The sequence below is a fragment of the Diceros bicornis genome, chromosome 12, assembly GCF_020826845.1.
Source record: "Diceros bicornis minor isolate mBicDic1 chromosome 12, mDicBic1.mat.cur, whole genome shotgun sequence".
Taxonomy (NCBI): Eukaryota; Metazoa; Chordata; class Mammalia; order Perissodactyla; family Rhinocerotidae; genus Diceros; species Diceros bicornis.
This window is the reverse complement of record NC_080751.1, coordinates 22616760-22749399: the sequence shown is the minus strand read 5'-3', so window position 1 is coordinate 22749399 and position 132640 is coordinate 22616760. Positions and strand designations below refer to the sequence as shown.

Below are 132640 nucleotides of genomic sequence, written 5' to 3'. Positions count from 1 at the left end.
TGTAGAGGTTGAGATTAGTACGCAGTGATTCAGCTTTTCAGTGGAGACAAGTCTAGAGGAGCAATTCCGTAAGCCGCCTCTTCCCAGGTGAGCAGAAAGAGTGCTGATCTGTTGGGTCGCCTGAGCCTGCTCAGAGAAACTCCCAAGTGCCTCCATGAACAGCACAAACGATGTAGCAAGGAGGAACATGTACTCTCTGGGTTCCAGTCCCAGCTCTGCTGCCTGCTTGCTGTGTGACCCTGGGCACAATAACCTCTGTGTGCCTCAGTCTCCTCATCTTTAGAATGGGGATAATAGTCATACCAATGGCATAGGCTATTGTGAAGAGTAGAGGAGTTAATAAATGTAAAATGCTCAGAAGGGCACGTGGCACGTGAAAGTGCTCTGTCAGTGTTGGCTCTCAAATCAGGTGCAGGGTGGCAGGAAAGCTTCCCAACTAGCCCATGTGCCTTTGCTTCGGGGTCCCACAAGTGGCATGCTCATATTTGATCTCTTTTTCCCTTGGAGAGACAGAGAGGAAGTTCTATTTCAACTCGCGGGCCCTTCTGCTGATCCATGCCTGGGTAGTGCAGGAGCGTGCCCGTTTTGAACTTTTGTTCTAAAAATATTTGGACAACTGCTTAAAAGGAGCCAGGCCTTGTAAACAATTGTCAGGATGCACTTGAATGTCCCCCGTTCACAAAAGAAGCCCTCCACTCACGCTTTCCTCCCTTCAGCTGTGTCCTCCCAAGGTGCAACGCAGGATGCAGACGGCCCCCAGCAACACCCTGCCTTCTCGACAGGAATTTGCTCTCCTGGCCTAAACTCAGCCCCTACTCAACTCGCTCAGGGAAGGCAAAGGCAGGCTTGGGCATGGAGGTTCAGGTCTGTCTCCCAGTCTCAGGGCCCTCGACCTGCAGGCCCTTCACCTGGGGGGTCTCGGGGAGCAAGAGAGTACATGGCAAGAGTGAAAACCTTAGTCATCTGAAGGAAAACTTACCCCTCTCACAGGAAGACAGCCATGGCTCCTAACTGGGTTTTCATCTTTTCAGAGAATTGGAACTGAGTTTCCTAAAATTTCTTAAATCAGAGTCTCAAACTGAATTATTGTTCTTAGGAGCACTATATAAAAGAGTGTTGGGCTGGATTTTTAGCAGATTTAAGATTATTTGGAACAAGACATGAGACTGAGATGATAGCCTTGGGATTCTTAGGGTGGTCTGTAACAGGTGAACTTGCCCCAGGTCCTCAGGCACAAATGTCCCCAAGCTCTGCCTTTAGAGGAAAAGGAAAATCATTCATAAAGCTCAGAAGCGTTCCTTCTTTGAAAAAATAGTTTCAGGGGCGTCCTGAGATCAGTAAAGATTTAGTGTCTTTTCACTTTTTTTAAGTAATAGCTTTATTGAGATATAATCCATATACCATAAAATTCACCCTTTTAAAGTGTACACTTCTGGGCCAGCCCTGGTGGCCTAGTGGTTAAGTTCAGTGTCCCAGGTTCCATTGCTGGGTGCAGACCTACGCCACTCGTCAGTGGCCATGCTGTGGTGGCAACTCGCATACAAAATAGAGGAAGATTGGCAACAGATGTTAGCTCAGGGTAACTCTTTCTCAGCAAATAAATAAATAAATAAATAAAGTGTGCAACTCAGTTGTTTTTGGTATATTTACAGAGTCATACAACCATCACCACAATCAAATTCCAGAAGATTTTCGTCACCCCAAAAAGAAACTCAGGACCTCTGGCAACCACTAATCTACTTTCTATCTCCATGGATTTGCCTGTTCTGGACATTTCATCTATATCTATATAGATGTTTCCTTTTATAGATACATCCCAAATAAAGAGAAATGATGTTCAAAATGTAATTGCTGCCCACCTCCCACTACACTCCATTCTCCCGACATAAACACCCAAAGGAGATTCTGTTAAGATCTTCTTGATCATCAAATACAGACTCAATCATTTTAGCTTGTTGGGCCAAAAAAAGAGAAAGGATTTCTGGTTAATGGGTTAACCAAAACACTTAACTAATTTGAAGAGCCTTTTCCCCAAACATGTATAAGTGGTGAAGGTCTATGTGTCTAGATCACATGCTAAGCTCAACTGTGGTCTGGATCCAGGCAACTGATTCTGCTAACATGATGATAACTGCACTGTGGAGTTCCATGTGCAGCACTGTTCACACTGTATTCCGTGTAAATGATGCTCCCTCGAGTTGTGCAGTACACAGCCTTCACAGTTATACATGGCAGCCCTGAACTCCGGAGGTGAGTTGTAGTTAGATTTGACTCATGCTCAAACGTAAAGCATGTTGAATATGTCTGCCCCGTCAAAATTTTTTTTTCTTTTTAATAAGTGGAGGCTAATGAGTCTCAGAGGCAATAGAATTGAGGTCAAGAGGAGCCTCCTTAATCAACTTCTCCAGTCAGGTGGGGTTTCCCGATTGTTAGCCTGCCTGTGGCAAGGCATCTGGGTTGGTTGCTAGGCGCTTTGTAGCATCAATGTACCTTTCATCTCTCTAGTCCCCACAGCACCCTGGGCTGGCTGCTCACAGGTCCTCCTCTCCTCCAGCCAAGCCTCTTGAAGAGAACCAATCTCATGACAAAAGGATCTTGTAAGTGGTGGTCCACTACATTCAGTCCTTCCGGAAACACAAGAGCAATAATGGCTGGGACTGAAAGACACCAGACACAAAGAGCGCAATGTGATATGTGCTATTATTCCATTTATACCAACAAAACTGATCTACAGGGTTAGAAGTCAGTTTAGTAGCCTCTTTCAGGTGGAGAAAGGGGCCGGTGATTGGGAGGGGAACAAGAGGAGCCTCTGGAAGGCTGGCAAAAAGTCCTATTTCTTGATCTGGATGGGTGCTTGCTTTAGGATACTTCATTTAGTTGTACACATATGTTTCACCCACTTTTCCATAAGTGAGTAATGCTTCATTAGGAAAAAAAAATAGTGGGGTTGTGCGGCAGGACCTGGCAGGAGAGCTAACTCTCTGCACTGGTTACCAGTCACTGTAGGTGACTATGTCTTTTCTTAGGTATCCTACGGCCCATAGGAAATCCTCTCAGCTAATTGCATCTGGTCATCCAGAGCAGGTGTCAGCCAACCAGGACCCACGGGTCAAATTCAGCCCACTGCTTGTTTTTGTGTAGCCCTTGGGTATCACTCCAACAGACTAGCACTGTGAGCCACAGAGACCAAACTTGGGTGCTCCCTCCAACCACGTCAGGGCCGACTTACCCATTAGGCACAGCACACACAGGGCCTGGGGGCCCACAGTACTTTTAGCGCACCACAAAAATAATTTAATTCATTTTAAAATCAGAAGAAAAGAATATAATCTAACCTGGATTATATTTGCCTTTATACCAACACAGTTATAAAATATAATCATTAATAGGTTTTAAGGAGGAAGGGCCCGTGAAGGCATAAGTTCCAAGGGCCCATGAAAGTCATATGCGGCCCTGGCCCCTGTTCTCCCCTCCACTCCCGGCACCAGTTTCCCTAGTTGCTGGCTGAATCTTGCCCCTAGCCCAGGGCCCACGCTGCTCACCACCTACATGTGGGTGACTTCACTGTTGGCAACTACAAGGGACCAAGCAGTGGAATCCCAGTCCAGTCATCAGCAACTCGATGAATTGCCCCCACTCTGGCCTGTGGCCCAACCAGAGATGACCGGACTTGTGCTCCAGGGTCTAGATGACGCTGGCAGAGTGAAACTGACCGTGGCAGCCAACACTCCCACTGTCCATCAAGCACCTCCCCATCAGGCAAGTGGCTCTTTGCCCCGAGAATGTCCCCAGCTGATGGCCACTGGGCACCAAGCGTGTTCGCCACTGGGGATGGTTCACTCCAGGTAAATGGGGTAAGGGGGCAGGGCAGGAGTTTTCTCTTCTGTTATATAGGAACCTACATGAGATCCTCAGTTTTGCCCCTTGTCCCAGAAAGCCTAAATAACTTACTATCTGGTCCTTTATGGAAAAAGTTTGCCAACTCTTACTCTAAGGAAAATATTTCCTCACTCTCCTGACCCATTTGCCACTGGTATCATTTAGGGGAAACTGGAAAGCCATGTAAACTGTTATAATGTTCAGCTGAGGAAAGAGGGCTTAGCCATCCCAATCCTAGGACAATGGTCCAAGGTTTGTTGGCTGGCTGGTGAAATTTTTACTACCTAAGGCACATATCTAAGGGAGACTCCAAGATGGCCCCCAATGACCACTGCCTGCTATTGTTCATGCCCTTGTCTAGCTCCCATCCACACCAGAAAGGCCTGATGTGTAAGACAGTCTTTGAATGGGAAGCGGGCCTCCAGCCACTTACGGAAAAAACCTACGTGGTTACTTTGTCTTAAATCCTCAGTGGCCTGTGGAGAGAGGAGAAAGAGCCACATTCACAAGGATAAATAGGGCAAAGTAGAAAGCCCTACCCAGTGGTTCTCAACATTGAGGGCTCATTAGAACCACCTGAGCTTAAAAAAAAAACGCCTGAGCCCCACCTACAGAGATTCTGATTTGATTGGTGTAGGTTTGGGCCTGGTTATTTACATTTTTTAAAAAGTCCCAGTGATTCTAACGTGCAGCCAAGCATGTGAACCACTGGGCTAGTGCAATATTGTGACTGATAAGAAATACATATTTGGTCGTTCGGATGACCAAAATATATTTGTCATATATATTTGGTCTTTGTCCACAGTTCCTGGCTTACAGCTCCCAAAACATTTGGAATTTCTTGAGCACTCGGAGCAATGAGAGCACATTTTGTTACAATATTTGGTCTCTTATCCTCAGTCCCTGAAATTGCTTCAGAGCCATAAAGGTGAAATGGGTGTCTTATTGTTCATAACCAGCCCCTTTCCATCACAACTGTGCTTATGTTAATGAAATAACTTGGAAAGCACCTAAGGATAGGGGCTGGTTGCCAGGAGAACCAACCATGTGACTGGAGGGTTGGAACTTTCAGTCCTACCCCCTGATTTCCAGGGCAGGGAAAGGGGCTGGAGGTCACATCGATTGCCAATGGCCAGTGGTTTAATCAATCACACTTGTGAAATGAAGCCTCCATAAAAACCCGAAAGGATAGCGTTCAGAGCACTTCCAGGTTGGTGAACACGTGGAGGTGCTGAGAGAGTGCCATGCCTGGAGAGGGCGTGGAAGCTCTGCGCCCTTCCCATATACCTTGTCCCATGCATCTCTTCCATCCTGAGTTATATCCTTTTATAATAAACCAGTAACTTAGTCAGTAAATGCGTTTCCTGAGTTCTGTGAGTCACTCTAGCAAGTTAGATTGACCCCAAGGAGGGGATCATGGGAACCTCCAATCTGTAGCCAGTGGATCAGAAGCACAGATAACAACCTGGACTTGTGACTGGCATCTGAAGTGGGGCATCTGAAGTTTCTTAACCTGTGGAATTGTATTCAATCTCTGGGTAGATAGTGTCAGAACTGAATTGAATTGTAGGACACCCAGCTGGTGTCAGAGAATTGCTTGGTGGTGTTGGAGGTCTTCCACACACTGGAATTTGGTATTAGAATTGCAGCTAGCCACTTTACAACCTTTCTTAGCACAGATGCCTTCTCTCACTGTCTCATTAGTGCTATTGACGTGAAGCATCTCTAGGTGGCTTTCAGTTCTTATATTCAACTTCCCTGCCATCTGCTTTTTTGTACAATAAAAGTATACTACTCTAGTATCGTTCTATACAAAGCTGATAGTGCCATTTACATGAGGAAACACAGTATTGAAGAATAGAGTTAACATAGTTTTTTTTTTTTTTTACGAGACCCTTTAGCCAGTAGACAGAGCATTATCAGATGCCCTCAGCTAATGAGAGCTCTCCTGGCAGGCTGTACTGTGAGCTCTGGATCGATGAGCACTTATGCTTTGTTTTTTCATTTTGAGTCGTGCTGGTCAATGTGTTTACTTCCCCATGGTGTTTATGTTCTCACAGTAATAGCTGTCACAAAACATCCAAGTGACAGTGCTGGAGGTGCCACAAAAGTGCCAAGGAAGAATGTCAGGCTGGATGTCAAAATGAACACCTTCAAGGCACCAGAGGAGGAAACAGAGGACAAAAATCAGCAGTCAGGTAGGGAATGCTGGAACCCCTCTGACTGACAAACATCAGAGTGCGTGGGAGGAAGAGATGGAAACTGTGACCGGTAACTAGAAGACAGTCTAACAGGAGACTTGTCACGACTTCAGGGGATTTGAAGAGAATGATGTCACAACACATCTCCTTGAATAGCTTTAATTTGGATGGAGTAATCTGTTGGTAAGTATTCCAAGTTGCAGATAACAGAGTCCACTCTAGATGTGAAAAGCAGAAAAGCACTGATTACAGGGTATTAGTAAGGAGCATACAGAATTTCTGAGAAGGATAGGGAAACAGGTGGGTTGCTAGTAGCCAGGAACAATGCTGCTAAGAGTGCTGAGTTCTAGAAGAACTGTTCTAACAGAAGTTCCATTGCTGCCACTGCCCACCACCCCACACCTGGGACACTAGGCACCAGACAGTGGAGCCCACCCAAAGTTACTGCAACCCGACCTCCCAATGTGGCTCACCCCTCCATTCCTCACTTCCACCTTCCCAGGCTCACCTTCTGAGTTTCACACAGGTTCTTCTGCTTCAAGGAAGTCCGGGAAAGTGGTTTCCAGTTTTTCAGCCTTTACAGCTCGGGAAGGTATACCCGAGGAAGTTTGAATGAGCATTGAGGGGCCAATCGGCAGGGTCTGCCACAGCTCCCATTTACAGGACACATCTCCCTATTCCAGACAAAGTCTGGATTCCCCTAAATGCCTGACATATGCCAAATGCAGACTTTCATGAGTGAATGGATACTTCAAACCCTCTCACGGTGCTACTGCCCACCAGCCAGTGGATCTGTTTCTGTGGTGTCACCATCTTTTCAGCAATATTTGTTTTATAGCTATTTGAACTTGCACTTGCCCTGTTCTTTTTTTCTCTCAAGTGAGTAGAAAACAAAGAAATGAGAGTAATGATATTTGTGATAAGAAACACAACCACTGACCCGATGGCACAGTGGTTAAGTTCACGTGTTCCGCTTTGGCGGCCTGGGGTTTGCCGGTTTGGATCCTGGGTGCGGACCTACTCACCGCTCACCAAGCCATGCTGAGGTGGCATCCCACATAGAACTAGAAGGACCTACAACTAGGATATACAACTATGTAGTGGGGGCTTTGGGGAGAAAAAAGAGGAAGATTGGCAACAGATGTTAGCTCAGGGCCAATCTTCCTCAAAAAGAAAAAAAGAAAGAAAAGAAATCTAGGTCTCGTAAACTTAAAACTGAAACACAGATTAAAGATTACCAGTGGTACCCAAAGCAGTCAATTTGTAGCCTCAATGAGACTCTTATTGGGAAGAAAGATCAACTGCCTATTCACGTGTAAAGAACACATTTATAGTGCTCAAACTGTATTATTGAACACTGAGTCTAATTCACAAAGTGTCACTAGGGATTTTATGGTCTCGTTTACCTTTCTGGGAGTGGAAACCCCCTTGTAATATGGAAGGCTATATTTAACTTTTGCACATTCTCACTTGGATGTATGAAAGATGACATGAGTAGAGCCATGTTAACATAGAGATGGAGCAGCCATTTCAGAGGAATTGTCTTACATGTCTTGTTTTCTTTATCTTCCAAACTGGACAAAACCACCAACATTCCAAGAAGTGGGTAAGGACAAGAATATCCTGTTTGTTAGGACTGATGAAATTGGACTTTGCTGATGAGCGAATCGCTAACCAATCTAGGAAGTACAAACCCAGCCTTACCTCATCTAGCACCAATGAACTCTTCTTTCCTACAACTCACCTCATCCTCCCCTTTTTCCCATAAAACCCTAAGCCCCTCTCCTATTAACGGGACACTGTTTTGGTTTCTACTTGAATCTGTGCTCCCCAAATTGCAATTCTTTGATCCCAAATGAACGCTTTGCCTCTTAAACTGGTTTCTGTTTTTGTAGGTTGACAGATGCGTTTTTCAGACTCCATTAATGTATGAAATTGGGTTTCAGTCTACAAAGAAAGAGAAGCAAGGGAACAGGTGTGCAGGGGAGAAGAGGGAGGAGCCATATATCGAGTCCACTCATGTCAGTCGTGTCCCGTCCCCATGCATTGTGTTCCCCCCTCACCCACCAGCAGCACTCACCACTTTGGCCCTTCAGCTGCCAGCCCAGCTCCTCCTCAGGTATCAATGCCTTCAGGTGGCACGCGCAGGTCCTCAATCTCCCCTCCTTTTCTCCCACTCCTGCTGGTCCCCGGCCGCCTTGTCTGGCTGGGAGTGAGATGCTGACACCGGGGAAGGGCAGCTGGCAGCTGAAGGACTGGTTCCCTTCTCTTCACCACAGTAAGGAGGGGTTTGGGGTGCTGTGAAGGGGTGTGGGTGGCTGATCAGCACTATGCAGTGTCTATTGTGTGCAGGGTGCCATGGGCTACACAGGGGTGGTCATTTATCCTGGGTATGCTTCCTTCCTTGTTGGCTACAACAAAATCTCCTTTCAACTTCTGACATAATGTCTTCTCACACTTACGAACCTACTTTCCCCTGTGTCATTTCCATCTGAGTGACAGTAGTGACTTCCAACAGAGCACAAAATCTTACATTGCTGAGGAAGCCACCAGCATGCCCCATGAGGCAGCTTTTTGTGAACAGCTTTACTGGTCCTACAGCTAAACTCATTTTTTTTTTTAAGAGAGATAGCTTAGAATTTCTCCAAATAACAGAAGCTGTTTTAATTGGGGGCCGATGGAGTCATTACTGGAGCTAGGGGGCCACCCTGTGGCTAAGTGTTGAAAAATGAGGTCCAGGGGCCAGCCCAGTGGCATAGTGGTTAAGTTCACCCACTCCACTTCGGCAGCCCGGGGTTCATGGGTTCGGATCCCGGGTGCGGACCTACGCATCGCTCATCAAGCCATGCTGCAGCAGCATCCCATATATAAAGTAGAAGAGGTTTGGCAACAGATGTTAGCTCAGGGCCAATCTTCCTCACAAAAAAAAACCAAACAAACAAAAAAACGAGGTCCAGCGTTTTTCCCCCACATATTTCTTCAATTAATCTTTTTCATCCAAAGAGCAGACAGGAACATCAGGACAAAATTTGCCAAATTTCTGCTCAGAATGGTCAATTCGCCTTCCAGGCTAGAATATTTAGGCCAAAGTGTGTGCTTGGACCAGCGTCATCAGCATCACCTAGGAACTTACTAGAAATGCAGGTTTTTAGGACCTGCAATCAATTATTATTAATCCAATTAATAATCCAATCAATTATTATTGATTATAATGATTGTAGAACTCATTCATTCATTGAGCAACTATTGTATTTCATTCACTCAACAAATATTTACTGCGTGTTTAAAGAGCAGCAAGGAAGACAATGTAATTGGAGCAGAGTGGCTGAGGGGGGAGAGTGGGGGAAATGAACTCTGAGAGGCAGGCAGGTGCCAGGTTGTGTAGATGAGTACACCATGATGAGGACTGGTATGTCTTGGGAGCCACTGGAGGGTACTGAGCAGGGAAGAGATATGAGTGTCTTATAAATAATTGCTCCAGCTACTAGATGGCAAACAGTGATGAAAGCAAGAGACAGATAAGAAGCTACACAAAGCTCAGGCGAGGAGAGGGTGACTTGGATTGGGGTGTAACAGTGGCGGTGTTTAGATGGCTGGATTCTGACTGGATTTTGAAGGTAGAGCCAGCAGAGTTTACTGATGGATTGGATGTGAGATGAGACCAAGAGGACTCTAGGACGACTCCAAGTTTTTGTACCTGAGCAAACCTGTATTTAGTGAGAAATAATTAAATGCCTAATAAAAATACACTTAAGATGTATCTCATAATTAAAGAACAATGCTTTAAGAGGAAAGACCAATTAAATGAAGATTACGGGTTGTTTTTTTCTTCCACACAATTTACCTAACTCTTTGTTTTAGTCAAAATAGTTCATCTTCTTTTATAAAAATGTGTGTCAATTTCAATGGGTACCTTGGAATTTCACAGACAATACTTTCATACACTGGTATCTACAATGAAAGTAGGGGTTGTACTTAAGATAATGAATGAAAGGCTATTCTTCATATTAGAAGTAGAAATAGAACTCCTTTATCAGTTTGCTACTGTGGGAGATCAAAACTGGCCACCTCAAAATATATCTCTTTATCTTGATTATTTTCTCTGACGGCCATTTGACCTCCCCTACTAACTGCCTAAACAAATTTAACTCTAGGTATAGATTGACTGGGATGGTCCTTGCTAAGCCCATTCTTATCAAAGTTCTGTTTACCAAATGTTTACATTTGTAAGGTAAATCTCCATTTGTAAAGGTATCTCCCTCTCTGTACTGGGAAGGTGGGGTGGGGGGACGGGGGACACACACACACAACCATGAGGACGACTACAACAACACAACCTTATCTCCAAAAACTCTTATCAGTATGAAGGAGAGGACTTAAATCTGCCATACTCTTGATTACTGTACTTTCTGACTTCCCTACCCCGAACATCCTCCTTTGTCTACCTGAATATGCTATTTAAGGTGAAAAACCTCCGCCATTTGTCGAGAAACTCAGTTTCCCTGGTTTCTCCCATGTATACATGTTATAAAGCTTTGTTTGATTTTCTCCTGCTATTTGGTCTCACGTCAATTCAATTTGTAGCCCAGCCAGAAAGGATCCAGAGTGGGTAGAGGATAGTCTTCCTCCCCTTCAGTTTGGCGATTTGGATGGGATAGAAATTTCACTGGCTGAACGCTCTTCGCTCCTGGACGACTGCAGCTGAGAGTTCCTGGACCCTTGACAAGAGCCGGCAGGAGGTAAAGAGTTCTTACCGTGTCAGTCTCCCAGATCTCTGCCTGGAGGGTCCAATGGAAGTGATAATGTGAGTTTTTTTTCTTTTTCAATTTAATTTGTAGCCCAGCCAGAAAGGACCCAGAGCGGCTAGAGGATAGTCTTCCTCCCTTTCACTACTTTTGTTCTTCCTGAGGTACCAATTAGCAGTGATGATGCGTGCCTGCAAACATACATTTTAATATATAATAGAGCCATACCCCCCACTTAATTCAGCAGCCAGACTCGTGGCAACCTCAACCATTTGGAATTCAGGTATAAATTCCCAAACTACACTCAGCAGCTGAAGCAAATGTGTCTAAAATTAAGGTTAATGATTTAATAAGCTTAATTATTTGATTTCTTTTGGCAATCTGCCATTCTTCCCAGGTTTAATCCAACTTAATAAGTGGTTACTGAGTGCTTACTGTGTACAGGGCATTCTGTTAGACTGTGATAAAGAGCGTAAAAAGGATAGCAGAGAGCAGACTACAATTACATGGTGGCGGGGGAGCAGACATGTTGACTGCAGCAAGAAGGACACAGGAGGATCACCATCTAGAAAAGAATACAAGTCTCAGAGCTTTGGAATTAGCACTAGTAACACCAGATCATTAAATAGTCCCCTAGGCTAGATTGCAGCCAGCTCAGTGCCCAAGGTTTCCTGACAATGACTCTGAGTCACAAAATTACAACAACAACAAAAATGTTACGTTGTTAATAACTCAATTTCCAATGACAGGGAATGATATAAGACATTTTAGAAAAAGTTTAATCCTAATAATTAGCATTTAACTTAAAGGGGTTAAGACAACCATTTTTGGTTGTCTGAATGATTCATTAAAACTAGACTATCTCATTTCCGTAAGAATTAATAGGATGTTTTTGTAACTGTGCTTGGAAAGTTCTATTAAGGAAGAATTTGAAAATTGAATCCTGACCAGCCAAATAGACTGCTCGTCTTTGGGTCTTTTTGCATTAATGGCTACGAGCTATGCTGGAGGAGTAGGGCTGGGAACAGAGGGAATGAATGCTAACTTCATTGTTACCTGCATTCTTTTTTTTTTTTTTTAACCTTTTTATTATGGAAAATTTAAAATACACACAGAAGTATACACACCTTTATGTATTCGTCACCCACTGACCAATTCCATTTCATCATATTACTGAGCAAGGGCTCGCCAACCAACGCGCAGGGAAGCTGATATCGTGGTACACCGGTCTTTGAAAGAAGCAGCAGTTTATTATGAAAACGATTGGTAAGGAGACAGAAGGACAGGCTCTCAACTCTGTCTCCCTGATCCAGGGTATGGGGTAAGGTTTAAGGGATCAGGGAGGGCAGGCTGGCAAGTGGGAGCCCTGGCAGGATGAGTTTCAATTGGCTGATCAAAATTTTCTCTTCTCCACATGCTCCTGGTTGGCTCACTGCCCGTGAAAAATAGCTTTAACATCATATTGTTAAGATGAGGTCAGCACAGTAAACAAGAGTAAAGTTGTTACGCAGATTCAAGTCATTGCCTTCTCCATTGGCAACAGTTTTCCAGAAATTTAGAGTCATCTTCTAATTTCTCCCCTTCCTGGCACAGAGAGGAAGGCACCCTTACAAATGGAGATTTATTTTTCTTATAACTGTAAATTTCCCTTACAAATGGCTAACCTCTACTAGGTTTTCAGAGCTCTCTCTATGTCTGCTGGTTTGTTTTCTTTTCTTTTTTTAAATAATCATCAGCTCAAAATAGCCCTTATGCCCAAGAGGCATATTTTGGGTGGCAAATTCTGTTCCAGGTCCTGTGGTTACAATCTATACCCACCCATCTCTGCCTCCTGCATTATTTTGAAGCAAATCCCAGACATCACATAATTTTATCCATAAATATTTCAGTATATATCTCTGACAGGTAAAGGACTCTTTAAAAAGTCCCCCAAATTCCATTATCATGTCTAAAAAATTAACAATAATTCTTTAATATAATTGATACTGGCTCAACACAAGGTTGAAATAAGGGAAGCCATATTGTAGGAAAAAAACCATATTGTAACTTTGAATGACTTCTAATTAACTAGCCCAGACATGCTCAGTGGATTTTATGGCGCCTCCCAGCTGCAATAAGTTGATAACTTTGCTTTTTTGAGTTACTTAGGAATGTGATGACTCCTGGGCAGAGAGTCTCTGCTGATAGCCATCATCAATGACAACTGAAAGATCAGGGCATAGGGCATTGCTCTGATCTCTGATGCATATCCAGTAAAACAACAGACCATCAGGAACTAAGACCAGATGTCTGCCCCCACTCGGAGAACAGCTGCCTCCCCCACCGGGAGACCAGCCCTGTATATAACTGGCCTGTAGTCTTTGTTCTGTAAGACGGTTTTTTTTGGCGTTAGTCAGCCATCTTCCCTCTTGCTAGCAAGCTGTAATAAAAAGTCCTCTCTCTCCTATCACCTTGCCTCTTGACTATTGGCATGTCTTGCAGCGAGCAGAGGAAACCCCCTCTGGGCGGTAACATAATCAAACATCTAGTCAGAGTTCAAATTTCCAATTGCTTCATAAAGTTATAACTTTCCAAGCGTTTATTTGAATTAGAATCTAGATCAGGTCCACACTGCAATTGATTGATATGTCTCTTAGTCCATACGTTTCCCCACCCCTCCCAGCCCTGCCCCTTTTAAAATTTTTTCATTGAAATTAATTTGTTGAATACAGCAGGGCATTTAGCCTGGAGAGTTTCCCACAGTCTGGATTTTGCTGTTTACAGCTCTATGGGGGCATAATTTAATGTGTTTCTCTCTCCTCTCCTTTGAATTTCTTAAAAATTGGTTGTTGGAACTAGAGACTCCTTCAAAGTCACATTCAATGTTTTTGCAAGACTACTTCCTGGAGAGTGGTGTCTTCTTCTAGCAAGAGGCTCTTCATGTCTGGTTGTTTCTTTTTTTGTTATGACAACAGATGTTGATGCTCAACACCGAGATTCTTTAATACATTAAGGCCTATCAAATGGTGATAGTCTAATTCCATCATTCCTTATACAGCACTTAAACAAAGAAAACGCCCTTCATTTGCTGTTTGATTACCCAGTGGTACAGTTCATACAGAAAAACAGGATAAATGCTTGATTCTTTTTCTTTATTTCCCAGTTTTCAAAATACTGAGTTGACTTCCTAGCATCCTCCAACAGGGAACAATATATTTCTGTAACCACGGGCACATTTAGAGCCAGTTCAAACACACCCCATCTCTTATCAACAAAGTGATTAAGGATTGTCTTTCAGAAAAACTGCAAAGTCACATAGCCAGGGCATGTGCAAAAGAAGAAATCATGACCTGAATTGACCTTGGAACTGTGGGAGATCAAAATTTGGCCACCCCAAAATATATCTTTTACCTTGATTATTTTCTCTGACGGACATTTGACATTTCTAATTGCCTAAAGAAATTTAACTCTGGGTATGGACAGACTGGCAGGGTCCTTGCTAAGCCCATTCTTATCAAAGTTCTGTTTACCAAACATTTACATTTATAAAGGAATCTCTTGTGTACTGGGAAGAGGGGGGGATGACTTTATCTCTGGAAACTCTTATCAGGATGGAAGGAGAGGACTTAAATCTACATACCCTTGATTGCTGTGCTTTCTGGTAATCTCCCATAGCTGTCTCCTCCCCCACCCCCAACATCCTCCTTTGTCTACCTGAATATGCTATTTAAGGTGAAAACCTTCACCATTTTGTTGAGAAACTCAGTTTCCCTGGTTTCTCCCATGTATACATGTTATTAAACTTGATATTATTTTCTCCTGCTAACATGTCTTTTAATTGTTTGGCCAGCCATAAGAACCTTAAGGGAAAGGGCGGAAGGGGCTTCTCACTCCTCCCCAACAGAACCAAAGATCCTCCTTCCCACAGAACCCAAGGACCAGGACACTATGGAACTTGAAAGTCGGACTCTTGTCAGAAGGGAGGGGGGGTCCCTCATTCAGGAAGATCCAGTGATAAAATTCCTTCCCCACCTCATCAAAAATGTTTAGAACCTCATTATAAAGTTTAGAACCTCATCATAAATGTTTAGAACTCTGTCATAAATGTTTAAAACCTTAACATAAATGCTTGAAGGCCACCAATCAAAACCTGTCCCACCAGCGTTTCTGTGTGCCAGCCTATTCTCCCTAAACTCTTAAATTTTGCCCCAATCCTGAACTGGGGAGATAGATCTGAGGGCACATGACCCCTGTTCTCCCTGCAGATTGATCTCACAGAATAAAAGCTGATCTCTTTTCCCTAAGGCTGATGTTGTAATTAATTGGCTTTTTTATGTGCCTTGGGCAGAGAACTCCAATTTTGTGCAGTAACATTTCTTTTTAGTAACGTTGTTAACTCATAGCTTTAAATATATTTGATGTGTTTTAATACATTGCAGTTTTTATCCTTCTTGATGCTGAACTCCTCTCACCTTTGGCCAGTGAGAGGGTCCTCAAGTTGGCTCCTGAGTCCTTTGGTACGACCCAAGTTGTCTTTGAAAGCTTTCTTACTCTCTGGTATGACAAGATCTTTCAGGCTCATTTCATATATTACGTGGAGCCAACAATTTCTCCAAGGACTACTGGTTCCCTTTAGTGGGAAATCGTGTTTTGAGATATATTAATCATGTTTTAATTTTATAATGTTTTGAAATCTTGGGAAGCCTTGCTGACTGGGAAGAGACTGCCCCTCCCAGGACTAGCTAATTCCTAAATAATAAACAACTCACTTGCAAACACACCTTTCATATGCAAACCAACCAATCCTGAGTCCATACCCCCAACCATCTCCTTTATCTAACTCTCATACACCAAGCCAATATTTCCCCTGCCCTAAATCACCCCAGGGCCAGGTAGCAGACAACTAGAGACTACTGCTATATCCCAGAGCCCACTGACATTATCCAGACCATGCAGTTCTAAACAGTTTACCTTGCCTTGCCTTTCCCACAGAAAACACAATAAAGCCTCTCCACCATGTTTTCTCTTTGCTTTTTCTGCCTCCTGACTAAACCTGGTGCTTCCTCATATGGCCCTGCGTGGCGTGGCACGCCTTCTTCTCTTGGGAAATGTAAGTAATACATTCTTCTTTTGATGGCATTAGCCTCTCTGTGTCATCACTCAGCCACCTCATAAATTAATATCCCATGGGTACATTTTAACACATGAGACCACAATCTGGAGGCTAGGAGTGCTCATTGCTAGAGGGTTGGTCATTATTTCTAGGTCTTTTCCAGAGACAGAGCCAGAAAATACATTCTAAACTCGTACTGATAGCTCCCATTCTAAATCAGGGGGGTTCTACTTGACCTCTTCTGTCTTACATCCATATCCCCTTTCTCCCACCTGAGAATCTGGTTCTCATTTACTCTGGGAGTGATGGAATTACAATATCACCTATTGTATGGCTTTATCATACCACAGCAAACACACAACAATCTCAGAATAACAATTCTGTGAGCAAAAATATGATTGCTTTACACAGCTTTATCCTTTTATTTTGGCTATTCTCTCCTGTCCTCAGGGTACAGCCAACCAGGGATGTGCGCCTAAATTACTGTGTTTCACAGGTACTTGGAAGCGTTCCTTCTCTGGGTTGTTATCCCCAAAACTGCTCTGTCTGTTTTATTTTATTTTGAGGGATGGTTTTAACATTTTTGAATGTTATTTTATAATTATGTAAATTATTTACATGGCTCCAAAGCCAGATCTACAAATGAAGATATGTTCAAAGAAATCTGGCTTCTAGTCCTGTCCTCCTCCTCCCCCATGACTCTCTTCCCTTTGTCTCTTATAGGTAATCATTTTTTATTTAATTGGTTATTCTTCCATTGTTGTTCTTTTTTTTTTTGGTGGGGAAGATTTGCTCTGAGCTAAAATCTATTGCTAATCTTCCTCTTTTTTTGCTTGAGGAAGATTGTCCCTGAGCTAACATCTGTGCCAATCTTCCTCTATTTTGTGTGTGGGTTGCTGCCACAGCATGGCTCGATGAGTGGTGTAGGTCCGCACCTGGGATCCGAACCCACTAACCCAGGTTGCTGAAGTAGAGCGTACGGAACTTAACCACTACACCACTAGGCCAGCCCCTATTATTGTTCTTTTAATATAAGTATATATGTATATAATATGTAAGTATGTATATATATTTTTGTATATTTAATATGGTTGCTTACTCTATACACTTTTCTCTACCTTGCTTTTCTCACTTGATAATACATGCTGGAGATTACCATGTGGTAGCATTTAGAGATACCCTTCATTCCTTTTACGTGGATAACTGCCAACTGCGATTGAGAGCTTGGTTTACCATGTGCCAGGCACTGTGCTACGTGGCTTACGCAGATTACCTCATTTAATCCTCCGAACAACCTAGTGAGTTTGGCACTATTATAATTGCCATTTTACATGAGAAATTGAAGGTTAAGTGATTTGCATAAGGTGAGTCAGCTGAAAAGCAGTAAGATAGAAAGAGGAAATGGGTAAATTTTATACCTACATTATATTATAAAGAAATACACATATTTCCTTATCTCTGGTTAGACAGAGAGATGAGAAACCATATACACCAGTGAATTAGTAGACGTCAATGTCCCAGAATACTCAGAAGCCCTGTCTGGTTTGTAAACAAGGATTCTTGGAGAAGTTTCCATTGATGCAGAGGGCTTAGCAAGCAGGCAGAAAATTAAAATAGACACATAAAGTAACTTGAAAACCATTTTCATAAGCTATTCTAGCATGTGAAAAAAATGTAGATTAACTCTATAAATGATGAGGTGACTTGGAATCAGTGAGAAATCAAAGTAGGTGTAACATCACAAATGTTATCTTGGGATTGTAAATTCTTTGGATACAAAACCAGAGACAGGTCTACTGACCTACTCCATCTCTTTCTCCATTTTGTTGTTCTCTTTTTGTTTGTTTGTTTGTTTGTCTGTTTTCTCACAGCAAGTTCTCTTTCTGCCATCAGCTGCAGCTGGCCTCTCCCCCAGGGCAAGTGAGAGAGGTTCTAGAGAAAGGGGAATGAATGGCTGGTGGGCTGGGATGACACTCCAAATGGCTTTGTATTCTAATTACTCATACGCTAATTTTTTTTTTCTTGTGAGGAGATCAGCCCTGTGCTAACATCTGCCAATCCTCCTTTTTTTTTTTTTTTTTTTTTGTGAGGAAGACCAGCCCTGAGCTAACATCCAATGCCAATCCTCCTCTTTTTTGTTGAGGAAGACTGGCCCTGGGCTAACATCCGTGCCCATCTTCCTCCACGTTATATGGGACGCGGCCACAGCATGGCTTGCCAAGCGGTGCGCTGTGAGCGCCTGGGATCCGAACCAGCAAATCCCGGGCACCGCAGCAGAGCGCGTGCACTTAACCACTTGCGCCACCAGGCTGCCCCCTTGTATGCTAATTTTTACCTTTTAGACTGTTAGCAAATTTAGGCAGGCCCTTGTACACTCATCCCTGTATGCCTGCCCCCATCTCATCATAGCTAATGGACCAGGTGGACGCTTGATGGAAAGGGAGCCAATCAGATTCTTTTGTCGGAATTTTCGATTCGGAGCCAGAGATGCTGAGTGGCCCTCTGCTGGTCGCTGACCACCTGATTCCCACCCCCGCTCCCCACTCCCATCACCTTGACTCAATATGCAGGCCAGCAACTGAGAAGGTGCTCTACATTCTTCTCCTTTCACTTCCCACCCATCCTCATCCCATCCATCAGTAAACCAATCATGCTGGTTCTACCTCTAAAATATATCTCAGATTTGCTTGCTCTCTCCATCCCATAGCTAGCACCCGTCTGGGTCTCCGCCATCTCTCACCTGGACACCTGCAGCATTTTCCAAACTAATGCCCCTCTTTCTAGAGTGCTCTTAAGATGTAAATTAGATTAAGTCTCACCCCTGTTTAAACTCTGTGAGTGGCAACTCTCTGCACCCAGACTGGAATCCAAAGCCTGGTCTAGGAAGCCCCGCCTTCCTCTCCTGCCTCATCCCGGTGGCTGTCGCCCTTGCCCACCTCACTCCAGCCACACCGGCCTTGTTTGGGTTCAGCACACACCTGGCACTTACCCATTCTCAAGGTGTGCACATCAGGATGCCTGGAACTCCTGCCTTCCCCCTGCACTTGTTGGCTCCTCCTCATCTCTCCAGCCTCAGCTTAAATGTCACCTCCTCAGAGGAGCTTTCCCTGAGCACGCAATCTACAGTAGGCCATTGATATTTTTCTTCTTTCAGCGCCTCATTTGCTTCTTTCCTGGCACTTGGCATAATGTATAATTATTTTTATTTGTGTATTTAATTGTCTCCCCAACTGCAGTGTAAGCTCCATGAGGGGAGGAACCATACCTATTGTGTTGGCCATTGCAGCATATCCAGTTGTGGAAATAAGGACAGGCTTGGTATTAGTCAGCATTCTCCAGAGAAACAGAACCAATAGGATACATATATATAAAATAGGAGACTTGTTATAGGAATTGGCTCATGTGATTATGGAGGCCAAATAGTTCCACGATCTGCCATTCACAAGCTGGAGAATCAGGAAAGCTGGACGTGTGTCCCCTACAGCTATGGAGGCAGAGTGGATGAGTGTCTTGCCTTCACTTAGGAGATCTAGAGGCAAGAGGTAGGCTGGTGAGCTGCTTTGGAAGGAGAATGAAAAAGAGTTGCTACTGTACTGGGATGGGCCTGCCTGCCCAGTTTCTCAGGGTATGGAGAGTGAGAGTGTGTCTCATGGACCCGATGGTAGACAAGAGGGATAGAGGGAGAGATGGAGCCAGTGAGTTGTCTTAGACAACCACCAATTGGGCCATCTAGAGGAGCAATGGAACCTCAGCCACAGAAGGTTGTAGTGGACTCTTAGGGACTGTGGACAGAGCAAAGAAACTGCTGGATTCTTAGGTTAAGAGAACTCAGGTGAAAGCTGAGCTGTGGTGTTAGGGTTCTTAAAAGAGAACCCCATGTATAAACAGTGAATCACTACGATGCACACCTGAAACTAATAGGATATTGTATGTCAATGACACTTCAATTAAAAACAGAGAGAGAGAGAGAACCCCCTGAGAAAATCAGCTTTAAACACCTCCAGGCCTACACAGCATGAAGCCACCCTACAATAGTACCAGTCGAGTAAAAACATACCCGGCCCCCTCCCACTCCTACCTCTTGTAATCCTGAGGGGTCCAAAAGCAGAGTTAGAGAGCTGGGGTGAAGGGGGTAGGCCAGGAGCTGGGAGCACGGGGAACAGATTACTGCTTCCCCCATACCTCAGACCTCAGAGCACACACACCCTTGGAGGCGGAGGGGAGAAGATTTAAAATAATTTTTGGAGTTCTGATTAATGAGGACTGATTAATGGCTAAATTGAGACTGTGTTTATAATTTAAAGTGATGACCTCTTTTTACTTAAAGTGACCAAACAATGGGGCTTTTAGAGTTTAATGCAGGTGAAGGGACAAAATTACTAACCGCCTGCCCACCCACCCCAAAGGGATGATGAGATTTAAAACTAAAGTTGCTGTTCGGATTATAACTCATAAATCCAGCTATTTCAACATACAGCGAGATTAATAATGCTGATAACAGCATCATTCCTATTAATAAGTCATCTTATTTTCTTCGATAGGAGAGGTTTACTCTCCCCCCATACTCTGCAGGGGAGATCTGTGCCTTCAGTCAGATTTACCCTTTTCAATTGTGTCAGTGTCCTCATTTTTTTAAAAAATGGAAGGTGGAGAAGAGCTTTCATAAAATACCCCAGGAAATCTCTTGAGTTCTGTTCTTTTTTTCTAAGTGCATTTTCAGAAATAGAAAAGTACTTCTAGCTCCTAGGGAACCCAGTTTTGTGACTGCCCTCCCACCAAGCTGCAGCCTCAGCCACACAAGTCAGGGAGCTTCTGGAAGGCGGAGTCCAGCACAGAGAAGATGCTCCATGGATGCTGTGCAGATGGATACTGCACTCCTAACCCCAGTCAGCCAGCAGTGGATGCTCTTTGCTAAGAAATGGACTCCACCTTGTGGTCACGCTTAAGAACTGCACCACTGCTCTCCACGGGCTACCCTTAAAGGCAGCAGGATCACCGTCCCTTCTTCCCTACTGCTTCTCATTTCTCTAGGCTCTTAAAAAAGAAAAGTATACCAAGATAAAGTCTACTGCATGGAACCTCCTGCAGACATCTCAAACATGATTTATGTCAAACCAAACATACTCTTTCTTCTCCACATCTCTATATCTTATTCTATCAATATTATTGGTTTTCTTCAATTTCCTCAAAGCCACAATAGGCCAGGTGCTTTAAAAATATTTTCACATTTAATCCATACAGTAAACCAGGAGACTGGCCATTTCACAAATGAGGAAATCTAAGCAAAGTTTCAATAACTTGCCCAAATCAGACAGTTTCAATAACTTGCCCAAGGCCACACAACTAATTAGCAGGGGAGCTGGTATTTAAAGTAGGTCAATAAGATCCAAAATACAGGCTTTTTCCAGCAAACCACACTGCTTCTTGGTTGATAGGATTTTCATCTACTCAGGTCTTGAAGCTGGAAATTAGTGAGGTGTACTTGATTACTCTTTCACCCACGTTAAAAAAGAGACAATAGGGGCCGGCCCGGTGGTATAGCAGCTAAGTTCGCATGCTCCGCTTTGGTGGCCTGGGTTCGCAGGTTTGGATCCTGGGACCGACGCACCGCTTCTCGGGCCATGCTGTGGCAGCATCCTATATAAAGTAGAAGAAGATGGGCATGATGTTAGCCCAGGGCCAATCTTCCTCAGCAAAAAGAGGAGGATTGGCAATGGATATTAGCTCAGGGCTAATCTTTCTCACAAAAAAAAAAAATTACTGAAAAAAAAAAAAGAGACAATAGGCCCAAAATGGAGTCACTTGTGCTAAGCTCCATGTCAGCAAACCAAGATTTAATACCTAACGTAATTGCAGTGTCAGCTTCTCTCAGGAATGCAGCCTTTAACCAGTCAATCTAGAATTAACTGCTCAGCACTAGTGAAGTAATCCACCAGATACAGACCCCTACGGTCCCCCTTAGGAAGGTGACCTTGCCTGAAACAATGCACTCTTTTGTAATGACTTCCTTTTCCTGCTGTCTTTCTGGCTTTAAAACCTTTTCTTTTCTACAGCTCTTTGGAGCTCCTGCCTATCTACTAAGTTGGGATGCTGACCGATTCATGAATCATTAAATAAAGCCAACAGATCTTTAAATTTGTTCAGTTGAATTTTATTTTTTAACTCCCATATGCAAGAAGGTTTACTGATATCACCTCCTAAATGACACTGGCATTTGTCCCTTCTTCTTTTCCCACTGCCATAATCTTACTCCGGCCCTTCCTCATGCCCCAAATGAAATACTGCAACAGCCACCTAACAGGTTCCTGGTCTCTCCTTACCCTACCCCACTGAAGAGAGGTTGTAGCTTTAAAATCCAAATCTGAAAAGGCACAAGCCATCCAGAGGAGATTTAGGCCATTCGTATCAAGAGCCTTAAAAGTGTCTATTCCCTTTCCATCAGTAAGTCTACTTCTGTGAATCTACCTTCAAAAAGAATCCATATATATAGAAAAAGCTGAATGCACAAAGATATCAGGACAGTACTATTGACGTGGTATATTTATCCCCCTCACCTTTTTAAAAACTCCATTATGGAATAAATTATCTAAATCAAGTTAGTTTCAGCTCCAAACCAACAGGAAATTCTGCCTCAGGCTGTCTTTGAGAGGTCCTTGGAAGATCCTGCAGTTATGGGTCATCCCTGGTCATTGCCAAGGCCCCCAGTGTCTCAGTTTACTGGATTTCCTCTGTTCTACTAGCCCACTAGCTTATATGCCACTCTGGGGACACACGGATAGTTGGTGAGATTGGGAACCCTTCACTGTTCCTAGCTGAGGTCTGGCCACCTCCCTGGGGTGTTGTCAGGGAGCAGGTCACTGGTCCCAGCTGTTGCAGGATGACTCTGGACCCCTCCCCCAGCCTGAGGACATCTTTTAGCCTGGGGAAAATCCGCCAGTGCCTGCTCGGGTCTCCTCTCCCTGCGGTATACTAAATCACCTCAGGGGGTTAGACGTTTGAAAACAAAGCCAGGAAGGAAGTGTTTTGCAGGCAACTTCTTTTAGCTTGCCAGGAACCTCCCCTGAGGAAAGTCGACACAAAGCCTGCTACCTGCTTGATGGAGAGGAAATACAGGCTGGTTGGGGAAGGGGGAATCCCACATTAGTATCTCAAAAAATTATGCTACCTTGAGAAGCTCAATGATCAGGCAGTGTCATAAAAAGTGACTATTAGACATGAAGTCCACGGGCTGCACTAGACGCTGACCAGTGTGGACATCATACATTCTGCAAACCCACTCACTGCACTCGTTTAAGCCAGATGCAAATTTCTGAAGTTCTGGTGAAAATGGTTGGAAAACTAGATATTATTACAGCAACCGCCCTTGGCTTTTCCAGCTTTACAGTCTCTTCAAGCCTATGGAACACCCTTTCCTGTCTGTAGCTTTAGCTATCATGTCTCTATGACCAACTGCCCCACCTTCATCTCCAGCCCTGATTTCTGAACTTCAGCTCCATGTCTCCAACTGACCACAAAACGGCACCGCCTGGACGTCTCGCTCTCACTTTGCGTCCAAAATCAACCTCGTTTTTGTCCTTATCCCAAGTCGGCTTCCTCCACACACGCCTTATTTCTGTCAATGAGATGGGAGTGTATAGGCCAAGCAAAGTTCCTTCCTCTACACTGCCCCCTTCCGGAAGCCTCAAAATGCCTGCTGAAGTCCCCAGTTTAGCAGCTTCTTTGCAGAAGTTGTTCTGTCTGGTACCGCTTCAGAGGCCAGCGAGTGGACTAGAGGGAGCCCGGTCCAGGGGCACCCAAGCTAGTGGCCCATCTACCCCTCTGAAGTCACCTGGAGTGAAAGCTGACCAGCAAAACACCCTCTATTAAACAGTGACCAGCCAAACAATCAGATCATCTCTCTGGGGGGCTTTACAGAGACACAGACAGAGGGGGCTGATACTGGCAAGAGAGTAAAAGTAGAGATGGATATAGATAGTAGCTGAGCGGCCATACTGCGTACCCAAGAATTTTAGTTAGTCATCAGGAACACTCTGTTGATGCTATTCCCTCCTACAGCAGGTGAGCCTTCCAGGCAGCTAGGAGCAGAGGAGTAGAAGAAAGTATAGGAGATGTTTTCTCTTCTCTTTGTTTCTCTTCTTTTCTCTTCTCTTCGTTTCTCTTCTTTTCTCTTCTCTCTCTCTTCCCTCCCTTCGTACTTTCTTTTGTCCCTATGTGAGGGTAATCCTCCATTGCATGAGTCCAGGCAGACAGCAGGGCCACAATTCCCGCTGTGGAAGCTCAGAGACTCAGGTGCTTTGCGGCCCCACACCCTGGGAGCTGGAGCTTGGGCACATGATGAATCAGACACTCAGGGTCAGTTGAGAAATAATTTACTGCAGCAGCATCAAATGTCGGCAGCAGCCGCATTTAGTATGAGTGGCCATGGCAACGTGCAGGCCAAACTGTCCCTGTGGTGAGAAAAACTGCAAATCTACAAAAACATGGAAATGGTACAAGGCATATACCCACTACTTAGTGAATTAGTTGTCTATTGCTGTGAAACAAATCACTCCCAAACATAGTAGCTTAAAGGAATGAACATTTACCAGGCCACAGTTCTGCGGGTCAGGACCCCAGGCACTGCTCAGCAGGGTGCCTCTGGCCCAGGGTCTCTCACGAGGCTGCAATCAAGGTGTTGAGGGGGTTGTAGTGTCACATGAAGGCTGATCTTGGGAAAGATGTGCTTCCACGCTCGCTCATGTGGTTGTTGGCAGGATTCAGTTCCTCACAGGCTGTTGGCCTAGGGGTCTCAGTTCCTCACTGGCTGTTGGCCTGAGGGTCTCAGTTCCTCACTGGCTGTTGGCCTGGGGCCTCCCTCAGTTCCTCACTGGCTGTTGGCCTGGGGCCTCCCACAGTTCCTCACTGGCTGTTGGCCTGGGGCCTCCCTCAGTTCCTCATCACATGGGCCTCTTCTCTATGGAGCAGTTCACAGCAGCCAGCTTCCACCTGAGCCAGTGAGGGGGAGAGAATGTCCAAGACGGAAGCCACCGTCTTTTTATGACCCAATCATAGAAGTGACATTCTATCAGCTCTGCCACAAGCTATTTGCTAGAAGCTGGTCACTAACTCTAGCTCATGCTCAAGGGAAAGGGATTACACATGGTGTGAATTCCAGAAGGAAAGAGAGGGATTCACTGAGGGCCATCTTAGAGGCTGCCAACCACAGATTTATTGATTGTTAACATTTTACCACATTTGCTCTCCCTCCCCTTCATATAGATATAGATACATCTGTATATAGTATATCTAGGTATATATTTGTGTAGATATACTGTTTTTGGTTCAACAACCAAAAATAAGTTAGAGACCTCAAGATCTTTCACCTCTAATTACTTCAGCATGCATCTCCTAAGAATAAGGACATTTTCCTACATAACCGCAGTGTTATCACACTATTTAACAATAGTGCTGTAATATCATCTAATATCAGCCCAAACTCAACTCTCCCCAACTATCCCCGAAATATCTTTTATAGCTCTTTTTTTTTTTCCTGCTCCAGTAACCAGCTGAGGTTCCCATATTGTTTTGACTGTTTTATCTATTTAGTCTCTTTTAATCTGGAACAGCTCTTCTCAATACCATCTGTTTCTGTTTTTCATACTGTTGACGATTTTGGAGAGTCCAGGCCAATTGTTTTGTAGAATGCCCCATATTCTGGAGATGATTATTTCCTTACAGTGTTGTTTAACTTGTCCCAGTATACACTGTATTTCCTGTAAGCAGGAAGTTAGGTTAAATATTTTTGGAAAAAATACTTCTTAGGAGGCAATGTCTAGTGATGTTTGATCACTTGGTTATGGCAGTAACTGCTTGATTTCTCCTTTATAAATGCATAACTTCCCTTTTTTAATTAGTAAGTAATCCGTGGGGTGATACTTGGAGTCTGTGTGACTATCCTCTTCCCCAACAACCTTTCTCCCAGTGGTTTTAGCATCCATTAGTAATCGTTGACTTGGTTAATTATTACATTTGGGGTTGCAAATGGTGATTGTCTAATCTATCGTTCCTTCTACATTTACCACTCTGTAAAGATGAACTTTTCTTTTTCTCTCCCTTTTTCTTATGTTTTGCATGTTTGTTTGAGAATTATGAGCTCATTTAAAAAAATATATCATAATCAATTAACATTATTCTTTTTGATGTGCAAATTTTCCCAAATTTGGCCAATAAGAAACTCTTTCAAGCTGACTCCTGTATCCATTAAAAAAAAACCAAAAGAATCTCTACTGACATAAAATTCACCTACCATACTGTTCACCCATTTATAGTGTACAATTCCATGGTTTTCAGTTCATTCACAGAGTTGTGCAACTAACACCACAATCAATTTTAGAACATTTCATCACCTCGACAAGAAACCTGTGACCTATTAGTGGTCACTTCCCATTCCTCCCAACTTCCTCAGCCCTAGGCAACTATTAATCTACTCTCTGTCTCTATAGATTTGTCTATTCTAAACACCTCATATAAATGGAGTTATATACTATACGGTCTTCTGTGAATGGCTTCTTTCACTTAGCATCATATTTACAAGGTTCATCCATGTTGTAGCACGGATGAATCAGCACTTCATTCCTTTTTATTGCCAGATAACATTCTATTTTATGGATATACCACATTTTATTTATCCATTCATCAGTGGATGGACATTTGAGTTGTTTCCACTTTTTGGCTATTGTGAATAATGCTGCTATGAACATTCATGTACAAGTGTTTGTATGAACGTATGTGTTAATTTCTCTTGGGTATATACTAGGAATGGAATTGCTGGGTCATATAGGAAATCTACATTTAACCTTTTGAGGAACTGCCAGACTGTTTTCCAAAATGGCTACCCCATTTTACATTCCTACCAGCAATATATGAGGGTTCCAATTTTCCACATCCCACCAACCCTTGTTATTACCTGTCTTTTTGATTATAGCCACCCTAGTGGATGTGAAGTGATATCGCATTGTGGTTTTGACTTGCATTTCACTGAGGCTAATGATATTGAGTCCACTTGTTCCCAAGCACTTTTGGTCCCTTTCAAAAATTCATGTCTTATTTTGAGAAAATATCCTTGTATTATAGCTTTGTTTTCTTGTTATATTTTTCTTCTTTGGGGACTCTGAGGATACACATGTTGGTCTATCTTCTATGTCTCTCACTTTCTCTCTGATATTTTTACTTCTTTTCCAAATTTATTTTTGGTTCTCCTGACTGTTTAAAATTTTTTTCTCAATGTCCTTTATTGAATTCTTAATCTAACCCATTTTCCCTTAGATACCATATAATTTAATTTTCTGACCTCAAGATTATTTTTTTTCTTCTTTTTCTTTTCTGAATTCAGTCGATCTTCATTTCACAGCTCTCTGTTTTGTGTCCTTTTCTTTTTTGAACTTTTAAATATCTGATTTTTCCATATTCTTTATAGCTGCCGTTGCTTGCTAAATGATATTTAATTCATGTTAAGAGTGCCACGTTGGGGCCGGCCCCGTGGTGTAGCGGTAAAGTGCGTGCACTCCGCTGATGGCGGCCCGGGTTCAGATCCCGGGCGCGCACCAATGCACCACTTGTGAGGCCATGCTGTGGTGGTGTCCCATATAAAAAAAAAAAAAGTGGAGGAAGATGGGCATAGATATTAGCCCAGGGCCAGTCTTCCTCAGCAAAAAAAAAAAAAAAGGGGGATTGGCATGGATGTTAGCTCAGGGCTGATCTTCCTCACAAAAAAAAAAAATTAAAAATTAAAACAAAAAAAGAGTGCCATGTTGTAGTTTTCCTCTGCTTTTTGGTTGTATCGTCATTAGCTAAAAAAAGTTTGATTATTATTTTGTTCTTATAGTTGCTTTATAGGGATGTCGGTTGCTGTTTTCTGTTTATTTCAGAAAGTCTTGGATTTTCCTGAACCAGAAATAGTAAGTGTTTCTACTGAGGGGAGACGACAGCGCAGGAGACCTAAGAGTAATCGGTCAAAGTTGGAGCAAGAAGCTTGAAGGAAGGGAGGAAGAAAGGCAGACTTCTCAGGAAGGAAATATCGGGGGGGGGGTGCGGGGGAATGGAAATGGTAGAACATTGAGGAGTGTGAGCATTTTAAAACAAACTATTGAATAGAAATGTGACACGTTTAATGGAAAAAACAGGAATATAAACAATGAAATCTATGCAGGTGAAAAAAATCAGTAGCTCCAAGAAAAACAAAAAGTTGTACGAGAAAGGAAACATAACCATAGTATAGAACTCATCAGTAAACAATATTTACAAAGTCATAATGATTCTTTTTGTGTGTGTGAGGAAGATCAGCCCTGTGCTAACATCTACCAATCCTCCTCTTTTTTTGCTGAGGAAGACTGGCCCTGGGCTAACATCCATGCCCATCCTCCTCCACTTTACATGGGATGCCGCTACAGCATGGCTTGCCAAGCGGTGTGTCGGTGGGCACCCGGGATCCAGGCTGGCGAACCCCGGGCCGCCGCAGCAGAGCGCGCGCACTTAACTGCTTGCGCCACTGGGCCGGCCCCGAAGTCATAACCATTTAAATGCTGTCTATTGACTTAAGGAAAATCATGATATAGACAGATATTTATATCCATCTATACATATAGGTGGATGAGAGAAAATGGGAAAGGGGGTAAAATAGGGCTAAATCCTCATCTAACATAAAGTCAACAGATCAGATCTCAAATTCATAAATCAATAAATAACAGTACAAGTACAGATCTTCCTCAACTTATGATGGGGTTATGTCCCGATGAACCCATTGTAAACCGAAAATATTGTACGTCAAAAATCCATTTAATACGTCTAACCTACCGAACATCACAGCTTAGCCTCCAGGCAGTTCTTCAAAGGAAAAGATCACTTGTCAGGCAAAAACAAAAGATGCTCACAACACAAAATTACAGAATTACAGTCAGAGCCGAAAGGAACCTCAGTAGTCAGCCATCCTATCCCTTGTTACAGATGAGGAAACTATACAGGGTAGAAAATGATAAATGCCACGCCAAAAGTACACACAGAGTGTTGCAGAGTTCAAAGGAGGGAGAGTGCACATCTGGCTGAGGGGATCAGGGTTGCTTGACGAAGGTGGTGGGATTTGACCTGGGACCTGACACACAGTAGGTGGACTGTACTCTTTTTCCTGACTTCAGAATTACTTTTCTGCTCACAGTCTGCTTCTCCACTACCCACAACTTCCTTGACATTTTGAGTCCTTATTCACTTGGCTTTGATTTTTTTTCAAGTTTCCTTCACTGGGATTTGGTGAAGGTTCAGCTTTGACCTGGTTGCCTGTTTGGACTTGACCCTGTTCTCTGTCCAGCTGGGTGTCTTGGCTGGGAAAGACCCAAGTCTCAGCCCATGGGATCAGGCAACTCTCCCCAGAGATCTTCTGTGTATTAAGAGAAGATCCAGGGTCACAAACACCAATGCCATCAGATGTCAGGCAGGTAACTTGTGTGAAGAGGCTGGCTGTTACTTAATATGCAAGTGGTGCTCATGGGATTTAAATTCTTATTAAAAAACAAAAGCAAACAAAACCAGCAGTGGGCTAGTTTCTGCTCTTGCTGTCAAACGTTTATGACTCCTGGGTGAGACAAAACCTCTAGCTCTCGGGACAAGTTCAGGAAAACCCAACAGGTCTTTCATCTCCTAAACTGCCCGGGGCCCAGGAGCTCCATGGGAAAGAACGTGTACCCTCCCCACAGATGGGGTTCGGATATTTACAGACTTCTTTTATGAACTGGTGAGGCATTCAACGGAAGCCACAACTGCTGGGCAAAAGCATGAGAACGCGGGGTTACAATGTGACCTCCTCGCCACCCCGGCCTAATTGGTGGTAGTTCCCCTAGGCCCAGGATTCCCCTGAGCAGTAAAAGCTAAAGAGCTGTGTCATTAGGCTCCTAGGCCTCACTGCTGGGGGGGGGGAGGGGGGAAGGGTGGTGGTGGAAGGGGACGTGCATCTTAGCCTCCCACAGGCTAGCTCTCACTTCTCCTTGGCCTCCAGCACCGATTTCCCATTAGACCAGGCTAAAAAAAATAAGAAACCGGTTAAGCAGCTCCCGGCTCATCTATCCACATCTCTCCCATCCTTTTCGGGCCTGCCTACGTCCCACCTCCCTCCTGAAGCTGTCCCAAACCACCCGACTTAGGGACCTCGCCCCCCTCCGGCGCTTCCGCCCCGTGGCACCTGCGCGGGCGTGGGTCACACGCCGCCCGGTTGTTTAGACGCGAATGTAAACAGACGCACAGGAAAAGACCGTGGGACCGCCTCCCCGCAGCGGCGCGCCTGGACACAGCTGAGCGCCTTGCGCAAAACGAATGAATGAACGCATGACTCAGCGAGCGGCCTACAGGCAGGGACAGGGCGCCCCCCGCCCCCGGCACCCACCCCTCCGCGCCGCCCCAGAAGACACGGCCCCGCGCGACCCCGCTCGCCCCGAAAGAGAGATCCCGACCCGCGAGCGCCGAAGGCAAGGGAGGAGAGGCGCTCGAAGAAGATTCGGCCTCCCATAGGCCAGGATGCATAAGGGGTGGGCTCTTCTTGCAGAAGCGGCTCGCGCATTGGTCGAGCCTCCGGACTGAGGGCTGGGATTGGCCGCTAAGGGCCGGGCCGAAGGGCGTGGCCGCCGCCTGGCCCCGCCCCAGGCGTTCCGGGCTCGGGCGGGAGGGCCGCGCTCTCCACCTGAGACCCCCGCGTCGGGGTGGCCGCATGGGGCTGCTGGTGTTACGGGCGCCGCTGCAGGCCGGGTTGGGGCGTGCGAAGCATTCGAGGTGCGGTAAGTAGTGGCCGGCGCGCAGGCGCGGTGTCGGGGGTCCGCGGCGCTGGGGGCTGCGGCCGGACAGCCCGCGTACCCCCCGCCCCGGCCCCCTTTGCCCTGCGGTCTCTCAAGGTACGTGAGGCCCAGCCGGGCCGCCGGGCCTCGCGTCCCCCTCCGGGAAGGGCACAAAGGCTTCCTGGAGACGGGGGCGCCTCGTGCCTTCGCCTCCATTTTGCAGGCGGAACGGCGGGTGCGGGTCGCGACCGCGGAGTCGGGGCGGGGGCGCGGGTGGAAAAGCCTGAGCGCGGCGAGGCCGGCGGAGGGGGCGCGCGCGTCCACATCCTCCCGGGCGGGCAGCTGCTGGCTGCTCGGCCTTGGCCGCGGGGAGCTCACTTTCCCTCTCGGCCTCGCCCCGGGCGCGCCCTGTTTACCCTGCGCCGTCGCCGAGGCCCGGGTGCCCCCGGGAGTGAGGGGCTCGCGCTGCTCCCGATCCGGGCCACCGCAGAGACCCTCTCTCACCAGCTCAGGGTCGTTCCCGCTGGAAAGATGGAGACGAAGGATGCCTTCTTGTCGCCTTGAATGCAGCAATCCCAGCTGCCGAGGGGAAAAAGCAAGAGGTCTCACTTTTTTGCCTAGAAGGGCCACCCTAGGGCCACCCTTTCCAACTGTCATCACTAGAACAGTCCTCAGCAGCCCAGGGCACATGTCCAAAACCTACTTCAGTCCCTTTATAATTATTAGGTTGGGTTCGATGTATTGTTTGTAATAAAAATGAGCGGAAACCTGCCAGTGCCAGAGTAAATTGGACCTCACTGGGAATTCATTGGGGGTGGAGGGAGGCGGGCACGAAGATAGGTAGCATCCATAAAGATTCTAACGGTTCCTTGATCTAGGGTATGAAGAATGTTGTTAAAATGCATTACAAAGTGTGTTGGGTCAAGAAGTCAAGGGTCTAGGGCTTGGTTAAACGAGGTTGAGGTCACCACTTCTCATCCTCGTTCCCTCCACCCTCTAGGTCAGTCAATTCTGGGCCACTCAGTACAGAACAGAGCAAAGAACTCAGTTTCACCTCTTCTGGAAAGCTTTTTAAAACTCGCCTCACACCCCAGTAATAATCACTCCCCCCTTTTGGGCTACCTTCCAGTGCTCTGTTTTTATACATCACACTGTATTGTGGTTTCCCCAGCCCCTGGCACAATGCTTGGAACATAGAAGGCACTCAGTGATTGAAGGAAGCCAAAAGAAAACAAAAAATCAGCCATGTAGCCAAAAGTTGACCAAAACCCACAAAACTTTAATTCCTTTAACTTGTTGGGCCAGTTATTCTTACAGGTTAGGGAGACAGTTGAGCTCTGGCTCTCTTCAGTCCAATCAGACTTTAGCTCTGCTGTGTTACTAACTCTGGACAAGTTATTTAACTTCTCTCTGCCTCAGTTTCCTCATCTGTAAAATAGGAGTTATAATAGTACCTGCCCCATGGGTTCTGAGGATTAAATAAAATATTGACATAAAGTGCTTAGCATAGTTCCTGGCACAAAGAAAATGTGCAGTAGCTGTAGGATAAAAATAGAGACTTGAACAGATTCACTAATACTAAATATCTGTATAGTGCCTGGCCCTTCAGGATCTGTCTGCCTTTGGTCCTTATCTGTTGCTTGATTTTAAAAAATCCTTTAAACCTTTCCAGATTTTTCCCCCCACAGTAAAAGTATTCTGTAGACAATTAACTGTTTACACATGTAGGGTCTTATCACCCACTAGAGATTGGTGAAGTACAAAAAGCAATTTGGCCAAGTATTACAGTAGTCTTTGATCCACTCTTAATGTGGTCTGTTACTCAGACTGGTCATATGAGAGCAGAGGAGTAAAACAGATGGGGCCTGATGTGGCTAACAGAGAATCTTGAGGAGGGTTGGTTCAGCCAGAGGGAGGTAGAGCTTGTGGAGGTGGGCTTGGGGTGGCTTCTCTCCTTATAACTTAAGTCTGTTCTCATGAAGAAACTGTGTCTTGTCTTTAAAGTTGTTCACAGACATTGTGAAAAGTGGAAGAAATCTCCTGTTGGTTCTAGATCTGTTTGCCAGACCTAGAGGTGGCAGATACAATCCCTAGGGGATGTTGCCTCACTTCCAGGTTTTCCTGGACCACTTTCTGGTTGCCGGAAACAGGCTAAGTTGTACGTTTCCTTCCAGCTGTAGGTGCCCTTGGTGTGTCAGTTTCTCTTAAATTATTTGGAGTCTCCAAAAGAAAGACCATTCCTCTTCTTACTTGTAACTGTCATAGGAGAATTCTGGTCTCTGGTCCTGCTTTTAGTGTAGCCACAATGAGTCTTGACTCCTTTTTAGGGAATTCTGTTATTTCTGGGGACTCCTTTCCAGCTGTGACATTCTGTAATTAGCCATTAAAAACCTGATACAAACTACGAGTTTTTGCTAGTATCCTGTTGGAAAGTCCTTAAGTTCCAGGACCATAAATTTCCTTCTTGTGTGTGCCTTGCATAAGAGAGGCACTCAATGAACGGTTGTAAAGCCATGAAAGTTGTTCCTTTTCAACGTGCTAAAACAGGCTTGCCAACCTGGTGTTCTGAAGCATTATTGTGCTTACCAGTCACCTGAAGATCTTGCTAAAATGCAGATTCTGATTCCAAGGCTTTGAGTGGGGCCTGAGAATCTGCATTCCCAACAAGCTCTGAGGTGTAAATGCTGCTGGTCCATGGACCACACTTTGAGTAGAAAAGTACTAATATAAGTATCTGCATTTGCTTCTTTAGAAGTACTGGTAAACAGGTTTTGTTTTCTTATGGTATTGGGGTGAAGTTTTGGATTTAGGAGCTTTTTTCCTATTTATTCTGTTTCTGACAGTTCCTCTGTTTCATTCCAAAAAGTGACTTGAGGAGTCTTTCCAAGATACTTTTAGTGTAACAAGATTTTATATAAAGATAATTGAGGCAGAAAGGGTAAAAGAAAAGTAAGAGAAGACAAGGGTAAGATGAGTATAGAAGGTAAGTGCCCTTCTGTCCTATACAGTTTAATGGGGTGGGACTGTAGATTTGGCCCTGAGTGTCCTAGTAGCCAAAGCAAAGAGGAAAACTTTTTATCAGTTTTGCCTGTACCTATAAAGTACAAACAAACTGGCTGCTCAAACAGCTGTTTCTGTTACTGGGACCAGAGCATTCTTCTCCCACGGGTTCTCCAGAGAAGATGGTTTGATGTGGTGAGTGACATTCTTAATAGCATCTCGTGAGAAAATCAGTAAGATTCTTAGCAGTCTTCATACATGTAGCCTGACGGGCTCCAGAAAACTGTCAATACAACAAAAGCAGTGGCCTGTGGAACTGCGACCATGTGGTCCAGGGCCAGCTTCCTTGGTCACTAGGAACGATTTTTGTTGCAGGAAAGCTGTTTTGCTGCCTGGCTCTTTGGTGGGAACAGAGGGTACAGCTGAGGGGCGTGTTCAGTCCTCAGCATCCTCGTACACTGAGCTTTGTTGGGTGGAGACAATCTGCTGACTGCTGAGGCCAGAGAGCTCGGGGTTGAGGGGAGGGTGGGTGGAAGCTCAGTCCGGCTCCTTGTAGATGAGGCAGTTGCACCTCCTTAAAGGCCATCTAAAGGCCTCTCACGACACGTTCGATTGGCCTTGCTATGAGGCTGTCTGGTCCCAGTCAGTCAGCCAACTGGTGAGTGCCCGAGTGAGAAAGCGAGGGGAGAGCAGCCTGGTGACAGCCTTCCCGCCACACTGATCCAGAGGGATCCCGTGGCTCCTCCTAGGGCCCTGGAGGGCTCTTGCTTTCACTCTCAGGAATAGATAGGGAAGCAGCCCAGGGGGAAAAGGCAAGGAGCTGCAGGCGCCTGATGATCCTGAGCATGGCATCGGCACATTGCCACACTGTGGGAGACGTGTCTGCTCCTCCTTGGCTTTGAACCTGTTCTTCCTTTTCACTTTGCTTTGCTGTTACCTACAAAGGAGGGGGACTCTGCACTCAGGGTGATCTGCCCCACAGCACACACAGGGCCGGTGTGGAGGACTACAGGGCTTCAGAGCTTCCACAGCCAGGGAAGGAGCAGGTGGAACGGCAGTGGCTCTTGGCCATTGGCCTCGCAGTCTCAAACTTCCAGCCACAGCGCTCCTGGCACCCAGTCCACTCTGTGGCAGGCCTCGGCCTCTTGTGACTGCCCCTTTTGTTGGCCTCTCCCATGTATGTCCTTACCCCCTTTCATGCTGCCTCCCATGCCTGGATTGCCTTCTGCCTTTAAGCTCCTTTCTCCTGTCAATCTAGTGCCCCGAGAAGCCTTCCAGCAACCTGACGGTGCTGGGTCCTACTCATCCCCGTCCCCCTTTTCCTTGTGGGCAGTTTCGCGTTCTTAGAGAAAGAGTGGCACTGAGCCTCTTTGTCTGGTTGTCTGGCTGGATTTTGCCACTGTGAGTGCATGGCATACATCTGTGGCCTCCTGCCAAAACAACAAGGAGTTTCAAGGCTCTAGCCCCTGAACTGGTGGGGCTTGCTCTCTCAAGCAACACCTGGTATCTGTGGCTGGTACACGTGGCTGGCTGTGTGCTTGGGAACAGAGCTTGCCGGGCAAAATTGGTATAAATCAGATTGTTTCAAAGGGAGCTCATGATTTAAAGACTCCTGGAGAAAGTCCTTTTTTGATCAGAGAAGGATTGCTCCCTCGTTGATCATTCATATATTTGAATGGTTTGGTTAAGACAGGAACATCACCTCCCCCCCGCCGTGCCCCCCGCCAGTTCCCAGTCCTCCTTTCTACATCCTGGACAGGAGGGAGTGGAGGAAACCCTGGCAGCTGACAGGACTGCAAGAGGGTGGTGCGGCAGATACCAGGAAGGGTCAGATGTCCAGGCTTACGGAGTTAGTGTTACCACATATGTGATGTGTGAGCATATTTTTACTGTAGGGCAAGAGTAAGCCAAGTGTACATCACTCCTAATTATATCTGGTAGGTCGTTCGCCTCTGCGGGTCCTGGGAACTAATGGAGAATTTTAATAGGAAAGTCCACGTGGTCCCTAGAACATCCTGAAGCTTACGTGGGTTGTGTCTTGGTTTGGCCAAGAACAGGGCGGATCTGGTGTGTACAGACATTCTCAGATGGAAGGTTGAATACATTGTTCATTGTCTTTGCTGTGAGGCCTTCCATCACTCAGCCCAACCTCCTGGGTGCTCCCCTGTTAGGGAGAAGGCTGAATGAGGCCTCTGCCCCCCATGGAGCTGCTCCCCCCCAGGAACACTGTACAATGTGTGATCTGAGAGCAGAGAGGCCCCCACATAGAGTACTAGGTTGTTTGAAGCTACTGACCTGGGAGACACTGTTGGTCCAGCACAGCAAGTCATTTTTATCGGTCTGAGCAGTCTCTCTGGTGCTTTCAAAAGGAGTAAGCTGTCTCCCATTGGAAGGGTCCAAGCAGAATCCCCCACCTCCACCCTCAACCCCAGAGAGTCAGAAGGAATGATATGTAAAATCTAGAATCTATGGAAATGAGGGCTGGACCTTCATGCAGTGTGACAGATGCCCACCTGGCAAATGCAGACAGGGCTGAGCCCTAAAAGTCCAAAACTTGTGCATTTGCTGGGCCGATGTTTTCTTCGACATGACTAATGTTTTAAAAATGGTTTGCTTCCGACAGTTATTACTCCAAGGAGTTTTCCCTGGTTATCTCTATCCCAGTTGATTTCTCCCTTTCTTTGTACTCTGTAACGTCTTATATACAATTTGGAATGAACTCTCATGGATCTCGTTTTATTCTTTCACATGGATGTCTCAGTTCTCACAATAAACTTGTGTGGCACAGGGGAAAAAAGCATGATTTGTCAGGCAGATTAATAAGTAAGATTATGAAGGGACTGCTTATCCAGACTCAGAAAATAACCACCTATAATCTGTCTTTTCAGAAGTACCATTTCCTAGAAAATCATTGCACTTCAGACCTTCTTACCTGGTTGCTGAAGGGCCTCTGGTGACACTGTTAACCTAGTTCCAGTTTGTGTATATATTTGAAAGTTACCTAGAGGTGTCTCCTGAACAGCTTATAATTCTATCTCACCAGTCTCCCCTGCCCCTGGATAAATGGATAACTTCTTGTTTGACTAATGAGGTCCAGACAAGACAAATCAAAAATACATCCTGAAAACAAAGACAGAGCTCATTTGTTTGCACCCCTCTCTTGCCCCAGCATCGTCTGATTCCAGCTCCGTGTTGCAAGACCATACCCTTTAGTGGAGGGGAGGTAGGGGGATAATCCCCCTTTTATGGCTGCCCGTCACAGCCCGACTCTGGCCATTTGAGAGAGTTTCTAGGAATAGAGCAAGAAGTAGAAATTGAGGGGCTGGGGCCTAGGTTCAGCCTTCACCCTAATTTTTCCAGCTCATGGGCTCAGCTTATTCCCATAGTTGTGAAAACAGAGTTTGCCTGTAATCATCTTCGTGTGCAGTTTCTTAAATAGCCACAAGGTGAGGATGTGCCTCCATGAAAATCTCTGGCTCAGCAGGACATGGTCACTCATCTTTCTGTCCCTCCAGCCGTCTCTTCCCTCTCCTACTGTGTGTGCCTGTCTGTTTTGTAACTTGTTCCCTGGTTGGTTCGTAAAGAGCTTGGCTTCTGGAGTTACACAGTTTTGGATTTGAATCTCTCTGAGCCATGGTGTTCCCCTCTGTGAAATGAGGATGAGAAGCTGGCACTCGCGTGCCACTGGTGGGAGTGTAAACTGATGCCGCCTGTAGAGGGCCACTGCAGCCTCTGCCAAAAGCCCACGTGCGAGTACCCTTCATCTGTGCTAGCACATGCAGATGATGTGTACATGGTTATTCCTTGCAACAGTGTTTGTAACAGCAAAAGATTGAATGTAGCCCACATATCCACTAGTGAGGGACTGGTGAAGTAAACTAGAGTGATCCTTACAGTGGGGTACAGTACCAGGCAGTAATAAAAAAAGAAAGAGGAAGCTCTCTGTATTACTAAGGAAAGATCTCCGAGATATTTTGCTTAAAAAAAGAAGAAAGAAAGAAAAGTGAGGTTCTGAGCAGTGTCATGTACAGTTTGCTACTTTTATGTAAAAAGAGAGGGAAGGATGAACTAGATCTTTGTGTTTGTCTGCATATGCATCAGGAGATGAGAGGGCACACAAAATTCATGAGACTGTTCACCTGGTTTTATGGGAATGTCTAGTAGTGAATATTTTGCTTGGTTATATGGAAAAATTGGCTGCTTTTTCTCCCTCTGTGGGACTCCTTTTTTCCTCGTAAGGTGAGTCATTACACTGATTCTGTCATGCACACACTCCATCCCATGACACTGATGGCACTAGCTGACTCTCGGTGCACACTCCACAGGCACTGTTATGCCCTGCATGCAGTAGCTCGTTTAGTGAGGAACGGGGACAAGGGCGGAGGCAGGCTTATGTCTGCAGTGCATTTTATATTTGGACCCTATATTACCTATCCCTCCAATTTTTTTTTCTGATCAGTTCCTGCTCCCATTTAGTGGTTGTGAGAAGTAAATGAGAGTACATGTGAAGTGTGTGCTCTTCTCTGGGGTTGCCTCTGAATTGGTTTGGAGCCTCGCGAGGCAGGGCAGGACCCTCTCGTGTTCAGGTAAGGGCGGTCTCAGGGTACGTGCTGTCCCCACCCAGCTGTGTTTCCCAGTGTGTGAACCAAGCAGGATGAGCCCGCATCCACGGCCTCCTCCACCTTTTCAGGCTTCCCTGCTGCCACTAGCACCTCCTGTTGTCATTGTTCCACCTCCCGGTCTCTGAGGAAACAGGCTATTTCTGTCCAGCTTTTCACTTTGAGGTTGGCCTGGTGCACTCCAGGCAGGTGCCGAAATCCTGGGCACTCGCTCCTTGTCCCCCTCTTCCAGATCCTCCTGGAGATCTCTTTCTGCTGGCTTCTCGCCCCAGCCCCACCACAGCAGTGCTCCCAGCAGCAGCCCTTGCGTGCACATTTAGACTGAGGGGGTCTCCCTGTGTTGTCCCTGAAGCTCTTACTGGAACAGTCCTATTTTCAGCTCCAGCTTCCAAATTGTTCCTTCTTCCCTCCTTGAGTGCTCACTCTGGTTCTCCCTCACCTGCCAGCGGCTGCCTGGTATGCTGTGTGCTCTCGCTCTCTCCCATGCTTTGTGACCGTTATCATTACTCCCCACCTGGATTTCCGTGGATTCCCTCAGTTACCAAGTTAATTATAACCCAGGCTAGTGGGAGGAAAGTCGCTGCTCTCTCTGGTTGCTGGCCGTCCTTGGAATGAGAAGTCCCCACCTGCTCCACAGCCTGGAGTGTGATTTCTGTGCTTTGAGAGGGTCCTGCCTTCTCCACCAGGCAGAGCAGGCATTGTGGGAGCATCCTGGGCTCAGCCAAGGCCTGGGCATGCCCTGACTTGCCATTTTCTAGAGCAGAGCAGTCAGAGCCAGGCCAGAGCACCTGCTGATGAGGGCGTTGCGACAACAGAATTGCTGCAGGGCTGGCACGGGAGGGCCCTGTGCCAGGCCCCTTACTCATTGGGGCTGGGCCAAAGGGACAGGGACAAAAAGGTGACTTTAGGCAGGACCAAGCCTTAACTTGGATTTGGACCTGCATTGATCCTCCTGGGCACCTGCTGCTGGGGCTGGTAATGGCCACATAAAAGCAGAGGACAAAATGGTGTGGTCCTGCGTCCGTTTTGGAAGAGTCTGGGGCTAAGGAAAAGCTGGATCTCTGTTCTGCTCTGAGGAAGGAGCCATGTTTGTTCTTTTTTTTTCTTTGCCCCCAAAAATGTTTGTCTTAATCATTAAAAAGCAAGGTTTCCTGGACACAGATGCGGAGATTTATCTTTTTTCTTTTTCTTTCTCTCTCCCATTTTGTAGGGAGCTGAAGGCTTCAGGGGAACCCTGACCTAGGGACATCTCAATGGCCCTGGGAGAAGAAAAGGCAGAGGTGGAGGCATCCGAGGACACAAAGGCCCCGTCCCGTGGGAGGTGGAGCTGCAGGGAGCAGGAGGTGGGCACCCCAAGGCCCGTGAGCAGGGAGCAGCCGCCACGCCTGGAAGCTGAGGGAGGGCCCGCCTCCCCTGTGTGGCAGGCGGAGGGGCTGCCTGTCCCTGCCTGCTGCGGCGGGGCTAGCCCTGGCCCCTCTGGAGCCTGCCAGCTGCAGGCCAACGATGCCAGCAGGGAGCCCGGTGGGTCTCAGCCTGCTCTCAGTTGCCTGCGTCCTCCTGCCAGCGTGGGGACTGGAGAGCTTTTGCCCTCTGTGGGAAGCCAGGTAGGTACTAAGGCAAATGGGACTGTAGATTTACCTAATGCTGTCCTTTTGGAGTATGTTCCAGCATTTTCTCACCCTCTTACATGCTTTCCCAGCCCTTGTACAAGGTGGGGAATTGGGGGAGCTTGGGTGTGATGATCTGTTTTACAGGTTCACCTGGAGAGCTGGGCCTTGGGGCCAGCAGGAGGCCCTGTCCTCAGCAGCTCCTGTTCCTCAAGAGTGTGACTGGTGACCTTTTGAGGACTAGGGATGCTACGGCCAAGACCTACTGCCCAAAGGGCTAGGCTGGAGGAGCTCTGACAGGGGGAGCCACATCCTATTTCTGACATGGTGATCTCAAGGCTCCAGGGGGCCCTGAGGAGACTTGGGGAAGTAGGGTCCAGGGCTGTTTGCTGTTGAGGCCTCTGAGACTGTATCCCTTTGTGACCCAGGGAACCTAGTGGATCCGTGGAGCCCCTGTGGTGGGCAGCACTGTCCCTGGGCAGGGAGAATTTCTTGGGCCTCCATGACTGCAGGGCAGCCTCGCTTGGTGGGAGTCACATGGAGCAGGGAGTCCTGCTGGGTTCTCTGACCTCGGGGCAATCACCAAATCTAAGGTGACTGAATGACCTGTCCCTCCCAGCTCTGACATCCTATTATGCTCTGCTTGCCAAGGCCTTTCATGGGAATGGCTTTGATCTCTGTGGTGTCATTGTGGCCTTGGCTGCTGCATGCTGCCCCTATGGAGCCCCATCCTGTGAGGAGGCTCTGAGCAAGATTGTCTGGGAGAAAACAGAAGCTGGGCCCACCTGCCTGGGAGCCAGGGGCAGTGGGAGGCTTAAGGGACCTGTGAGTCAGAGATTCAGTGAGGCAGGAAGCAAGTAAGCAGGCACAGAAGTGGGCTGTTTCATGAGTCTGAGGCTGGTGCATATTATTGTAAGGCCGGTTGTTTGTTGAGCTCTCACCCTGTGCTTTTCACACATGAGCTCATTTAATCCTCAGGTCCTGAGGAGGTGGTACTATTACTATCCCCATTTTACAGGTGAGGAAGTCAGGCTCCAAGTCACATATCTGGAAGGCAGCAGTTAGGGGTTGGCATCAGGTCTGTCTGGTTCCAAAGCCCTTACCCTTAACCATGGTGCTATCCTGCCTCCCTGGGGGGCAGGTTCTTTGTGGAGCAGATTAAAGATTCAAAGTGAAAAGGCTGAGGTGAATGACTCATTTTGCCAGTGTGCAGTTCCCACTGGCTTGTGAGCTGAGCCAGGTGGGCCTTGGTGGGTCGCCTGCCTGCTGGGTTTGGATGTGTCTCCTGTCAGTGACAGAATGATTGAGGTTTCGTCTGCCCAGGGCACACTTCTCGAAGTTGAGGCAGTGTCTTCCAGCTTCACATGACAGAGCTGTCTGAGCTCTGCTAGCTCACGAGCTGGGTGTCTGTGGAGGAAGAACTTTTGAAAGGACTGAGTGGGGGATCAGTTGGGGAAGACAGTCTGCTTCCCAGAGCAGGCTGGTCTCAGTGCTGGCCACTGGCAGCACTCTGATTCTTGCATCAGGACTCTTCATCTCAAGACCTTTCCTGAATATCTGGGCCCCCCAGAGAAAACTCTCGAGTTGTCATCTAAGAAACAAATTTGGTTTGCTTATTTTCCCCCGAGTGCTTTTTCTTCTTCCCTCTTATCATTGCAGATGGAGGAGACCAGGCTTTCTGCCTCAGAGGAGCTACCTCAGACTCTCAGCGTTCCCAGAGCCACAGCTCTTCGCTCAGGACATGATGCTGATACTAAAGATGACCCATCCCCACTTGAGTCGCCTCGGGTACTGGACCTCAGCCAACAACCTCACATCTCAGGTTTCCCTTTCTCGTCAAGGTGGAGGTCCGTGGTGAGCCCAGGTGCCACTGCTCAGTTTTCCAGCTGCAGTGGCTCTGCCTCATCCCCCGGCAGCAGTCTCCAGGGTCACCGAGATAAGGCAGAGCCGCAAAGTTGCTCCCTTGCCAAGGTCTCCTCCTCCCTGGAGCTGGTCGTCCCCCAGCCAGCCCCCTCTGTGGTGGGGCCAGGGCCTCGGCTCCAGTGGTCATCACAGCCTGTGTCCTCTGGGGGTGATGCTTCTGGGCTGGGCAGGAGGCGCCTCTCCTTCCAGGCAGAGTACTGGGCCTGCGTGCTGCCAGATTCCCTGCCCCCTTCCCCTGACCGCCACTCTCCCCTCTGGAACCCGAATAAAGAGTACGAAGACCTGCTGGACTATACTTACCCACTGAGGCCCAGGCCTCAGCTCCCAAAGCGCCTTGACAGCCACATGCTGGCTGACCCTGTCCTGCAGGACTCAGGTGTAGACCTGGATAGCTTCTCTGTCTCCCCAGCAAGCACCCTGAAGTCACCCACTAATATCTCCCACAATTGCCCTCCAGCAGAGGCCACTGCCCTGCCATTCTCTGGGCCCAGAGAGCCAAGCCTTAAGCGGTGGCCCTCTGGAATACCCCCAAAGCAGGGCAGTGTGGGCTTGGCGTCGTGTAGCCTGCTCGCATCTACCCCCAGAGCCCCAGGCAGTAGGGACACTCCTTGGGAGAGCAGAGAGCCAGCCCTGAGGGGCATGAGGGACTGGCTGCCTGTGGGCAAGCACCTTGAGGTGGACTCTCCCCAGCTAAAGACATGGGATGGAGGGTGGCCTTCACCTAGGCCAGGAATAGAGAAGGGGGCCAGCCAGAGTATCCGGCGCCCTGCCTGCATGGAGTCTGGATGGAAATCAGAGGAGGAGGTGGAAAGCGACGACGAGTATCTTGCCCTGCCCACTCGGCTGACGCAGGTTTCTAGCTTGGTTTCATATTTAGGTTCCATTCCTACTGTAGTGACCCTGCCCACCGGGGCTCCCAAAGGGCAGAGCTCTCTGGACATGTCGGACAGTGATGAGCCAGCTTCCCTCCCATCGGAGTCCAGCCAAAGCCAGCTTCCCTCTGGGGCTGCCCTCAGAGGGTCCAGGGACCCTGAGAGCCAGAACCACTGTTTGCTGCGCTCCTTCGTCCATGCAAGGGCCTCTGCAGGGGCAGGCGGTCTGGGGAGCAGCCAGGACCTGGGGGTCTCCTCTGGACCTCTGAGAACACGTTCCTCCTTGCCAGCTATGTTGGACCGGCGGGCGTTCTCCAACGCAGATGCTGAAGGGCAGCTTCCCAGGCGAGGAGGAGAGCAGGGAAAAGAACCGCTCGTGCAGTGTGTGAAGGTAAACTCAACGTTTAAGAGGCTTCGCGTAGAGGTGTCTTGTTTCCTCTTCCCTCAGTTCACTAACATCATCATAAAACTTAGTAACACTGAGTACTTTTTATCTGGCAGGCACTGTACTGTACCTTATCCTATTGAATCCTCACAACTCCACCTGGTTAGGACTATTGTTCTCATTTCACAGTTGGAGAAAAATGCAGGGAGAGGTGAGGTTACCTGCACACTCACGATTAGCAAAGGCTGGAGTCTGAGCTCTTCACCCCTATCCCAGGCAGCTTCCCAAGGCCCTTGACCTTGAGGGTTGAGAGGTACTCTGCACAAAAAGGGCTTGAGCTGAGATGCCCTCAGGAAACACTGGGCTAAACAAAAGTGAGTGCTTTCTTGACTGCAGAACTTCTCAGAGCTTCATTCTGATGAAGTGGGGTAACTGCAGAGTTAGGGGCATTAGATGTACCATTTCCTAGACTTCTTAGCCACGGAACCGTCTCTTGCGGACCACCTACGAATATCTGGAGATATAATGAACACTCCTTGGAATAGTGTTGTCAGCTTCAGGCAGATCTGAATTGAATCACGGCACTGCTGTCTTGAATTTCGGCTCAGTCTCTGAAAATGTGGAGCCTTGCCTCTTTGGGATGTGTGGGTGAAATGAAATCATTCATGTCAAGGGCTTTGCGCAGTCCCTGACACAGGAGGTTCAGGAACATGGCTCTGCACGCCCTCGGAGAGTCCCACGGGGTGCCTGCATCCATGTAGCAGGCCGTGTACCCATGAGCCGACACTCCAGATGTTTCCTAGCACTGGAGGAGGGCTTTCACCTGTCCCGTGGATTATTTTATTTGTCCTGTGAAGCAGCTAGGACAAATGTTAGCGTGTGCCCTCTTTTCTGATAAAAGATTGAGATACCCGGAGGTAAAGTGCTTGGCTCACAGACTCCCCAGGGTGAGCGGCTGGCAGGAGTCCAGTGGCCCGGCTCCCTGGGCACTGTGGGAGTGGAAGAGGGACAAGCAGTTTTAATTCAGCTGTTTTTGGCTGTAGGTTCTGGTTAGTCACAATCATAGTCATTTATTTTATGTTCACATTTTCCCCAGAAACAATTCGATAGTTAGCAGAGGTGCTGACCTGAGAACTGGTTTCCGTGGCAGGCATACACCTTCTGGGCTATTCCCCATCCCTGCTGTCACCTTAGCTGCTCTGGTCCCATGTGCAGGGCTGGCTTTTCTCAGCCTGTCACTTTTGGTGTCACATCAGGCTGAGGGGAGACAGAACCAAGGTGGGGCTCTTCACATTGCCTTGGCAGAAGTCTGGAGTCACGGGGTGGGGACAGGGAAGGCAGGAGAGAGAAGAGGAACGCCTCAAGTGAGGGGAGCTCTGGAAAGCTGCACAGGCTGTTTCCAGGAATCCCCTGGATACTTGTAGCCTTCTGAAAATGTAAACAGCAGTGCAGTCAGTAACCCCACGTGTTCTGTTATTTGTCTGCACAGACATTCTGCTGTCAGCTAGAAGAGCTGATCCGCTGGCTGCATAATGTAGCAGATGTTACCGACCACTTGACTCCACCCAAGTCCAGTCTTACAGGTCTCAGGTCGTCTCTGCAGCTTTACCGGGTAATATGTGGTCCTGGCTTCTGGCTGTTCACTCACGAGAGTGGTGGCTAAATTACTTGATTACAAAGTAAACTCTCAAATAACAGATGCTTGCTATGTTGTGGCTCAATTGACCGTTTTACCTGAAATCTAATCAGAGCTCCCTTTTCAAATTTTTAACGCTGAAAAATTGTAAAATGTATGTTATTTCCCAGGCCAAATAGAGTTTGGAGAATATACATTATATTTATCCTCAATCAAAAGCACTTAAGAGTGATTTGCAGTGTAATTTTCCAAGTGTCTCAGGGATTGATAAGCATAGAGCTATTACGGAGTCACTATTACATATGTCTGGTTAAGTAAAATTATAGATTCAGATTTCTCAGTTGCACTGGCCACATTGAACATTCCAAGTGTTCAGTCACCACATTTGTCTAGTGGCTGCCATATTGAACAGTGCAGATATAGAACATTTCCATCATCACAGAAAGTCCTATTGGACAGCACAGACTGGTATATAAGGATTTGAGCTGAAATTATACTAACTCCAGAATATACACAGCGCATTTTGATAATATTTAAACAAAAATACAAGTTGATTAGCTTCTCACTATGTTTTCTTTTTTGGGGTTTTTGCCTCTTTTCCATTAAGGTTTTGTTACTTAAAAAATCTCTTTAATTTTGGGTTCCGGTTAACTTGACTTTAGAGCAGTTGTATTTAGGGTGACAACTGTCACCTGCTGTATGCCTGCTGTTCTGGCATAATTATCAGTAGGTCCCCCTTCATTCTCAGAAATGTTCTGAATTGGATAATAAGTTGTACAGTTGCCCAAAGTATAACATTAACCCTTACTGAACTACCTGCTGACTTCTAGCATGTGTGGTTGGCCAAGCCTCTCTAACCTCTTCTGAAGAAGCAGAGGAGATATTTGTGGTCTGAGCCCAATACTGGTCTAGAAAGTGTTTTCTGGGACAGGTCTTTGAGTTTCTACCACCATTTGTAACCTGACTGTGTGCCCTCAGCAGAAGAGGGTGTGATTTACACATGCCTGAGTCAGGGCCTCACAACCCAGGGTGACCACGAGAGAGAGGGACTTTGTTTTCCACCGTGGAGCCAACTAAAATTTAGGGGAGGGGCCTGGCCTGAGTGTGTCAGCTGCCCTGCCCTAGTGGGAATGCTGTTTCCTGCTGTGTGGAGAGGGATTGCCATGAGTTCCTTGCCCAGAGTGCACTTGAGGAAGGGGAGCAGGGCTGAGTGTGAGGTCACTGTGTGCAGCCCCCGAGTGTGTGCACATAGCTGTGCAGGACCCACCCCCAGGAGGCCCAGGGGAAGTACCACTGCAGGGGAGGGAATTGCCATCCTTAGACTTACCTGGGTGGCCTTTCCAGGGTGCCTCAGCCCCACCCCCATCAGAGCAGGTATTAAGTAGAACAACTCCATCCCCTCCATTTTGTCCCTCATTCTGTCCTTCTTTGCTTCAACTTGCAGGCTAGCCAGAAGCAACCATCTTGCTTTGTGGGTAGAGTTGAGATCTAAGCTAGGAGTTACCCCTGCGGGTCAGTGAAGCCCAGCCCTCTTGTGTCACCCACACAACTGTGTCACCCACACAACTGTGTCACCCACACAACTGTGTCACAAAGTAGGACCACACCGTCAACCCCTTCCCCACACAGAATGGTGCATGGCTCATGCATATACCTTGACCCCTGCTTAGATACCTAATGTAAGCAAGTGTGTGTGTGTATTCACATATTTTAACCTTGACTCTTGTCTCATACTCATACTTTGTCTTAATAACGCAGTGGGTTTGTGGCAGCATATAAACTACAGAGATTACTAAAGAATAAAATAATAGACATAGGTATTAGGGCAAAGGAAGACTGAAGACAGGAACATAGTAAATCCAAGAGTAAAATTCTAACTTCATAACGTGAACCACCAAGTTCTGCATCCTGTACTGAAGGTAGTTATGGATTTGATTTTACATTTCTTAGCAGCTAAAGCAACATCAAAAATAGTCAGCTTGGTACCCACGAGAGGAAAACAAATCAGCTGCTTAGGAGACTCACAGTTTCCCTGCTGCCTTCTCGAGGCCTGTCCGCATAGAGCAGGACACTGAGGGAGGCCTTGATGGAGGCAGCGGCTCCCTGTGCTCAAGTTCACAGCATCTCTTTTGTGGCTCTTACCAGGTCCATTAGACTAGAAGACCGTGTTTTGAGAATCCCATAGCCCTGTGAGTTTGAAGAGAACCCAGTGAGGTGTGGCACAAGAAGGAAACCCTGACTCCAAGCTGTTCATGAGCCAGGCTCTGCCAGGGAAAAGAAAACTCTTGTCAGGGCCGGCCCCGTGGCTTAGCGGTTAAGTGCGTGCTCCACTCCTGGTGGCCCGGGTTCGGACCCCGGGCGCACAGACGCACCGCTTCTCTGGCCACGCTGAGGCCGTGTCCCACATACAGCAACTAGAAGGATGTGCAGCTATGACATACAACTATCTACTGGGGCTTTGGGGGGAAAAAATAAATAAATAAAATCTTTAAAAAAAAAAAAGAAAACTCTTTTGTCAGATGGTACAGAAAAAAGGATTGACTGTATTTACCTGGGGCTCAAAGAAGGTGAAGTTAAACTACTGCACTGTTTACTTGGGGAATTCTGAAGACTGGGTGGGCTTATCTTCCACATTAGAGGGCCATCAGGCTACCCTGCAAGGGATCATTTTGAATAACTTTTACAAAACAATAGTAACAAAGCTTTTTGCTTTTTTTATTTTTTCTGACCCGCTTTAAGCAATTTAAGAAAGATATAGATGAACACCAGTCCCTGACGGAGAGTGTCTTACAGAAAGGAGAGATTCTTCTTCAGTGCCTGCTGGATAATACTCCAGGTAAGATGCTTGGGGTTTTGATTTAGCCAGCACTTAATCCCTCTCGGCAGCAGGTCCAGTGACCCATACATCACAGTCAGGAGCCCCTCCCACACGCACCCATTGCCTTAGATTCCCCTGACTGTCTGCCAGCCCCTTACTGTCGTCACTGCCCCCACAACCATGCAGTGAGTCCATTGCAGTCATAAAGGTAAGCCGAGTGGAAGTTAGGCGTTGAGCCTGCGAGAACAACACTTATGCTTCTGCTTTTCTTTTTTCCCAGTGGTGTCCTGGGTGGGAATGCTGGTTTTAATCCAGATGTCCTTGGTTTTCGGCTAGGGTGTTCACAGTGGGGAGCCCTCAGCAGTTCCCCCCACTTTCCCAGCGCAGGCTGAACCGCTCGTTGGTTCTCTCCTTTGGGGAAGGATTGTTTCAGGATTGGAGAGCAGGAGGTCTGTTCTCAAAGGGAATAGCCTGAAGGAAGACTGCTGAAGGAAGACGTGAACTGGTGAGCGGGGCCAGGTGGACGGTGGTGCTCAAACTAGGCTCAAGCCTTTTTTGCAGGGCGGGTTCCCAATTTAGGAAAATGTAAAAATCACAGACTTCAAGAGTACGTCTAAGCATGCAGGGTGCAAGGATTTACAGTTGGCGTTGTCCTTCCTGGGGGCGGATACGATGGGGAGGATGAGCTAGGAGAATGCTAGGTTGAAGCAGTGAACTGATGGACCCCCAAAATCAGCCCCTCATTTTTCCTCCAAGACTGAACAACCAAGTGCTAAAAGAGCCCATCTATATTATGCCTCAGCTCTGGAGTGAAGTGGGGTTTGCACTGGAAGCAAACAGCATAAGCAAAGCTGGGCAGGACCCCTGGGCTTGAGAGGCAGTGAGGTTGCACTTTCCTGACCAGAAGTGGTGGGGCGGGTGCTTGTTAGGCAGGTGGTACAGAACCGAGTTTCTCACCGTCGGTACTGTCGACATTTTGGGCTGCATGATTCTTTGTTGTGAGGAGCTGTCCCGTGCGTTGCGGGATGGTCAGTAGCATCCCTGGCCACTACCTGTGAGATGCCAGTAGCACCTCCTCCCCAGTTGTGACGACCCAAAATATCTCCAGATGTTGCCACGTGTCCTCTGGGGAAGAAAAATCACCAGGGTTGAGAACTGTGAATGGGCAGAGGGGTTTCAGTGGGACAGGGAGCCTCTAAAGGGTTTTCAGCAGGGCAGCGATTGATTATCCAGTGTGAATTACGCGAGCTGTCTGCAATCCTCTGCCTTTGGGAGGCCTTTGTTTTGACTCTTCTGGTGTTCTCTTGCACTAGGGTTTTTTGTTTTTTATTGGGGCAGAAATTCAATATATATGCCAAGCTGCTTTAATTACACCAGCATTTTACTGAACACCGTGTGCCAGACACTGAGCTGAAGCAGTCAACATATCAACTTTTTTTCATTTACTCACAGCCCTGTGAGATGGATACTGTTATTACTCTCACCTCTCAGAGTTGTGGATCTGCCTTGGGCCACACAAGGAGTGGCAGCCTGGCTTGAGCCCCTGGACACTGGCTCCCATGCTCCCATCAGTATCTGGGGGTGCAGGAGCCTGAGCAGGAAGGGAAAGAGCTCAGTACCAGGAACCTCTTCCTGGAGGCCACGTCTAACAGTGGGGCTCTTAAACGCTACAGGTTCTTTGACCGTCATTTGAAAGTCAATTCAGTAATACTTCTCTCAGTGTTTAATCTGTAATAACTTCCCACTTTGCCCTTCTCTTAAAAGGAGCCTAGAGGTATTTTACTGCCAAAATAAGCAGCTCTTGGGTTTTCAGATATGTATCTAGGCTCTTTCAGACTGATAATCTGCCCCGCCCCAGTTTCCCTGACATTCACACGGTCTCTCCAGTTAGATGCATGACTGTTCTCCTCTCTCCAGGGCACCCTGTCAGAGTCAGTAGAGCCCAAGCACAAACACTCCCATCCAGCTTCTTCAGAGCCTGCTTTCTTCCTCTGCGACAAATATAACCTTAGGGATGGGAAGCCAAATTAATCCCCCCTCTAAAATGTCCCTATCTCAGCCTCCTGCCAAAGGCCTCCCCACAGAAATCTGGCAGGTTTTCACTACATTTTGAGCCAGTTACTTCAGTGAACAAGTTGACAATCCTGTCTTACACCCGAACTCCTTATACTGGATCAAATAACTGGAACCTATTGACATTAAGCTGAACTAGGCCCCTGTATGCATGTATTCAATTACATGCATTAAAGATAAAAGTCTCGGGGCCGGCCCAGTGACATAGCGGTGAAGTTCACGCCCTCTGCTTAGGCACCCCGGGGTTCGCAGGTTCGAATCCCCGGCATGGACCGACGCACTGCTTGTCAAGCCATGCTGTGGGGGCGTCCCATATAAAATAGAGGAAGATGGGCCACGGATGTTAGCCCAGGGCCAATCTTCCTCAGCAAACCAAAAAGGAGGATTGGCATTGAATGTTAGCTCAAGGCTAATCTTCCTCGCAAAAAAAAAAAAATAAAAGTCTCAGTGGGGAAGACTATTTCATTCCCCTTCCCAGCTTTCCTCTTACTTGGCCCCAACCAAACAGTCTAACATTGTAAAACAAAGTTCAGTAAAATAAAGGTCCCTTGAATTCCACTGACAACACACAGAAGGATGAGCAAAGGTCTGGTGAACGTGGAGGAGAGAACCCAGCCTAGTTGCCCTTACAGGCGAGCTGTACTACACCCTCGCTGCATTCCTCTGCCAGCCTTGACAGCTCTCATGAGTTGTCAGGATGGCACTTTGCCCTGATGATGCTACACTGATATGGCTTCCCTAGGGGCTGATCTCAACACAGGCAGCCTGTGTTCCTTCTCCTTCCGCCCATCTGTCAGCATCCTCTGCAGATATGCAGCTTCCCCTTTCCTTTCCGCTGCTGGCATATGTTGCAGCTGTAGCAGGAAACTAGGGAGAGTGTTAACACAGCTGATAAAGGCACAGGAAGCTAAAGCAGCCTTTGTGTTTAACAAAGGAAAATAGTTTTTAAGAGAAAAACACAAGCCTGCTGTGTAGATGCACTCTGAACCTAGCCCATCCCTTCCTCAAATGAACCACTGGCCTCACTAACCATCTTGTCTAAGCCTGCTTTCAGATAATTTTCTTTTGAACTTTGTTCATTTAGGACTCACAAAAAAGGGTTCACAAGCATTCCCAAATACATTACCAGACTGCCCATTTACATGCTGACACTCCCCCAGCCAAGTGAAGCTGATAGGACCTGGTAGCAGGACCCAGTGTCCTAAGTCCTAATCTTGGCATACTATTTTGTTCCATTTAAGCCTTCTGCCCCACAGGATCTGGGTGTGCCCTGTGTCTTATCTCTAAAAGTCAGATAATACCAGTCACCAGAGAACCATGTTTGTGTCCCCTTTTGTGAATTATGTAGTCATGTGCCACATAATGATGTTTGGGTCAATGACGAACCGCATATACGACAGAGATCCATAAGACTGGTACCATATGGCCTGGGTGTCTAGTAGGCTATACCTTCTAGGTTTGTGTAAGTACACTGGATGATGTTCGCGTAACGAAATCGCCTAACGATGCTATTCCTGTCATTAAGCAATGCATGACTGTAATTCCAAAGTGGAGCCGATGAAATTCTTCTCTCAGCTTCAATCAGAAGTTAACAACATAGATCCTCCAGTGCAACAGCAGTCCTTGGAGAGTCACTGTTAAAAAAGAGTGGACATTCTGAAACTATTGCCATGTTCCTGGTTTCTGTAAAATGCTACACCCTTGTATGTTCTTTTGAAAATATACTTGCATGGTTTTTTTGGCCTAATTGCTTTGAACCTCATTTGTTAGTGTTAAAGGATGTCCTCAGGAGGATCTCGAAGCAGCCCAGTGAGCTAGAGAGCCACGCAGATCACCTGTATGACACTATCTTGGCCTCTCTGGACATGCTGGCTGGCTGTACCCTCATCCCTGACAACACGCCAATGGCACACAGGAGCACCGATGTGAAGGGGATTAGCCTGGTAAGGAAAGCAACCCAAGAAAAGAAAATCTGTCTTCAGACCCCAGTGCCAGATTAGGGTACCGAGCTCCTGCTCTAACAGTTGGCTGTTTCTTGGAAGCCTGTTGAGCTAAACAAATGAGATGCTGGGGGAAGCCCCTGATACTGAAAAGGGAGTTGCTACCATTACCAGGAAGATGGTTGGGGGTCTTTCTGTGGTGATGAAGGCTCACCTGGGTGCTTTCCATTACTCAGTTTCACCCCCCTGCTACGTGCTGAGGACTAGGGTGCCCCGTGCTTCCATTTCTATGACAGTCCCTTCACCACCACTCCAGCCACCCAAGGACAACAGCAACAAAATTCATCTATAGCTACTTTTTTATTTCTGCACACGTGCGTTTCTCCTGTATAGCGCTGTCCTGTTGCCCCTGTTCTGCAGGCTCTTCTCGCCCAATTCATTTGGTACTCCATCTCCAAGCAACTCCTGACAGCACCAAGTGCCTAGAGACCCAGAGTTACTGATAATTCCCTGTACCTCCCTTTCCCACAAAGGGCCTCAGCAAATTTCTCATACCACTCCCTTCCAAAAAGGGCTGGGGGATAGATGGGGGTAACATGCCTTGGAAACTTAACAGTACAACTTTCTTTTGATCTCTGGGAAAGTCAAATGGGGAATGATAGGAGAGAGGGGCTAAGAGAGCAGAGGGGGTTGGTGCCCACTGTGGGGTTGCCACTGCCCAACGTTCTTTATGATTCCACAACTGGACCATACTTTCTCTGAAACTTCCTCTCCTACAATCAGAATATGGTGCTTAACACATAGATTTTCTAGGCGAGAAGTCACTATAGATAAAAGAAAGTGAAGGATAAAGTCCAGGTGTGTCAAGAGCAGGGAGTCCCTGTGTTTTCATCAAAGCAATTTGAGCAACAGTCATTTTAGTTCTAAAATGAATGGAAGTTGTCATTTCTTCCTCTGCAGCATTCTGCCTGTAACAAATGCTTCTCTTTCTCTTTTAGGCATCTTCTCAGGCAGAGATGTAATCTGTCAGCCAAAATCTGGCTGGTGGGAAACTTTCAGGAAGTCCTTGTAAGAGCCATTTAACACTGAAATCAAGGGGGAAACTTAACTAATGTACTAGCTTTAAAATGCCTTTCTCTTCCCTGAAGTAAGGGCCATTGAGTTACTATTTTTATTTAAAATGAATCCTTCCAAACTACCCTTCTCCTTTTGGTGCTTCTTTACAAAGAGCATGTGGCTTTGCATTTTTTGATAAAATAATGCTAATAAGACTTACAGGTTTTTCCTCCCCCCACCCCATTCTAGTTAAAAAGAGCTCCTAAACTAGTCCACCTACTGAGATCATTAAGAAGGCTGGTATGAGAAAGAAGGTACCAAATACTTGGTATTCTCAGGCATACAGGAGGACCCAAGAAACTGAAAAAAGTGAATGATCAGCCAGGAACTTGGGTCTTTTCATAAAATGAAGCTTATGTTTATAAATCCCTCTTTGAAGATTTTAGAGACTTTAACTCTCCAAATTAATAGAAAATTCTAAACAAACAGAACCTCTACAAATTATTTTGGGCTGTTAGGACACTTTTTGTCATCTTCAGGACTTAGGGCTCCATCTGCCTGCGTAACTAATCTCTTACAGGAAAATGTGTCAGGGACTTAGGAACTACCGTTGAGCTTCAGCAGGGCTATGGGCTAATCACCCACCTTAAGGGTACCTCTGGGAGGACGCATCCTCCTACTCTCCCTTGGAATAGTCGTCCAGGGTCACGGAAGGGCATGGATAGGATCACACAGCCTGATTACCTACAGAAACTAAGGCTGTCAATAATAAAGGAAAAAAGGGAATTCTCTGTTGCTTAGGAGGTGACATTTAAGTATCTTGACGGAAAAAAAGAATCTATGCATCAACCATTTGAAGCATGAATTTTATAGCTTTTTAAAGCAAAATGATCAGCTATTGCTAGTAACCATAGATTCTGCAAAAACAAAAAAGCACTTAAAAAAAGTTATACTGGGCCATGAACAAACATGGAAGGAGGAAAGCACATTTTTTCCCATCTATTTTTGGTATTACAATGGGCTAAGACGTAAGGGAATGGTTCTTCACACTTAAGTATGTGTGAGATAAGCCCTTACAGATCTTCTTCCAGCTCCTTCCAAATTCTCATTTGAGGAGGGTGCTTAAGAAAGGAAGATTTTTTAGGTTTATAAAGAAATGAATAAGTCATTTTGAACCCAAGGAGAGTGACTTTGGAACAATTATTCTCAATAAGCAGACTTCTGATATCCCTTCAGAACAAAACCTTTTAATACAAAATTACCTCCTTTAAAAGAAGTTTAGGACTTGAATTTTGGGGGCTGAGCCACATAATCTTAACACCATCTCGTCCACCTCTATATTAAATATCAAAAATGACTTTTCTGCTTTAAAATTTCTCAGACTTTATGGTCACTGGAAAATATGCTGTTAAATTCTAATATTTAAAGATTAACTATGAAGGAAAACTATATAAAATTCAATAGTAGCTATATAAAATGCAGAATTTTAAGCACCTGCTGCTACTATGGTATGATTTACCATAAGGGCATGATCCGAATTAAACTGTATTATGATTCTGCCATCTCCATATTAATCTTGGTTCCATACATAGTGAGATTTAAAAAGACAAAACAAAATACCTCCCTAGCAAATAACTGTATTTGTTAAATAGTCTTAAAAGCCTATAATTAGTTAAAAAGGCAGATATGTCTGATGGCCTCTGTTCTTAAATTGATATATTTCACTTTCTCTTTAATGTGGTTGTAAATTGGTACATGCCTTTCCACTGAGTATTTTTCAGGATAGCCCTTAGGAGTTAAACCCATTTATTTACTAGTATTTGATAGGCATGAAAATAAGTCTATTAGTTGGCCAAAAAATTCAAGACGACAACCCTATAGAAACAAATGGCCAATGTTATAGCAGTTGAATGCTGAATATGCTATTCTTTTCCCATTCAACCTAATTATAATCAGCTTCAACTGACAGGAATTTTCACAGAATATTTTATTTCACAGTACCCTGTCTCCCATCACTTTACCTAGAAATGATCTAAGATATTTTTGTTCATCTCCTTTGAAGTAAGGTGTGACTGAAGCATGCTTACTCTGGACCTAGCCGTGAATGCCACTGAAGAGTATCAACACAACTGTTAATTATATCTTTAGCAGTGCTTTAAAAAGTTTAAGACCTCCTTTAAAACTCAAGATGAAATTGTTTCAGCCTAGGAAGATGCTGCCAGCAGCATTTCCAGGAGGAAACATGGCTGGGTTCGATTGAGGTAGCCTGGCTGAGGCTGACCAGTGTGCTGTGGTACACATTAGCCTTAAGGACAACTGTGGCTTCCAGTGACATAACAGTGGTTATGAACTACCAAGTTTACCTGTTGTAAAATTTCCTAGTAGTTCCTTTAAATTAGTAGAACTTAAGTCCAGAGGGAAGTGGCAATACTAAGAGCTGGACTGGCAGTTGCAAGACCTGGGTTCTTGTTGCAGCTCCATGGCTAAGCTCATCTGCAAACAGGAGACAGTGTCAATACAGGGCTGTTTTGAAGCTTAAATGGGAACATAAAGAAGGGCTGCTGTAGAATATGCTTCAAGGCAATATGGATGCTAAAGGAAATTTCAGTCCAAGGTCAAAAACAGAAGTTACTGCTCAGACCAGAATAGCTATCATTCTGCAAGGATTTCCCAGAGACTGTGACTGCTTAGGTTTACAACACTCTTCACTTCATGTAAGCTAATTCATGGCAGCCACTTACATTTAAAATACAATAAGCAGTAATTCCCTTTAAGTGAACAGATTATTAAAGCCCATAGTAGCTTGAAATGTTTGTACTTGAAAATGGGGGTAGAAGTGGGAATATGTTATTTACAAAACTGCATTTATTGGCATATTCATAAAAGCAAATAGTGAAGCATGCTGAAACAGCCTGTGGTAAGCCCCAGTCTTGACTGCCGTGGGGGAAAGAACACTAGAATTTTCAAAACTAAATAAGTATGTAAATATGCTTACATCTTAAATTCATGTAACATTTTTTGCTAACTCACCAAGAATAAGCTGATGGTTTGAGCTTGCTGTATAAATCAGAAGTGCACAGTCATTTATTTAATTTAGAAAATAGTTTCTGAATTCCTTCCCCCTTTATGCTGTATTGATGCGGCAAAATACAAACCTTTTGAAGCATTAAAAAAAAAAGATCTTCACCCAAATAACTATTGGTAACTTGAGGAATTTTTCAGTTGTCTTATGTGAGGATGAATAGATCCAATAAGCACATCTATAATACAAAGTAAACTATGATTTTATTGTGAAATTCTCAGATGGAAAATTAAATTGAATATTTATTCTGTCCATTTCATTTTACAATAATCTTACCACTTATTTTTGTACCATGTATTTCAATTGCCTGTTTAGTGAAAATAAAGAAACCTATAATTTTTGGCTTGTTTTTAGTTTAGATTTTATCATTGAATTAAAGACTCCACCATAAAATGTGTTGCCAACAGCCACATCCCAAGCTCCTAAATAAAGAAATGTTTGGGCTGCTACTTCAACCCCAAAGAAACAATCTTTGACTTCTATCACCTTAAAATGCCAGTGTTAGCAAAGGATTTTTGTTTCCCACAATAAAAACGAACCCTAGGATCTTTAAGGTCATATTTCACAAAATTTTTCACGTGCAAAATTCCACTGAAATAAATATATTTCTCTCATTTATCATTCCCACCCCAGCATTCGTGTTTTCAGTTAATTTTCAGGGATATAATTTCTAAAATTAGGGCAATCAAATACTAAATTTCCTACTTTCTACTTCAATGCTTTAACTTCCTTCGATGCTTTAACTTCCTCCAATCTAAGTTATACAATTGTGGAGGATAAAATAGTTGGCATCTGACTCAAGCATGGGAGAAACAGTATTAGCACACGCATTAGTCTGATTGTTTGCCAATGAGGAAGGGTGTGCTGCTTTCCCTCTCTACCACAGATGAATTAACAAAAGGTTGATCAATAAAGCCACTTCAAATGGTTTTTAGGGAAGGATCAGAGATAAGAGGCTAGATAACATTCTAAAGTTGTTTTCGATACAATTTAATCTCCCTGAACCACTAAGCTTGGTTAAATCCCTACGGAGCACAGAAGCCTCCCTAGGCCATGTACTGGGTATAGTATCTGGAAAGCATATTGGATGCTGCTCTAAGATAGGTCTACAATGCCCTGGTTGCACACACAAGTGGCTGTTTTGAGTATAATGCAAGGCTCTATTTCCCTTTAACCATAAGAATTAAAACTTATCACCATACAGTTTGATATTACTTCCAATAAGTACAATATTTATTAAACATATCTTCAGTTGTTTTGTTACATAGTGTGCAACAAATTACAATATTCTGCAGCCACAAATTATATGCAGAGTATGAAGAAACTATTAATCAGATAGTGTAATCTTTCCGTTTATAACTCTACAAGGAAGAACTAGCAAATCAGATCTTACATATAACATCTCACTAAACTTTATGCATGGAAAGTGACAGACACTGGTTGTGCTGTTTGATACAAAATGGCTGAACTTCATCTTCAGAAGACTAAACCTGACGTCTAAACATGCCAATATAAACATCAAAACAAAATATATTCTAACCAACCACGGGAAACAGTCTGGTATCAGGAAAGCAACAAAGATTACACACATTATTTTATAAACCAGCACACAAAGGTTTAAAACAGTTCTGAAAATGAAGTTAGCTGTCTTGAGTCAAGGGAATAAAAAAAAAGTCAGTATTGACCATTTACAATCTCTGACCTTTGTGGAGACGGTAAGAATCTGTTGTAGTGCAGCTACATACAGTACAATTCAGGCAATTTTGTTTTTTCACTTGGGTTCAGATTTCAAATTCACTGCTGTGAGAAAAGGACGGAGGCAAATTTTAGCAGCAACCTCCACCTGACTGCTTGACCGGAGTGCTCTGAATTTTAACATTGGACTTCTCTGCACCACCAGCTGTTGCTCCAGGACCCATTCGTTTTTTAATCTCAGCTGCCATGGTCATGAAAGACTGTTCTACATTCGTTGCGTTCTTAGCACTGGTTTCCAAAAATGGAATTCCAAGGGAATCAGCAAATTCCTAAGAGAATAATAAGGCACAATTAACACTGAAAATTTTTTTTCACTTAGTGCATTTCTATCATCTGAAATGAGAGTGAAGAAGGACTAAGTTTACTGAATCTAAACAGACTACACAAATCGTCACTGTCGGAGTATTCTAGTGCACGATTTTTAAATACCCATATTCTTAGGTGCACATATTTTTAAATACTCCATACCCATACATAATTCAAATTCAACATCTTCAAATTCAGTTTGAAAATCAAACTTTAAACATACCTTTGCTGTTGTGTAGTCTACTACTTTCTTTGTGGTCAGATCACACTTGTTCCCTACCAACAACTTGTTGACGTTTTCACTGGCATAACGATCTATTTCCTGCAGCCACTGTTTAACATTATTGAAGGACTCCTAAGAAGACAGACATTTTTAAGAATGATAATACAATTCTGGACACAACTGCTCTAATGAAGCAAGTGATAAACAGAAGTGTCTTTCTTGACCTACAAAGAGCTAGTGAGACAACTCTAGCTACAAAATAATAACTACAGTGCTGCGAAAGAAGTGAACTGATATATTAAAATGACTATACATACATAAATAAACAAGAAATTAAAATTGGAAGGCTTGAGGATGAAAATACCTTATTTGAGAAGGAAATACAGCTCAGCATTAAACTACAGCTCAGGCAAATCCAACTGTTTTGGAATATGCAATTTAAATGCACTATAAAACCTGGTTTTTGAAATGTGATAAAATTTTGGTTTATGAATAAGATCGCCTACTCAGTATTAACTACTGGAGATATCAAAAGATATTATTAAATAAATGGGTCCAAAGTAAAGATGCTTGTTTTCTTTTCTACAGTCATATTTCGGGGGGGCAATTTTCATTTTTAAATATTTCATGACTTGAGATTTTTGAAATTAGCATCATTATTTTCTCCTGTTGACATCAGTCACCCAATACTTGTAATGGCACTGAATCTAAAGTCTATGATTCTAGTTATTTCCTAATTAGCTATGATTTCACAGTTGAGGTGAGATTTAACATTTGCTACAAGAAAAACAGACTCTAATCTTCAAAATTTATCTTTTATTATTTTCTTTAATTGGGAAAAAAAGGACCTTGAAATTTTATAAGTTGCTGATCAAAAGAACAGTTATGGCCCCTGGACCACATTCTTCACACTATCTCTATATCCCCCTACCTTCTCTCAACAGCTGATCTTCAGATATTCATTGTCCTCTTAAAATCTTCCTTGACCCCATCCTATTTCTAAACCACATCCTCTACAGGCAGAGACCCCTAATCTTGCTTTTGGCAATTCTGACAGGTCTAATTACAAGGCCAATTCCTGTTAATACTTAACACCAGGAACACAGTATAAACCAAACAACCCACACAGTTCCCTATGAACTCTTGCCAAAATAATCACTGTTATTTAGTTGATAAATATAACCAGAGTCCCTTGATAGCAAATGTAAAACCAATTACTAAATTTTCTAATTACTAAAGGAAAATAAATTTTGGTTGACCAATTCATTAAACTTTCAAATGATAGAGGGAAGAAAAATAACAATGTTCTTGTTTTAAAAAGATTAGTGCTTTGAAACAAAATTTTTTTATGTAATTCACTTTTTTGGGAGTTGACACAGTTTTCTGCCATATAAATAATACTGATGTCTTATATGCAAAGTAAAAGACTGATATTTATTAAATAGTAACTTCCTACTTTGTCACTGTAACGTAATTTCCTCCTGAGACTTACCTGATCTGTCACATCATACACAACTATGATGCCATGGGCTCCTCTGTAATAACTGGAAGTGATTGTTCGAAATCTTTCTTGGCCTGCTGTGTCCCACTATTATGAAACAATCAAGAAATCCAAACAACTCCATTAACATAGAGTTAGAGAAAAAGGCAGGAGGAGGGAGAACAGTTTAGTTCACATAGTTATGGAGACTGTCAGGATTTGATATGGAAACATTAGCCCCCAATGCTCACACTACTAAACTGCATGGTAATGATACCAATATTATAAGCTCTTTGATATCAGGAACTACATCATCCTTTTCATATTCCCTATAGGTCTTAGCACTGAGGCATTCAGTATGAAGCAGAGACAGGCTGACTTGATTAGGAAAGCTACTGGGTGAACTCTCCTTTAATATACTACACTCTCACACGTAAGACAAAACCATTTGCTAGCACATCTTCCCATCATGGAAAGCACTGAAAGGACCTAATTCAGATAACTACTAGTCAGAATAGTACTTTAGTCATCTCAGGAAGGTATTATTTTATTTTTTTTGTGAGGAAGATCAGCCCTGAGCTAACATCCATGCTAATCCTCCTCTTTTTTTTTTTGCTGAGGAAGACCGGCTCTGAGCTAACATCCACTGCCAATCCCCCTCCATTTTTTCCCCAAAGCCCCAGTAGATAGTTGTATGTCATAGTTGCACATCCTTCTAGTTGCTGTATGTGGGACGCGGCCTCAGCATGGCCAGAGAAGCGGTGCGTCCGCGCGCGCCCGGGATCCGAACCTGGGCCGCCAGTACCGGAGCACGCGTACTTAACTGCTAAGCCACGGGGCCGGCCCAGGAAGGTATTATTTTAATCCTAGGGAAATGAATGTAAGGATGATTCCAAATACTTTTATAAAACTCATTTTAAAAGCAGTTTACCACACTTCAACCCTTTAGGCTCAAACATCAAAAACAGATGCTTACATTGTTACATTCAAGTTCTGGGTTTTAAAAACTAATTATTAAAAATATCAAGAGGAAAAATACTCAATTGTTAGATTTTAAAAGCCTTGGTTTTAAAAAAGGAAATGAGAATTTTGTTTGAAATTGCTCCTAGACAGTGGCTTCTTCTTAAAAAAGTATTTGTATAATTAGAATAGCTACCTACCCCACTAAAAGATACTGGTAAAAGGTAACATCTTGATTGACTGGGAAATAACAGAATGGTTACTTAATGGTTACTACAAAAGAAAAAAGAAATGGACTCGAAGCCTACAACAACAAGTGGAGAATACCATGCAATAGCTCTTAGAGGGAGGGAATTGTGAAGTTTTGGAGTGTATCTATGAACTTAACATTGCTCTCCACTAATGTCTTAGATGACAAAAAGAAAAATGGTTCAGGTTTCACTCAGTGAAATCACTTCTTTTTTTCTAAGACCCAGCGAACAACAGACCTGTTAAAAACAAGTTGCAATTTTGGGGAAATTTGAATACAGACCAGCCATTAGATAATATTAAGGCATTAGTGTCAATTTTGTTAGATGTGATAATGGTGTTTATATAGTAAAACAGATATGCATACTGAAATATTTCTGGAGTAAAATATAATCTCTGTAATTTACTTTAACATACTCCAGGAAAAAAATAATTATGATGAAGCAAATAAGGTAAAATGTTAACAATCATTATTCTAAAACAAAGAAACAAAAACAAGTCACCACAGCTTCATTACCTTTTTTGTCCTAACTACCAGCCTGAGAGCGTACAAGACTGTTGATCTCCCCTATCAGTAAGGAGTCTCCGAGTCTTTCAGAATGTCCTTGGAGAAACACGGCTTTGGAGTCAAGGCAACCTGACTTTAAAACATCAAATCTAGGTTCCTGGTTACTTAATGCTAGGGAGAGTCATCTAATAGTTTATTCATCTATAAATCCTAGATACCACTACCTTATAAAATTGCTAAACGGGTTTAAATGAACTAATGTTTGTAAAAGGCCTAGCACAGTGCCTGATTATAGAAGCTGCTCAATAAAATATTAGTTCCCTTCTATTCTCTCCCCACCCCTTTCACAAAGATAGCACAAGGGAGAAATTGTTTCTGAATAGATATTAAAGAATTATAGCTGACTAAGCAATGGCATCCAAAAAGTAAAATTTCTGATGTCTCCTTGTCACTCTGAAAACTCTCCTGACTCTACATCCTAAGAGTACCTTTATCTATAATTGATCACTCTTTGTATATAATCCTCATTACCCCTCATAATCACAGGGTAACTGATTTTCCCATGTTTGTCTCTCCCACTGAAAAGGGATCTCCTCCTATGGGGCTATGTTTCATTCATCTCTGTAACCTCAAATCTATCTGAGTGCCTGACTTCCATAAATGCTTCATGAATGAACGAACAATCACAGAAAGAGGTCTTCCATGCTTCCATGGTATGGGACTGGACTCTGTACCTGCCCTGCCCTGATGAATGTTTTGTAATCACTAACTCTGATACAAAGACCCAGATGGCACACTGAAAAGGAAAAGCTGAAAGAATAATTAAAATATAGATCAACATGATTATTTTCAAAGACCTACAAAACTTGGAAAGATAACTCAAGCCAAGCAAGATGAAAGGTAATGGAGTTAAAAGTAAAATATTGCATTTAGATTTAAAAACACTAGTCACAAGTGTACAACAAGACTTTTTTATTTTATTTTATTTTATTTTTTTAAATAATTTTATTTATTTATTTTTCCCCCAAAGCCCCAGTAGATAGTTGTATGTCATAGCTGCACATCCTTCCAGTTGCTGTATGTGGGACGCGGCCTCAGCATGGCCAGAGAAGCAGTGCGTCGGTGCGCGTCCGGGATCTGAACCCAGGCCGCCAGCAGCGGAGCACGCGCACTCAACCGCCAAGCCACGGGGCCGGCCCAAGACTTTTTTATTTTTAAACAAACCAAAAACCTTAAGATCCAAACTAGTAGGTAATATGGCTACTAAAGACAGCAAATGTAGTAAACTCAGATTTTCTTTTTATGTCCTTGAATGGATTAGAAAAGAGCATGAATCCCTGAAGTCCAAGAGAGGAAAAAAGAACTTCAGAGTCCAAATCAGGAGAGGATTTACCTTATGTAGTCCACACTGGCTGGACTATATCTCATATTTGATTTTAGGAATCACATTTTAATAAAAGGCACTTAAAACATCAAAGAGTAACCCAAATTGTGAAAGGTTCTGAAAACATGCTTCCAACAAGTTATGACTGACTTCAGAGGCAGAAGGTTGTGACAAGATCAATCTAAAGGGCAGGCTGCCAATAGAAAAGGAATTAATCTCATTTGGATACCTCCAAAAGGCAGAGGAATAAGAGACAGAAGTTAAAGGAAACTGGCTTCAGCTCAATATAAAGAATTAACAATTAGAGGTTATTTATAAATGGAACTAGCTGCTCTGAAAAATGGTGAACTTCCCAAAAATGTTCAAAAAAAGGCACCAGATAGGGAAAGGAAATTCCCACAGAAGATGAAATGAAGACTGAGTGAGTGACCTGTAAGATTCCTTCCAGCCATAGCAAAGTATCAATATATGAATGTTTCACAAATATACACTCAAATCTTATGGAGACCAATGATCACATGTAACATAATCATTTCACATCACTAGTTAGATTAGAGGCTTGGGTGCATCTTTCTGAAATATTCTTTACGGTACCAAGTATAAAGCTGGCACTCTGCATATAATGGGAAAAATCAATATGGAAGGTAATCTGTTCACAGGCTGAAAGTATTTCAAGCTCTCTCTGGTAACTATATCTTTGTAAGTCCTCATTTGGAGCATCAAGTGTGTTCACTTGTATCAAAATCCACAATTCTTTTGTGATGTACCTTTTCTTTTCCTCATCAGAGTCATACCAATAGGAAAGGGAGCAACTAAAAAAAATAACCTATCAAACATCCATTCATCTGGGTATGTCATATCATCAGTAAGATTTGTATACTGCCCAAAAGTTTACAAAGGGCTTTCACATACACTATCATATACACATACGCAGAGCTACTAGATTTGGTTCTCACAATTACTTCATGAGTTAATAAATCAAGTATCATCATACATTTTAGAGATAAGAAACTGAGTCTCAGGAGAAAGGCTGAAGTAAGTTAAACCCACAACTCTCTAACTAGTAAATACCAGAACAAAGGCAACAAACAAATCCAAGATTTCTGACTCCAAATCCAGAACTCCATCTAGTTCAGTGTGTTATCAGTTCCATGAAAAGAACAGTCACTGATTTTCTATGTTACCTCATACCGACAGCCAACTCTAAAAGATACCCAGAGATTAATTTTTTTAAAGATGATCGATATGTCCACACTGGTAGTAACCAGACCCCTATTAGAGTGCTACTACTGAACTACTACAACTGCCTATTTTTAATTTGGGGTTGGGGATGTAAGGACAGGTAAGGGGACTAGGATGGCACAGGGACACAAAATACTGAAGACAGAGAGCTGTGGGTCACTTGGTTCTGCTAGTAACTGTAGGCAAGTCATTAAATCTCTCAGATCCATTATCTGAGCTGTAAAACATGTTAGAAAAGCTAAGTTCCTTTCCAATAAAATTCTGTGTCTACAGACTTGGTACATACTATTTAATAAATACAACGAACTAAATAAATACTCTTCAACTAAGCCACATATGAAGAACCACTCCTACGTTGCTTTTAATGTTCCACAGTATTCAGCACAGTAAAAGACATACAAAAAATGCTCAATATACTTTTGCTATAAGACAAGGTAAACTTCAACTTAGACGTCCCCCCCGATAAAAGCACAAGAAAAAAAACTGAGACCAAGTTTGACTTAAAACATGTATTTCTCTGCTTTATGAACAGAAAATTGAATGAGGAAGGTAATCTTACAGAAATCATTTTTAATCTAAATAATCCTTATTCTACCACTCTACCATAGATGCATGATTCTTGATACTTTAATCTTGTTAACATATTTAAAAATAATAATACATTCTAAATTCACCAAAATGATTTCAAAAAAAATTTCTAGTCCAAAATTACTTACTATTTGAAGCTTGATTGTTTTCCCATCTAACTCTATAGTTCTTATTTTGAAATCCACACCAATTGTGCTGATGTAGCTTTCTGTATATGTATCATCCTGAGGAAGAAAATAGGTAATGATTAAAATTAATGTTCAATAGAGTAAATAATGTTAACTTTTATCTACAAAGTTGATAAACAAAGTTTATAAGGCATAACATGTTAAGACGAGCCATTCCACCCCACTCCAGTACTCAGTTTATGTTCTGATTACAAAGCACTATTTAATAGTAGTTTCTCCTTAAGATTTTTTCAATAGCTATTCTTTAATTTTTCCAAACATCTCTTGACAAATTCTTTACATACATCACACAGAAAAAGGTTTTATATTTTCAGTGATTATGAATGATTTTTTTCTAATTGCTAATCAGCGAAACCCTTGATCCCCTGCCCCTCCCCCACATCCAATTTATTCACCACAAATCAATGATCATGTCACTCTCTGCTTCTGGTTTTTTTAGAAGTCAATTTTATTTCCTACTTATGCCTTTTTAAAATCGAAATATAATTCACATAACATAAAATTCACCCTTTTAAAAAAGCATACAATTCAGTGTTTTTAGTATATTCACAAGGTTGTGCAACCATCACCATATTTAATTCCAGAACATTTTCATCACCCTAACAGGAAACCTCGTACCCAGTAGCAGTCACTCTCCATTTCCTCCTCTCCCCTTAGACGCTGGAAACTGCTAATCTACTTTATGCCTCTATGGATTTGCCTATTCTCAACATTTTATATGAATGGAATCATATAATATGTGGCCTTTTGTGTTTCGTTTCTTTCACTTAGCATAAAGTTTTCAAGGTTCATCCATGTTATAGCAGGTATAAGTACTTCATTCCTTTTTATGGCTGAATAATAGTATACTGTATAGATATACCACATTTTGTTTATCCATTCTTCAGCTGACAGGCATTTGGGTTGTTTCTACTTTTCGGCTATTATGAATAATGCTGCTATGAACATCTGTGTACAAGTTTTTGTGTGGACAATGTTTAACCCAATGTTAAACTTTTAAAATTAAACCTGATTTTCTCTAGTATCTGTTATGACATTTTACACAGAATGGAGACAAAACTTTTTTTTCCTTTAAGTGAAAATGTTTGAGAGATCAGGCTATCACCACCAAAACCATTGAACATGCTTAGCAAGCACAAAGCACCACCTAGGAAGTATTCTGCCAACAAAGATAGACCTAAATCTAATCAAACTGAAATCCAGTAAGACAGCACTGTCAGGGGCCAGCCCAGTGGCATAATGGTTAAGTTCATGTGCTCCGCTTCAGCAGCCTGGGGTTCGTGGGTTCGGATCCCAGGCGTGGACCTGCGCACCACTTATCAAACCATGCTTTGGTGGCGTCCCACGTAAAGTAGAGGAAGATGGGCATGGATGTTAGCCTGGGGCCAATCTTCCTCAGCAAAAAGAATAGGACTGGCAACAGATGTTAGCTCAGAGCTAATCTTCTTCACCAAAAAAAAAAGAAAAAAGAAAAAAACCAGGACTGTCAGACATTTCTTTGATAATGGAAAGGTTCTATAAACTGTGCTAGTCAATACAGCAGACATTAGCCCTGTGTAGCTAGTGAGAAAAAGGAACTGAATTTTTAATTTTATTCAACTTTAACTTAAATTTAAACAGTTACATGGGGCTAGTAGCTTCCATAAGGAGAGCACAGCTCTAGGGCTTACTCTCAATTACAGAAACATGAAGGATAAAGGAACAAGTTTAAAGACACCACAAGGAAGCAAAGTGACAAATCTAAAATGTTGGACAATCTATAGGACAACTGCCCCAGTTTCTGCAAAAAAGTAAATGACATGAAAAATACATACATAAAAAAGGGAGAGGTTGGAAAAATTCTAGATTAACAGACTAAGCAGCAAAACAACCAAACAGAATGTGTGGACCATGTTTGAATCCTGATTCAAACCAAGTGTAATCCTGTTTGAATCCTGATTCAAATCAACCAACACACTTCTGAGAAAATCAGGGAAATTTATTTATTTTGAAAGTTGACAATGGCGTTATTTTATAAGAAAATGTCCCATTTTTAGAAATGCATATGGAAGTATACAGAGGGAAAATGACACGTTTGGGATCTGCATTACAGCAGTCCAAGAAAGAGAAGGGGAAAAAAGGATTAAATGAAGCCAGTGTGTGCAAGTCTTGATAATGCTGAATCAGATGTGTACATGGGGAATTAAAACAAAAAAGATCTCTAAAAAAACCTATAAAAGGTGATCAAAGGTGATCAGAGAGAGTTCCAAGTGGCTAGAGGTAGCTATGTTGACTTACTCTCCTAATATATTCACATTTATGCACATATAGAATCACTGGGTAAAAGGATATATGTTTTTTTGTGTGTGTGTGAGGAAGATCAGCCCTGAGCTAACATCCTGCTGAATCCTCCTCTTTTTTGCTGAGGAAGGCCGGCTCTGAGCTAACATCTATTGCCAATCCTCCTCCTTTTTTTTCCCCAAAGCCCCAGTAGATAGTTGTAGGTCATAGTTGCACATCCTTCTAGTTGCTGTATGTGGGACGCGGCCTCAGCATGGCCAGAGAAGCAGTGCGTCGGTGCGAGCCCGGGATCCGAACCCAGGCCGTCAGCAGCAGAGTGTGCGCACTTAACTGCTAAGCCATGGGGCCGGCCCCAGGATATATGTTTTTAAAGCATTGAATGCAGTTTACAAAATGTTCCTGATCATTATTAGGTACTCATTTATTTATTTTTTTGTGTGTGAGGAGATCAGCCCTGTGCTAACATCTGCCAATCCTCCTCTTTTTTTGCTGAGGAAGACTGGCCCTGGGCCATGCCCATCTTCCTCCTCTTTTTATATGGGATGCCACCACAGCATGGCTTGCCAAGCAGTGCGTAGGTGCGCGCCCGGGATCCAAACCGGTGAACCCCGGGCCGCTGCAGTGGAGTGCGCGCACTTAACTGCTTGCGCCACCAGGCCGGCCACAGATACTCATTTTTTTTTAATTTTATTTATTTTTAATTGAGTGTCTAATAAGTATCAGGTACTATATAGAAAGTGGAGAGAGAACAAAATGAATGCAATAAACATTCATTTAGCACTTCTACTTGCCAAGTGCTTTGTTAGAAATACTGAATTCTTCTAAATCCCTAAATGACCCTTACTTGCATGCCTTTGAGCCACTGCACATGCTATTCCTTTTGTTCAAATTATCAGTATATCTTTCTCCATACTCCTGTTGGGGAGGGGGCAATTCCCCCCTTCTACCCTTCTTGTGTTCTTATGGCTGGACTAATAATAAAACTAACACAAGACCAAATTAACAGGAGAAAAACCCAGTTTAACACATACATATTGGAGATGATAGAGAAATGATGCTCGAAGAGTGAACAAAGCAAGTAGTAGATATATCTTTTACACAAAGAAACAATAAATTTGTGAGGAATGACAAGACAAAGAAACTTAGATTTGAGGTATGTAATTAGTAAGGATCTTAAGAAGAGTTTGGGCTTGAGGTAGGATATTAGCAAAGTTTGTTTATAAGACTTTTCAGCCCTGAATTCCCCAGCTCTGGTGATAAGGATGCAGGGAGAGCACCTTTCACATAGGAGATTTATTTTCTGCTTTCAGGGGAACAGAGACAGGAGGGTCAGAATGCCCTTTCTGCTTCTCAAGTGTTAGAGACACTGTCAAGCTTGCAATGGTGAATTGTAAGTTTTCCAAAATTCTAATTTTTCCTTGAAAGCTTGAATTTTATTACAGGTAGCAAATGCTGTCAGATATTTTCCTTGAAGTGACAGTGTCAGTTCATTTCAGAAAATGTCTGCCCAATGCCCAATTCTACATAACAATAGTTTGTCAGTTCTTTCAAGTGAAAAAAAAAAATAGCATTCAATGAAAAAAGCAGCTAGTTCAGCTGGCAACTCAAACTACACAAGTACTTTTTCTCTTCCTCACACAACCAACACACTCCAGTATGCAGTAAAATTGCTTATGCCTACTCCTCATTTCCTCAGAATATTTAAAAAAGAATCTCAAGGATCAAGATTTTTAAAAATTAATCATTTTTACTGTTTCATCAAAGACCCTCAAGTGAAAATGGCTTTTTCCCCCCACTCTGTGAGTGCACAGAGGTAAACACAATGACTACGAGTACAGTTGAGGCTTAGCACTGCCTTGATGTGTGCTAAGGAACCAGCAATTTTACCCAACTTTGCTTTAGGGTCATCAGAGCAAATGTCAACATAGTGAAAAAAGGCAAATGTCTTTTGCCTTAGTACTATTACTAAGTAAGTATTTACTTGGTAAATACCAATAGCTTAGTAGTATTAGGACAATAGTTTTAATCTCATGGACCCCCTGAGAGGGTCTTCATAATGCCCAGGGATCTTTGGCCCATAATCTGAGAACCAATGATCTAGACAGTGAGAAGGAAAACATGCTAAAATTTGAAGACAGTTGATAAAGACCATGAAGCCGACTGTGGATTCTATTCATTAGGTTGAAAGTCATTTATCTGTTTGTAAATTTCAGCATATAGAACACTACACCATTGTCAAACAGTCTGTACCAGACCCTGCTTTCTCTTTTTATTCTACTAAAGTTTCACTTGCAGATTCATTTTCCATCAAGTCACTTTCAATACAGGCCAACTATTTTCCCCTTACCTCACTACCTATGTTGGAATGAAACATTGTTTGACCTCTACCAAGAGTATTAGACACTTTGACTTTATAACCACACTTTGCTGAATTTAAGAGTAACAGCATTTCTTCTATTTAAGAGTCCAAGATACCACTGGGGATGTACACTTGGAGGCTTTAATTGATTCTGGAAGAATCAATTTATTCTGAACAAAATTGTATAATCTTTTGTCAATCTAGAAAACATACACAGCACAAATTTCTTTAAAGGCATTTCAATTTCAACTTACTGCAAACCTAAGGAGGAGGCAAGACTTTCCAACACCAGAGTCGCCAATCAGAAGTAACTTGAATAAATAATCACTGTAAAAAGAAAAAAAAAAACATTAATAAAAAGCAAATACATTGTAAGTTCTACAACAAAAACACAGCCAAGAATAATAGCTCACTGAGGAAGATAACAGCTCTTGAAAAGCCCATGAATGGCTTAACAGAAGTAAAAACTGCAACCAGCAGCAGAAACTCTTTTGATGAATCACTGAACATGAAAGAATTATGTAAAAGATAGGAAACGCCACCCCATAATCTCTGAGATCTGTGAACTCCCACTTCCAAGGAAAGAGTGAAAGGAAACATAAGTGATGTGCATTCTTTGAGAGCCCAAGAAACTCATGCTAGATAAATCCCACTCCTCTGCAGTATTAGAATACAGGGAGTTAACTTTCCATTGTTCTTGCCTCTTGCCAATAAAACATAAATCTCTCCTTCAAATTTCAAGATCAAATCATTATTCCATAGCAATCCTCCAATGAAGGAGCTTTTATGATCTTTCCTAGCATCCACCTGGAATTCTCCCCTTAAAAAAAAAAGGATCATTTAACTTCTGAAAGCCTGCATTATAAATATTTTAAACTGGAGATACGGTAAAATCAAAGGCTGTTTATGCAATGCACAACTTTACCAACATTCTAAGCTTGTAGTAAAGCCTATTTCAGACAACACTGACAGCAAGGCTCTGCTTATGTACATCTACCATTGCCAAGTCTAACTCAAAAACCATCCCCAGGGATTCCTTCACGCAGCAGGATTACTTCATGGACCTGAAGACAAGAAACTGTCTACCCATGGTCTCCAAAGGAATCACAGATCCTTCCAAACTCTGACCAGTTCCTTACGTTCTTTTAAGCAATTTCAAAAGGACAAAAAATCCAGAATTTACAGATTATATTGTTAGAAGATAGATATGATTTTCTATCTTTTTCTTTGTGATTTATTTTTTTAAAAATGCTACTTAATGAAATAAGCCAGAAAGAGAAAGACAAACACTGTATGATCTCACTCATATGTGGAATATAAACCAACACATGGACAGAGAAAACTGGACTGTGGTTACCAGGGCAGTGGGGGTGGGGGGTGGGGGGTGGGCACAAGGGGTGAAGGGAGTCATATATGTGGTGATGGACAAACAAAAATGTACAACCCAAAATTTCATTTCACAATGTTAGAAACCATTAAAACATCAATAAAAAAAAAAAAATGCTACTTAAGGTGAAACCCAAATATTACTCGAGATTTAAATTTAGATTACAATTATCATATTTACATGTAAGCAGGACAAAACTTTTAGAAGTGATAATCTTTGTGACTGTTCATCAGTTGTTACCTAGGTTTACCCAGTGATATGTATTACTTAAAACATATCTTTTTGGTTTTACCAAGTTATCATAATATACTTATTGTCCTTAATTATATCTTAAGGAAAGAATAAAATAAAAATCTGAAGTGCCTAGTTAGCAGCAAAATAAAGGTTACAGAAGAAAATAAGAAGCTTTTAAACAAATCATTAAGAAGAGGATTAAGCTAAATAACTAACATCCCTTCCAGTTTGAGATCATAAAGAAAAAAAAGGAGGCGGCGGATCATGGTTGCAAAAATTTACGATTTATAAATGATTGATACCTAATATCAAACAACTTTTATTAGGCGGTCAAGTTGCTGACTGACTTTAGCACTACTGATAGCTTTCCTCCTTAATTAGACCAAATTAATTCTTAAGAATGCTGAACATTGAACATTAGCAATGAGTATATGTTAAAATTTGTATTTCAGTCAGCAAGAATAATCACACCATTGATACTACTATAGTTACTTAGATTTTTAACAGAAATTTCAACATGGTAGATGCCCTGAATTTACCAATCTCCCTGAACACAGTGCCAGGCATCCAGTAAACATTCAATAAACATCCCTGAATCAGCTGTACTGGACCCCACTGTTACAACCAAGGATAGCACTGGGCCACAGATGTTGCCCGAGGTAGCATTCCTTACCTTAAAGATCAATTTCTCTATTTCAGAGTAACCATAAGGCTGGAATAAACATGAATTCTTCCTAATTGTGTTACAAATTACATTATGGTTTCAAGAAATTAATAGTCAATTTTTAAAAAATCACGTTTTTCAATTATCGCATTCTTTTTAAATTTTACTAACAGTGTTATTTTGAAACATTTATGAGTTTCTGATAATTTAAAGTTCACAGCCATTATCAATAATATGAAGAGCTGAGCACTCTTCCCTGCAACGAGACAATCATTGCTAAAGACGACTGTTTTGTTCTCTCCCAAACCGTCAGCTTTACTAACATGACAAGAGACATGCAGAACAGCAAACAAAATCTAACTCACAAACTTCTTCCCCTCACTGAATACACACACCTGGAGAGTGTGATCAACAGCATGCTACTCGCATTGGGACATTTTAAATTATCACTACCATAATAGCTTACTTCTAAACTATTAATACACTGAACATTCAAGAGAATTCAGAGATTTGAGACTGCTTAAACATATTTCTGTAACTATAATTTACAAAACAGAACACAGTAAAAATGTAGATAGAAAATATGCAAACATAAAACTAGAAAGTGCAAGGTCAGAATTTTCGTACAGAGTCAAGAATAATTTAGCATGGGGCCGGCCCGGTGGCACAAGCAGTTAAGTTCGCGTGCTCCACTGTGGCAGCCCGGGGTTCGCAGGTTCGGATCCCAGGCGCATACTGACGCACCGCTCGTCAAGCCATGCTGTGGCAGTGTCCCATATAAAATAGAGGAAGATGGGGCCGGCCCCGTGGCTTAGTGGTTAAGCGCATGTGCTCCACTACTGGTGGCCCGGGGTTCGGATTCCAGGCGTGCACTGATGCACCGCTTCTCCAGCCATGCTGAGGCTGCGTCCCACGTGCAGCAACTAAAAGGATGTGCAACTGTGACATACAACTATCTACTGGGGTTTGGGGGGAGAAAAGAAAAAGGAGGAGGAGGATTGACAGTGGACGTTAGCTCAGAGCCGGTCTTCCTCAGCAAAAAGAGGAGGATTAGCATGGATGTTAGCTCAGGGCTGATCATCCTCACAAAAAAATAAATAAATAAATAAAACGATTTAAAGTAGAGGAAGATGGGCATGGATGTTAGCTCAGGGCCAATCTTCCTCAGCAAAAAAAAAAAAAGAGGAGGATTGGCATCGGATGTTAGCTCAGGGCTGATCTTCCTCACAAAAAAAAAAAAAAGGAATAATTTAGCAAATGGTAAGACTTGAATTTTTTTTTATTCCCCAAGAACTTGGATTAAGTTTTCAGTCTACAATATAATTTTGACTTAAGTGAAAAAACTGCATTATGCTAGCTCAGAAAACTAGAGTTACAATTGTAATCATCACTCTCATAAATTAGATTATTCTAGTAAATACTATCCACTGTTCCCAAATCAGAACTTACTGAAGTCTTTTTCATGTGTAATTTACTATCACACTTCATACTTTCTCTCCCTAAGTAGTCTGGAGTCTATTTTTCTCCACTTTTTCTTTTCTTTTTTTTTTTTTTGGCTGAAGAAGATTCACCCTGGGCTAACATCTGTGCCAATCCTCCTCTATTTTGTATGTGGGTTGCCGCCACAGCATGGTCACCAACGAGTGGTGTAGGTCAGTGACCAGGAACCGAACCCCGGCTTTGCCGAAGTGGAGCACACCAAATTTAACCACTAGGCCACGGGGTCTGCCCCCACACTATAATTTTTGACATATCTATCCATGAGTATGAAGGTAAACTGACTTATTCATCTGTGTATCCAAAATCCAGCACTGTGCTTTTTAAAAAGCATATGCTAAGAGATCAGAGGACATTTTTTTGTGTGTGTGAGGAAGATCAGCCCCGAGCTAGCATCCGATGCCAATCCTTTTTTTTTTTTTTTTTTGCTGAGGAAGACTGGCCCTGGGCTAACATCCATGCCCATCTTCCTCTACTTTATATGGGACGCCACCACAACATGGCTTGACAAGTGGCGTGTCACTGCGCGCCCAGGATCTGAACCCACGAACCCTGGGCCACCAAAGCGGAGTGTGCACACTTAACCGCTGCACCACTGGGCTGGCCCCCAGAGGACATTTTAATTTTGCATTTTTAATCAGGCCTCTTTGGTTGTGAGATATACATAAAGAATATCTATGGCCATCCTTGATTAACGTTTTGGGCAAAATACTAGGGAAAAAAATGGATGGGGACATGGCATGTTAAAAGGACACAGGAGCCAACCTGAAATTTCTCTCTATGGCCAAGGCAGAACAATTTGAGCCACATAATAAACAATCATGACTTGGATTATAGCCCAAAGAATAAAACAAATATCCATGAGTCCATACTGGTATAAATCATGAAATAAATAAATGGGAGAGAAGAGACAATCTTCCTTACAAGAGGATTCCAAATAATACATATAGAAGGAATGAGAGAAATAGAAAATCACCAGTAGATCACCACAGTAATAACAGCTGCAGGCAAGATCCACCAACAAACACTAAAATTAGTGGGTGAAACTTTAAGGAGAAACAGGATATCCGCATGACCTCTAAGTATGTCCCCCAAAATATTTATTTATTACCGTGGCAGTCTTGACATATGCCCACAAATTCTCTGAATACTCCTCCCTCTAGGAGATGGAGTTTAATTCCCTTCCCTTGAATGTGGGCTCTTAATGACTGGTTTCTAAAAAGAGTATGGAAGGGGAAAAATAGTAACCTTACAATAGGAGAAACCTGACAGATGCCACCTTAACCAAGTGATCAAGGTGAACATCACCAGTAGTAAGTCACACTGATGATATGTACCCTCTGATATGTGATGAGTAGAGCGCTTCACCTCTGTGGTATCTTCCTCAAAATCCATAATCCCAGTCCAATCAAGAGAAAACATCAGACAAACGCAAATTAAGGGACATTATATAAAATACCTAACTAGTCTTCAAAAGTGCCAAGATGATGAAAAAGAAGGAAGACTCACAGATTGACGGAGGCTAACATTAATACAACATGGTATGCTGGATTAGATCCTGGAACAGAAAAAGGACATTAGTGGAAAAATTGGAGAAACTGGAATAAAGTGTATAGTTTAGTTAATAATGTGTCAATGTTAATTTCTTAATTTTGACAAATGTAACATGGTATAGAAGATGTTAATATTAGCTTAACATCTTAAGCTGGGTGAAGGGTGTACAGGAATTCTCTGTATTTTTACATTTTACCAGAGTTGTGTTTTTACAACTCTTCTGTAAATCTAAATTTTATTTCAAAAAGGTTTTAAAAAAACAAACTACGAAGACATTAGTGACATGGGTACAAACAACAATCTCTTTTAAAAGCTGGCTTCTGATATTTTTTAAACATAAGAGAGACATACTGTTTTTTCTCAAGTTAAATAATTAAGGTAAGACTGACATAGATTAAGGCTGGATAGAAGGTTAGATTCAGGGGAATTAACAGGCTTTTAACACTGGATGGTGGGGTGTCAAAGACAATAAGTGAAAAATTATTTTTGCTATCAGTTCCTTCTGTAAGTCAACTCATGGTCTACTTTAGCAATACTGGAGATTCTCTATTTACATTATTTATGATCTGAACATATCTTGGTACCTATGCCATTTTTGCACGCAAGCACTAACATCTCCTATACCTTTAAAAAAGTCACTTTTATGAGAGCATGAAACAATGTTCTTTAAAAAAGTTTTAAAATAGATTTTGGTTCAAAATTCTATTTATGTAAAATGTTTTCCTTTTCACGAAGCTACCAAATTGCATACATAAAATATGAAGTAGGGGATGAATCTGCTTGTTTCTGAATCTAAAATGCTACTGGGAATTCTAAAATTTAAAAGAAACACTGTTATGTGAAAAGATTATAGGACATTTTGTTTAGTAAAACTCATTTTTTAAAAATTTTGCACACACATAAAAGATATGGGAAAAAAACGGACACTTCTAAATTGTAGGATTACAATTGCTATTTTTTCCTTTATACTTTTTTAACAGTCTGCAGTAAGCTTGCATTACTTTTATAACCAGAAAAAAATGTTATTTGAGGGGACAAAAAATTTTTAATCAGAGAGTTTATTCAATGACTTAACACCCTTGAAAGTTCGTTCAGCATATCTGCCATAACACAAATGATTTCTAAGTAGGTAGAGTAGGTCAAGGTTGTAAGCAGACAGCATTGGCACATTCCCAATACAGCCACAAGTATATGAAGTCAATTTTTTGGATTAAATTAGAATAAACAGTTTTTCTTCTTTTATGAAATAAAAGTTGGCTTATCAGACATAGTTCACATGTCAGTGAATATTTTACAAGAGAAAGCTGACTGACATTAACACAACTTTCAATATCCCACACTTTGGAAAAATATACCAAGGAAGAAAGACAAAAGCAAAACAGTGGAGAACTATAATGCATAGTTGTTTTTATCCAAACAGTAGTACTCCCAAAACACAAACTGCATAATGTCAGCTATAATATAAATATACCTTAGAAAAGGCCTGCTGTTTTAAAAAGTTCAACGGAAACTAAATTTGTTCTCTTTCATCTAGAACGAATTCACTTGCATGATAGGAATCATGTTCTTTTACCTTTTTATAAATGTCATACCTGGAAACAGCCTAAAACTAAGCTCACATATCAAATTTAAAACAAAATGAGGATTATATTATAATATAGTGGGCAAATAAACTTTAATTCACTATTAAACTACACACTATTCTATTAGCCTATAGGGTAAGGAATGATTAATAAAAACTTGGGCTGCAATTAATTGTGTATGACATCAACTTTTCTTCTTGACTCACTTTAAGTATGTTCCATAGAACACAATTCAACTGACCATCAGGCTGGAGAGAAGAGGTAAGAACTTTTAGTTACTTCATATGCTTCTATACTGTTTGAATTTTATAGAGCACATATTACTTTTGTGATTAAATTAAATAATAATAATAATAAAAAACCCTAAACCTTCAGCTATGGACAAAAGCAGCCTGTTAGTCAAAATAAACAGCCAAAATAGTCAATTACCAAAAATCCAAGAGGGCAACAGTCTTTCCTCCAAATTTAAGCAAACAGCAAAGCAATTTTTTAATAACTGTCCCCATAATCAACCACTAAAACTATGTTTTTCTTTGCTATTTAAAGACAATAGATTAACTTTCCAGGTTCCGTGTTAACTCTGTTTAGAACAGTGTTCCAAAAGTCAAAGCCGGAATTCTGAAAATGAAGGAAACTTTGGTAGTGCTAAAGGAAGTGGCAAGTCATACAAGAGGACAAAAGCGTAGATGGTCTTATAACCCATATAACAACAAATACTGGCTGAAAAACACGCCAAGAGGAGGTGTACATGTCCTCTACCTTCTTACCTTTCAAAGTCTGCATGGGTTTTAGAGCTGGGAAGACTTGTATTTGAATTCAGACTCTATCGCATACTAGCTATACTTGAGGCAAGGTACTTACCACCATGAGCCTCAATTTCCTCATCTGTAAAAAGGTTCAATTAGCACTCTCTACCACCCAATTAAGCTTGTCAGGATTAGAAATAATGCCTCTAAAGTCTCTAGCACAGTGTCTGGCACATTATGGAAACACAATAAATGGCAAGTATTACTTTTCTGTTCTCTTTCCAAACCACGAGGTAACTTGAAAAATTTCAAGAGCTATAAACAAAAACTTTGAAGCTATTTATCCAAAGTTTCTGTTCAGATATAGATGACAAAGTATCACAGGAGTTTACCAGTATAATCTAAAGTAAAAGTTTAAAAATTACCAACTAATAGTTATAAGTACTATGATCACACCAGTCACAACTCCCAAAGCCTAGCAACACATAAAATAGTGACATGGTCTGCAGCAAGTGTGTCCTCTCCAGCAAGAGAAAGGCAGTTCTCTGCTCGCTTGCTCACTGAAAGACATCTGTGAGTTCTAAGATCCCCAGTATAAATATTCAATAACAGTCATGGGGTAGAAAAGTTGAGAATGGATATAATAATTAACCTCAAGTCTAAAGCAGCTTTAAATATCAACCCCACACAAGTTGTGAACGAGAAAGTCAAAGGCCCATTTATAATATATATCTACCTCACAAACTCTTTTTAAAATTTTAAAAAACACTTCTCCGATCATGAATTTTAAAAGTAACTCACTACAAAAATGTTAGTTCCCTAATCAACTGGCTTAAATTTTAAATTCCTAGAAGTTAACCACACATAGTAAACTGGAAATAGCACACTTGGACTGTGAAATCACAGGCCCTTGAGTTAAAATTCCAATTCTGCAGTTTACTCTCAATGCCCTTAGGCAGGCCATTTAACTCTTCTCTGCCTCTGTTTCCTCATCTGTAAAACTAGGACACTATTTCTTCACAGGATTAAGGGAAATAATGCACATATATAAAATTTCTGGCTCATGGTGGGAACTCAAATTGTTAGCTGTTGACCCCATTCCAAGACTAGCATCAAGGGTTCTCGAGAGTCCTCCCCGGTGCTCTGTTCCTCTCCAGCTAAATTAAACATAACTAAAACTTTCTGTTAGCAACAGAAATCATAGGCCTCTTCTCCAAATCTTTTGCACTGTCTATTCTGCCATCCTACTTTTTAACAGTATTACAAGATTTAATTTGTGCTAAAACTGTTATATTCATTATGCTTGTTTGAGCATAAGTCATCTTCCTAACTAACTGGTAAGCACCTGGGAGCAGAGTCCATTGCATAATTAAAAAACAAAAACAAAAAAACTGTCAACTACTAGCATATCAGAGTAAGAAAGGGCTGGCTGTTTTCTTCACCCAGCTTTCTTCCAAGATGAAACTAGCAGTGTGTGTGTGTGTGTGTGTGTGTGTGTGTGTCTGTCGACCTACATACACATATACGTATGTATGTACGCATATATATTCACTTGGAAGGTTAAAAGTCGTACTGAAAAAACTGTTAAAGCAGACAAGGACAGAGATGAATGTGTGATGATTAATGTGTAAGAAAAACTTTAAAATTGAAACCTCCTGCCATTTACATATATTCTAATATCCCTTACTAGAATACACATGTCAAATAATGTCTGCATAGCACCGTACAGTTTACTCTTGAGACTCAGAACTGAGGTGGTACTAATCACATTTTATAGAGAAAGAAACAGGCTCAAAAGGCATAAATGACTTGTATGAGATAAATGGCAGTCTGAACTTAAAGCTAGGATTTACAACTCCAAGTGCTATGGAGTGTGAATAGCTTGCGACTTTATGCAAAATGTTATGAGTGTGTATGCACATAGGGAGCAGGTACGTCCACAGGGTTCATCAAATGCTCCTAGGAGTACACGACCATAAATGGGTTAAGACTAACTGTCCTAAATCAAGTTACTGGAAAATATCTATAGGTAGAGCAGAAAGGACAAAAAATAATTCTACTTAAGTACTATCGTCATTCAAAGGAAATACATTCAGACAAGTTAAATTCATCACTGTTCTTGGAAAACTTCAATTATATAATTCACTCGATTTTATTTGTAAAGCTCACTAGTTTGAGGTACAGACTGCATAAAATGCCCTGAGAAAAGACCACAGCCAAATGGCTGGCACATACAGTAAGCACTCCTTAAATAGTAGCTATTATAACTATAAAATGATGTTTCCAGGGGCCAGCCCCATGGCATAGTGGATAAGTCCAGCACACTCCACTTCAGTGGCCCAGGTTTGTAGGTTTGGATCCCAGGCACAGACCTACACCACTCATCAAGCCATGCTGTGGTGGTGACCCACATACAAAACAGAGGAAGACTGGCAACAGATGTTAGCTCAGGGCAAATCTTCCTCATCAAAATAAAAAAAAAATTATGTTTCCAAAGAGTGGTTCCCCTTGTGAGCAAAGGCATGCACATGTAAAACTACGGGTCAGAATTAGGAATCTACAAACATGGAAGGGAGTTAACTTAATTGGAATCTATCACAACCTTGAATTTAATAAAGCAGGGTATTCTGACCAATGAGCCAATCAGTCACAAAAGTACCAAGGAAAACTTCATTTTCTACTTCTCCTTTGCACCCTATTTCTTCACATGTTCACAGTCAACAAACCAATAAAGAACCGTTTTTAGGGCTCCAGGACTATTTTTGTCCCAAATAATAATAATCTGAAACACTGACAGGATGGTTCCAAAGAAAAGCCAAGATCTAGGTTTTCTTCCCTAAATTCTATCCCAGACATCAAAGAAACAATCTCAGCCCCATCTTCTACAGGAAAACAGTGGAATAGTCTGACCACTACCCTCTCTCTGTAAGATTAGGGGAAAAAAAAAAAAAAAAGTGCACATTTTGCCTCAATCTCTTACTAAAACTCCAAAATGTAGTTCAGGCGGTGGTAAAAAGAGTGGTAAAAAGCTGATAAGCCACACATTTAAAATATCTCATGCACTGGCATCCTACACCCATTTTTGATTTCCCTTCTTCTTAAAGTATTTTTTAGCAAATCTTTAAAAATCTCAAAACCTTAAAAAGCATTTTAACACTAAATATTTTCATATATTAGGAAACAACAGTAGATAACATTAGCAAAAGGAAGCTATTCTTTTTTTTTTTTGTGAGGAAGATCAGCCCTGAGCTAACATCCAATGCCAATCCTCTTCTTTTTTTTTTTTTTTTTTGCTAAGGAAGATTGGCCCTGGGCTAACATTCGTGCCCATCTTCCTCTACTTTACATGGGATGCCGCCAGAGCATGGCTTGACAAGCAGTGCATCAGTGCGCACCCGGGATCCAAACCTGCGAACCCTGGGCCGATGAAGCGGAGTGCGCGCACGTTAACAGCTGCGCCACCAGGCCAGCCCCAAAAGGAAGCTATTCTTAACTACCAAAAATGAAACTTAACTATTACAACTGCAAATAGGAAAACCATCATATATGTACAGTCAATGTTGCCAAGGAGAGAAAACACACATAACACAGCCAAAAGACTGCTAATAGGATATGAATATAACAAGATGCTAGCACACAGGTAAATTAGTCAGACTGCTTCCAGAATTAAAAAGACTGAGATACCTAAGAAATAAAATTACACAAAAAGCAAAATTGTCTTTAAAAGCCAACTAAAGAGTTGGCAAGAGAACACTTGATTCTGAAGCTCTTCCATCTTTAAGACAAAATTAAAAAAAAAAAAACTTTAAAAGATTTATTTGCTGGAATATGTAAGAAACTGTCAACATCCCTCATTCGTGTGTGTGTGTGTGTGTGTGTGTGTGTGTGTGTGTGAGGAAGATCGGCCCTGAGCTAACATCTGTTCCAATCCTCCTCTTTCTGCTGAGGAAGACTGGCCCTGGGCTAACATCTGCACCCATCTTCCTCCCTCTACTTTATATGGGACGCCGCCACAGCATGGCTTGCCAAGCAGTGCGTCAGTGCGTGCCCGGGATCTGAACTGGCGAACCCCAGGCCGCCGCAGCGGAGCACGCGCACTTAACTGCTTGTGCCACCAGGCTGGCCCCGCAACAATAAATTTTTAAATGCAAAATTTCAGTTATCTTTAAATGTTCCTACAAGATCATCCATTCACACTAAACTCGTAAGATGTATTTTGTGGAGTCTATATAGCTAATTTACATCACCCAATTTTCATCACCCAAAGAATTACATATGTTGATTCTCTACCAACATTAAGAAATCATATTTTGGATGGTGAGAATTGGTTATTATTCTTCTTTAAACTTTTTTTAACTTTTCAAACCACTACCAACACCACCAAAAAGTCAATAAGACAACCAACAAAAAGAAAACGTATTTTTAGTTGATTTGTTTCTTTTCTAATAAAAAATTCTAACTAAAAATTATATGCAAGCCAGTAATGATATACTTATTAATGAAATTACACTCTGTCAGACAGATAACAGAACTGACTTAACTTGCTTTTACTTTCAAACCCCTAAGTTAAAAGACAGATCTATTCAAAGCACAGTGCTGGCAAAAAAAAAAACAAAACTCAAATCTTCCTTGAGTCTACCATGACAGAAAAGCGAAGTTTGAAAGACTGAGTAAATCTTTTTTTTTTTATAATTTTATTTATTTATTTTTTTCCCCCAAAGCCCAGTAGATAGTTGTATGTCATAGTTGCACATCCTTCTGGTTGCTGTATGTGGGACGCGGCCTCAGCATGGCTGGAGAAGCGGTGCGTCGGTGCACGCCTGGGAGCCGAACCCGGGCCGTCAGCAGCAGAGCACCCGCACCTAACCACTAAGCCACGGGGCCGGCCCAGACTGATTAAATCTTGAACCATGATCTCAAATATCATTCTGAAGCCATGATATTAAAAAAGAAAAAAAAAAAAAGAAGCTAAAAAACATGGTAATTACTATAAAATTTTTCTGCCTTAAGAACTGCAGTTGACCCAAGGAGACTACTATAGTTCTTCCTACTGTAGTTAACTGGTATCTTGATGATAGGGACACACACTTTATTTTTACCACATTCCTTATAGACAAAGCAGCCAAAATGATTTTCCTAACACTAAAAAAGTCCACTAGAAGCTAATGGATTAGGAAAAATGTTTCTGGTATGAGAATAATGTTAAGTATTTCTTAACCAGTATGCTCAAATAATCACTGCCTGCTTCGCTGCCTATCTCAGAAAATTGAAATCTTTTTTCAGATCTCCAGAAAAAAGAAAGCTCTGATCCTTTCCATCTACTTTTTCCACTGTTCAGATTCCACCTCCAGTAGCTTTTTGCTTTTGTTTGTACTTGGAATTCAAACGAGTCAGTCTTTATCCTTAATTTCTACCATAAAGATAATCCAGGGTTGTCACTTCTTGCAAATCAGCCAAATAACGTGGAAAGTAGTCACAGAGACAACTTAAAATTAAAACGTTGACTGATATATTTCTTACTCTCCTCACTCCCAAAAGCTTACAACTTAAAGACCATAAAGTAAAAGCATTCAGGGCTGGCCCCATGGCTTAGCAGTTAAGTGCGCGCGCTCCGCTACTGGTGGCCCGGGGTTCGGATTCCAGGCGCGCACCGACGCACCGCTTCTCCGGCCATGCTGAGGCCGCGTCCCACATACAGCAACTAGAAGGCTGTGCAACTATGACATACAACTATCTACTGGGGCTTTGGGGGAAAAAATAAATAAATAAATAAAAATTAAAAATAAATAAATAAAAGCATTCAGTATTAAAGCCACTAACAGGTAATCTTACATCAACTAATTCAAATCTAAAATCCTGTTCCTTCTGAGAGAACCAAACTTTTTGTCAAGAACCCATTTTCATTACCAAATTCAGCAGCATCCACAATTTTTAAAGTTTCTAAAAGGAATAACATAAATTCGTAGATAATAAACCAAAACAAGGAACATTTGGGGTGCACTTGTAAATATTAGCTAGTATACTATTCTTTTGCATTAGCATATAAATGTGTATGCTATAATACACATGTATTACAACATATAATATTATACCTGGCTTATGATAAGTGGCTATAAATGTTAGCTACGAAGACAACATCATGGAATCATGGAAAGGTACTCACTCATTAAAAGTTTTAATTTAAGAAAAATATAAGATTTTAAAGTTTAGAACAAGGTGTTAAATGGACTTATATTTGGGTGATAAAACCTAAGAATTTCTTTCCTTCTTTTCTCTATTTTCCAATTTTTCTCTAATTACTTTTATTATGGTAACAAGCTTCATTAAAGACAAAAAGAAGAAACTGCTGAAGTCAGATGGCTAAAAATCTGCCTGCTGGTTGCCCCTGTGACCTTCCCAAATAAAATATCCATCACCTCCTCTCATCTCAAGTAATTTTCACTAACGCTTTTCCAAAGGTTTTCCCAAATTCCTAGATTATTTTACCAGACACAGTCTAGAATATAAATACAGTAGCCCAGGTACTGGCATACTCCATGCCAGAAAAAATATAAAAATGATTCTGGGTTTGATTCTGTTGAGGTCATTAATCTAGAATCCTCAAACGAAAGGGTGGTTTGGCACTGTATTTACTTAAGAATTACTATCCTTGCCATTTATTAATCATTCTTCTTCCTTCTTCCCCCTTGAAAGATCCTCCTCACTCCCTTCTGCTTCTCCAAATCCATTGCTAGTAATTCTCTTACAGGTATCTTTTCTATAAAGTTTTCCTGAACCCAACTAGCCAACCACAACCCTCCACCCTCCTTTGAAATCTTGTTGCTCCAATCCATGCTGCACATGTGGAACTTGCTATATCTACTGGTATTTGATCTATATACAGTCTACTTTCTATATTCCATTATAAGCTCCTTGAGGGTAAGGATTATATTCCTAAATCCTAGCACTACTAGAATGTCTTACATGACATACAAAACCTAGAGTGCTCTTATAGTTTTCTAAATTCTTTTACAAACACTTGAACCTCACAACTACCCTGAGAGGAATAACGACTCCTACTACCTTATTTTACAAAAGGAGAAACAAATTCAGAGGCTAAATAATTTGTCGTAAGTCCTGTTCAATTAATCCTCAAGATCTATGTACAATACTAAATATATGTAGCAAATATAAGAAACTCCCTGAACAGAAGAGGTTTACAAACCTCCATAAAGTAGCACATCCACGTACTTGACTGTTGCCAGGAAAACTACTAAATTAGGGACCCCAAGTTCAACTCTGCCCAACTATGCAAAACCAATTTTGTTCTTGGAGCCCTTGACAAAGAAATACAAAACTGCCAAGATAGCAAATATGGCACTATTAGAATACTATCCTCAACTTCTTCAAGTATATAAAATTTTAATAAAATACTATAGCTTCTGTTTAGTACAAAAGGGGACATTTCAGCATCCAACCACAGTATTACAAAACAAAGTCAGAGTGCATTTTGCAAGAGCCATGTGACACACACATGACAGTCAGCTAAACTCATGGGTGGATCTTTTAGAGGAAATGTTTAGCAGTAATTGACCAAAGCAGCAAATAAACTCAACTTTCAGGACAAATACTGATTTTATGCTTTAAAAAAATTCCCCCTCTCCCCCAAAGCCTTCTGACACTGTAGTAGAATACCAGTTAAATCTCCTCTAATTATTCATTAATTTATATATGCAAACAGTAGGGGGATTTTTTTAAAGGGCCATTAAGGAGAGCTCAACAAAGTCTTCCCAGGGAAAGTGAACCCCAGTTCCTAGGAAAGGTGCCAGGTATATCACATCTGCTGTAGTGACTTCTTGAGTAAGCAAGAAAAAGAAATGCATTAACTTTTCATGACACGTCATGGAACCTCATTCCCTATCTGCAAGCATTCAAGTAGGTAATCCAAAACCTACAGATCTATCATGGGGTCCATTCGTTTCTCTGCCAACTTCACAGCAAAGTCTTCCTTTAATTTGGTGATACTATCAGAAAAGTGTTCCTACGTTTTAGTTCTATTTTTTTTTCTCTTGACCTCCACTAGACAAAATGACTTCAGTGTCCTCTATAAAAAATTCTCACAAATGCCCAGGTTTTTAGGAAGGCAACGGGCCTGGCGAGTTCTCAAAGAACTCCAGGAAATAATTCAAAAAGAGAACTAAACATTTTAAATTGCTTCTCGCCATCTACTCATTCCCCTCAATCCCCCGCAGTCCTGAAAAGCATCCATATTACCTGCAATCTGGCGGGGAGAATGGAAGGAAAGAGAGCCAACAAGCTCAGGATTTACAAGTGAAGCTGGTTTCCACCCCGACGATTCTGACAGCTCCGCAGAGTGCGGGAGCAGAGACTGACAGTGCCCTCTAGGAGTGCTCTCCCACCCTCTCCCCTCCCCTTAAAAACAAGTCCTCCTTCAAAAGTCACTGCCTCCAAGAGAAGCTGCCTCTTCCCATCACCTCACTACCGACTCCCAAAAGCCCCAACCCCGCAGCAGACTGTTCCTCTGCCCCGGGCCCGCACTCAGGCCCTCCAAACTGACCCGGTCCAGGCCCAGGTGACTCACCCCTCCGGCCCGACCCCTCCCCCGGCCGCACCTCCTCCCTCAGACAATGGGGCCTGACTCCCGGCCGCCAGCCTCTCCTACCCCATCACCCTCACCTCATCCCGGCCGAGGCCCCTACTCCCGCCCCAGCCCTCCTCGCCCCCTTTAAGCTTTCCCAAGGTGGCCCACCGACCCAGCCGACCGGTGCTCTCCTGCACTCACTATTCGGGATTCATGCTGGACATGTCACTGCAGCTGCCGCCGCCGCCACCGCCGCCCTTGCTGCTGCAGCCGCCGCCCTGACTCTCTGCACCACGGGTAACCAAAGGAGAGGAATAAGATAGGCTGTTCCGGGAGAGCAAACGTCTTCCCCAACTCCGTCCCCTTAGAACACAATCAGCAGCCGCCGCCACTCAGCTATCGCTTCCACCCAAAATGGCCGCCGGCGAACCAGGAAATAGGAAAGCCTTAGACCGAGGGGGTCTTTACAGAGCCCAGAGGGCGGTCGCACCGCGTGGCATGCCGGGAAAGAGAGTTGTGAGCGTGGCTGTCGGCTCTTGGGACAGACGGTGCGGCGCGACGGCCGGGACTCCATTTCCCGCCAAGCCCCGCGCCTCTGGTGCATGCGTACTTGAGGGGTTGTCGCCCGCCCCATTCCCCACTCTCTCACCACCCCCTTCGCCCCTCCCAGCTCCCCTCCCCGCTGACTCGCTGGCTAGGACTTCGCTCGGACTCCCCCTAGCGGATTGGCTAAGGCCGAGCGGCCCTGGTGATGTCATCAGTGAGACGTGGCAGCCGGGCGAGTCAGCGCCCCACGGGGGAGGGGGGAAGGGAGGGGCAGAGGGCGGTGCCAGCCGCCGAGGGAGAGTAGGGGTGGGGGGAGATCAGGGGGCTCCGAGGGCTGGGGACAGAGGGAGCTGTGCCGGAGGGACGGCATGAATGCGGAGGTCTGGAAGCAAGTGGGGCTGGAGGACACTCCTGGCCGGTCCTGCCTCCCGTGGGCCTTTTGCTGGTCTGGCCAGCTTGAGGCTTGAGCTTAGCGGCTGGTACCAGGACGTCCGCTCTAAGGACGGAAGAGGAGTCAGGGGCCTGGGCTGAAAACTTGGGAGTCTCTGGATAATATGAAGCCATTCTTGGGAGTCTCTGGATAATATGAAGCCATTCTTTCAGTTCTCTTCCTCACTCACCCAGCCCCACTGGGTCCGGTCGTCGGCCAGTGTTGGCCGCAGGCAGTACCATTTTCTTTTTTGATTTCTTACCGCTCTCTTTCCAGCCCTGCTCTTATCGCCTCAGCCCAGTATTGCAGTATCCTTTGAGTGGGCTAACTGCCTCTTTTTCCTCTCTGCCCCCGGCCATTTGCACACACAGGCAGATTGATCTTCCTGAAACAGCATTGTCATCACGACCCCACAACTTTCAATGGCTCCACTTTCCGTCCACGGAACACAGCCCAGAGTCAGTCAAAAATTCGAGGTCTTCCTGCCCTGGTCCCAGCCTTCAAGTTGAATTGTACTTATTTTTATAATTTTTATTTATTTTTTTCCTCCAAAGCCCCAGTAGATAGTTGTATGTCATAGCTGCACATCCTTCTAGTTGCTGTATGTGGGACGCGGCCTCAGCGTGGCTGGAGCAGCGGTGCGTCGATGCGTGCCCAGGCCGGACCAGGGCCGCCAGCAGTGGAGCTCACGCACTTAACCGCTAAGCCAGGGGCTGGCCCATGAATTGTACTTATTTTTAGTTGATATTTAATACTGAGCTGTTCTGCAAGATTGGAAAGTAATAAACGATAGAAATGTGTGATTCATCACTATATAATGCCTAGAAACTCCAGGAGTAATATGAACATAACATTTTTTAAAACCTTATGGTCTAAACAGCTCTCTTTAATCAGCTCAGGAATTTAAATCTCCACTAAACTTTAACACATTATCTTGGGTTATTTAATTACAAAGGGCATAGTATAATACATTGTCCAAAGTTTATCTTCCAACTTTTTCTAAGAACCAAGAAAATTATCTCCCAAGAGTGATTGCAAAATCACTTTAAATTCCCGTGATGCCAAAATATGGAAAGAAGGCAGTTCTTATTGCTACCCATTTACTAACTACACCCCTTAACCCCCAAATTCCACCATGTGCCTTGGTTGACAACTTCATCAAACAGTACAGTAGAGTTCCTTCACATCATGTTGGCTTCTGAAATGAGCGGGGTCACCACACCACGGTGAAGCACCTTGAATGGATCGATGATAGACATCGAAAAGTGTGTATTACCCTGGACTTTTGTCCTTTCCTGCTTGTTGTGATTTCACAGAAGAAACACTCAGAAAATCTCCAAAGAACTCATCCTGAGCCAAAACTACAATTTTTAACCTGTCCCTGCCCTTGGAGGTATACCCCTAAACTTCCTCTAATTACGTATTTCCTTTCCCAACAAAGAATTACCTCCTAATAACTTATAACTCAAGTGAGAGAGTGGTTGTAAGAATTAAATAAAACAGATTATAAAGCATATAATACTATGACTTTTGGGGCACTTGGTAAAGGCTAATTACCTTTCTCCTTCCCTTAACTTCTCCGCCTTGTGTCTTAGTTATGGTGCTGTAATATGCAAGAAGATCAGAGGCAGCCTAGCTTGCGGGTGGCGGGTGTTTGTTTTCTACCCCGGACTACAACTCATATGTTATTTATATTAAGACTTCCTTCCCAAACTTCAAGTGTCAGTTTTGCTGATTCAAACTTTAATATATTTTTTTATGTTTAGGTGTTTAAGAGCAGCTACTTTTATAGTTCAGATTAATAACTCAGAATAATTTATTAAACTACCACGAGCCTTGTTGGCTGCCCTATCGTTGAATCAAAACTCTCCTAGGGCTGTTTGTCCATCTGTCCTTTGGCTTCCTTCCTTCCTTTCTTCCTTCCTTCCTTCCTCCCTCCCTCCCTCCCTCCTTCCCTCCCTTCTTTCCTTCCTTCCTTCTTTCCTTTTCCTTTTCTTCCTTTTTTTTTGGGGGGGGGTGGTGAGGAAGATTGTCCCCGAGCTAACATCTGTGCCACTCTTCCTCTACTTTGTATATGGGACACCGCCACAGCATGGCTTGACTAGCAGTGTCCACGCCAAGGATCCAAACCCACGAACCCCGGGCCGCTGAAGCGGAGCACGCAGACTTAACCACTACGCCACCAGTCTGGCCCCATCTTCCCTTTTCTTTAAATCAAATATTTATGACCTGGCACATAATAAATGTGTTTGGAACTTGTTCTTGGAACCATGAGAAATACAAAGGTGAATAATTACAACTTTCTGTCTGCAAGGAGACTACAACCCAGTGAGAGAAAGATGTGTCCACAAACAAGACCTATATGGGAAAATGCAAAAATAAATTAAAATGATATGAGGTGTATAAGGACAGTAATAAATTCAGTGATTGCCAAGAACTAGGAATGGGAGGAGAGAATTGTCTACAAAGAGACACAAGGGAACTTTTTGGTTTGATGGAAATACTCTATATGTTCATTGTGGTGGTGGTTAGTTACTCAACTGTATATGCTTGTGAAAACTCAGAACTATACTCCTAAAAGGAGTGAATTTAACTGTATATAAATTTTACCTCAATTATGAACCTGACATTAAAAAATGAACAAGGTAGGGGCCGGCCCGGTGGCGCAAGCGGTTAAGTGCGCGCGCTCCGCTGCGGCGGCCCGGGGTTCGCTGGTTCGGATCCTGGGCGCGCACCGACGCACTGCTTGGCAAGCCATGCTGTGGCGGCGTCCCATATAAAGTGGAGGAAGATGGGCACAGATGTTAGCCCAGGGCCGTCTTCCTCAGCAAAAAAATAAGAGGAGGATTGGCGGATGTTAGCTCAGGGCTGATCTCCTCACAAAAAAAAAAAAAAAAAAAAAATGAACAAGGTAGAAGTACAGAGGAGGGAAATAATTCCAATTCAAACCGTTGAGAGTGCTTTCATGAAGGAGACGGTATTTGAATTAGGCCTTGAAAAAGAATAAAATTTTGATCATTGGCAGAAATGGGGGAGAGGGAGCCATTTATCCTAGAATGACAAAAGAATGTGAGCATAACCCTAGAAGTGTGAAGATATCCATGTGTTTAAGGAATAGTGAACAGAGGTTCCATGGGAGATGAGTTGGGAGATGTTTAGGTTAAGGTGAGATCATGGGGAGCCCCAAATGCCTGCTAAGGAGTTTCAACTTGATTCCGTAGCAGCAGAGAGTCAAGAAAAGTTCTGAGAAGGAGAGTGAGGTGTTCAGCTCAGTGGTTTAAAAGGAGCACTTTGGAGTTCTGTGGAGACTGGAGGTAGAGAAATTAGTTAAAAGGTAACTAGAGGGGGCCGGCCCCGTGGCTTAGCGGTTAAGTGCACGCGCTCCACTCCTGGCCGCCCTGGTTCGGATGCCGGGCGCACACCGATGCACCGCTTGTCAGGCCATGCTGTGGCGGTGTCCCATATAAGGTGGAGGAAGATGGGTGCGGATGTTAGCCCAGGGCCAGTCTTCCTCAGCAAAAAGAGGAGGATTGGCATGGATGTTAGCTCAGGGCTGATCTTCTTCACAAAAAAAAAAGGTAACTAGATTCATTTAGGCAAAAGATGATGTGTCCTGACCTAGGGCAGTTGCATAAAGAATGGAAAGGAGAGGAGATTCCAGAGAGGAGGAGATAGAATCTGAAGGCGTGAGGGAAGGGAGGAGCTAAAAGTGACCCAGAGATATCCAGTTTCCCTGCCAGCATGGGAACCAAGGCCCAGCAAGGCAGAAAACAGGGGACAAGGGGCCTGGAGTGGGGTAGAGAAGGAGGAAGGTAGACAGTGCTATGTGGTTCAAGGTCAGGGTTAAAGCTGCCCTCGTGTGGAAGTACTAGAACTACCAGAAATTGTCCGTCTGTCCTTCTGAATCAGCACAAAAGACGGAAGACTGTCAAAGATAGACAAAGCCAGACACTAGTTAAAGCTGTGAGGATAGATTTCATTCAGTAATAACTTGCAGTAGAGAAGAGGGCCCAGTGTGAACTGAACTCAATGTCACTGAAACGAAAGATAGACTTTTTAAGAGCTGGGGTGTGCTGAGGAAAAGGCATTGAGGAATGTTAAGGGGGTTGGTCCATGTGACTAGGCCACCTGGGCTTGTTAACTGGCACTTATCTGGAAGACAAACTTTTGCATGTTTATGACAGGAGGCAGTGGTCTAAGTTAGAACAAGGTGCCCGCTGGGCTGGGAGTGAGAGTTATCTCCTTCAATGTCTGCATTTCAAAGAGACCAGAAGCAGGAAAGGATTTATAATTGCAAATTTCTAAAGTAACTACTCTGAGAGGAAGTTCTGGGGCCTATCTGCCTATCACCAGGTTTTGGTTGGAACAAACAGTAAGTTCTCCAGGCAGAGTTGAACTTTCTCAAGGAGGCATTTTAAGGGGAGCTGGGGTCATCCTAAGGATGTGGCTTTGAGCTGTTAGAAACTATCCTGGTGTTTGTTCAGATCTCTTAGTGTATGGGCTTAGGTGGGTGGACAAAATCATTTGTGCTGACAGTCTGTAGTTTTATAGGCCACGGTTGAGACCTAGCTGAGAAGAGGGCTCAAAGGAGCCTGACTAGAGTTTGGTCCAGGAGAGAGTCTTTGTCACGACAGAACCCTGGATTTAAGATGTCCAGTAGTTGTGTGAGAAGTCTCTCTTTATTTCAGTGTCTCTGAAGTACCACGTTTGATCTACAGATAGTAGGCAGTAGTGGTGAAAAATCTTAGGGGAAATTGTAAAGTTGGAAAATGTTTCCAGGACTCAAACTTCCTAGTCACACCACCCCCTTCCTCCAGATACTGCCTCCCTACCCAACCTTACCCCAGACATATACTCTCAACACACTTAGCCTCATCCCCACTTCAGTTTAAGGTGTTTTCCGCTCCTACTCTACCTTTCCCCACCTCTCCCAACCTATAGAAGATCCCCTATTGCCTCAGGGATGAGAGATACTTTAGAGGTCAGCTTACCACTCTTTCACCTCTGCTTTCTCCCTCCAAAACAAGTAGGTGGAGAGGATGTAGACTCTTTATCCCTACACCCCTCCCGCCCCACCCCCGCCACACCATACCGAGTCCCCTTCTCCTAGACTTTAAGCTGGGTGCCATTGAGCTGCACCATGCTGTTCCACCAAAGCGCGATGGGAATCAGAGAACAGTGGTGCAGTAAACTTGGAGAACATTTATCCTTGGTTCTTTTTAGACAAGAAAATTAAGCCCTGTGGGTAAGCTAATGACACAGCAGGAGTAGAACCCATGTTTCCTGACTCCCACTCTAGTGTTCTTCCCATTGCTCTTAAGATTATTTGCTCAGGACCCTGGAAAGGAAGTGTCAGAGAGCATTAAAGAGAGATAATAGCCTCATCAAACCCAACCATCTTTTTAACACAATAGAAGAAATGAAACCAGAAGAGGACTGTACTCTGTTCAGTATTGGCTCTCTGGTACCCCCGACAGTGCTCTGAAAATGCCCAGAAGCTAGTACTATCTTCTACGTTTTCTCCTCTCAGAATCCTACATATTCCTAAGGCCCTAAGTCTAATCACACCCCTTCCTGGAAGCCTTCCTTGTCCACATCAACCTGAAGTGGGTGCTCTTCATCCTCTTATTCACCTCAGTTCTTTTTGTAGTGTTCATGTAATTCCTCATACAAAGCTGTCCAATTCAGAAGCCATGATCCACATATGACTATTTAAATTAATTAAAATTAAGTTAAAAATTCACTTCAGTACCTCAGTTGCACTATCCACATTTCAAGTGCTCAACAGCCACCTGTAGCTAGTGGCTTCCATATTAGACAACGCTTATTACAGAACATTTCCATCATCACGGATTGGACAGCACTACATACAATTAGTTATTATTTTTTATGTATATGTTTTATTTTTCCAGTGAGACTACGAGCTCCTTGAGGGCAGGGACCACACCTTATCAAACTCTATATCCCTTCCTACCAGCACTTAGTGCAGTGCTTTATACCTAATAAATATCCAACACATTCATTGATTGGGTCCTCAGGAAAGAATTGCCGTATTAGTAAGCTCTGGGATTACTTAAATCTTTTTCCTTTTTCCTCAGCCAAAAACAAAGCTCAGTGCATCTTCCCAGAAAGAGGAACAGTGCATTGCAGCCTAACAGATAAGAAACTCTGTCCCTCCAGGCATGGTCAGCAGGAAGAAAGGGCAAAGGAAGGGACTGGCTGCAGTGAACTATGCCTGCCGTACATATCTAACTCCAGGCCTTTGATCCTCTGAAAAGAACTTCTGTCTGAACGCCTAGTTCCCTGACTTCTACCTCCCATGGAGGTGTTCCCAATTTGAAATATTCTTAGGAGGTCAGGGTGCTGCCAAGGCCACCGGGGTGTTCAGCAGTCGGCAAGGCAGGGCCACAAGTGTGTGAATAAAATCAGACTGAAAATTCCCTAAGTAGGTCTCAGAACCATTCCAGATACCCCAGGCTCCGGCTGACAAAGGGCTCAGCTAGCCAGTATGGACCTGTTTCAGAGTGTACCTCCAACAGCTTGACCTTCCCCAGCTCTCACCTACCTACCTGATCTCAGTCAGGAGGGCTTTTGGACCCCGTTACTGAAGCCTAATCTCTCCTGGAAATCCACTAACAGGTAAGAGCTGAAGCACGCTTGAATATGTTCAGTCCAGTATTTTCTTCTCTAACGTGTCCTATTGTTTTCTAACTGTTTGAGGTATAATACTTATACCCTTGGGAGCAGAAACCTCATTGCCCTCCACGTTTTTTGAGATGATTAAATGAACATGGTGTTTGTGAAAGTGCCTCCCTTGGGGGAGATCTGAAAAATGTCAACTCCCTCTGCCCTTGTCTCCCTCCCTGGCATCCAGCCTGGAGCTACACCTCCTTTCTTCATTCCTCCACGTCTTGCCCAATCTAAAGATGCAATTTAAAGTCCCCTTTCTCTCCAGGAAGTCTCTCCTGACCCCCAGTGGGAAGTGACTCCTCTCTCCTCTGAACTTCCACCACCACGCTACTGAGACCCTCACCACTCTGTTGGCATGAGGATTGTTAGTTACCCTTCCATGTATGCTTCTTAAGGATTTTACACTTCTTTGTGTCTCCAGGGGTTAGCCCATAACAGATCATCTATAAATATCTAGTGTTTGATTTGTTTATAGTATCAACAAATATATTTTAATAAATAGTCAATTATATTGAGCACACAGGCATTGATCATCTTCCTCTATAAGAGAATATATTCAGGACAAAGGCTTTTAAAGTGCCTTTTAGAAAATATTCATATATCTTAAAGCACTTTACACAGTACCTAAGATGTTTTAAGTGCTGAGTAAATGTTGAGTGAGTGAAGTTTCTAGATAAGCCCTTTAGAAAAGCAAGTCACAGTCATCTGGTCACTTATATTCTAATATTTATATAACAATGATGAGCTTGTATCAGCCACACCACTGATTGACAAATCTCAATGATGAGTCTTCTTATGAGGCGTGTCCCAATGCTGCTACCATGGCACCACCTGTGGGCGTAGCACCATAACCTTCTTCACAACAGCACTCAAGTTTCAGTTGATGCTTTTGTAGGGGAGGAGAAAAATATTTTCCTCTACCCATCAGAGGTTCCTTGGCTAGTGCCCTATAAATTAGACTGATAAGAGACAGATTAACAAGACAAAAACAAACAGAAGTTTTTTAACACATGCATCGTGCATACCCATGGGAGCACTCAGAGATGAGTAACTCAAAGGGGTGGTTAGAACTGGGCATATATAGCATTTTAACAGAAGAATAGTAATCCCTAGAGACATGACAAGACAAAGGAAAAGGACTTTGAGTTTCTAGCAGTGGCAGATTGTGGGAAGGTGTATATATGGGGGAACTAATGGAAGATAAAGGCTAGTTAGTAAGATTTGTTATATAGATTCCTCTGGTGCCATCTCTGGGCTGATAAGGGTCTAGAGGTGTCTCTGATGATTAACTTTTGTCATTCCAGGTAGAGAGGAGAGAGGGGTACATCTTTACAAATTTATGTCCTGCTCTTAGGCAAATAGAGGGAGCAGAGAGTTTTTCTTGTATCTGCTTCATCTCAAGTGCCTTCAGCTCAAAATAATCCTTATGCCAAACTGGCATATTTTGGGGGGGCATATTCTGCTACCCTTCAATCTTCAATCAGCCAGGCCACACTGACATATTATGTGCTACAAGGAATTTGTTTTCACTCACTTCTCAAACAATGGCAACCCTCGTGGACACCTTCTGTTTCACCTAATGGCGAAACTAGGTGAAATTACACAACTAGGCCAGGCAAATCAAAATCATGGACTAGCAGATAAGCAGCTGTATGACAACATGAGGCCATCGTCAGAGCTCCAAGTAAAATCCTGTATGGTTGCATGACATTCTCTGGAATTGGGATAAAGTGGAAGGGTGAGAAAGTGGAGTTCACTTTGCCACAAGAGTCTCCGCTAGGAAGTCTCATCAGTAAGCGCTGCCCTTGCACTCCATGAAATCCATCTTAGTCTGTCATCAACTCATGGATCCACTCATTCATTTAATGATTATGTATTAAGTACCTATTCTGCTCCGACACGGAGATAAACCAATGAACAAAGCTGACCAGGTCTATGCCCTTATGGAGAATGTAAATTCTCACAAGAGATTTCTCAATCAGCTACTCCATTTCCCTAAATCTAAAGCATCATTGATTTCCATCATGGATTTAATAACAGCTTTTCAGGGAAAAAAAAAAAAGAAGAAGAAAAAGTGCTGCCATATTAAATATGCACATTGATTGGATATTAACATCAAAAATGCCTCCTCCAAAATATCACAAAAACAATGTGTAGACAGGACAAAAACTCAGTTTATTGTTTACCAAGGTATCTTGACAGGCTTTGTAGCATCTCAAAGGAAGGTAAGAGCAAAACTGGGCTATTTATTGAATTTTAAAAGTCTAGTTTAAGGTAGGTCTTTCACTGGGGGGAGAGGGAAGTCTTTCTTAGCATCAGATAAGGATCGTGATAGTTTAGGATTAGTAGACAGCAATTGGGGCAAGGGGCTCAGAGAGTCTTGGAGTAAAAACTGTCATTTAGTGCTTTATTTTGAAGAGTTGATGGGTCTTTCAAGAAGGCCCTGGAATCAGCAATTAAGTCATTTGTTTGTAACTTTTATCTTCCTGGTCAAGAGTTTCCTGGAATAGTAAAGTTATGCTGATGACAGCTGTAGAATAGTAAAGTCATGTTCATGTATAGAGTAAGCTATGGAGAGGGTCTCATAAACGTGTGAAAAATATGCACCTTAGGAGAAATAAAGTAATTACGCAATTAAGGTTATGTAATTATAATTGCATATGTTGTGATGGAGAAATATAGGGTGCTATGGGAGCATATAACTGGGACACCTCACCTGCTCTGCAGAAGTCAGGAAAAACATCTTTGAGGAACTTGTGTTTGAACTGAGGCAAAATGATGAGTTTGGCTAGATGAAGAAATGGAGAGGTGAGGGTGGGAGGATGAGATAGCATGTCCAAAGGTCCTGTGGCAGGAAGGAACATGGTGTATTTGAAGACTTGTTGAAAGATCAGCAAGGCTGGAGCACAAGGACTGAGAGGAAAGAGGCACACAGTGTAGGCTAATTGGCTGGGAGGTGGGGAGGAGGTTGTTGTACACTGCTATGCTTCAGAGTGATTTTTTTTTTTGAGATAAAAAACATTTTATTCTCTGAGATCTAAATATTGTATCCCCAGAATCATGATCTAACACTCTCAAAGCTTTAAAAAGGGTGACAAAGGAGCCTCTATGCTATACTACCATAAAAACATCAGATTCAGATTGTTGCCCAACAACAGCAAAACCAGTTCTAGACTCTCCTCCCACCTGCACTCAAACTTGTGATCAAACAGGTTGTCTCGATTCTGGTCTGGAGATCTGGCCATGACCCAGAGGCCAGATTAACTTAAATTAAGGAAGAAGAATTATTTCCAAGTGTTTGATTTATAAGTGAGAAAATCAACATTTTTTCTTTAATCTTGGAGTAAGACCTCTGCTTTACAGTGATTTTTGTTTTATATACAATCATCCCTTAATTTATAAAAATACTTCCATTATGTCTATTAGGTGCAGGCTGTCATGCTTGATCTCGAGGAAAACTTGCTTTTAAGGATTCTAAGCAGTGCAGGATGGGTTTAGAATTATGTGGTCAAGTGAAATTCTTTATTCAGGGGCCTCTTTGCTCTGGTTCTCTATGGCTGTTTAACAAGCTACCCCCAAACAACTTATTATTATCTCTTGTGGTTTTGCAGGTGGCCTGGGTCCAGCTCAGCAGCTCTTGCTTGGCATCTCTCATGCAACTGCAGTTGCGGGTCAACAGGGCCTGCAGTCGTCTGAAGGCTCAACTAGGTTAGACGTCCCAGACGGCTCACATAACTGGCTGGCAGCTGATCCTGAATGTCAGTCAGGAGCACAGCTGAGGCTGTCACCCAGAGCACCTACATGTGGCTTCTCTATGTGGCCTGGGCTTCTCCCAGCACGAAGACTGGGTTACGAGAGAAAGCAGCCCAAGAGCAAACGTTCCAAGAGGCAGGAGCAGAGGCTGCTGGAGCAGCAAAGGGCCACGCCTGGAACTTCCCAAGTGTCACTTCCACCATCTTCTGTCCGTCAGAGCAGCCACAGGTCCTTCCCAAATTCAAGGGGATGGAGAAAGAAACTCTACCTCTTGCTGAGGGAGTGACAGGGTCACACTGCACAGGAGCAGTGGGTGGGGGTGGGGGGATATCACTGCAGAGATCCTCGGAAAGTACAATCCACCATGGAGGAATAGTGATAACATTGGGACAGAAACTTGGTCCAAAGTTTGGTAAGGCTTGTTACCAAGGCTTATAAGAAGGAGGAGAGGGACGCAAAAGAATAACACGCATGGCTCTCGCCTTGGAGGTGGTTGTTGGCAATGTTAAGTTTACACTTGAGGTACTTCCAGAAACACACACCGGTAAGTACGGACAAATGCACAGGCATCTCCAGCTCAATGTCAGAAAAGGTCTTCTGAAAAGTAGAAACTCTGTGTGAAACCCAAACTGGGAGTCTATTATGTATTATTTAAAGGGGAAAAAGTGTTATCAGTTACCCATCAACCCCAAACTCCCAATCAATTTTCTGAGTCATAACTAAAACATTGTAAAGCACCAATATATATGTGACAATCGATTATATTAGGATGTAAAATGCTTAGAACATTTGCTTCCTGATCACCAAGCAATTAATATGAATGTTTATAAATAGCTGCTTTGTGTCAAAGACTGTGAAGATTTTGAGATTTTTATCCTACTTGCAAGCTTACAAGTTAGTTGGCTACAGTTTTGTGGAGGCTGACCAAAGACGAATCACCTGGGTTAGTGACAAAGGACAATTTATTACTCACAGCAACAGCAATAGCCAGAGAACCATCATTTTCTTGCATCAATTCCCTGACTCCAGTTCCTACAAGTGACACAACAGGGCCAACTGATACCTGCACACGTGGCAGGTTGCATTCCAGGAAAGGAACCCTAAGCTTAGGAAACTCCAATTTTGTATAATGGGCTGCAAGCAAGCCCATTGCCCAACCTTTGCCCCAGCGGGAGACATTATCTTTATTATACTGCACAGCAAACAAACCTTTCTGCTCTGGAGGGAGACAGTATCTCCATCTCCCTAGGCTGTACAATCCTTGAAAAGAAAGTACAGAACTTTCTTGTTGGTGCCTCTGCTCACAAGACATGAAGAAACATGAGATATCCATGGAGAATTGTCTCCCAACACTTTGTGGGCAGTAAAATGCTGTTTCCTGGATCAAGCAATAGCCAAATTGTGTGCCCCCTTTGTTGACATTTGGCACTTTCAAAATATCTCCATGGAATTCTGATGTTTTAGTACTTGTGTTTGGAAAATAACAAGAGACTTTCTCTGAATATTATTTTATTATTTAATTTCAAAAGAGAAAGAGAATTGGCAATAGACATTTTTTCAGTCACCAATACACCGATGAAAACTGAGGCCATGGAAGAGAATGATGAGATCACCATCTAACCATCTGTTATTTATCCATTCATGCACTCACTCATTCACTTATTAAACACATAATCATTTATGCTTTTAGGATTATAGAAGTGAAAAAGAGAGTCGTGCTCCCAGCTGTCATGGAGTTTGTGGTCTAGTGGAAGGGACAGGCATTAAACAACTAATTACACAATGAATTGTTTATCAGAATTGTGGTAAGTACTCTGAAAGAGAGGAAGCTGCTCTTACCTGGGGAGTCAGGGAAGGCTTAGCTGAGCAAGGCAGGTTAAAGGACGAGTACTAATTAACTAGGCAGTGAAGGGGGAAGACTGAGAAGAGTGAAAAGAGAAAGAGCCTAGGACAGTTCCTGAAGGTAAAACGTTGAAGAACATCAGGGTTGGGGTGGGCGGGGGGAGGAAAAGAAGCCCAGAAAGAAGATTGAGGTTAGAGGAAGATTAATGTTAAGAAAAATCATCCAAAACTTGGAAATGAGATGAAGAGGGTGACTGTATGTTCTTTCAATGTCGTGGAGAAGCCCATGTTTAACAGGCTTACTCAAGGATGACTCACTTTACAAGGAGAATGTACCATTGTTTGAATTTGCTCTTTATTATTAGTTAAGAACTGAGACTCTGTAAAATTACTTACTAACATCTTAATTTGTGTCTCGTAAAGATCTGAATAATTTCTTTCCAGTAGAAATGGTAATATCAGTGGTGTGCTGGTAAACTGGCTGAAGGGAGAGGGGCTAGCTTACAAAGTTCCTGAATAGTTAATACTCAGATGTATGAGCTGGCTCCAGAACATCACCTGGTAACCTCAAAAATTATGGTTTATTAGGACATTAACCAATTTGGTCTCTAACCTAGCAATCATTCCAAGATTCTTTTTTTTTTTTTAAGGATTACATAAACTCTGGTTTCTCAAAATACTCTTTGAACCAGCGTTACCATCTTACTGGTTTCCTCATTAATTAATGAATTGATTAAATTTTGACACATTTTCATTTTAGATTTGTGAGAGAGTCATGTTTTTTAAATTTTTTTGAAAATTATATTTTGATCCTAAGAGTGTAGCTTCATGGAAGCCAAGGCGATCTTCTATATTCAAGAAGAGTGGTGTGTCACAATGAGAAACCACTTAACACCCACTAGGATGGCTGGATCAAAGAGTCAGATACTAACAAGTGTTGACAACCGTGTGGAGAAATCAGAACCCTCATACAGTGCTGGTGGGAATGTAAAATGGTGCAGCTGCTTTGGAAAACAGTGTGGCAGTTCTTCAAATCATTAAACATAGAGTTACCATATTACCCGGCTATTCCATTAGATATATACCCAAGAGAAATGAAAACATACGTCTACACAAAAACTTGTACACAAATGTTGATAGCAGCATTATTCATAATAGCTAAAAGGTGGACATAATCCAAATGCCCATCAACTGATGAGTGAATAAACAAAATGTGGTATATCTATACAATGGAATATTATTTGTTCATAAAAGGGAATGATGTACTGATACCTGTTATAACATGGATGACTCAAAAACATCATGCTAAGTGAAGGAAGCCAATCACGAAAGTCCACATATTATGTGATTCCATTCATATGAAAGTCCAGAATAAGCAAATCTATACAGACAGAAAGTGGACTAATGGTTGCTGAGGGAAGGTGGGCGCGGATGGGGAGAGTGGGGAGTGACAGCCGAAGGGGTCATGACAGCTATTGGGTTTCTTTGTGAGTTGATGAAAGTGTTCTAAAATCGACTACAGTGATGGTTGCCCATATCTGGGAATATACTAAAAACCATTGAATTGTGTGCTTTAAATGCGTGAATTATATCTCAATTAAAAAAAAAGAGAAAGGTGTGGTTTATAGAGTTAAATGCTGAGAGAAATCAAATAGGAAAAGAACAGCAAAGTAGGAGGTGAGGAAAGAGATGAGTTGGATAACTTTCTCAGGAAGTTTGGCTGAGAAGGGCAAGGTAAATGTCTAAGGTAGATGTCGTATTAAGGAAACTTTTTTTTTAAGATTGAAGAAAATATGTCTAAAGACATCAGCAGGGAGGCAGAAGTTGGAGAGACAGGAGAGAGGTTCATTGATAGCTAGGGATCCAGGGCCCAGGTGAAGGGCACAATCTGACGCAGCATGAGGAACACCTCTTTTGGTGAAATGGCAGGGGATGGAGAAAGCCAGGTGGGTGAGGAAGCAGGTGCATTTGTAGGTTGGGTGATAGGAAGTTGAGGAAATTCTCTGATGCCCTCTGTTCTTGCTGTGAAGTAAATCTGGCCATCTGAGGGAGTGAGGAAGAAGGCGATAGGGTCGGAAGACTGAGGAGTGGAGAAAGTTTGAAACGGTTGCTTCTGAGAATGGAAGAGTGGGTTTGCAGTGTTGCAGGAAAGATTATATTGGAAGAATCTTATTTGGTCCCTACCCAGCAAGTCTAGACAAAGTTTAATTAATAAATAAGACCACCAAGATGAGCAAGAAAATGATGGACCCCAGGGTTAGGGTGGCCTACTGAGTTTGGGTCTAGAGACCGGGGTTCTAATTTCAGATAAATCACTTATCTGTTGTGTGGTCCTGAGCAATCAATTAACCTCTCTGTGCTTCAGTACTTTTTTTTCATTGAAATTGTATTTTTTAACTTTTATCTTGAAATAATTTCAAGTTTATAGAAAAGTTCCAAAGGTAGTACAGAGAGTTCCCGTATATCTTTCACTGAGCTTCTCTTAATGTTAACATTGCACATAATTATGGCACATTTATCAAAACTAAAAAATTAACATTGGTACAATACTAAACTACAGATTTTATTTGGATTTTACCAGTTTTTTCACTAACGTCCATTTTCTGTTCTAGGATACCACAGTGCACTTACACATCATGTTTCCTCCAATCTATGACAGCTTCTTAGTCTTTTCCTGTTCCTCATGAACTTGACAATTTTGAAGAGTACTAGTGAAGTATTTTGTAGAGTTTCTCTCCATTTTGGGTTTATCTGGTGTTTTCTCATGATTAGACTCGGGTTATGGATTTTTGGGAGAAGAATCATAGAGGTGATGTGCCCTTTTCATTCACAGGACCTATTACTGATGATGTTATTCTTGTTCAGTTGGTTAAGGTGGTGTCTGCCAGATTTCTGCACTATGAAATTATTACTTTCTTTTCTCCGTACTCTCTTTCTTAGAAGTCAGTTCCTAATTCGAGCCTATACTCATGGGGAGGGCAATTCTGTGTTTCCATTCTTAGTCTTTGCAATGAGGAGTTTAGCTCCCAAATCCTATGATTCTAGTGTTTTCTATAGTGGTACAATTTAAGGGGGACCAAGAAGTTCCTTAACATTAATCATCTACCTATCCTAGCCTATCATTGAAATTCCGAGATTAATGAGGTGTTCCTTGGGGTTTTGTATTGCTTACTTTCTGCAGGTCTTCTGTCAAAATGCAATTATTTCTGGGTGAATCAGCACCATTGTGTTGGTATCTTGTTGGAATTTTGGATTTAAAAGGATGCTTGGAGGCCAAATAGTACAACCTCCCATACAAATGCAAACTTTCTTCTTTTGATTATGCATGTGTAACCTGAAATACCTACTGGGTAGTCCTTGCTCTGGCCCTTTGCCCTACTGAGACCGGGCAAATAATTTATTTCCTTACACATATACCCAAAAAATTACTCCCAAAGCACTGTTGTGTAGTCTAGGTTTCATGGACATTTTCATGGGGAGACTAAGCCAAACAACCAAAAGTTCCCATTTAGACATCTCTGTTTTCTCTCTCAAACCACCCTACCTCAACTGACCAGTCCCTTCGCTCCTTCCACAATCTGTCCCCTACCCTACTCTCCATCCCTTGTATTATCCCCATCAATAAGCACTCAGCATCTGCCACTAGTAAAACAAAACCCCAAAGCTGGTTAGATGGCCCCTGAGGAGGGTCTAGTCCAGCCTGTCATACCTGGGTCATACCCTTTTGAGACAAAAAGCTAAGAACCCTCTTCCCAAAGAAATGCACATATGCGCTTTCCCCACCAGCTTGCCAACATCTCTGGGGAGATCACTGGACTCTCAAAGCCCATCCCAGAACCCCCCAGGTTTCCAGTGCTGCACTGCATCCCCGAAAGCTGGCCATCCACCTCATGTCTGGGAAATGGAGTCACTAAATATGTCTGTTCTCTGGAGTGACAAATAATAAATCAAGTCCCCTGCCATATGACAGCTTTTCCTGTATTTGAGGACCATCATCATAACCCTTTTTGGTCTTTCAATTTTTCTAAGCAAGCAGCCTCATTTCCTTCAGTTATTTCTTAATGTGGTATGTTTGCATAACTTTCACCAGCCTGGGCACTCCTCACTAGTTTAAGACCAGTTCTCAGAAGCCTTTTAACATGTGATACCCCCAATGAAATGCTAATTTGCACCCATCGGATTGGCAAATATGATAGTACTGAGTGTGGCAAACAGCTGTTGGGTACATAAATTGAAGGGTATGTCCAGCCAATGGAATACTACACACCAGTGAAAGTGAATGAAATAAAGTTACATGTGTCAATACAGATGAATCTCACAAAGGTAACGTTGAGCAAAGTTGCAGAAGGATACATATAGTATGATTTCATTTATATAAATACATGGAAAGCATCTCTATATATGCAGTTTGATTTTGTTTATATAAATATAAAAATACATGGGAGTAATAAATACCAAATTTAGCATAGTGGGGCCCTCTGGAAAGTGAGAGGGAGATGAAATGGGAAAGGTATACAGAAAACTTCAACTATTGGCATTGTTTTACTCCTTAAGTTGGGTAGAGGATATGCAGGTATTTCTGGTATTGATCAAACTGTAAAACTAAATAAAAGTGGATCCAAGATTGGCAATATATATTAACAGCTTCAAAATTGTTTATACTCTTTCGTCCGTTCATTCCTTTTGTAAGAAATTTTCCTAAGGAAATAAAGAACCTACACACATACTTATATATACGGATAGTTGTGGTGGCTTTATTTATAATAATGAAAAAACCAATGAACAACCTAAAGGTTCATCTCTAAGGGTTTAGTTAAAGATTATGTTCCATTCATATGATGAATGAATACAATGTAGCCACCAAACATTTTGCATTAGGAGAACATTGGGTGGCATGGGAAACTACTGACCATTTACTATAGTTTGTTAAAGGATGTCACAAAGTAATAAATACTATATGATTCCAATTAAAAAATGAAAACATATGGACATGAAAAATGGACAAATTGTGATATATTCCTACAATGCAATATAAAGTAGCAATTACAAGAAATGAATTAGCCCTCATGTATCAGCTACTATTAAAACTATAAAGCTGAGTGAAAAATATTACAAAATGATACATACCATATGCTACCATTTATAAAAAGACTAAAAACATACAAAATTGATTATGGATATGCACTATTTGTAAAATACTTAGAACAGTACCCGGCACATAATAAGAACTTGTAGCAGGTTATATTTTCCAAGATGGCCACAATAAGATTTCCCATCCTACATGATCTTCCCACAATGTGACATTTACATTCCTCCCATCAAGAAGTAGGGGGAAAGTGTCTATGTTCTCTCTTCTTGAAGCCGGGTGGGCCTATGTCTATGGTGGAAATAATGCCGTATGACTTCCGAAGGTAGGTCATAAAAGATGATACAACTTCTACCTGGTCCTCGTGGAACATTCCCTCCTGGAATCCAGCCACCATGCTAAGAAGCCCAGGCCACATGCAGGTGTCCCAGTTGATGGCCCAAGATGAGATCTGACCCAACAGCCAGCGTCAGCCACCAGATCTGTGAGTGAGGAAGCCTTCAAGATGACTCCAGCCCCAGTCGCCATCTGACTGAAACCTTGTGAGAGAACCGCCTAACAGCCTCATCACCCCACGGGACCGTGAGAGATACTAATACAATTATTGTTGTCACTTTGAGCCAGTAAGTTTTGGTGTGATTTGTAATGTGGCAATAGTTGACTGATATAGTATTTATTAAGATAGATAAATAAAATAGTAAAAGTATAAAAGAGACAGGAAGTGTACCTGCCAACCTCGTGGTAGTAAATGCATCTGGGAAGGGAGGAAAGAAGATTGAGACTGCAGAGGACTTAATATGTTAGTTCTTTAAATACAAACAAAAATTATCTGGAAAAAAGATAAAATAAGCATGTGTTAATTCTGGGTGTGAAAGTTTTTAATAAAAAAATTGTTTGTCTAGCCACCACCCCTCCCTCCCCCAGCCCCAATACACACATACTCCTCCGAAAAGCAGATACGAGAATACAAAAGGGCCTCTAAACCTATCAGGTTTAATCAGATGCTATGTTGCCTGCCAGAGGAGCCCTGGAGGCTTGAGAGGCTCCCTCCTGTGCTTGTCAGGATAGGGGAAGAGCACTCGAACAGGAGAATAAACAAAGAGGCCAGGAGGGTGCCTAAGTCAGCGCTGCTTCCTTCACAATCCATGGCCAGCTAGGAAGAATGGTCACCTCACAGCCTATTGTGGGTTACCTCACATCTCAGCTAAGCTAACTCATCTCTGATGCAAGAATGGTAATAACACACCAGCTCCTCCTGGAATGCGAAGGAGGAATGTGGAGGCACCAGAGAGAGGAGCTATTCCTTAGCACCCATCGAAACAGAGGGGCCCGGCCAGAGTGTCACAGACACCTTACAAAGGGCACACTTTTGATATGCCAGAAGATCTGGAAGGAAATGGGTCCTATTTGGGAAGGATTAAGGAGACGAGAAAGGCAAGAGGAACGGAAACTGGTTCTCCACCAAGGAGCTGATATTTGCAGACGAAAACATTGGATGTTATATATCTTCACACTTTGAAGCAGAGCAGCGAAGAAGGAGAGAACAGTATTATTCTGTTGCCTAAGAAAAATGTATGAGGACGGTCATCCTTCGAGAAGATCATATACTGCTGAAAGAATTCCTCACGATAGCACTTTTCAAACTATCTGCCGTGAAGGACCAGATTTTTTTCATTTTCAATACAACATGAACTGACACTTTTGCCAAATGAAATGAAAATAAAGTACTACAAAAATAATCACATACTTAGATTGCTACAAAACTTCCTAGATGCTTACTCTCAATTTCTGTGCTTATGTCGTCATGGACAAGTAACACTTTGCCAACTGGTACCAGTCAATGGATCCCACCTTACGTAGCATTGTCTTATGAGGCTGTCTTAGGAAGGCAAACCTCATGTTGTCCAATTTCATGATAAATAAGTGACTTACTAGAGAAAGGTGGGAATTCTTTATTACATTCTTTATTATTGAAAGAAAATTCATTCAACTTCTATGGTTTATTTTTCATTGCTGCATCAAAGGAAGTTGCCTCATTCTAAGTAAACATATTTTAAATGATTTTGGTGGAAGAAATTAGGATAGGCTTGCATTTTGTAAAACTCCATCTGAAACCTTAAATAGAGAATAAGACAGAAAGTCCAGAGTCTCAGGAGGCGAGCTACATTTCCTATCTGGCAATTTTTATTAATTGATCCACCAGTTAAGAAAAAAAAAAGAAAGAAGGAGGAGAGAAGGCTTGATAGTTAATCAAGAGCATGGGTTGTCAAAATTGATGAGCATAAAATTTCACTGTTCTTGAGACATCTCGCACCTGCCCAACTCTGAGCCAGCTGCACCTAACCCTCCAAAGACAATGCATCTAGTCAGGCCGGCAAGAAAAGGAAGGAGTTTCACACAAGGACATGCATCTGGGGTTTAATGAGGCACACAGGATTATTATTTATGACACTATCAACATATGCAATTTATGAGGTGATTAAATCTTGTCCCAGAACCGCTCACATGGATCTAGGCCACGACAACCCAATTATTTGGAAGATTTTTTTCTTTTCTGTCATAATTTGCTCTCCTGTGACCAAAAAAGGATTTGAATTACTCTGAGATAAAATTCAAAGCCATAATGGCCTTTGTTTCCCCCAAATTAAATGGTAGCAGCAACAAAGACTTGGGTTAAAAAACAAAACAAATTCGAAATAAGCTCACCCTAAAACCCCAGATGCGGCCATGCACATTTTGATCTTTGGGTTGTCACCCCTGGTATTTTTATATCCTTTCATTCCTTGGGGTCTGACATTTGTACGGTTGTTATTCTTTGCAAGTATTTTCAGTTACCGTGCAAGATCCTCTCAAACCCTTTGGGGTGGGGAGTTTAGTTATTACATCCACTTTCTGTGGTGATAAGAAAAGTATTTGGCTTGGACGCCAACCAGTCCTAATGAGGCACGAAACAGTCAGAAGTGATACCAGAAGTAAACTCCCAGTACAGCTGGAGCAGAGCCCCCGAGGAAAACTGGCCCTGCCCATTTGTGAGAGAAGGAAATAGATGGTCAGAAAAAACTATGCCTGTGGTCACATAGACAGTATTTGCTACTTCAAGGTAGTCGTACCAGTTCCAGGCTGCTCGACTTCCAATCTGAATCCCCTCCCTCCCCATCATATTTCTTACCACTTTCCAATAATGCTGAAACTCCAAAATGAGTAGAGAAGATGGTAGATAAGCTTCTTTCATGTCACTACAAAGAGAAGGAAGGAGGGAAGGAAGGAAGGAGTGATGGAAGGAAGGAAGGGAGGGAGGGAGGGAGGGAGAGAGGGAGGGAGGGTGAAAGGGAAGAGAGAGAGAAAGACAAAAGGAAATATCAGAGCCCCGTAATCAGTATTCTTTATGAGAACGGGAAATATAACCTCATTGTGATCAACTGTTTTCAAATATCAATTCTGTTCGGGTTGCTTGTAATTGTTCAATACACTTTGTTTAGTGCGGGGTTCTCAACATCTGACATTTGACATTTTGGGCCACATAATTCTTTCTTGTGGGGCTGTCCCGTGCATTGCAGGGTGTTTAGCAGCATCCTGGCCTCTACCTACTACATGCCAGTAGTATGTTGTGACAATCAAACCTGTCTTCAGACATTGCCAATATCTCAGACAGTTCTCCAGTTGAGAACCACTGGTTTGGTGTGTTTGTTCCAAATATAGTTTCAAACTCAATTCAGTTTATACCTGAGGTCAAATGTTGCAGCTGAGAACCGGAATTTATATAGAAAAGAAAGTACAAGATTCTTTTAGTATAATTTGATAAAAATTTCCCCCCATGCCCATCCTCTGGCTGAATTTTGAATGCAAATGGAATTATTAAATCAGACACGTAGCCATGAGCAGATACCTATCTTCCAACTGTATAGTTCATGGACCCAATAACAGGTTTGCATTCTTCTACCCATTGTGATAGATAGACTGCAATTTCTTGATATTTTTCTAACATTTCCAATAACTTCTTATATTTGCTTTAGATTTGTAGTATATTTTCTTTCATTTTTTTTCTTAAGTATAACTCTACATTATCTTGGGAATTTACTTAAATTTTTAAAAATTTTCTCATACAAAAGTTATTTTCAAAGTGCTTGCAGATAACTGAAAAGTGCTCCGTGAGTAAGAAATGTACCTTTCAACGACCTACACCAATGTTCATAGCTGCATTATTCTCAATAGCTAAAAGGTGGGATCAACCTAAATACCCATCAACAGACGGACAAAATGGATAAACAAAATGTGGTATATACGTACAATGGAATATTACTCAACCTTAAAAAGGAAAGAAATTCTGACACATGCTACAAGATGGAGGAACTTGAGGACTTTATGCTAAGTGAAATAAGCCATTCACAAAAGGACAAATATTGTACAATTCCACCTCAGGTATATGAGGCACCCGCAATCATCAAAATCATAGATACATAAAGTAGAATGGTGATTACCAGGGGCTGGAGAGAGAGGAGGATTGAAAGTTTTTGTTTAATGGGTACAGAGTTTGGGACGATAAAAAAGTTCTGGAGATGGATAGTGGTCATGGTTTGCACAACAATGTGAGTGTACTTGATGCCACTAAACTGTACACTGAAAATGATAAAAATGGTAGTAAATTTTACGTTATGTGCATTTTACTGGAATTTAATAAATCAAATTGGAACATTCAGCAACATAAAAATACTCTACGTATGTAAAAAATATGCAACCATAATACCTCATTCACAAATACCCTCTTCTCTGAGGAAAAGGGCGTGACATCAATGTGATATCCGTGAACACATCTATTGTTCCTTGGAATTTGGTTGATTGTGTTTCCAGATGTTCTCCGGACTGCACTGTGGCCAAGCCAACAATTTCAGTCATCCCAATTTCTGAGGTCAGTCAATCCCATAGGAACTCACTGAGCTCAGGACAATTCAAGAGAAGAAAATGGCCTTTTTTATTCTTTTTTCTCAGAGTCCCAACCTTGGATTGAGTACATTAGCCTCAAAAAATCACTCAGATCATTGAGAGTTGAGAATTAATATTGTTTCTCTCATCCACTGGGAAAGCAAGGTGGAGGCAGCACCCCATTTTTTTTCACTGCATAAAACCCTGTTAATAAATATTTGACTCTGTCTCTGTGGAATTGATTTGTTCTGTTGGTAACAGAAAAAACTGAGTGTCTCTAGTAGAGTATACGGTGTGCAAAATTATACTCTATACTACTTGATTAAATTAAAAGTTGGAAAGTGTTACCATATGTGGGATGAAGTGCAATCAACATCCAAACACTTAGGTATAAAACAGCATTTATTATCTGGTTACTGCCAGTGCAGACACCCTACTTCCACCAATGATCCTGTATCCAGGTCAGTATCAGTTAGCATATAAGAAACTTTTATTTTTGTAACAGAGAGTGTGGAGAAAAAGTCTGGGGAGTGGGAGAAGCTGAGATTAAGGAACTGGAAAACAGAAGGAGATAGAAGGGTGTCCAGCATCCACTTAGTTCCTTGGATTGGTTTTGACTCACTAGTGAGAGAGAGTTAGAGGCAGAGGTCGATGAGACTATTCAAGAGGGGCTTTGAGAGACCTGTCAATAACAGGGAAGGAAGAGCAGGCCCCTTCCTCCCATTTCTGTTTGCCCAGCATTGTTCTTGGGCTCTGAGAACTGGAAATGTTGAACTGGAAACAGCTTGGGGGTGGGACTCAGGGGATGTCGCCATGAGGCTACAGACAGCAGCAGTGGACAAAGGGATCAAAATTTGGAGAAGAGGATGGAGGGGTTGTCCTGATGGGCACTACTGAAGCACCCCTTTGTTTGCTTGCAATAGTGATGTGGGGTCACTGTGGGCAGAAAGGGATGGGAGTCTCTTTTTATGAGTACAGTGATTCATAAAAGTCAGTAGATATTGAATTATACATAGATTATTTTATTTAGCCCCTATAATAATCCTGTGAAGGTGGTATTATTATTATTATACTCATTTTACAGATGAGGAAACTGAGGTCAGAGAGGTTAAGGAAATTTCCAGAGGCCACATGGCTCCTAAGAGGCAGAGCTGGGATTAGAACCCAAGTATGTTTGACTCTAAAACCTATGTTCTTAACTGCTGTGCTTCACTGCTTCCTAATGTAGAAATCAAGGACAGGTTTGGGACATCAGTAGTCCAAACGCTTCTAGTTGCTCCATTTTATGCATCAATTACTACTTTGCAAAACACTGCTAACAATGCTGCAGGTGTTATATATGCATGGTTTTGTCATTTTGCTACTAAATGCTATAAAAAAAGACTCCTAGTCTTTCTTACAAGTTCACACATTCAACATAAATGATTGTCTTTCTTTTGTATCCTGCTATAGTACTTAAAAAATGCTCAGCATACAAGTGGGGGCCAATAGCCTATCCCAAACTATTTCACATAAGGTTGTTTAAAGACAAATGCCCTCTAAAGTACAATTCTGAAAACTTAAAGAGTACCTCCATGCACCTCCCACTTTTTTTGTAACCTGAATGCATATGTAATTCATACATTCACGACAGTTATGATTCCGTCATACATTATTTTGTCTGACCCTTCTGAAATGTGTTTATACTTTTGGCTTACACAGTCTCTTCCATAAGGAGTTCCCTTAACTAAGCTAAACAGGTTCCAAGTATTTAACAGAATATGGCAGAGTGACCCTGGAGGCCCTCCGGTGGGATCCCTTTTGCATCCAGTTCCTCTGTTTGGTTGTGAGAAGTCTTCCACTAGTGTGCAAACTCCCCGAGAACAGGGGCCTTATTCTGTTCTCTGCTGTGCCTCTGGAGCCCAGAACTGTGCCTAGAGTAGAGTAGGTGCTCAATACATATTTGTTGAATGAGTAAATGAATTAGTGAGAGAATGACTTTCCTTCACAGACCATGTGAAGGAAAGGGGAAGGGGCGTTTTTCTTTTGTTTTTTTTTTTTTTGTGAGGAAGATCAGCCCTGAGCTAACATCTGATGCCAATCTTCCTCTTTTTTCTGAGGAAGCTTGGCCCTGAGCTAACATCCGTGTCCATCTTCCTCTACTTTATATGTGATGCTGCCACAGCATGGCTCGACAAGCAGTGCGTTGGTGTGCACCTGGGACCCGAACTGGCGAACCCCAGGCCAATGCAGGGGAGCATCGGCACTTAACCGCTTGCACCACTGGGCAGGCCCCGGAAGGGGTGTTTTAAATACATATGGAATGGAACTATAGAGCCTACCTGGCCCCTTGGAAGCTACAGGCACTGCCTTTGGGTCCTGGCCTGTGCTTTGGTGCAAATTCCTAGTCTAGGTGGCCCAGCTAATGACCATGGCCCCCTTAAGCTCTGCCATCTTGTATTTTGAAGCCTAGCCTGTGGATGAGCTCTCCTTGGGTCAGAGGCCTGGAGTGGGTCCAATCAGTATCCTCCTCTCCCCACTTCTTACAAAAGTCCTGATTGGGGGACTATGGAGGAGGACGGTCAGTTTTAGCAGACACCATGGCAGACATCATGGCCAATATGTTTTCTACTTTGGTCTTTAAAGTGTGGTCCCTGGACCAGCAGCATTGGCGTTACCTGCAGTTTGTTAGAAATGCAGACTTTCAGGCCTACTCCAGACCTAGTGAATTCGAATCTGTGTCCTCATACAATCCCCAGGTGAGTCGTAGGAACATTAAAGTTTGCAAAGCACTGTTATGCAACACCATTCTTGCAACATTCTTGCCACACACATTATGCCAACAGCAGCAATTTTTTTTTTTTGGTGAGGAAAATTAGCCCTGAGCTAACATCTGTTACCAATCTTCCTCGTTTTTTTTTGTTTTTCCTTGAGGAAGATTATCCCTGAGCTAACATCTGTGCCAATCTTCCTCTACTTTGCGTGTGGGTCGCCACCACAGCGTGGCTGATGAGTGGTGTAGGTCCATGCCCAGGATCCGAACCCACAAACCCGGGCCGCCGAAGTGAAGCACGTCGAACTTAACCACTATGCCGTGGGGCTGGACCCCCCCAGAGCAGCTTTTCAGTATCATCTTTTACCTCAGCAGTACCATTTTTAAGTTCTTGTTTTGCTTCTTATTTTAATTTTATTATTTAAACAATAGAAAAGCTGCTATTTATTGAGCACTATGAGATTTTTACCCTTTTTTTATACCCGAGGAAACTGAGGCTAAGAGATATTATACCATCTGCTCAAGAGTGTACGCATGAAGCCAGTACTGCTGTATAATTCCTAAGCATTCCTTGCCATAACCAAGGGATAAGTTCTTAAAAAAGCATGCACATGTCAAACAATTTCCTCAGAGGGAAAAATATCAAAAGATTTTACTGCTTCATTTCCAGGCTCTCAGAGTTGAAGTGAGGCAGCCTGGTTTCTTAGATATGACACCAAAAATATAAGCTGCAAAAGAAAAAATAGATAAATTGGACTTTGCCAAAATTTAAAACTTTTGTGTATTAAACATCACTATCAAGAAAGTGAAAAGGCAACCTACGGAATGGGAGAAAATATTTGCAAATCATATATCTGATAGGAGTCTAGTATCCAGAATATTTTAAAAAGTCTTACAACTCAACAGCAAAAAGACAAACAACCCAATCAAATAAGAGCAGACACCTGAGGCTTAACAGCCATCAGAAGGAAGCTTCTAACATCAAAGACGTGGACCAGGACAAGCAAACAGAAGAAAGAAACTTGTAGGAAACAGGGATAATGTAAGGAGAAGGCAATCAGTAACCATGAAACAAGAAGAGGATGCTACTGAGAAATAAAGAAAACAGCATTCAGGTCCTGGACATTAAAAAGAAACACTCAATACAAGGTTTGGAAAATGAAGCAGAAAGTGTCCAAACTGTCATTTGAATCCAAGTTAGTCTGACTCCAAAGCCCATGAAAATAAAAGAAGGATATCTTACATTTGTTAACATTATCTAACCCAAATTATGTACCTGTATTTCCTTGTGATGGATAACAGCGCATCTTATATTGCTGACTTAATTAGAGTCAGCTTGAGTCTCTAGTTGTTTTGGACTCTACTGGATCATCAGTAGAACTAGAGGCAACCTCCTGCTTTTATTTGTTCTGGAAATATAAAAAATAACAATAATTTCTGGTTTCAACCTCTTTACTTTTTGAAGACATCGCATGCAAACTATGGGATGTCATTCATACAAATTGCTACTGGCTAAAGCCTCACAATGTATGTAGGTTTTTGTTTGTTTTGGCTTGTAGAATCTCATTTTGGAAGAAATGTTAAAAAAGCAATGTTTTAGGATTATGGAATTTTGGGAGCTAGGAGGAACCCTAGATGTCATCTACTCTTGCTTTTTCATCTCAAATATGTGACAAACTAAGCTAGTTAGTGACTGAGCTGGGACTGGAACTCGAGTATGCTGGCTCCAAGTTCACTGCTATTCCCGGTCCGGAGAACTGTTGGAAGTAGAAATAGCAATAGCACCAATGCCTGCATATAATTCCTTTAAAATCAGGAAACAGTAACTGGGTCACCTGCTTCAAGCACAGAATAAAATGAAAATGAGGACAGAAACATATGACTCTGTCTCCAAACTGTAGTGCTGATGGAGAAGAAAGATCAGATCTTCTACCTTAACTTTTCCCACCTATAATCATCAACAAGTATTTATTGAATAGTCATAAAATACATAACAATGAGTAAAGCCACTGGAACATAGGGTGACGCACAAACAGAATTGTTGTGCTGACTCTACACTATTAATAAGCTGACTCTACACTATTAAACATCATTTGATGCAACATTCATTAATTTCAATGCATATCTAACTCAGAAATGTTACACATGAGGTAGAATTCCTCTCACATTTAAACCAATTAAACATTGTCTTTTTGTGTGGCAGTATTATTATCATTATTATTTTTGTTTTGTTTTGTTTTGTGAGGAGATCAGCCCTGTGCTAACATCTGCCACTCCTCCTCTTTTTCTTGCTGAGGAACGCTGGGCCTGGGCTAACATCTGTGCTCATCCTCCTCCACTTTATATGGGACGCCGCCACAGCATGGCTTGCCAAACAGTGCGTCAGTGCGCGCCCGGGCTCCAAACCTGCGAACCCCAGGCCCCCGCAGTGGAGAGCGCGCACTTAACCGTTTGCGCCACCCGGCTGGCCCCGGCAGTATTATTTTTTATAGTGAATAAACTGCGAGAAATCTTAAGGAGATGAAATGGATCTGAGTCCAGCCTATTGAACTCAAAAAGTATTTTCTAACATTTTTTTAAATGATCTCTTGTATTATACATGCGGTATATATGCAGTGAAAAATTGAAACGCGGATGAGCAAAAATAAAAATCTGAGATCATCACATTTGTGCGTTATTTTTCTAAATCTTTTCTTTGTAATTTTTAACTAAAATTAGATTACATTGTACATACTGTTTGTAACCGGCTTTTTTTTTTTCAGCCAGTGTTCTCTATCTTTCCATTTTAGTAAATTTTATCTGCATTAATACCCAGATCCCAAACTGTCTTTACCGTTTGGTTTGTTCAAGAAGATTCAGTCCAGGATTTCCTTTACACCTGGTGATTCTGTCCCTTACATTCCTTTTAGTCTAGCCCAGACTGTTGCTGCACATTGATTTAGCGAAGAGACCCGGCCAGTTGTCCCACCTTCTGGTTTTGTCTGATTGCTTGTGTATATTAGCTTGATCCTCTATCTCTTGTATTTCCTACAAGCTGTAAATTAAATCCAAATGCTTAATGGGTTCCAATCAAATATTTTTGGCTAGAATATGTCATAGGTGATATTCGTACCTCTTTGCATTACATCAGAAGACATATGGTATCTGGCTGCCCAGAAAAGTAGTTATTAATTGCCTGCTGTGTGCCTAGTACTGGTAGTACAATAGCAAGTGCCCAGGCAGAAAACGAGAGAGGTGTCCAATACATAGTTTACCTGGTCTCCTTCTTCCCCATCTTCTCCTTTAAGCTTCTCTGTTTTCTCTGTTCTGCCTTTGTTATTGCTAAGTGGCCTGAGAGTTTAGTGGGTTTTCTAGTGAGGAATGATCGGGATGTTTGTGAAAGTCAGGGAGAAAGGGTAGTCATTTAGAAGACAGGACAAAATAATGCCAAGGGCTCTGATAAGACTCCATTTGGCTCCGTTATCCCCCTTTCTGTGTGCGCTGCATGGCAGCAATGACTTCTCCATTGGATCGCTGTCACCCACCTCAACTGCCCAGAAGGACATTCTTCATTCTCTCTGTTACTAGAGCTCTCTTTCTAAAATATAATGCAATTGAATCACATAACTCTCTTGTTTGAAAGTCTCTGCAGGCTCTTTCTATCTGCTACAAGATACAATGCAAACTTCTCCATACAATGTAAGATACAAGGCTTTTGAAATTCTACCCCATCCTTTCCAATCCATTCATTCCCCACCCTGCACCCACACCCTTCACTCCGGCCATACTAGGCTTGCCCCCAACCCCTGAACAGGCCATGTCCCTTCACAATTCTGTGTTAGACATGATGATTCCTTCCATCTGTGACGTCATCCCCCACTTTTGGCCTAGCAACTCCTAGTTAACTTTCTAGATTCAAAACAAATAGCCCTCTTGTGTAAAGCATCCTTGACTCTCCTACCCTAGGTGTGTTCTGTTTTGAGCTGATATCATCCTTTGTCGCTATGTTATAGCCCTTAGCACCACATATTTAATTTACCTGTTGAACCAGTAGGTTGAGCAAGCATCATGCACAGATTGTGATCAAAATTCAACTTTCTTTTTTTCACTGTCTTTTTTCTTTAACTTCTAATGGAAAATTTCAACATATATAAAAAGAGAGAGAATAGTATAATAATCCCATGTCCCCATTACCCAGCTTCAACAATCAAATTATCGAATTGGCCAAAATTGTTCATCTATGCCTGACCCATTTCCTCCCCTCAACAGTTTTATTCAGAAGCAAATGCCAGGGGCTGGCCCCATGGCTTAGCGGTTAAGTGCGCGCGCTCCGCTGCTGGCGGCCCGGGTTCGGATCCCGGGCGCGCACCGACGCACCGCTTCTCCGGCCATGCTGAGGCTGCGTCCCACATACAGCAACTAGAAGGATGTGCAGCTAAGACATACAACTATCTACTGGGGCTTTGGGGGAAAAAATAAATAAATAAAATTATAAAAAAAAAAAGACTTCATATCATTTCACCTATAAATACCTCAATATGTATCGTTAAATGAAAAGAAATCTTTTTAAAAACATAATAATGACGTTACTGTCATTCTTTAAAAAGAATATTGATAGTATCAATATCCATAAAAATTCTGTCATTTTTCATTCAGTTGAGTTCCTCCTTCCTGGCGCCAGTTGAAAATTCCAGTTGGCCCATGATGTCTCTGCTCAGTCTTACAAAAGAGATAGTCTTATGCTGGCTTTTCCTACAGTCAATTTAACCAGCAAATACAGTCTCAATTCAGAAATCAGAATGTCCAATTTCCTGTAATAATCAAAACTCAGAGCCTGTTCTTGGGTAGATCTTAGATCTCAGATGCAGTGAGATGGAGAACTTAGATCTTTCTGCTCTCTCCTTGCTCACTTCCTTCCCTACTATTGCCAGGGTTGGGATCTGCAGGGAGGTGAATGGGCCCCTTCCTCATCATTTCTCTGCCCAGGAGGATGTTGCTTCTTTGGAGAGTCACGAGTGCCTCTGTCACCCAGGGAAGTCCCTAAAACATTTTCCATGTCTAATGCTTTATTTTTAAGTTGTGCTTGCTTATAGGAACCAAGGCAGAACAATGTCACATGGCCAAGGGGCAGAACCAGTCCAAACCAGAGAGGTCCAAGATGGAGATGGGTGCCATGTGAAAAGGAAACATATGCAAAAGGTGCCATGTGCAAGAAGGGAAGATTCGCTCTTGCCCCAAATGCCCCCACCCCAGCCGTGATGCAGAGACCCCTCCTCCTTCACATCCCATAAGAACCCTGCTCACCTTCCCTTTGGTGAGCCTCCTCCATTCATTGATCAAGGAATAACGTTTCTGCTCTGCTATTCTGAACCTGATCTCCTTCTATTGGCGTGAGTGGCTCCAGGCACAAGGGCGCACTTGCAGGTCACTGTTCCGTTAGGACTCGGTAATACCTCCATCCTCAGCTCTTTGGCCTCTGGGGTGCCCTCTGGCCTCCTTCCATTCTAGGTAATCAGTTCTACTGAACAGGACACAGGGAGTGCAGGGTGATTCCAACATAGGGCAGTCTCCTAACTCCACCACCAAAGCAGCACCCCTCTCTCTCTTACTGGATTTTTCAAGATGGGAATCAAACCCTGTTTCATGGTATGTTTGAAATTTCTCAGGCCTGAGCTCTGCATCTCTCATTTTCACTTACCTATATGGTTATAATTGAAGTGAGTTCCTTGAGACAGCATATAGTTGGGTCACGTATTTTATCCATTCCACCAAGTCCTGTGTTTCAATCGGTGCATTTAGACCATTTACATTTAACGATATGTTAGGGCTTAAGTGTGCCATTTTGTTTTCTGTTTGTTCTCTCTAAAGAAACACATTTGAAAGCACTCCAAGGTTTCCTCTTGGAGGGCCCCTCAAGGATGGGATTAAGAAGGTCGCATCCAAGTTCTCTTCTCTCCGGGGTGGGGCCCTCTCCCCTTTCTATAGACTTGATCTGACTAAGGAATCTAAAAGTTGTAAAACAGGTTATTTTTCATTTGCTATGTAAATTCTGCATAGGCCGAGGGGACTGTTATCTTCAACTTTATTACAATGATATCTATTCACCAGTACCTCCTTGAAGCTGAGATAGAGAAGCCCTACTTACTTGATTATCCTGAGACATTTATTTACATACCTCTTTCCCCTTCTAGATTGTGAACAATATGTAGACAACATCCACGTTCTTCATCTTTATGTATCCCCAGCAACTGTTAGATTCTTAATCCATGTTGATGCCTTGTTTACTAACACTTAGCCCAAAAGGATCAAACCTTTTCCTGTTTGACTCTTTATTTTGAAATAATTTCAAACTTAGAGAAAAGCTGCAAGAATTGTACAAAGAACTCCCAGATACCCTTTGCCGAGACTCACCGTTAAGATTTTGCCACATTAGCGTTATCATTCTCTCTTTCAGGGATCAGACCTTTTTTTAAACCTCTGTTCAACTTACTTCTGTACAATTCATTTCCATTTATTGCCTGTCATATATTAGCTGTCTTTTTTCTCTAAATTCACCAATTTTCATGTCCTAATAGAAAGGGAAGAGAAGGAGTAGAAAGGATAAGATGAATTTATTTTACTTGGTAACCACTGGGTTTTCATCCATTTAAAACTATGAGATTTTGTTTAAGAAACTTAAGAAAGACATTTAACATGTCTATGAATATGGTTAAGCTAGGAAAAAATGGGGCTACCTTCTAGAATAGACTATTTTTAGTACAGAATTACCAAAGAAAAGAATGGTGTTACATTACATAAATAGCTCTTCCTGGGAGCATAATGATAACTCTGCTTCTGCTATTTGAGGAATCACCCAAGAAAGGTTGGGAGAAATCTATTATGTTATCGAAAAGAAATTTTTCATACTGGTCCAAGGGACTAATAACATTTAGGAAGAACCTGGCTTATCATTGAATGTAGAGGATGTGGGGGTGAGTTTTAGGGAGAATGGATATCAAAGGTGCGTTTTCATACCCCATGGGATACTTACTTCAATTCTGTCAGTTCAAATGGAGATTATTCTTATTCTGACTTTAACTCACACTGATTCTCACATATTTAGTAGTGTCATTTCACTTTAAGGAAGTACTAAGTGAAATCAATGAAACAGCTGAATTGATACAAGTTCCAAGAATTACAACAGGCAGAATAAAAAGAACAATGAAATCATTCATAGAAGAGGCCATTCACAGACAGTTTAGTACCACTGTAGTAAGAAAATAAAGAACAAACTGGAGTGAAAGGAAAGTGTAGCTCAGGATTCTGGATTTAAAAGAGTTTTGACTTAAGTTTAATTTATGGCCTACTAAAGTTCACATTATAGATTCTTTGCTCAAGAAATACAACCAAAGCGTGACTATTCATTCAATTCATTCATTCCACAAATATTTACTGCATGCCAGGCCCCATATTGGGCCAGGCACTGTTCTAGGCGCTGTGTATATAATAGCAAGCAAAATATCCCTTTCCTCACTGAGCTCACATTCAAGTGGGAGAGACAGATGATAAACACAATGTGTAAGTTAATTAGGTAGTGTGCTAGAAAATGGCGAGTGCTGTAGAGAAAGAAGAGCAGGGTTAGACGGATCTAGCGTCTGTGGAGGAGCAGGTTACCATCGTAAGGGTAGGCTTCATTGAGACATAACTGTAAGCAAAGACTTGAAACATGTGCAAATGTTTGGGGGAGGAGCCTTCCAGCAAAAGGTAATAGCCAGTATAGATTCCCAAGAAGGCAGGATCATCTTGGCTTATTCCAGGAACAGCAAGGAGGCCAGAGTAGCTAGAATATAGAGAGCCAGGAAGGAAGTGGTAGGAGACCATGCAGGGCCTGGGGCTGTTGAGGGATTTCAGCTTCCACCCTTTCCTTGTTTACTCTGGGTGAGACTCTTCTTTTGAGCAGAGAAGGAACACAATTTGACTTCATTTTAAAAGAGTCTCATTGGCTTTTCTGTTGAGAATAAACTGAGGGGGACAAGGCAGAAACAAGGAGATCAATTGCAAGACTATGGAACCATCAGAGGAAGGGCTGGAAGTGGTTTAGACCAAACCAGGATGTGAAGTGGCCATGGTGAAAAGTCATCACATGCTGGATATGTTCTGCGGACAGAACCCACAGGGCTTCCTGAAGAGTGGGATGTGGGCTGGAGAGAAAGAGAAGAGTCAAAGTGCCTTCAAGGTTTTTGGCCTGAACAACTACAAAAAAACAGACTTGTCATCAACTGAGGTAGGAAGCTGCTGACAGAGCAGGTTGGCAGGGAGCAGGGCAGATCAGGAACTCAGTTTGGGGTATACTACTTTGACATCCAAATGGGGAAGTTAGTGGGCAGTTGGATATGTGAGTCTGGAGCTCAGGAGACAGGTCTGGGCTGGAGACATAATTTGGGAGTTGTCAGTATATATATGATGTTTATTTACTTATTTCCATTCCTTTAACATGTACACTTACAAACATACAGAAATGTACATATATTTAGTACATATACTTTCTACCTCCACTCAATAATTAACATCTTGCCATATTTGCTCTATAGTTTTCTATTTATATATGCTTTTATTTCATTTGTTTGTTTAAGGGAACCATTTGAGAGTTGGAGGCATCTTGTTGCTTCACTCCTGAACATACCTGCATTCTTGAAAGGAACATAAAGTCACAAGACTGAGTGAGATAACTGGAGAATCAATGCAGATAGTGACCAGGGCCAAGCAAGGAGCCCTGAGGCACCCCAAGGGTAACAGGTCTGGGAGAGGAGAAAGAACCCAGAAGGAGCAACCTTTATGGAATGAAAAAACCAAGACAGTAGGTGTAATGTCAAGCTGGTGGACATTCTCTTCTGATTGCTTAAATTTACCAAAATGTAAAGAGGCAGATACAAAAGCCGTTCATGGGAATTGTCCTTCTAACTTCAGAATACTGACAATACTATCTAGAGAACTAACTGCTAATAGAGGACAGTACTAACTAGAGAAACTGACAATATTCTTTATTTTTTCCTTGGTCTACTTAAAACTGAAGTAATTATGAAAGGAATCTAATAACTCCCTTGGATTGTTTCAAGTGAGCAACCTAATAAACCCCGGGTCATAGACTCCATAGAGGATTGTAGGGTAGCAGAATATGCCGCCCAAAATATGCTGCTTTGGTATATTGATTATTTTGAGCTGAAGGTGCTTAAAAAGCAGCAAATGCAGGGAGAGGCTTTCTCCAATCTCCCCTTATCTGCCGAATGACAGATCCTCCAAAAGGAACTCGATTGTCATAAATCCTCTTATCAGGGAGTTGCATCAACCAGGGAAGATCAACTCTTATCACAGGAGAGGAGACTAGAAGTCGACGCCACACCCAGACACACTCTGTCACAGATGATCATATCTCCTATCTAGTCTTCTAAGGGCCCATTCATCTGTCCTAAAAATCATTTACTCTCCCCTAAGAGACCTACATTCTCTCTCCACTATCCCTATCAATATGGTATTTAATCCTGAATTCTAAGCTACTTCGGAGACTTACTTGTTTTTCCCTGGGCATCTCCTCATGTATACATGAGGTATACATGTTACTCAACTTCTGTTTTTCTTTTATTAATCTGTCTTTTATTACAGAGTTCTCAGCCAAGAACTCAGAAGGGTAGAGGCAAAATTATTTTTTCTTCTCTACAGGATAAAGCAGCCAAGTCTCAACACTGCCGTCTGAATTGGTAAAAAATCAGTTCAGTTTTCAAAACTAACTCAAAAGAAACCAATCAATCAAATTCAGAGACTGATTTAGAAAATGAAGTTGAGGGCCGGCCCCGTGGCTTAGCGGTTAAGTGCACCCTTTCTGCTGCTGGCGGCCCGGGTTCGGATCTCGGGCGCGCACTGATGGACCGCTTCTCTGGCCATGCTGGGGCCGCGTCCCACATACAGCAACTAGAAGGAAGTGCAGCTATGACATACAACTATCTAATGGGGCTTTGGGGGAAAAAATAAATAAAATTATATAAAAAAAAAAGAAGTTGAATGACCACTTGACTTTTTGTTTTAATCACATGGCTAACCCTTTTTTTAAAGCTGCCATTCACATCTACCTTCACAAAAGAAACTGTGGTTAAAAAGTAAAAATATTTTCTTTCCCTTGAAATACCATTCATAGTCTAACCACAATTGAAATAAACAGGGTATCTGTAAGTTAACAGCAAACTCTCACCCTGTACCTTGTGCATAAATCTAAAAAGATTCATTTTCAGAGAGAGGTTGACAAGCGGTCAAGCAAATCTCATCCATTCTTGAGCTTCCTGAGCCCGGAACCCCTCCCTTCATGACTCAGGAAGTAACGACAAACACAATAAATCATATGTGGATCCAAGATCAGACAGACACTTTGCAATAAATAATAAAAATAGTTGATGTCATCTACAACCTGAAACCCAGAGATAAAAGACACTGGATTGAAGACCAGGGGAATGCTTGGGGCCAGCGTCATGGATTTTATTCCGAGCCTACGAGAAACTAAGTCTGGTCCCTTCTGGGAAGCTGGAGAGTGATTGCTCCAGTCAAGAACTAATCAGCTGGGGAATGTCTCTTCCCCGGAATCTGGTGCTTCTCTCTACAGCTCTAGTTCTTCACCCAAGAACCTCTGCTCCTCCTCTTTCAGTTGAGCACCAAGTTCAGACAAGAAACTACTATTTCCCTGGCTCGCATCCACCTGGTTCAGAACAACACCAAGTCCAGGACAATATCAGCTCCATTCTGAGCTATAGAGAGGGATTCCAGGAAACAAAGAGCAAAGAAAATAAAAGGGGAAGAAAAGAGACCCGGAAGAAAAGAGAAGGGGCAGAGAAAAGGGAAGAAAGTGAGAGGAAAGACTATGACGACTCCTATTTTTCCACTGAGTATACTGTAAACTAAATGTAGAAGGACCAAAGGAAAAAAGGATTCTATTTTAAAATGAGTTGCTTGCACATTCTAGGAGGGTTGCCAAGGGATGTTTCTTGTTGGAAAGGCACTGAAATGGGCTTTGTTAGGCAGAGAGAGGTCCCTGGGCCAAATTTAGAAGCAGGAAGTTGAGAAAAGAGGAATACAATCACTCAGAGGTGATCTACAATGGGGCCATGGAAACCTTTGCAGATTTGTACCTTTGATGCAAACTTCCTTTTTCCACTTAATATGAATTTAGACTGTCCTCCCTAGGAGTTGTAGTTAGTCTTGGGACACTGAGTCTGTTGAGTTTGTCTAAGAGCTACCCACTGGCCACCAGAAATAGAGTTGCAGAGAGAACTGAGAGAACTGAGCAGGCCTATCTTGATGTCACAGTGGCATAGGGCTGTCCAAACCAGGCTTATAGGTAACACACAGAGCGTTTATTATGCGCAAGGCACTGATCTGGGTGCTTTATCCATATTATGAATACATACAACCTTATAAAACAAAACCTTATGAAATAACTCTTCCTCCAACGTTATAGATGCAGAAACAGGTGCAGGGAGGTTAAAAGATGTGTCAAGGGGGCAAGTGGAAAAGCTGGGGCTTGAACTCAGGCAATCTGGACCCTCAGACACCAGGATTTTAACCACTTCACTACACTGCCCTTTTAAGAGGACAGGAACTGGAGGGTTCTTGCTCCTCCTTCCCACCATGCCCTGTACACCTCCTCTCCTTGCTTCTTCCAATCCTGCACACCACTCCTGCCTCGCCCCCATATGGTTATTTGAAAAACTCAGCCTGGGAAAGGGACTGTTCGGGATTATTATGGCTTGAGGATTATCCTGGTAGTTGGGGGATGGGAGGGATGATGGAAGGATGGAGAAGCCAAGCCCTGAGGGCAGAGGTAGGGGTGGAGATGCTCAGAGAATTGAAGAAGACAGGGCAAGTGGTGTTTGTGTTAGTGGGGCCACGGAGGGGCAGGAGGCAGGCTTAGAGAAAGGGTGGGGCTGAGAAGGCTGTGCCCCCTCCAAGTGGCAGCGCCTAATCAGGGGAGGATCTCGCCCAGGAGGTAGCTTGCATTAGGGATCCCATGCCTCCTTCAAAGCCATATTCGTGACCCCCAGCACAACATCTGGAGTTTACGCTGGTTGAATGATTGTACAAATGAATGAACTAACTTTGTAAAACATCCCCTTATACAAGTTGTTGTTTTTTTCCTTGTTTTGGCCACATGTTGAGTTTCCCTTATTGCTATTGCATGGTTACGTTTCTCTTTTTTCTCAAGCTCTTCCCCAGGAACAAAGCGTCAAGAGGAGCTGTGAAAACATCTGTTTTTTGTCAAAGCCCACAGGTCCATTTTGTGAGCATCCCTGCCATGACCAGATCTAACAGTGACTGTGTCCCACCTCCCTGGTTCCTTTCCTACCAACCTCACTAGAATTTCCTGCCTTGGCATCACAGTCCTTGTCTTTGAATGACTTTGACTTCATTTGATTAGTAAGCTTTGTACTGTCAGGTCTTCATAAATAATCAGTCATCCTCAAATTTTCTTTTAAAATTATTTAAAAATTTTAAATTTTGGAGATCTTGAACTCAAAACCCAACAAGCTGATTATAAGTATAAAATGCCTTTATTAAAACAGCATAAGGGGCCAGTCCTGATGGCCTAGGGGTTAAAGTTTGGCGCGCTCTGCTTCGGTGGCCTGGGTTCGATTCCCGGGTGCGGAACCACGTCACTCATCTGTCAGTGGCCATGCTGTGGTGGCGGCTCACACAGAAGAACTAGAAAGACTTACAACTAGAATATACAACCCTGTACTGGGGCCTTGGGAGGAAAAAAACAAAAAAGAGGAAGATTGGCAACAGATGTTAGCTCAGGGGGCATCTTGCTCAGCAAAAACAAACAAACAAACAAAAACCAGCAGAAGGGTGCGTGCCATATCATCTATATGCTCAACAAATATTTCTTGAATGAAAAAATGAGGCAAGTGAATCACCACACAGGGAATTAAAACACCTCTCCCCAGCCCTGTCACTTATTTGCTGTATGATCTTAAAGCAACTCATTTAACCAACATCGATGAAAATGATTAAAAAATATTTGTGTTCTGAGGGGTGGAGGAAATGGGGAGAGACTGGTAAAATGGTACAGACTTTCAGCTACAAGATGAATAAGGTCTGAGGATATAATGTATAACACGGTGACTGCGGTTGATAACATTGTATTGTATAATTGAAATTTGCTAAGACAGTGGAACTTAAATGTTCTCACTTAAAAAAAAAAAAGATAAATAGGGGCCAGCCAGTGGCATAGCGGTTAAGTTTGCTCGCTTTGCTTCAGCGGCCCGGGGTTTGTGGGTTCAGATCCTGGGCATGGACCTACAACACTGCTCATCAAGCCATGCTGTGGTGGCATCCCATATACAAAATAGAGGAATATTGGCACAGATGTTAGCTCAGGGACAATCTTCCTCACCAAAAAAAACAAAAAAGATAAATATGTGAGGTGATGGATGTGTTAATTAACTAGATGGGAGGAACCTCTTCACAATGTGTATGTGTACCAAATCACCGTGATATACACTTTAAATATCTTACAATTTTATTTGTCAGTTATACCTCATTGAAGCTGAAAAAAAAATTTGTGTCAGACTTATATCCTACAGATATGTAAGATAAATCTGTCTTGTGTTAAGCCGCTAAGTTTGTGGTAATTTATTACAGCAGCAATAGAAAACTAATACAGGGATTAATAAAATTTAAAACAGAATAAAATCCCCAGAGAGCTTTCATAAGTCCTTTGATGTTATATGACTAAATTCAAATATATTTTAAAAATTAGGTTTTTAAAAAAATTACCTAGATAGTAGACAGGACACGTGGTGCCAGCATAAGGATAGACATACAGATCAATTGAGAAGTCAAGAAGTAAACTCCAGAAATAAAGTCTGTATATAATTGAGAGTCCAAAAATAAACCCATACGTTTATGGTCAATTAATTTTCAACAAGGGTGCCAAGGAAATTCAAAGAGGGGAAGAATAGAGTTTTCAACAAATAAAGCTGGGGATATCCACATGCAAAAGAATGAAGGTGAACCCCTACTTCACACCAGATACAGAAATTAACTCAAATGGATCAAAGACCTAAATTTAAGAGCTAAAACTATAAAATCTTTAGAAGAAAACATAGGCATATATTTTTGTGACCTTAGGTTAGGCAATGATTTCTTAAATATGACACCAAAAGCACAAGCAATAAAAAAAAATAGATAAATTGGACTTTGTCAAAATTAAAATCTTTTATGCTTCAAAGGTCACTATCAAGAAAGTGAAAAGATAACTCACGAAATAGGATAAAATATTTGCAAATCATATATCTCACAAGGGACTTCCATACAGAACATAAAAGAACACTTACAACTCAACAATAAAAAGATAACCTCAATAAAAAATGGGCAAAGGATTTGAATAGACATTTATCTAAAGAAGATATACACAGGGCCAATAATGCCACGAAAAGATGTTCAACATCATTACCCATCAGGAAAAGTCAACTTGAAACAAACGCGATGCTCTTCATACCCTCTAGTATAGTATGGCTGTAATAAACAAGACAGACAAAAACAAGTGTTGCAGAGGATGTAGAGAAATTGGAACCCTCATACATTGCTAGTGGGAAAGTAAAATGGTGCAGCAATTTTAAAAAGTTGTCTGGCAATTCCTCAAAAGTTTAAACATAGGGGCCAGCCCCGTGGCATAGCAGTTAAGTGCACGTGCTCCGCTGCTGGCGACCCGGGTTCAGATCCTGGGCATGCACTGATGCACTGCTTGTCAGGCCATGCTGTGGTGGCATCCCGTGTAAAGTGGAGGAAGGTGGGCATGGATGTTAGCTAAGGGCTGATCTTTCTCACAAAAAAAAAAAAAAAGGTTTAAACATAGAGTTACCACATGACACAGCAATTCCATTCCTAGGTATATGTCTAAGAGAAATAAAAACATATATCCACATAAAAACTTGTACACAAATGTTCATAGCAGCATTATTCATAACAGCCAAAAAGTGGAAACAATGCAAATGATAATCACCTGGTGAATGGATAAATAAAATACACTGTATCCATACAATGGAATATTATTCAGCCATAAAAAGGAATGAACTATTGATACATGCTACAACATGGTTGAACCTCAGCAACAATACGCTAAGTGAAAGAAGTCAGACACAAAAACTCACATACATATTACATGATTCCATTTATATGAAATGTACAAAATAGGTGATCTGTAGAGACAGAAAGTAGATTAGTGGTTTCCAGGAACTGGAAGGCAAGAAGTATAGGGAATGATTGCTAATGGGTACAGGGTGGTTTTTTTGGGGGGGATGGGTGATTAAAATGTTCTGGAATTAGGTAGTGGCAATGCTTGTACAACTTTGTGAATATACTAAGAATTACTGAATTATATACTTTAAAATGGTACATTTTATCATAGGTGAATTATATCTCAATCAAAAATAATTTCCTGGAGGGGCCAGCCCGGCGGCGCAAGTGTTTAAGCGCTCGCACTCCGCTGCAGCGGCCCGGGGTTCGCCAGTTCGGATCCCGGGTGCGTACCAACACACTGCTTGGCAAGCCATGCTGTGGCGGCGTCCCATATAAAGTGGAGGAAGATGGGCCTGGATGTTAGCCCAGGGCCAGTCTTCCTCAGCAAAAAAAAGAAGAGGATTGGCAGATGTTAGCACAGGGCTGATCTCCTCACAAAAAAAAAATAAATAAAATAATTACCTGGAAACACATGCTGGTTTTAGCAAGTCAGATAATACACGGCTGACTAAAGAAAAAGCTAATCATCTCTCTACTCAGTCTTCTTTTAATCTCACCTTCCATATTAAAATTTTGATCTTTTTATTTGCAGTCTTGTCTTTTTGCTCTTACATACGTATATGCACATAAAAGGGGTTTTGTCTTTGTTTTTTATCCTTATAAAAATGAGGTCAGTCTATACACAACTCACTTTCTTCACTTAACTTCTCAAGGATGTCCCACCAAGTCAATATATATATATAGATCTAATTTGCATAAAATTCATATCTTTGATGTACCATAATTTATTCTTTTTTCCCCAATCTGATGGTTTTAAAACCACAATATTTCAAAACATCAAGTTGTACACCTTAAATTTATACAATTTTTATGTCAAAGATATCTCAATAAAGTTGTTAAAAAATATATTGAAAACAATGGTGTCACATAAGTCTTATACATGTCTTTTGGTATCATACAGACACACTTCTGCCAGGTATGTCCATCTAGGAGTGGAACTGTCAGATGATGGGATACACATCTTTTCAGTGTTAGTAGACGATGCTACTTTTCCATTGTATCAAGGTCAATTCCCACTAGTAATATACGAGCAACCGAGTTGCTGTGTATCCCCATCAACACTTGGTACTTTCTGCTGTTTCATTTGAGGCATTCTGGTGGATGTGTAGTGGTATTGCATTCTAGCTTTTATTTTGTTGTTGTTTAACCTTTTATTGAAATGCATATATATAAGTATATATCTCAGTGAATTTTCATAAACTGAGTACACGCCTGTAACCAACACCCAGATTAAGAAACAGATGCATATCCTATGACCTAGCAATTCTACTCCTAGGAATATATCCAACAGAAATCCAAACACATGTTTACCAAAAGACACAACTCAAGTTTGATAACTGTTACCATTTTGTCACATTCCCCTTAGATCTTAATAAAAGAAATAAAGAATTGCAGTTAACGTTGAAGTCCCTTTTGACTTCCAATCCCAGATCTATTACCCTCCCCTAGGCCCCTGGGCCCTAAGGCAACCACTCATAAATTGGGTATTTTTATACCATTACATGCATGTATTCATATCCATGAATTCATTGCATTTTCCTGACTCCCAGTGATACTGAGTGCCTTCTATTTCCTCTTCTATGGACTGGCTATTCATAGCACTGGCTCATTTTTCTATTGTGTTGTATTTTGTTTATTAATTTGCAGGAGCCTTTGTTTATTAGGATATTTGACATTTTCTGTCATTTTTATTGCAAACATTTTTCCTCACTTTTTCTTTTCACTTCGTGATGTCTTTGGCTTTGCAAAAAAAATATGAATTTTTATGTAGTCAAATGTCTATTTTTTTCTTTAATTTCTCTGGGTTTCCTGTCTTGCTTAAGAAGACCTCGCCATCCCCAAGGTTATACAAATATTCTCTCATATTTTCTTCTAATGTTTTATTTTTAGACTTACTTGCAAAGCACCGTATCAGACACTGCATGGGACACACGGGGATACCTTGGGGTAGGTGGGAAGAGAATTTCTTATGTGGGCGAGATGAGGTTGAAACCACTTTTGTCTTCAAACTTTTCCTGTATAGTTGATGAAAAAGAACAAGATATACCATTAAAAATAATTAGTCCAGCAGCTAGCCTAGCATTTGATGTTTTATTAGCAGGAAGCAGAAAAATATTAACCATTTGATAAAATGAAATCAGACGAGGATTTTTAATCTGTGACTTTTTTCCGATGGTACTTAACAAATGTGGTAGTCCTGAAAATATTCCAGTTTCTTTCCAGGTAATGACAAGGCCTAGGGATGAGTACTGAGAATAGCTGAAAACAGCTGCTTAACTTCAAATACCAGAGAAAGGCGTTTTCTGCGTTTGGTATTTCTTTTACCAATCCACGCTCTCTTTGCTTTGTTCTCATTCGACCCTCCCCACAAGAGCACTGGACTTCTTAACAACGGAGGGATGGAGGAAGTGAGGTCGCTAAACAAATATTGTCATTGCTCCCACTACCCAGACTCCTGAATATGCTGTATCTGATTTCAGCCTTTCCCAACAAGGACCAAAATACACCATCACTCCTAACCGAAGCCGTCATCTTGAGCTAACCTTGAAGAATATAGAGTTTGCACTTATTTTGTTAAGTGGTGGAGAGCTGCTCAAAGTTTTTGAGGCAGTTTCACGCTAGCTCACTTAAGGTAGTAGTGGAATCTGGCGGCCACAGATAGGATATATCTGACTTACGTATCAGGAGATATCGGACTTAATCGAAATCCTCGGTAACTGTTTTGCTCACCCACTTCTGGCCAAGTAAGCTCACATCGCGAAATCCCCATTTTATTAATCGCAGCTGCCTGCAAAGGCGGACATTGACGCAGAAATTGCTGTCGACCACGGGAGGGGAAAATTTGTTTTGGAAAAAGATAAAACATTTATACTTTCCTTAGCTCATTTTTCAACATTTGATAGTAGATAAACCAACAGCCCATTCAACTCCCCTGAAAGTTTCCCATGGGTTCATCGAGGGCGGGAAAAGAGATATTTTGTTTGGGCTTTTCTTTACAGCCATTTAAAACCTTTTCTTGCAGGTGTTTTTTGCTTTAGCGATCAGAGGGAAGACGTGTTTAGTGAGAGAACCAACAGTCAGACGAGGACACGTGGTGCTTGGAACTCCTCACCAAATTATTTCTTTTCCGATGATCCTTCAGAGAGAAAGGCAGCCACAGCCTCTTCGCTTTACAAGGTTAGTCAAATACCCTGTACCGCCGAGTGCCCGGGTTAATGATTTACCTACCTGTAAAAGCCATATGCCACTGCAACGCTGCATTTTATTCTGTTGTTCCAAACTAGTCAGCTGTCTACACTGTTGAAGTAGCTTAATGCTGTGTCACTAGACTGTTCTAGAACGTGTGTATATTATGTTCACAGTGCTGCAAGGAGCAGCAGAGAACTTCTTCTTTTGATAGTACTGTGATTTTTCTGATAACCCTGAAAGGAAAAAAGAAAGGAGGCCCAAAGAGACAAGAAAGCACGTGGGTAATGTTTAAATCAGACTGGCTCTCAGATCTGAGGACATTTTTAAAGTAAATTTTTATTTTATATTGAAGTGCAATATACATACAGAAAAGTGCCCAGTACAGATCGTGAGTGTTCAGCTTGATGAATTTCTGTGGAGTTCACACTCCTGCGTAATGCTCAGAGATCACAAGACAGACATCACAGCCCAGGAGCCCTCTGGTCACTGTACCAGTCACGAGATTAGAGGCCTGAGATTAATCCTGTCCTCTCTTGTGACGTCATAGATTAGTTTTACTTATTTTTGAACTTTATATAAATAGAATTATATATTTTGATATCTGGGTTCTCACCTTTAAGTTTGTGAAGTTCATCCATGTTGTTGCATACGGCTGTAGTTTGTTCCTTTTCATTGACATATAGCATTCCCTTGTGTGTATATACTACAATTTATTTATCCATTTTACCACTGATGGTGTTTGGGCAGTTTCTAGCTTTTGGTTATTATGAATACTGCTGTTATGAATATTCTTAAATCATAGGTATACATTCTATTGGGTATGTATACCTAGGAATGGAATTGCTGGGTAATATACATAAAGTTACATATACACATATGTACATGTGCTTTTAGTGTTAGAAGATACTGCTGGTTTTCCAAAGGGATTGTACATATGAGCATTCTTGTTATATATCTTCACCAGCACTTAGTATTTTCTGTTTTTTTTATTTTAGCCATTTTGGTGGGTATATAGTAGTATTGCATTATAGTCTGTTTTTTTTAAACTTATATTTTGAAGTATGCTATACATACGGAAAATGAGTTGTAAATGAATGATCATAGCCACTTTATTCATCACAGTTGAACATTGGAAACAACCTACATGTCCATTAAGAGGAGAATGGATAACCAAAGTGTGATATATTCATAAAGTGAAATATTACTTAGCAATAAAAAGGAATGAACTACCAATAACATGCAGCAATATGAATGAATTTCAAAAAGATGCTGAGCTAAACAGGCAATCACGAGGGTACCTACTGAACGACTCCATTTATATAAAGTTCTAGAACCGACAAAGTTCATCCATGGAGAAAGAAATCAGAACAGTGATTGTTTCTGGGAAGTGAGGGGGGAAGGGGAGGATTGACTAGAGGAGGGCATGAGTTGCCTTCTGGGTTTTGGGGTGTGGTTTATGCAGGTTTATGTGTTTGTCAAAACTGATCAAAATATATACATTATATCGGTGCATTTTATTATGTGATAATTACACATCAATTAAGAAGTAGTATAAACATTTCTTATATATAATGAATCTTGTTTACGTAACCCCAAAAGGTGAAGGATGAATGAAACCAATTAGGATACAAAACTGCTTCTCTGGAGAAAAGGAATTCTAACATTTATACAACATGAAGCTAGCTCTGGAGTCTGAGGGCTAGCTGTCAAAGTGAATCATTCGGTAATTGATTTAATTTCTCCCCAAATTAATGTTTTTATTTCTAAAGAAAAGATACATTTTACAAAATTGGGATAATATCCATTTTGTAAATTATTCTGTCCTTTTCCATGCTGCCTACATGCTGGCTGTCAGTGATTTTTATTAATTTTCCTAACAATAGGTTCAAAGAAAGAAGAAAGTTTACAATTAATCAATATGTTAATTACATTCTAAGATTACTTTTTTAGCACTTTAGACAAATGAGAATTCCTGTTTATTGTTACTTTTATATTCTGCTTTTCAAGGGTTGATTTTCAGATCTATAAATATGAATGGTGCTTTTAAAGGAGTTTAGATAGGTATTTTGAAATAGAAATAGGAGTTGTTACCTAAATTGTATATCATGTCAGAGATATGCATGATACAACCCTTTTGGAAACAGTAAGACTATGTAAAGCAAAAACAGAAGCTCATACTATTTTAATGTAATTTCACTTCTCAAAATTTATCCCAAGGAAATATTTAAGCAAAGCAAAACCGAACATTACTATAGCTTTTCCTTATAGCAGTGACTATGATATATTTTCAAAAATGAAAATAACCTAAGTATCCGACATTAGAATAGCTTAGTAAATTATGGTATATCAACAGAGTAAAATGTAGGTAGTAAAATGATAATTAGGAAGACTTGCAAACATGAAAAAAGCAGGATATAAAATAGAAAAATATTATGATAATTCTTTAAGAATTATCTGGGCCAGCCCCAGTGGCCTAGTGGTTAAGCTCAGCATGCTCCACTTCAGCGGCCCAGGTTTGATTCCCCAGTGTGGACCTACACCGCTCTGTTAGCAGCCATGCTGTGCTGGTGACCCACATACTGAAAAATAGAGGAAGATTGGCACGGATGTTAGCTCAGGGCGAATTGTCCTCAGCAAAAAAAAT

The 132640-nt window shown here is 42.3% G+C and overlaps 2 protein-coding genes across 3 annotated transcripts; one reads left to right on the top strand and one right to left on the bottom strand.

The window, feature by feature from the left end:
- The first annotated feature begins 30602 nt into the window (after positions 1-30602).
- CEP68 (centrosomal protein 68) lies at positions 30603-55712 on the top strand. 2 transcript variants are annotated; one of them, XM_058551082.1, is made up of 8 exons: positions 30603-30712; positions 39539-39932; positions 41595-43121; positions 44605-44727; positions 47491-47587; positions 51413-51585; positions 52581-52650; positions 54701-55712. In XM_058551082.1, the coding sequence occupies exons 2-7, from the start codon at positions 39582-39584 to the stop codon at positions 52602-52604; spliced, it is 2295 nt and encodes a 764-aa protein (XP_058407065.1). In that variant the 5' UTR covers positions 30603-30712; positions 39539-39581; the 3' UTR covers positions 52605-52650; positions 54701-55712. The 2 variants fall into 2 exon arrangements, with proteins under 2 accessions (XP_058407065.1, XP_058407064.1); XM_058551081.1 differs by having other exon boundaries at positions 52581-55712.
- Positions 55713-55904: 192 nt separating this feature from the next.
- Positions 55905-85917, bottom strand: RAB1A (RAB1A, member RAS oncogene family). The gene is made up of 6 exons (XM_058551083.1): positions 85690-85917; positions 69497-69569; positions 64544-64639; positions 59497-59592; positions 58005-58136; positions 55905-57744 (listed from the first exon to the last, which is right to left on the bottom strand). Exons 1-6 carry the CDS (start codon positions 85710-85712, stop codon positions 57547-57549), a joined length of 618 nt encoding a protein of 205 aa, XP_058407066.1. The 5' UTR covers positions 85713-85917; the 3' UTR covers positions 55905-57546.
- Positions 85918-132640: the final 46723 nt, after the last annotated feature.

Bases quoted from the DNA above. Each gene is read 5' to 3' on its own strand.
- CEP68 (XM_058551082.1), top strand. From the start codon at position 39,582: ATGGCCCTGGGAGAAGAAAAGGCAGAGGTGGAGGCATCCGAGGACACA. The intron at 39,933-41,594 runs GTAGGTACTAAG...TTATCATTGCAG, and splicing joins TGCCCTCTGTGGGAAGCCAG to ATGGAGGAGACCAGGCTTTC. The intron at 44,728-47,490 runs GTAATATGTGGT...ACCCGCTTTAAG, and splicing joins CGTCTCTGCAGCTTTACCGG to CAATTTAAGAAAGATATAGA.
- RAB1A (XM_058551083.1), bottom strand. From the start codon at position 85,712: ATGTCCAGCATGAATCCCGAATA. The intron at 69,570-85,689 runs GTGAGTGCAGGA...TTCTTTTTACAG, and splicing joins TCCAGCATGAATCCCGAATA to TGATTATTTATTCAAGTTAC. The intron at 59,593-64,543 runs GTAAGTAATTTT...GTTTCATAATAG, and splicing joins AAACAATCAAGCTTCAAATA to TGGGACACAGCAGGCCAAGA.